The sequence below is a fragment of the Oncorhynchus gorbuscha genome, linkage group LG24 (genome assembly GCF_021184085.1).
Source record: "Oncorhynchus gorbuscha isolate QuinsamMale2020 ecotype Even-year linkage group LG24, OgorEven_v1.0, whole genome shotgun sequence".
In the NCBI taxonomy this organism is placed as follows: Eukaryota; Metazoa; Chordata; class Actinopteri; order Salmoniformes; family Salmonidae; genus Oncorhynchus; species Oncorhynchus gorbuscha.
Genome location: NC_060196.1, coordinates 34,909,867 through 35,052,644, shown reverse-complemented (window position 1 = coordinate 35,052,644; position 142,778 = coordinate 34,909,867). Strand labels below are relative to the sequence as shown.

The 142,778-nt window shown below is 41.3% G+C and overlaps 2 protein-coding genes and 1 long non-coding RNA gene across 3 annotated transcripts; 2 read left to right on the top strand and 1 right to left on the bottom strand.

The window, feature by feature from the left end:
• The first annotated feature begins 48,809 nt into the window (after window positions 1-48,809).
• LOC124012512 lies at window positions 48,810-49,608 on the top strand. The gene is made up of 3 exons (XR_006834734.1): window positions 48,810-48,873; window positions 49,022-49,203; window positions 49,466-49,608. It is a non-coding gene; the product is annotated as an uncharacterized LOC124012512 (long non-coding RNA).
• Window positions 49,609-50,053: 445 nt separating this feature from the next.
• On the top strand, window positions 50,054-110,304 carry LOC124012232. Its single transcript, XM_046325708.1, has 137 exons — window positions 50,054-50,258; window positions 50,521-50,681; window positions 50,919-50,983; window positions 51,132-51,313; window positions 51,576-51,736; window positions 51,974-52,038; window positions 52,187-52,368; window positions 52,631-52,791; window positions 53,029-53,093; window positions 53,242-53,423; window positions 53,686-53,846; window positions 54,084-54,148; window positions 54,297-54,478; window positions 54,741-54,901; window positions 55,139-55,203; window positions 55,352-55,533; window positions 55,796-55,956; window positions 56,194-56,258; window positions 56,407-56,588; window positions 56,851-57,011; window positions 57,249-57,313; window positions 57,462-57,643; window positions 57,906-58,066; window positions 58,304-58,368; window positions 58,517-58,698; window positions 58,963-59,123; window positions 59,361-59,425; window positions 59,574-59,755; window positions 60,018-60,178; window positions 60,416-60,480; window positions 60,629-60,810; window positions 61,073-61,233; window positions 61,471-61,535; window positions 61,684-61,865; window positions 62,128-62,288; window positions 62,525-62,589; window positions 62,738-62,919; window positions 63,182-63,342; window positions 63,580-63,644; window positions 63,793-63,974; window positions 64,237-64,397; window positions 64,635-64,699; window positions 64,848-65,029; window positions 65,292-65,452; window positions 65,690-65,754; window positions 65,903-66,084; window positions 66,347-66,507; window positions 66,745-66,809; window positions 66,958-67,139; window positions 67,402-67,562; window positions 67,800-67,864; window positions 68,013-68,194; window positions 68,457-68,617; window positions 68,855-68,919; window positions 69,068-69,249; window positions 69,512-69,672; window positions 69,910-69,974; window positions 70,123-70,304; window positions 70,567-70,727; window positions 70,965-71,029; window positions 71,178-71,359; window positions 71,622-71,782; window positions 72,020-72,084; window positions 72,233-72,414; window positions 72,677-72,837; window positions 73,075-73,139; window positions 73,288-73,469; window positions 73,732-73,892; window positions 74,130-74,194; window positions 74,343-74,524; window positions 74,787-74,947; window positions 75,185-75,249; window positions 75,398-75,579; window positions 75,842-76,002; window positions 76,240-76,304; window positions 76,453-76,634; window positions 76,897-77,057; window positions 77,295-77,359; window positions 77,508-77,689; window positions 77,952-78,112; window positions 78,350-78,414; window positions 78,563-78,744; window positions 79,007-79,167; window positions 79,405-79,469; window positions 79,618-79,799; window positions 80,062-80,222; window positions 80,460-80,524; window positions 80,673-80,854; window positions 81,117-81,277; window positions 81,515-81,579; window positions 81,728-81,909; window positions 82,172-82,332; window positions 82,570-82,634; window positions 82,783-82,964; window positions 83,227-83,387; window positions 83,625-83,689; window positions 83,838-84,019; window positions 84,282-84,442; window positions 84,679-84,743; window positions 84,892-85,073; window positions 85,336-85,496; window positions 85,734-85,798; window positions 85,947-86,128; window positions 86,391-86,551; window positions 86,789-86,853; window positions 87,002-87,183; window positions 87,446-87,606; window positions 87,844-87,908; window positions 88,057-88,238; window positions 88,501-88,661; window positions 88,897-88,961; window positions 89,110-89,127; window positions 90,165-90,346; window positions 90,841-90,874; window positions 91,221-91,402; window positions 91,897-91,930; window positions 92,274-92,455; window positions 92,950-92,983; window positions 93,328-93,509; window positions 94,004-94,037; window positions 94,383-94,564; window positions 95,059-95,092; window positions 95,437-95,618; window positions 96,113-96,146; window positions 96,502-96,683; window positions 97,175-97,208; window positions 97,554-97,735; window positions 98,230-98,263; window positions 98,608-98,789; window positions 99,284-99,317; window positions 99,731-99,912; window positions 100,407-100,440; window positions 100,854-101,081; window positions 101,275-101,376; window positions 102,403-102,603; window positions 104,238-104,339; window positions 110,184-110,304. Exons 1-137 carry the CDS (start codon window positions 50,054-50,056, stop codon window positions 110,302-110,304), a joined length of 18,051 nt encoding a protein of 6,016 aa, XP_046181664.1.
• An 8,485-nt stretch (window positions 110,305-118,789) lies between these two features.
• On the bottom strand, window positions 118,790-132,270 carry LOC124012231 (pneumococcal serine-rich repeat protein-like). The gene is made up of 14 exons (XM_046325707.1): window positions 131,715-132,270; window positions 130,321-131,270; window positions 129,951-130,060; window positions 129,204-129,503; window positions 128,163-128,384; window positions 127,708-127,865; window positions 127,096-127,574; window positions 126,823-126,854; window positions 126,591-126,776; window positions 126,139-126,455; window positions 125,187-125,879; window positions 123,876-124,931; window positions 119,596-123,791; window positions 118,790-119,461 (listed from the first exon to the last, which is right to left on the bottom strand). Exons 1-14 carry the CDS (start codon window positions 132,268-132,270, stop codon window positions 118,790-118,792), a joined length of 9,927 nt encoding a protein of 3,308 aa, XP_046181663.1.
• Window positions 132,271-142,778: the final 10,508 nt, after the last annotated feature.

The following is a 142,778-nucleotide window of genomic DNA, read 5'->3' as shown; positions in this document are numbered from 1 at the left end:
CAACAATTGTTCGTTTTCAGTTCAAGTACAAAAATCGACCTGATTTAATGGATTTCAAATTGCTGAATGTTAACTTGCTGAACACTGACAGCTGTAGCCTACTAGTAACCCCACATTAGCTAAACATTCGTATGATGTAACTTACGACACTGCACTGTATATGTGTTATTACTAGCACAGATGTAAACATAATGTTAGGCTAAAGTGGGAACCGATCTCTCTTTTCTGATTAACTCTGTTAATGGAGCCAAAGTTCTAAAGTTAACTTCCATAGCTACTCAACTTTCGTAAATGTTGTTCAGGAAACCTAAACCCGATGCTAAACGTTAAAACTTACTTCAAATATGATGCTTTCGACAATCGCAAAAAGAGCTTGTGGAGCTGAGGAAACATTCCCTCTTCTTCTTCTGTATCTCGCAACCAATGTTAATATTCTCTCTTCCTCGTCCTTGATTTGAAAAATGCGCCCCCGAATATCAAAATAAATGCTTCTTTCAACAAGAGGTGAAATGAGGTGTCAATCAGCATCAAATTGCCAGTAGCGAATTACATTTTGGGGTGGTACACAGGGTGGCCAATTAGATGTCAGGGGTGTCCAGTGCCCCCCTGGACACACCTCTGGCTCTGCCCCTACTTGCCTGCCCAACATTTATTCATCTCCCACCCCTTCTAATGTGACTATTCTGACGCGTCTCCCTCTTTTTCCCATGCCCTGCTACAAAGTTTATCCCTGCTGGCAGTCACTGAGTCTGAGGTTCTAAAGGAGCTCCGTAAACTTGACCTCCAAAAAACATCTGGTTCAGATGGTTTATACCCTTTCGTCTTTAAGGTTGCTGCCCCTATCATCGCAAAGCCTATCTCCAACCTTTCTGGGGTGGTCCCCATTGCTTGGAAGGCAGCCACGATTTGTCCTTTATTTAAAGGGGGAGATTAAAGCTGATCCTAACTGTTATAGGCCAATTTCTGTTTTGCCCTGTTTATCAAAAGTGTTGGGAAAACTTGTCAATAGTCAACTTACTTGATTTCTTGATGTCTATAGTATTCTCTTCAGTATGCAATCTGGTTTCCGCTCAGGTTATGGATGTGTCACTGCAACCTTAAAAGTCCTCAATGAAGTCACCATTGCCCTTGAATCTAAGCAATATTGTGCTGTTATTTTTATTGACTTGGCCAAAGCTTTTGATACGGTAGACCATTCCATTCTTGTGGGCCGGATAAGGAGTATTGGTGTCTCTGAGGGGTCTTTGGGCTGGTGTGCTAACTACGTCTCTCAAAGAGTGCAGTGTATAAAGAAACTCTACTGTCTCAGCCATTGCCTGTCACCAAGGGAGTTCCTCCAAGGCTCGATCCTAGGCCCCACGCTCTTCTCAATTTACATCAACAACATAGCTCTCTCATCCATTTATATGCAGATGATACAGTCTTTTACTCAGCTGGCCCCTCCCTGGATTTTGTGTTAAATGCTCTACAACAAAGCTTTCTTAGTGTGCAACAAGCTTTCTCTACGCTTAACCTTGTTCTGAACACGTCCAAAACAAAGGTAATGTGGTTTGATAAGAAGATTGCCCCTCCTCCCACAGGTGTTATTACTACCTCTGAGGGTTTAGAGCTTGAGGTAGTCACATCATAGAAGTACTTGGGAGTATGGCTAGACAGTGCACTGCCCTACTCTAAGCACATATCAAAGCTGCAGGCTAAGGTTAAATCTAGTCTTGGTTTCCTCTATCGTAATAGTTCCGCTTTCACCCCAGCTGCCAAACTAACCCTGATTCAGATGACCATCCTACTCATGCTAGATTATAGAGACAACATTTAAAGATCGGCAGGTAAGGGTGCTCTCGAGTGGCAGGTAAGGGTGCCCCCTTCATCATTCGGAAATCAGATTTGCCACCAATGCTCCTTATAGGACACATCACCGCACTCTATACTCCTCTGTAAACTGGTCATCTCTGTATACCCATCTCAAGACCCACTGGTTGATGCTTATTTATAGAACCCTCTTAGGCCTCACTCCCCCTATCTGAGATATCTACTGCAACCCTCATCCTCCACATACAACACCCGCTCTGCCAGTCACATTCTGTTAAAGGTCCCCAAAGCACACACATCCCTGGGTCGCTCCTCTTTTCAGTTCGCTGCAACTAGCGACTGGAACAAGCTGCAAAAACCACTCAAACTGGACAGTTTTATCTCAATCTCTTCATTCAAAGACTCATGGACACTCTTACAGACAGTTGTGGCTGCTTTGTGTGATTTATTGTTGTCTCTACCTTCTTGTCCTTTGTGCTGTTGTCTGTGCTCAGTAATGTTTGTACCATGTTTTGTGCTGCTACCATGTTTCGTTGCTACCATGTTTTTGTTATGTTGTGTTGCGACCATGCTGTGTTGTCATGTGTTGCTGCCTTGCAATGTTGTTGTCTTAGGTCTCTCTTTATGTAGTGTTGTGTTGTCTTTCTTGTTGTGATGTGTGTCTTGTCCTATATTTATATTGTATTGATTTCATATTTTTAATCCCAGGCCCCATCCCCGCAGGAGGCATTTTGCCTTTTGGTAGGCAGTCATTGTAAATAATAATTTGTTCTTAACTGACTTGCCTAGTTAAATCAAAATAAATAAAATAAGATCGAAACCCACTTTTAAGAAGTGATGGTTTCCACTCCATTCCTCTAAAGAAAAGCCACCCTATCAGTCCATTTAAACATGTCCATAGAATCTGTGGCACTGATGCTGCTTTCTCCTAACAAAGTACCGTTTTGATGAATAGATTCCCGGGAGAGAGGTTATTCTGAGGAGTGCCTACAATCAGCTGTGGAGTGCGTCATGGACACTAGCCAGTTGCATAGCTTGAAACCTTCAGTGTGCAAAAAGAGTAATACAATACAATGTATTGTGGAATATTCTCATATGGGAAATGTAATACAAAACACAATTAAAAAACATTGGCATATTATCAGTTCAAACCCCAGATGCCCCACTATCTTTAAAGAACCACCAAGATAGGTGTTTAATAAGAGGCCACAAAATCTCAGAGACATGTTAATGAAAGCGGACCTCCCACCCTCGCCCACAGCTAGACACTTTCTCAGCGATATTTCCAATGGGAATTATGTACGTGGGCATTGCACAGGACAACTTTACTCACAAATGGCAGGTTTCTTATCACTCAGAAACCGGCAAAGCGATAGAAACCAAAGGCAAAATGTTCTGCAACACCACAAACGTCATTTATTTGATCAAATGTCCATGCGGATTAGCGTGCCTGGGAGAAATCACGAAATGCAGAAGTTGCATAATGAATAACGATATCAAAAGTCCCCTTGCTGTGCACTTTTCACGGGGAAAGCACAACTTGTCCTCTCTCCACTACCTGGGAATTGAACATGTGAAAGTGCCACGTAAGAGGGGGCGATATAGACAATTTCCTACCATAGTCATGGGAAGCGGTTTCCTACTGAGACCTCTCAAGTAGAGGTCGACTGATTATGATTTTTCAACCCCGATACTGATACCGATTATTGGAGGACCAAAAAAGCCGATACCGATTAATCGGACATTTTTTTTTACATTTGATGAATTTGTAATAATGGCAATTACAACAATACTGAATGAACACTTATTTTAACTTAATATAATACATCAATAAAATCAATTGAGCCTCAAGTAAATAATGAAACAGGTTCAATTTGGTTTAAATAATGCAAAAACAAAGTGTTGGAGAAGAAAGTAAAAGTGCAATATGTGCTATGTAAGAAAGCTAACGTTTCAGTTCCTTGCTCAGAACATGAGAACATATGAAAGCTGGTGGTTCCTTTTAACATGAGTCTTCAATATTCCCAGGTAAGAAGTTTTAGGTTGTAGTTATTATAGGAATTATAGGACTATTTCCTTCTATACCATTTGTATTTCATTAACCTTTGACTATTAGATGTTCTTATAGGCACTTTAGTATTGCCAGTGTAACATAGCTTCCGTCCCTCTCCTCGCTCCTCCCTGAGCTCGAACCAGCTACACAACGACAACAGCCACCATTGAAGCAGTGTTACCCATGCAGAGCAAGGGGAACTACTAGAAGAAGAACTACTAGAAGGCTCAGAGCGAGTGACGGTTGAAACGCTATTAGTGCGTGCTAACGAGCCAGCCATTTCACTTTGGTTACACCAGCCTCAACTCGGGAGTTGATAGGCTTGAAGTTATAAACAGCGCAATGCTTGACACACAACGAAGAGCTGCTGGCAAAATGCAAAGAAAGTGCTGTTTGAATTAATGTTAATGCGCCTCCTTCTGCCTACCACCGCTCAGCCAGATACTTAGATACTTGAATGCTCAGTCAGATTATATGCAACGCAGGACACGCTAGATAATATCTAGTAATATCATCAACCATGTGTAGTTAACTAGTGATTATGATTGATTGTTTTTTATAAGATAAGTTTAATGCTAGCTAGCAACTTACCTTGGTTTAAGTCCTTTTGGATACATTTCCTCAACACTCTGTCTCCAAGAGGCATACGCAATGAACTACACATGAAACCTTGTCTATAAAATGTGTTCTGCTCACAGATTGATGCTCTTTTAATTTTCCCTATGTAATATTGTATATAAAATGAGTGACGCATTTTGTCTCACCCATTTTTTTATCTATTGTAAACCTACACTACACTACTAAATGTAGGACACCTGCTCGTCGAACATATCATTCCAAAATGATGGGAATTAATATGGAGTTGGTCTCTACTTTGCTGCTATAACAGCCTCCACTATCTGGGAAGACTTTCCACAAGATGTTGGAACTTTGCTTCCATTCAGCCACAAGACACAAGAGCATTAGAGGGTTGATCACTGATGTTGGGCGATCAGGCCTGTCTCGCAGTCGCCGTTCCAATATCCCAACGGTGTTTGATGGGGTTAAGGTCAGGGCTCTGTGCAGTCCAGGCAAGTTCTTCCACACAGTACTCGACCAACCATTTCTGCATGGACCTCGCTTGTGCCCGGGGGCATTGTCATGCTGAAACAGGAAAGGGCCTTCCCCAAACTGTTGCCACAATGTTGGAAGCACAGAATTGTCTAAAATGTCATTGTATGCTGTAGCATTAAGATATTTCTTCACTGGAACTAAGTGTCATAGCCCGAACCATGAAAAACAGCCCCAGACCATTTTCCTCCTCTACCAAACTTTACAGTTGGCACTATGCATTGAGACAGGTAGCATTCTCCTGGCATCCGCCAAACCCAAATTCATCAGATGGCCTGCCATATGGTGAAGCGTGATTCATCACTCCAGAGAATGCATTTCCACTACTCCAGAGTCGAATGGGGGTGAGCTTTACACCACTCCAGCTGATGCTTGGCATTGCGCATTGTGATCTTAGGCTTGTGCGGCCGCTCGGCCATGGAAACCCATTTCATGAAGCTCTCAACGAACAGTTCTTGTGCTGGCATTGCTTCCAGAGGCCATTTGGAACTTGGTAGTGAGTGTTGCAATGAAGGACAGACAATTGTTAGACACTACGCGCTTCAGCGCTAGTCAGTCCCATTCTGTGAGCTTGTTTGGTCTACCACTTCGAGGCTGAGTCGTTGTTGCTTCTAGACGTTTCCACTTCACAGTAACAGCACTTACAGTTAAACAGAGCAGCTCGAGCAGGACAGCATTTTGACAAACTGACTTGTTGGAAAGGTGGCATCCTATGACAGTGACATGTTGAAAATCATCGAGCTCTTCAGTAAGGCCATTCTACTGCCAATGTTTGTCTATGGAGATTGCATGGCGGTGTGATCGATTTTATACACCTGTCAGCAACGGGTGTGGCTGAAATAGCCAAACCCACAAATTTGAAGGGGTGTCCACATACTTTTGTTTATATAATCTACTTGATATGGATTAAAAATAAATAGTCATGTTTTTCCATTTGTCTAATATTTATTGTAATGTTTATGTATTTATTGTATTCAATTTACCGGATGTACATGCCTATAGAGGTTATTTAAGTAGATGTGTCTCACAGTGATGTATGATCTGACGAAGATTCAACTTGGATCGAAACCTTATCATGCATCTGATTAAATAACCAGGGGGAGCACACCAGAGTTGAGGACATTCTTTTTTTCACTGGAGAAATGTTACCACTCTCAAATTCATAGAGCTGTGAATGCAAGGAGTGACCATCCATTATATTAAAATTATAGTTTTAAGTTTTGAGGCTACATACTGTTTGTTTAGCTACTTTGTAGGTAAAGTTTATATTTGGCATTAAGATGGGGTACAGCAGTTGAACTAAACTCATGATACATTTGTAAGTTATATTCTTCAAGAATCAATGGGTACATATCATTAATTTATAAGTCCAAAAGTGGATGTAGCAACTGCAGATTGCCCTTTACAGATGTTTTTTTTATTCAGCCTCGGTTTTTAATTGATTTCCAGATTGGGGATCCATTTATGTAAGTACGGCATAAAGCCTAATTTTCCTGTATCCTAGTAGCTCCCCCTAGTGGCAACAAGCCTCACATTCTCATATTCTAGTTCTATAATAATAATAATATAATATATGCCATTTAGCAGACGCTTTTATCCAAAGCGACTTACAGTCATGTGTGTATACATTCTACGTATGGGTGGTCCCGGGGATCGAACCCACTACCCTGGCGTTACAAGCGCCATGCTCTACCAACTGAGCTACAGAAGGACACTACTAAACACTACTTTCTTTTGGCCAGCCTTTGTTTTACCTACTTCTGCGAGTACAGTTGAAGTTGGAAATTTACATCCACCTTAGCCAAATACATTTAAACTCAGTTTGTCACAATTTCTGACATTTAATCAGAGTAAAAATCCCCTGTCTTATGTCAGTTAGGATCACCACACTATTTTAAGAATGTGAAATGTCAGAATAATAGTAGAGAGAAGGATTTATTTCAGCTTTTATTTCTTTCATCACATTCCCAGTGGGTCAGAAGTTTACATACACTCAATTAGTATTTGGTAACATTGCCTTTAAATTGTTTAACTTGGGTCAAATATTTTGGGGAGCCTTCCGCAAGCGTCCCGCCATAAGTTGGATGAATTTTGGCCCATTCCTCCTTACAGAGCTGGTGTAACTGAGTCAGGTTTGTAGGCCTCCTTGCTTGCACACACTTTTTCAGTTCTGCCCACACATTTTCTACAGGTTTGATGTCAGCGCTTTGTGATGGCCACTCCAATACCTTGACTTTTTTGTCCATAAGCAATTCTGCCACAACTTTGGAAGTATGCTTGGGGTCACTGTCCATTTGGAAGACCCATTTGCGACCAAGCTTTAACTTCCTGACTGATGTCTTGAGATGTTGCTTCAATAGATCCACATAATTTCGTCTCCTTATGATGCCATCTATTTGTGAAGTGCACCAGTCCCTCCTGCAGCAAAGCACCCCCACAACATGATGCTGCCACCCCCGTGCTTCACAGTTGGGATGGTGTTCTTCGGCTTGCAAGCCCCTCCTTTTTTCCTCCAAACATAACGATGGCCATTATGGCCAAACAGTTATATTTTTGTTTCATCAGACCAGAGGACATTTTCTCCAAAAGTATGATCTTTGTCCCCATGTGCAGTTGCAAACCGTAGTTTGGTTTTATTATGGCGGTTTTGTAGCAGTGGCTATTTCCTTGCTGAGCGGCCTTTCAGGTTATGTTGACATAGGACTCGTTTTACTGAAGCTATAGGTACTTTGTACCTGTTTCCTCCAGCATCTCTACAAGGTCCTTTGCTGTTGTTCTGGGATTTATTTGCACCTTTCTCACCAAAGTACGTTCATCTCTAGGAGACAGAATGCGTCTCCTTCCTGAGCCGTATGATGGTTGCGTGGTCCCGGGGTGGTTATACTTGCGTACTATTGTTTGTACAGATGAATGTGGTACCTTCAGGCATTTGAAAATTGCTCCCAAGGATGAACCAGACTTGTGGAGGTCAACAACAAAAAAAGTCATAGGTCTTGGCTGATTTCTTTTGATTTTCCCATGATGTCAAGTCATGAGGCACTGAGTTTGAAGGTAGGCATTGAAATACATCCACAGGTACTTTTTTTTATTCTTCTTTTTCACCTTTATATAACCAGGTAGGCTAGTTGAGAACAAGTTCTCATTTGCAACTGCGACCTGGCCAAGATAAAGCATAGCAGTGTGTACAGACAACACAGAGTTACACATGGAGTAAACAATTAACAAGTCAATAACACAGTAGAAAAAAAGGGGAGTCTATATACAATGTGTGCAAAAGGCATGACGAGGTAGGCGAATAATTACAATTTTTCAGATTAACACTGGAGTGATAAATGATCAGATGGTCATGTACAGATAGAGATATTGGTGTGCAAAAGAGCAGAAAAGTAAATAAATAAAAACAGTATGGGGATGAGGTAGGTGAAAATGGGTGGGCTATTTACCAATAGACTATGTAAAGCTGCAGCGATCGGTTAGCTGCTCAGATAGCTGAGGTTTGAAGTTGGTGAGGGAGATAAAAGTCTCCAACTTCAGCGATTTTTTTATATTTTTATTTATTTTATTTTTTATATATTTTTTAAATATTTTTTTTGCAATTCATTCCAGTCACAGGCAGCAGAGTACTGAAATGAAAGGCGGACAAATGAGGTGTTGGCTTTAGGGATGATCAGTGAGATACACCTGCTGGAGCACGTGCTACGGATGGGTGTTGCCATCGTGACCAGTGAACTGAGATAAGGCGGAGCTTTACCTAGCATGGACTTGTAGATGACCTGGAGCCAGTGGGTCTGGCGACGAATATGTAGCGAGGGCCAGCCGACTAGAGCATACAAGTCGCAGTGTTAGGTGGTATAAGGTGTTTTAGTGACAAAACGGATGGCACTGTGATAAACTGCATCCAGTTTGCTGAGTAGAGTGTTGGAAGCCATTTTGTAGATGACATCGCCGAATTCGAGGATCGGTACACCTCCAATTGACTCAAATTGTGTAAATTAGCCTATCAGAAGCTTCTAACGCCATGACATCATTTTCTGGAATTTTCCAAGCTGTTTAAAGGTACAGTCAACTTAGTGTATGTAAACTTCTGACCCACTGGAATTGTGATACAGCTAATTGTAAGTGAAATAATCTGTCATTAAGCAATTTTTGGAAATATTACTTGTACCATGCACAAAGTAGATGTCCTAACCTACTTGCCAAAACTATAGTTCTTTAACAAGAAATTTGGTGAGTGGTTTAAAAACACTCCAACCTAAGTGTAAGTAAACTTCCAACTTCAACTGTATCAATGATGTTGCTCTTGCTGCGTGTGATTCTCTGATCCACCTCTACGCAGACAACACCATTCTGTATACATCTGGCCCTTCTTTGGACACCGTTAACAAACCTCCAAACAAGCTTCAATGCCATACAACACTCCTCCCGTTGCCTCCAACTGCTTCTAAATGCTAGTAAAACGAGATGCATGCTCTTCAACTGATCACTGTCCACACCCGCCTGCCCGACTAGAATCACTACTCTTGTTCTGACTTCTGACTGAATATGTGGACAACTATAAATACCTAGGTGTCTGGCTAGACTGTAAACTCTCCATCTAGACTCATATTAAGCATCTCCAATCCAAAATTAAATATAGAATTGGCTTCGGCTATACTAGGCCTTGTCTCAGGATGGTAATTTGGTGGTTGAAGATATCCTTCTACTGGTGTGGGGGCTGTGCTTTGGCAAAGTGGGTGGGGTTATATCCTGCCTGTTTTGCCCTGTCCGGGGGTATCATTGGATGGGGACACAGTGTCTCCTGACCCCTCCTGTCTCAGCCTCCAGTACTTATGCTGCAGCAGTTTATGTGTCGGGAGGCTAGGGTCAGTCTGTTATATCTGGAGTACTTCTCCTGTCTTATCCGGGGTCCTGTGTGAATTTAAGTATTCTCTCTCTCTCTCTCTCTCTCTCTCTCTCTCTCTCTCTCTCTCTCTCTCTCTCTCTCTCTCTCTCTCTCTCTCTCTCTCTGTCTCTCTGTCTCTCTGTCTCTCTGTGTGTGTGGACCTGAGCCTCAGGACTAACTGACATGACTCCTTGTTGTCCACCTGGCCGTGCTGCTGCTCCAGTTTCAACTGTTCTGCCTGCAGCTATGGAATCCTGACCTGTTCACTGTGATTACTATTATTTGACCATGCTGGTCATTTATGAACATCTTGGCCATGTTCTGTTATAATCTCCGCCCGGCACAGCCAGAAGAGGACTGGCCACCCCTCATAGCCTGGTTCCTCTCAAGGTTTCTTCCTAGGTTTTCAACCTCATGGCTTGGTTTTTGCTCTGACATGCACTGGCAACTGCAGGACATTAAATAGACAGGTACAGTGGGGCAAAAAAAGTATTTAGTCAGCCACCAATTGTGCAAGTTCTCCCACTTAAAAAAATGAGAGAGGCCTGTAATTTTCATCATAGGTACACTTCAACTATGACAGATAAAATGAGAAAAAAAATCCAGAAAATCACATTGTAGGATTTTTAATGAATTTATTTGCAAATTATGGTGGAAAATAAGTATTTGGTCACCTACTTATCTCAATACTTTGTTATATACCCTTTGTTGGATATGACAGAGGTCAAACGTTTTCTGTAAGTCTTCAAAAGGTTTTCACACACTGTTGCTGGTATTTTGGCCCATTCCTCCATGCAGATCTCCTCTAGAGCAGTGATGGTTTGGGGCTGTTGCTGGGCAACACGGACTTTCAACTCCCTCCAAAGATTTTCTATGGGGTTGAGATCTGGAGACTGGCTAGGCCACTCCAGGACCTTGAAATGCTTCTTACGAAGCCACTCCTTCGTTGCCCGGGCGGTGTGTTTGGGATCATTGTCATGCTGAAAGAGCCAGCCACGTTTCATCTTCAAAGCCCTTGCTGATGGAAGTAGGTTTTCACTCAAAATCTCACGATACATGGCCCCATTTATTCTTTCCTTTACACGGATCAGTCGTCCTGGTCCCTTTGCAGAAAAACAGCCCCAAAGCATGATCTTTCCACCCCCATGCTTCACAGTAGGTATGGTGTTCTTTGTATGCAACTCAGCATTCTCAGTTTCTGGCCATTTTGTGCCGGTAATCGTACCCACAAATGCTGAGGCTCCAGAAACTCAACGAGTCAACAGAAGGAAGGTTTTAATGCTTCTTTAATCAGCACAACTGTTTTCAGCTGTGCTAACATTATTGCAAAAGGGTTTTCTAATGATCAATTAGCCTTTTAAAATGATAAACTCGGATTAGCTAACACAACGTGCCATTGGAATACAGGAGTGATGGTTGATGATAATGGGCCTCTGTACGCCTATCTAGATATTCCATTCAAAATCTGCTGTTCCCAGCTACAATAGTCATTTACAACATTAACAATGTCTACACTGTATTTCGGATCAATTTGATTATATTTTAATGGACAAAAATGTGCTTCTCGTTCAAAAACAAGGACACTTCTGAGTAACCCCAAGAAGTGTGACCATTCATCACACCCATTGACTTTCTGAGATTGATCGGAATCAAGAAGGACCAGCAATTGGCCAGCCATTGCCAGCCATTGTAGTGGTATGAAATCAGACCTCAGAGAAGAGCTCAAGACTTGAGGCGTTATCTGGGGTGGCCCTACCCAGAGGAAGTGGTGAGATGGATGAGTTGAAAACTATCTTTGAGTAGAGAGTAGCAGAGGCATGGAGAAACATGTTTCTATCCAACTGGGTCTTCCTCTAGTCAGCTCGGCACTGGTAAAAAAAAATGTCATGCATCTGCTACTGCGTCATTTTATCAGGTAGATCAGTTGTTCTCTTTACAGTTTATATTCTGCATTTCTTATATTGCATAACAAATATACACTGCTCAAAAAAATAAAGGGAACACTAAAATAACACATCCTAGATCTGAATGAATGAAATATTCTTATTAAATACTTTTTTTACATAGTTGAATGTGCTGACAACACAATCACACACAAATGATCAATGGAAATCAAATTTATCAACCCATGGAGGTCTGAATTTGGAGTCACACTCAAAATTTAAGTGGAAAACCACACTACAGGCTTTGATGTAATGTCCATAAAACAAGTCAAAATGAGGCTAGTAGTGTGTGTGGCCTCCACGTGCCTGTATGACCTCCCTACAACGCCTGGGCATGCTCCTGATGAGGTGGCGGATGGTCTCCTGAGGGATCTCCTCCCAGACCTGGACTAAAGCATCCGCCAACTCCTGGACAGTCTGTGGTGCAACGTGGCGTTGGTGGATGGAGCTAGACATGATGTCCCAGATGTGCTCAATTGGATTCAGGTCTGGGGAACGGGCGGACCAGTCCATAGCATCAATGCCTTCCTCTTGCAGGAACTGCTGACACACTCCAGCCACATGAGGTCTAGCATTGTCTTGCATTAGGAGGAACCCAGGGCCAACCGCACCAGCATATGGTCTCACAAGGGGTCTGAGGATCTCATCTCGGTACCTAATGGCAGTCAGGTTACCTCTGGCGAGCACATGGAGGGCTGTGCGGCCCCCCAAAGAAATGCCACCCCACACCATGACTAACCCACCGCCAAACCGGTCATGGTGGAGGATGTTGCAGGCAGCAGAACGTTCTCCACGGCGTCTCCAGACTCTGTCACATGTGCTCAGTGTGAACCTGCTTTCATCTGTGAAGAGCACAGGGCGCCAGTGGCGAATTTGCCAATCTTGGTGTTCTCTGGCAAATGCCAAATGTCCTGCACGGTGTTGGGCTGTAAGCACAACCCCCACCTGTGGATGTTGGGCCCTCATACCACCCTCATGGAGTCTGTTTCTGACCGTTTGAGCAGACACATGCACATTGGTGGCCTGCTGGAGGTCATTTTGCAGGGCTCTGGCAGTGCTCCCCCTGCTCCTCCTTGCACAAAGGCAGAGGTAGCCGTCCTGCTGCTGGGTTGTTGCCCTCCTACGGCCTCCTCCACGTCTCCTGATGTACTGGCCTGTCTCCTGGTAGCGCCTCCATGCTCTGGAAACTACGCTGACACAGGAAACCTTCTTGCCACAGCTCGCATTGATGTCCCATCCTGGATGAGCTGCACTACCTAAGCCACTTGTGTGGGTTGTAGACTCTGTCTCATGCTACCACTAGAGTGAAAGCACCGCCAGCATTCAAAAGTGACCAAAACATCAGCCAGGAAGCATAGGAACTGAGAAGTGGTCTGTGATTATCACCTGCAGAACCACTCCTTTATTGGGGGTGTCTTGCTAATTGCCTATAATTTCCACCTGTTGTCTATTCCATTTGCACAACAGCATGTGAAATGTATTGTCAATCAGTGTTGCTTCCTAAGTGGACAGTTTGATTTCACAGAAGTGTGATTGACTTGGAGTTACATTGTGTTGTTTAAGTGTTCCCTTTATTTTTTTGAGCAGTGTATATAGGTAGGTATTCTCACCAGGTGTCTTTTGGAATTGAAACTAAGGAAAAGTTTGACAAAAATGGAAGGCAAATATCAGCTATCAAGGATAAGTGGATACTTTTGAGGACCCCTCCTTGGTTGAGATTCATGTCAGAACAGGTATGCAAGTTTCAGCTGAATGTAAAAATACAATTTTAATGTATATTCTCCACAAAATACAGTGCATTCGGAAAGTACTCAAACCCATTGAATTTTTCCACATTTTGTTACATTACAGCCTTACTAAAAAAAATGTTTTAATTGTTTTTCCCCCTCATCATTTGGAAATGTTTGCAAATTTATAAAACATAAATATCTGAAAAATGACATTTACACATGTATTCAGACGCTTCACTCAGTACTGTATTGAAGCACCTTTGGCAGCGATTATCTTCTTAGGTATGATGCTACAAGCTTGGCACGCCTGTATTTGAGGAGTTTCTCCCATTCCTCTCTGCAGATCCTCTCAAGCTCTGTCAGGTTGGATGGGGAGCGTCACTGCACAGCTATTTTCAGGTCTCTCCAGAGATCATGTAGTAACCAATTTTTTTTTAAACAAATCAAAATATATTTGATATTCTTCAAAGTAGCCACCCTTTGCCTTAATGACAGCTTTGCACACACTAGGCATTCTTTCAACCAGCTTCAAGAGGAATGCTTTTCCAACAGTCTTGAAGCAGTTCCCACATATGCTGAGCACTTGTTGGCTGCTTTTCCTTCACTTGCGGTCCAACTCATCCCCGATGATCTCAATTGGGTTGAAGTCGGGTGATTGTGGAGGCCAGGTCATCTGATGCAGTAACCCATCACTCTCCTTCTTGGTCAAATAGCCCTTACACAGTCTGGAGGTGTGTTTTGGTTCATTGTCCTGTTGAAAAACAAATGATTGTCCTACTGAGTGCAAACCAGCTGGGATGACGTATCTCTGCAGAATGCTGTTGTGGTCATGCTGTGGTAGTGTGCCATGAATTCTAAATAAATCACTGACAGTGTCACCAGCAAAGCAACCCCACACCATCACGCCTCCTCCTCCCTGCTTCACGGTGGGAACCACACATGCAGAGATCATCCATTCACCTCCTCTGCGGTTCACAAAGACACCGCATTCACCTGTATGAGTGTTTTGGTTCTGTTTGGATGTTGTTTGGTCCCCTGTTTGAAAGTTTTGCTTATCAGGACTCTGGAGAGGTCAATGACGCAACTGATTTCAAGCTCCGGCCTGTGTGATGACGAATACGGGCCTACAGGCCTAGGAGATGGCTCCGTTTCTTTTAACTACGAGGAGCCAATGTTGGATGAGACTATTTTTATGAAGATTGTAATAAAAATCCTAACAGGAAGTGTTAGGATACCTAATGTAGGCCTATAACTGTCATTGATGGATAAGGAATGAAAATACACATATTGGTTTTGTATAACATAGGTAAATGTATGCCAGGATATGATAAGCAATGTATTCGTCAGGATTATTCTTGTATACAATTGATGTGTCAGTGTGTATTATTTAGTCATTCAGGGTGGATTGTTAGTTGAGAATTATCTGTTAATTGAATGATTCGAATATTCCGTCCTGAAACATATAATTGTATGGAATTGATTAGAATGTATAAAATCATAATCAATAAATGTGTAGTCCTAGTCAGAATTAGGGTAAAACAATATGTCTTTATGGTATTTTAAACACAGACTGTCTGAGCTTGGTGTCGACCTGACTAGAGATTTGGGAGAGAACGAGGAGTACGCCTCAAGGACAAGGTCACTAATCTCTGTCCGCTGGGTAGTGAGACGGTATGTGCGTAGCAGGACATTGTGTGCGTATGGTTGTGTGTATGTGTGTGCGTATGGTTGTGTGTATGTGTGTGTGTGTATGGTTGTGTGAATGTGTGGGCATGATGAAGTTAGTATAAAATTAATTGTTTTGTATTCTTGACTTTAGAATGTTCCCATTAATGAACCTTTTTGACTATTTTAGCTGGGCCTCCGTCTGTTTCATTCGACCAGGATCTTACAAATTCTGGTTTTCAGACTGAATAATATAATTAAATTGGGTTATGTACCAGGAGAACATAATTCTCGTATAAAGATTAGATTTGATTTGACTATCCAAATAAAGAGCAAAATGATTTTTATATTAAGCCAAAACCAGAGTGACAACTACTGTCATCATGTAAAGTTAGATTTAAACTGTTGAGAGAAATGTTGTCAGACTGCATGAACTGGGTGGAGGCCCTGGAATGTCCCCAGATGGGTGGAGCCCCTTGCACATCACCAGGGAGTGCTTTCACACACACAAGTGACTTTACTGGTTCATACCCTTACGTAGGTAATGCCCAATGTGAGATACACAGTGGGGTTTTAAATTATTGACATCCTTGATAAAGATGACCAATAATGACTGTATAAAATAAATAATGAAATACTGAACTATATTGTATGCTAAAAAGGGTGAAATTATATTCACTTATACTAATACAATTGCTCAGAGAAATTAACAATGTTTAACAAGTAATATTATTTTTTTCAGGTAAGGTATGTACAGTAGGGATCAAAATTATTGACACCCCTAAAGATTCTTTGTAGTCAAAAGTTTAGTTTTTTGTCCCATATTCATAACACGTAATGACTACATCGAGCTTGTAACTCTACAAACTTGTTGGATGATTTGCAGTTCGTTTTAGTTGTGTTTCTGATTATTTTGTGCCCAACAGAAATGAATGATAAATAATGTATTGCATGATTTTGGAGTCACTTTTACTATAAATAAGAATCAAATATGTTTCTAAATACTTCTACATTAATATGGGGGCTATCATGATTACGGATAACCCTGAACGAAGAGAGCGTTACAAAGTGTCAAAGATCATATTCCCAAGACATGCTAACCTCTCACCATTACGAATAACAGAGGGCGTTAGCATGTCTTGGCGATATGCTCTTTGATGATATTCTATTATGGACAATAGAGAATTATTGTTATGGGATTTTTTGGTCTGTGCAAATAGAAAAATATGTTCATAGCAGCATTTGCAGTTTGCCAGTTATCTTCAATATGTTTCACAATATTATTCAGTACATGTAATTTTATACGTATTATGAGCATATAAACAGTAAACGCATGAATTGACATATATATTCATATTCATATTTTCACACACAAATGTATCATATTTTGTTCATATTTGATATCAGTCCTCATTTTACTTGGTCTGGCTTCCATTAAAGGTAACTGAAGCAGAAATATTTAATTTAATGTATGATGTTTTAGATTATTTAAAAAGTCTATGAAAATTATTTTACTCTAATTGGTCATGTCAACTAGCTGGTTGAAGTGTTTGTGATCAAATCAAATCAAATCAAATGTATTTATATAGCCCTTCGTACATCAGCTGATATCTCAAAGTGCTGTACAGAAACCCAGCCTAAAACCCTAAACAGCAAGCAATGCAGGTGTAGAAGCAAAGCAATGTGATGCATTACCTATCTAAGTCATGCAAATAAAACATATTCATTCATGGCCTATATAGTAAGGCTAAATACACATTGTTTTCAGAAAAATATTTATCAGAATATTTATGTATTGGTGTGTCAGACAAGGTTTATTTTTAATAAGGGGTGTCAATAATTTTACCCCTAACCTTTTGAGAAAAAAGTATTACTTGTTCAACAAAATCTCTTTCTTTTAGCAATTGAATTAGTATAAAATTATATAATTTCACTTTTTTTGTTGCATACAATATAGCTCAGTATTTTAATTATATATTGTATATAGTTATTATTGCTCATCTTTATCAAGGGTGTCAATGATTTGTGTGGGCTGTAGCATTTACTTTTAAATTGTTCGTATACACACTCGATCTTGTAGAATGCTCTACCAGTGTTATAGCCAAGGTGGCCTGAATTTTAGTCTGAAAAAGTTACTACAAAATATTAAAACATTGTACCCACACCTTTACGGAAACGTGATCAAGTTTGCCATTGTGCTTAGAAACTGACCAGTTCCAACATTTTCAAAGATTTGCAGCAAATGAGGGTGTTTTAGTTACTATTAAAGGTGAATGAAGGGCGTATTTCATGCAGGTGGTAACACTTGTTCACAAGCGCACAAATATAGTATGGCGCTGATCAATGAAAACATGTGTATATGTTGCGTGCGTATATACTGCTTTCTCAGGAACAGGCCCAAATCCTCTTCATTTGCGTGAAGAAAAGACAAAGGAAAAGGGGGTGCAGGTCAGGCTGCCTTCTGAGAATTCGTAGCCGAATAAACTCCCACTGTCATCTGTTCTATTGGCTAATGTGCAATCATTGGAAAATAAAATAGATGACCTTGACGATTTAAGATTATCCTACCAACGGGACATTAAAAACTGTGATATCTTATGCTTCACCGAGTCGTGGCTGATCGATGACATGGATAACATAGAGCTGGTGGGATTTTCCATGCACCGGCAGAACAGAGAAGCTACGTCTGGTAAAACGAGGGGTGGGGGTGTGTGTCTATTTGTGAATAACAGCTGGTGCGCGATGTCTAATGTTAAAGAAGTCTCGAGGTATTGCTCGCCTGAGGTAGAGTACCTTATAATAAGCTGTAGACCACACTATCTACCAAGAGAGTTCTCATCTATATCATTCGTAGCCATCTATTTACCACAACAGACCGATGCTGGCACTAAGACCGCACTCCACCAAATCTATAAGGCCATGAGCAACAAGAAAATGCTGATCCAGAAGAAACATTCCTAGTGGCCAGGGACTTAACAAACTTAAATCAGTGTTACCAATTTTTTTACCAGCATGTCACATGTGCAACCAGAAGGAATAAAAGCTCTAGACCACCTTTACTCCACACACAGAGATGCATACAAACTTCTCCCCCACCCTCCATTTGACAAATATGACCATAATTCTGTCCTCCTTGTTCCTGCTTACAAGCAAAAACTAAAGCAGGAAGTACTTGTGACTTGCTAAATACGTAATTGATCAGATGATGCGCATGCTATGCAAGAGTCATCAGCTTCATCACCTCAGTCTTTGACTTCATCAATAAGTACATCGACGACATCATCCCCAAAGTGACCGTACATACATATTCCAACCAGAAGCCATGGACTACAGGCAACATTCGCATTGAGCTAAAGGCTAGAGCTGCCGCTTTCAAGGAGCAGGACACTAATCAGGATGCTTAAAAGAAATCCCACTATGCCTTCAGACAAACCATCAAACTAGCAAATAGTCAATACAGGATTAAGATTGAATACTACTTCACTGGCTCTGACACTCATCGGATGTGGCAGTCCTTGAAAACTATTACGGACTACAAAGGGAATACAAGACGCGAGCTGCTCAGTGATGTGAGCCTACCAGATGAGCTAAATGCTTTTTATGCTTGCTTCATTGCAAGCAACACTGAAGCATACACGAGAGCACCAGTTGTTCTGGATTATTGTGTGATAATGCTCTCAGGAACCGCTGTGAGTAAGACCTTTAACCTCTTGCTCCTACCTGACACGCAGGCGTCCCATCTAGACATCTGGAAATGCAAATGCGCTATTCTAAATGCTAATAGTACTAGTTAAAACTCAAACGTTCATTAAAATACACATGCAGGGTATTGAATTAAAGCTACACTCGTTGTGAATCCAGGCAACAAGTCAGATTTTTAAAATGCTTTTCGGCAAAAGCATGAGAAGCTATTATCTGATAGCATGTAACACCCCAAAAGACCCGCAGGGGACGTAAACAAAATAATTAGCATAGTCGTCGCTACACAAACCGCACAAATAAAATATAAAACATTCATTACCTTTGACCATCTTCTTTGTTGGCACTCCTAGATGTCCCATAATCACTATTGGGTCTTTTTTTCCGATTAAATCGGTCCATATATAGCCTTGATATCGATCTATGAAGACTGTGTGATAAACGGAAAAAAATAGCGTCTTATAACGTAACGTCATTTTTTTAAATTAAAAAAGTTGACGATAAACTTTCACAAAACACTTCGAAATACTTTTGTAATGCAACTTTAGGTATTAGTAAACGTTAATAAGCGATCAAATTGATCACGAGTATATTCTTTAGCAGTCCGTCTGGAAATAATGTCCGGGTAAATCTCAACCAAAATATCCGGTCGGAGGCTTGAACAAATGGCTTGTCTCTTCTTCGTTTGACCAAGAAACAAAGCCTAGGCAAATGACAGGACTGTTGACATCGTGTGGAAGCTGTAGGTATTGCAAACTCAGCCCCATTTATTGTGGTTCGCCTTTATCAATGGGTTGAAGTGGCAGATGGATATATATTTCCATTTTCAGTGATCAGATTTTCCTGCGCTTTTCAATGAAACGCACGTTCTGTTATAGTCACAGCCGTGATTTAACCAGTTTTATAAACGTCTGAGTGTTTTCTATCCACACATACTAATCATATGCATATACTATATTCCTGGCATGAGCAGCAGGGCGCTGAAATGTTGCGCGATTTTTAACAGAATGTTCGAAAAAGTAGGGGGTAGGAGTAACAGGTTAAACAAGTCAACATTCACAAAGCCGCAGGGCCAGATGGATTACCAGGACGTGTCCTCAAATCATGCGCAGACCAACTGGCAAGTGTCTTCACTGACATTTACAACCTGTCCCTGACTGTGTCTGTAACACCTACATGTTTCAATCAGATCACCATATTCCCTGTGCCCAAGGAAGCGAAGGTAACCTACCTAAGTGATTACCACCCCGTAGCACTCACGTCGGTAGCGCATGAAGTGCTTTGAAAGGCTGGTCATGGCTCACATCAACAGCATCCTCCCGTATACCCTAGACTCACCACAATTTGCATACCGCCCCAAAAGATCCACACATGACGCAATCGCAAACCTCACTTCCCTTTCCCACCTGCAAAAGGAACACCAATGTGAGAATGCTGTTCATTGGTTACAGCTCAGTGTTCAACACCACAGTGCCCACGAAGCTCATCACTAAGCTAAGGACTAAACATCTCACTCTGCAACTGGTTCCTGGACTTCCTGAAGGGCCGCCCTCAGGTGGTAAGGGTAGGCAACAACAAATCTGCCACACTGATCCTCAACTCTGGGGCCCCTCAGGGTTGTGTACTTAGGCCCCTCCTGTACTCCCTGTTCACCCACGACTCCAACACCATCATTACGTTTGCTGATTACACAGCAGTGGTAGGCCTGATCCCCGACAATGATGAGACAGCCTAAAAGGAGGTCAGAGAACTGGCAGTGCGGTGCCAGAACAACAACCTCTCCCTCAATGTGAGGAAGACAAAGGAACTGATCGTGGACTACAGGAAAAGGCGGACCAAACAGGCCCTGTTAACATCGATAGGGCTATAGTGGAGCGGGTTGAGAGTTTCAAGTTCCTTGGTGTCCACAACGCCAACAAACTATCATGGTCCAAACCCACCTAGACAGTCGTGAAGAGGGCACGACAAAACCTTTTCCCCCACAGGAGATTTGGCATGGGTCCCCAGATCCTCAAAAGGTTCTACAGCTGCACCATCGAGATTGGTTGAATCACCACCTGGTATGGCAACTGCTCGGCATCTGACCGTAAGGCGCAACAGAGGGTAGTGCATACGGCCCAGTACATCACTGAGGCAAAGCTTCCTGCCATCCAGGACCTATATAATAGGTGGTGTCAGAGGAAAGCCCATAAAATTGTCAGAGACTCCAGTCACCCAAGTAGTAGACTGTTTTCTCTGCAACCACACAGTAAGCGGTACTGGATTGCCAAGTCTAGGAAATAAAGGCTCCTTAACAGCTTCTACCCCGCAAGCCATAAGACTGCTGAATAATTAATCAAATGGCCACTAGACTATTTACAGTACATTGAACCCCCCCTTCCATTTGTTTTGTACATTGCTGCAACTCGCTGTTGTTTTATCACTTCACCTCTACATACGTGTACAAATATACAAACCTGTACCGGCACACACTGACTCGGTACTGGTACCCCCTGTACATAGCCCCGTTATTGTTATTTTATTGTATTTTATTTGTTAATTTGTTAAATATTTTCTTATCATTTCTGCACTGTTGGTTAAGGGTTTGTAATAAGCATTTCATGGTAAGGTCTACACATTTGATATCATCATATTTTTCCTTTTCAGTTATAATTTGTTTTATTATTACAAATGCACAATGTAGCAACTTGCAAGCATGCAGCACTACTGCCTCCCATATAATCTGAATTATCTATAATGATTTGTCTTTTACACTAAAACAATGATACTCCCAACATTGTTTGGAATAATTCAGTGGAATTTAATTGCTGTCTGTGTAATTTTGTTAGTTTGCCATGCATCTTATTTATCACATGTGCACCGTATAACCTACAGAGCAGAATATCACCAGTAGTACAGTGGTGTAGTACACAAACTTGTGTTCTTATAATGCCCCATGTAGACTAGCACAAGATGCCGCGCAGTGAAACATCACTTCGCATTCATGTTCAATGGAAGGAAAGCGGTGAGAAATGGAGAGGGCAGGGAACCTTTGGGCGATGTGAACGTGGCGTGGGAGGCGGTGAAAAAAATACACCTTTCCCAAATGTATGCAAATCACTAGCGGCGACTGATGGGCAATGACCATTCATATCGACTGGTTCCCATGACGAATTTGACGCTATGCGACCCAAGACTGGAGACTTTCTTCAGAAAAGATGGCTGACAAAATACTAGAAGGAACGCTAATGTAAGTGATTATAACATTAATGTAGAGACAAATTATTAAATTATTAGATTATACATATTTTTTGTATCAGAAAGTTAAATTACAAAAATTGCGATTTAGCAAGCTAGCTGACTAGCTAACATTAGTCAGCCAGCTGGCTAGCTTTACGGGTGTTGTGACATGAGTATTACATTGTAATTCTGGTTGTTTAATATTTTAGGGACTCCTGAAACAACCAGCAAACCAGGCCGTCGTCTTGTGAAACAGTGGATGTAACGAATCTAGCTAACTAAATAATTTACTGCAAATTGAATGTACAATTGTGTAAGCTTGTCTTGCTGACATTTGCCATGCAATGCAGATAGATGGAATAACGTAGCTAGCTAACTATTTTCTTGCTTATTGTGTGCAGTGGAGGATAAAAAAGCCTTTATGCCTATGGATGTGTAGCTAGCCAATCTGTAGCTAGCCTATCTGTGTATGGATCCTTAAACGTTTGGCATACATATTAGTTCAGAACCTAGCAATGAACCTCAGCTATCAAACACAGTTGTATCAACTTCAAAAAAGTCTGAATTACATTAATGAAGCCTATGGATTGAGTAGAATATAATATAACTTTGTGCCAAGGATTCAAGTCGTATATAAACTCCGAAAAAAATAAACATCTTCTCACTGTTAATTAACTACGTGTATATTCAGCAAACTTAACATTTGTAAATATTTGTATGAACATAAGATTCAACAACTGAGACATAATCTAAACAAGTTCCACAGACATGTGACTAACAGAAATTGAATAATGGGTCCCTGACCACAGAAGGGGTTCAAAAACAAAGGTAACAGTCAGTATGTGGTGTTGCCACCAGCTGCATGAAATACTGCAGTGTGTCTCCTCCTCATGGACTGCACCAGATTGGCCAGTTCTTGCTCGGAGAGGTTAACACAATCTTCTACCAAGCCACCTGCAAGTTCCCGGCCATTTCTGGGTGGAATGGCCCTAGCCCTAATCCTCCGATCCAACAGGTCCAGGACGTGCTCAATGGGATTGAGATCCGGGCTCGTTCCTGGCCATGGCAGAACACTGACATTCCTGTCTTGCAGGAAATCACACACATAATGAGCATATGGCTGGTGGCATTGTCATGCTGGAGGGGCATGTCAGGATGAGCCTGCAGGAAGGGTACCACATGAGGGAGGAGGATGACTTCCCTGTAACGCACAGTGGAAAGATTGCCTGCAATGACAACAAGCTCAGTCTGATGATGCTGTGACACACCGCTTCAGACCATGACGGACCCTCCACCTCCAAATTGATCCCGCTCCTGAGTGCAGGCCTCTGTGTAATGCTCATTCCTTCAATTATAAATGCGAATCCGAACATTACCCCTGGTGAGACAACTCTTCGACTTGTCAGTGAACAACACTTTTTTCCAGTCCTGTCTGGTCCAGCGACAGTGGGTTTCTGCCCATAGGCGACGTTGTTGCCGGTGATGTCTGGTGAGGACCTGCCATACAACAGGCTTACAAGCCCTCATTCCAGCCTCTCTCAGCCTATTGGAGGGATTGAGCACTGATGGAGGGATTGTGCGCTCCTGGTATAACTTTGGAAGTTGTTGTTGCCATCCTGTATCTGTCACACAGGTGTGATGTTCGGATGTACCGATCCTGTGCATGTGTTTTTACACGTGGTCTGCCTCTGCGAGGACGATCAGCTGTCCATGCTGTCTCTCTGTAGCGCTGTCTTAGGCATCTCATAGTACAGACATTGCCATTTATTTCCCTGGCCACATCTGCAGTCCTAATGCCTCCTTGCAGCATGCCTAAGGCACATTCATGCAGGTGAGTAGGGACCCTGGGCATCTTTATTTTGTTGTTTTTCAGAGTCAGTAGAAAGGCCTCTTTAGTGTCCTAAGTGACCTTAATTGCCTACCCTCTGTTAAGTGTTAGTGTCTTAATAACCGTTCCACAGGTGCATGTTCATTAATTTGTTCGTGGTTCATCCTGAAAAAGGAACGTTTCTTTTTTTGCTGAGTTGAGTAGCCAAAAAAGTTTCAAACAAATCAAAATATATGATATATTTTAGTGTCATTAAAGTAGCCACCCTTTGCCTTGATGATAGTTTTGCACACTCTTTGCATTCTCTCAACCAGATTCATGAGATAGTCACATGGAATGCATTGCAATTAAAATGTGTGCCATGTTATTAAAAGTTCATTTCTGGAAATTATTTTCTTAATGCGTTTGAGCCATTTAGATGTTCTGTGACAAGGTAGGGGTAGTATCCAGAAGATAGCCCTATTTGGTATTATATTATGGCAAGAATAGCTCAAATAACCAATGAAAAACAACAGTCCATCATTACTTTAAGGTCAATCAATTCATTTCAAGAACTATGAATGTTTCTTCAAGAGCAGTCGCAAAGACCATGAAGTGCTATGATGAAACTGGCTCAAGTAACAGACACATCAACATCAACTGTTCAGAGGTGACTACGTGAATTAGACCTTCATGGTCGAATTGCTGCAAAGAAACCACTACTAAAGGACACCAATAAGAATAAGAGACTTGCTTAGGCCAAGAGATACAAGCAATGAACTTTGGACCGGTGGAAATGGATATTGGTCTAACGAGTCCAAATGAGGGATTTTTGGTTCCAACCGATGTGTTTTTGTGAGACGCAGAGAATTTGAAGGGATGATCTCTGCATGTTTGGTTCCCACAGTGAAGCATGGAGAAGGGGGTGTGATGTTGTGGGGGTGCTTTACTGGTGACACTGTCAGTGAATTATTTAGAATTCAAGACACACTTAACCAACATGGCTACCACAGCATTCTGCAGTGATACACCATCCCATCTGGTTTGTGCTTAGTGGGACAATCATTTGTTTTTCAACAGGACAACGATCCAACACACCTCCGGGTTGGCCAAGAAGGAGAGTGATGGAATGCTGCATCAGAATACCTGGCCTCCACAATCATCCGACCTCAACCCAATTGAAATGGTTTGGAATGAGTTGGACAGCAGAGTGAAGGAAAAGCATAATTTCTTAATGTAATGATGGACTGTTGCTTCTCTTTGCTTATTTGAGCTGTTATTTGAGCTGTTCTTGCCATAATATGTCATTGGTCTTTTACCAAGTATAGGGCTATCTTCTGTATACATACCCTACCTGTAATGAATACGGTGTAGATTCACGTGGGGTGTGCGGAAGGTGTTTATTACGCCTTCGCCAAAGGCAGGAATCGTGGTCACAGGCAGGCAATGTTCATACACAGGTAGGCAAACAGGAAGGTGAATCAAAACTAGGACTGAAGGCTATAACTAAGTCTCACAAATGAGCTATGAAAAGGCTTGATTGTGTCAAAATGAACAATACCTCACAAAGGCACAAACAGAATTGCACTAAATAAAGAGCTGATGAGACCAGGTGAGTCACTAATACAGTTGAAATCAATGAACAAAAACGAAAGACAGGGCTACATTCAAGAACACAACGAAACAGAACACAAGGTTGACGAAGAAAAAAAATACAGAACCTTACACCACCTCGTCACACCACAACTGATTGGCTCAAATGCATTAAGAAATCCACAAATACATTTTTAAGAAGGCAAACATGTTAATTTAAATGCTTTCCAGGTGACTACCTCATGAAGCTTGCTGAGAGAATGCCAAGAGTGTGCAAAGTTGTCATCAAGGCAAAGGGTCTTGATTTGAGATTTGAAGAATCTCAAATTTAAAATATATTTTGATTTGATTAACACTTTTGGTTACAACATGATTCCATATGTGTTATTTCATAGTTTTGATGTCTTCACTATCATTCTACAATTTAGAATTTCAAATAAAGAAAAACTCTTGAATGGGTAGGTTTTATAAAACTTTTAACCGGTAGTATACATATTACTTCATCTACGTCTACCACTGCACATTGACTCGGTACAGGTACTCCTTGTATATAGGCTCCCTTTTGTTACTTATTGTGTTTCCATTTATTTGTTATTTGCTAATTTCCTTACTTTTTAATTGTTGGGAAAGTGCTCATATGTAAGAATTTCACAGTAACGTCTACACCTGTTGTATTCGGCATGTAACAAGTAAGATTAGATTTGATTTGACTGTCCAAATAAAGAGCTCACTTTTTTTTTTTGCAAAATGATTTTCATATTAAGCCAAAACCAGAGTGACAAGTACTGTAATCACATACAGTTAGATATAAACTGTTGAGAGAAATGTTCTTCATAAAGACTTCATAAACTGCGTGGAGGCCCTGGCATGTCACCAGATGGGTGGAGGCCCTTGCACATCACCAGGGAGTGCCCTCACACACACAAGTGACTCTACTGGTTCATACCCTTACGTAGGTAATGCCCAATGTGAGATATAGGCTGGGGTTTGAAATTATTGACATCCTTGATAAAGATGACCAATAATGACTGTATAAAATAAATAAATAATTAAAATACTGAAGTATATAATAATAATAATAATATATGCCATTTAGCAGACGCTTTTATCCAAAGCGACTTACAGTCATGTGTGCATACATTCTACGTATGGGTGGTCCCGGGGATTGAACCCACTACCCTGGCGTTACAAGCGCCATGCTCTACCAACTGAGCTATATATATTGTATGCTACAAAAAGGCAAAATTATATTAACTTATACTAATACAATTGTGCACGGGAGGTCTATGGTGCCGTCCTAGGGTCGTATTCTTGTATTGTATTTTTTGAGTATTGAATTGAATGTTATCAGTCAATATGGAGAAGGGAAAAACCTGTGTAGCTCCAGCAGACAGAATGTGACCAACCGGCTCGATTCGGTCTTAAGTAGCAACATTTGAAATGTTTCTTTTTTTACATTGGATAAAAGTAGAGACTCATCGCTAGAAAATGGTATATCATACACTACAGCCCAGGAATAATGGAAAAGTAATTCTGCTTTGAAATTTGATGAACTTGTAACCTCACTTTTGAGAAAATGGCCCTTGTATATTTGGTAAACCTGCTGGAGAGCTCTTCTTTGTCTACACCCATTCAGCATTGTTCACATCCTCTTAAGCATTAGCCCCAATCCAAATTACATGTGAGGCCATGTACTAAACAACCAAAGATTTCAAGATTAAAGGCTGTTTTAGACTACGTCTATTGATAGCTGTCGTAGTTACATTGAACATTTTATTGTCGTCCGACATCAAATGTGTCTTTGTCGTTATGAAAAAGTATAAACACAAAAACTACATGGAACATGGAGTTTTCAAAATAGAAGCCACTTCCTGTTTTGATTTTCCTCAGGGTTTCTCCTACAATATCAGTTCTGTTATACTCACAGACAATATTTTGATAGTTTTGGAAACTTTAGAGTGTTTTCTATCCAATACTACTAATAAAATGCATATATTCACAACTGAGACTAAGGAGCTGGCCGTTTACAATGGGCACCTTTTCATTCAAGCTACTCAATACTACCCCTGCAGCCATATGAAGTTAACAACATACATCCAGCATGCTTATAGAGAAGGGCACTCAACAAGTACGGCACTGAGACAAATGACTGATGAATGATGGAAATAAATTGATAATAAGAAGATTGTGGGAGCTGTACGGTTAGATTTCAGTGCCGCCTTTGATGTTATTGACCATAACCTGTTTTTGAAAAAAAGTTCAATATGTGTTATGGCCTTTCAACCTCTGCCATATTGTGGATTCAGAGCTACCTATCTTATAGAACTCAAAGGGTTTTCTTTAATGGAAGCTTCTCTATTGTCAAACTTGTAAAGTGTGGTGTACCGTAGGGCAGCTCCCTAGGCCCTCTACTCTTTTCTAGTTTTACCGATGACCTACCACTGGCATTAAACAAAGCATGTGTGTCCATGTATGATGATGATTCAACCATATATGCATCAGCAACCACAGCTAATGAAGTCACTGAAACCATTAACAAAGAATTGCAGTCTGTTTTGGAATGGGTGGCCTGTAATAAACTGGTCTTGAACATCTCTAAAACTAAGAGCATTGTATTTGGAACAAATAATTCCCTAAATTCTAGACCTCAGTGGAATCTGGTCATAAATGAACAAGTTGAGGAGACTAAATTACTTGGCGTTATCTTAGATTGTAAAGTTGGGGAGACGACTGTCCGTAATAAAGAGATGCTCTGCTTATTTGACACCAGACTCCAAAAAGCATGTTCGGAAGGCTCTAGTATTGTCCAATCTTGATTATTGTCCAGTCGAGTGGTCCAGTGCTGCAAGGAAAGACCTAGTTAAGCTGCAGCTGGCCCAGAACAAAGCGGCACGCTTTGCGCTTCATTTTAATCAGAGGGCTGATATACAGTGAGCACCATTATTCATTGGACAGTGACCATTTTTTATTATTTTGGTTCTGTACTCTAGCACTTTGGTTTGAAAGGATACAATAACAATAGGGCGAAGTGCAGACTGTCAGCTTTAATTTGAGGGTATTTTAATACATATTAACAGAAACGTTTAGAAATGACAGCACCTTTTGTACATGATCCCCCCATTTTAAGGTACTACAAGTATTTGTTGAATTGGCTTTCAGATGTGTGTCGTTCGTCAGGTGTATTCATTTTTGTCATTAGTGAATGCAGGAGAGCTGTTGATGAATAGTATTGATTCTAGACTTTGCTGTTGCCTTTGGAGGTTGTTGTTGGGGTGTGACAACATGAGGAAGACAGCAGTGTCGATGCAAATGAAGCTGGCCGTCATAAGGCTCAGAAATGAAAATCAATCCATCAGGAACATTGCAAAAACCCTGGGCATGCCCAAGTCAACAGTTTGGTTCATCATTAACAAGAAAAAAACTGTCAAAAGACCAGGTAGACTGAGGAAGACCACTGTGAAGAAACCCCCCCCCTGACAACAGCCCAACAGATCAAAAACACTCTCCTGGATGCAGGTGTAGATGTGTCAAAGTCTACCATATGTAGAAGACTACTCCAGCAGGACTACAGAGGGTACACTACAAGATGCAAACCACTGACAAGCCTGAAGAACAGAAAGGCAAGATTATAGTTTGCTAAAAAGCACCTAAAAGAGCCCCAAGAGTTCTGAAAAAAAAGTATTGTGGACAGACGAGGCAAAGATTAACATGCACCTGAGTGATGGAAAGAGGAACGTGTGGAGAAAAAATACATGCCCATGATAAAAAGCATACCACCTCATCCGTGAAACATGGCGGAGGGGTTGTTATTGTCACGACTTCCGCCGAGGTTGGCTCTCCTGCCCGTTCTGCCCGTTCAGGCGGTCGTCGTCACCGTCCTACTAGCCACTACCGATCCCTTTTCGTGTATCTGTTGGTTTTGTCTGATTGGTTTCACCTGTGTGTTGTTTAGTTTATTATTGGCTGTATATATAGTAGGTTGTCCCGCCCTTGTTTTGTGCGGGATTGTTTATTTGTCATCTATGTCTGTCGGTGTATCTTGTGTTCTTATTCTCCAGTTCGTCTTTTATCCTGTGTTGGATCATTCACCCTGTGTGTATTGGGTTGACCGTGTTTCTTGTTCACCGGAGAATAAACTTTCATATCGCTATCTGCTCTCTGCGCCTGATTCCACCCACCTTGATTAGACGTGACAGTTATGGCTTGGGCCTGTACGGCTGCCAGTGGAAGAGGATCACTTGTCTTCATCGATGATGTGATTGCAGACAGAAGTAAAACAATGAATTCTGAAGTCTACAGAAATGTTTTATCTGCTCAGATAAAACCAAATGCCTCCAAACTCATTGGACGGCACTTCATCATGCAACAACACAATGACCCTAAAAATAATGCTAGCGCAACGAATGGGTTTTTGATGGCTAAAAAGTGGAAAATCCTTCACTGGCTGTGTCAATCACCGGATCTGAATCCAATTGAACTGGTTTGTCTGGTTCATCTGGTTTGTCTGGTTCATCCTTGGGAGCAATTTCCAAACGCCTAAAGGTACCACGTTCATCTGCACAAACAATAGTATGCAAGTATAAACACCATGGGACCACACAGCCGCCATACAGCTCAGTAAGAAGACGGGTTCTGTCTCCTAGAGATTAACTTACTTTGCTGCGAACAGTGCAAATCAATCACAGAACAAAAGCAACAAACCTTATGAAGATGCTAGAGGAAACAAGTTCAAAAGTATCTATATCCACAGTAAAATGAGTCATATATCAAATCAAATCAAATCAAATCCAATTTTATTTGTCACATACACATGGTTAGCAGATGTTAATGCGAGTGTAGTGAAATGCTTGTGCTTCTAGTTCCGACAATGCAGTAATAACCAACAAGTAATCAAACTAACAATTCCAAAACTACTGTCTTATATACACAAGTGGAGGGAGATAAAGAATATGTACATAAAGATATATGAATGAGTGATGGTGCAGAGCGGCATAGGCAAGATACAGTAGATGGTATCAAGTACAGTATATACATATGTGATGAATATGTAAACAAAGTGGCATAGTTAAAGTGGCTAGTGATACATGTATTACATAAAGATGCAGTAGATGATAGGGAGTACAGTATATATGTATACATATGAGATTAATAATGTAGGGTATGTAAACATTATATTAGGTAGCATTGTTTAAAGTGGCTAGTGATATATTTTACATCATTTCCCATCAATTCCCATTATTAAAGTGGCTGGAGTTGAGTCAGTGTGTTGGCAGCAGCCACTCTGATGGCCTTGTCTGATGGCCTTGAGATAGAAGCTGTTTTTCAGTCTCTCGGTCCCAGCTTTGATGCACCTGTACTGACTTCGCCTTCTGGATGATAGCGGGGTGAACAGGCAGTGGCTCAGGTGGTTGATGTCCTTGATGATCTTTATGGCCTTCCTGTAACATCGGGTGGTGTAGGTGTCCTGGAGGGCAGGTAGTTTGCCCCCGGTGATGCGTTGTGCAGACCTCACTACCCTCTGGAGAGCCTTACGGTTGTGGGCGGAGCAGTTGCCGTACCAGGCTGTGATACAGCCCGCCAGGATGCTCTCGATTGTGCATCTGTAGAAGTTTGTGAGTGCTTTTGGTGACAAGCCGAATTTCTTCAGCCTCCTGAGGTTGAAGAGGCGCTGCTGCGCCTTCTTCACGATGCTGTCTGTGTGGGTGGACCTATATCGACATCACCTGAAAGGCCGCTCAGCAAGGAAGAAGCCACTTCTCTAAAACCACCATAAAAAAAGCCAAACTACAGTTTGCAACTGCACATGGGGACAGAGATTGTACTTTTTTCTGATGAAACAAAAATAGAACTGTTTGGCTATAATGACCATTGTTATGTTTGGAGGGAAAAGGGGACGCTTGCAAGCCGAAGAACACCATCCCAACCATGAAGCACGGAAGTGGAAGCATCATGTTGTGGGGGTGCTTTGCTGCAGGAGGGACTGGTGCACTTCACAAAATAGATGGCATGAGGCAGGAAAATTAGGTGGATATATTGAAGTAAAATCTCAGGACATCAGTCAGGAAGTTAAAGTTTGGATGCAAATGGGGCTTCCAAATGGACGCAAATGGGGCTTCCAAATGGACAATGACCCCAAGCATACTTCCAAAGTTGTGACAAAATGGCTTAAGGACAACACAGTCAAGGTATTGGAGTGGCCATCACAAAGCCCTGACATCAAGCCTATAGAACTGAAAAAGTGTGTGCGAGCAAAGAGGTCTACAACCTGATTCGGTTACACCAGTTCTGTTAGGAGGAATGGGCCAAAATTCACCCAACTTATTGTGGGAAGCTTATGGAAGGCTACCTGAAACATTTTACCCAAGTTAAACAATTTAAAGGCAGCGCTTCCAAATACTAATTGAGTGTATGTAAACTTCTGACCCACTGGGAATGTGGTGAATGAAATAAAAGCTGAAATAAATCTTTCTCTCTACTATTATTCTGACATTTCACATACTTAAAATAAAGTGTTGCTCTTAATTGACCTAAGACAGGGAATTCTTTACTATGATTAAATGTCAAGAATTGTGAAAAACTGAGTTTAAATGTACTTGGCTAAGGTGTATGTAAACTTCCGACTTCAACTGTAATAGGCCTACATGTCCAAATGTTATGAGTCAGAGTACCCTCCCAATTTGTATAGTTATTGCAAAACAATGATGCACTTGGAATCCTCTAGCAAGGACACTTAAACAAATCTCTGACATCAATCACACACATTCCACTTTTGGTAAGTTTGAGGCAGCACGCAGTGCAGTTTTTTCCCCAGCACACGTGGCTGTGTCAACTTACAAAAAGTATTATAGTCATACATAATATTATATATTCAAGCACTGAAAATATGTGTAGTAAATATTGTGTAGTTGTGTAGTAAATATTTATTCTTTATGATTGCCTTCATTGTTTTTTCCTTTGCCCCCCTTTAAACCTAGCACAATCAGTCTTCCTATTAGTAATGAGAAAACACTGTCTGACCTCACCTCCAGCCTACACATTTACTGTATTAACAACCTAAATAAGTAACATAAAAAATAATACATTGATCGTGTTTAGGCAGATCTTAAGAAACATTAGGATATTAATTTTCCTTGTATAAAGAACACGATTCCATATTTGCGAGTCCAGGAGTCAATCCGTAGAATGCGGTTGACAATGTGCATTTTAAGGCAATGTTACCACATTAGGCCTTAGTCTATATCTATGAACAATGCCAAAGGCATAGTTTGTTAATTTAGCAGACAAGACACTCATATATTCCTGTTCCCTAACACAAATCTATTTTATGAAAATATATATTGGATTATAATAAATATCATATAAAATTATATTTTTGCAAAGTTGCAAGTGAGATGTGACCTTAATCCATGTGTTTGAACAGATCATTACAGAAATAGTTTATGATCTGATAGATTTTCGCTAACCTTACCAATGCAAGGATATTACATGGTAGGATATTAATTCCAAGTTATTCCCTCCCATAAATGTCAACATCTATACACATTGCAGAAACCTGTGTATACAGTGGTATAACTAAGAAGAGTTATCTTAGAGATAACTAAGAATAACATTGATTTTCACAAAGTGGTGACAATTTTTTTGCTACAATTACTCTTTTAATTAACAGGCCCATGTTGCGTCCTGTTTTGCTCAAGTAAAACATTGTTTAATGTTATAACCTCAAGTTGTGATGTTGTTTTCAATAGTTGTTGAAGGCATTTCACCATATCACTAATGTGATGATAGATGGGAACAGAACATTTCTCCAACCCTTTCAAAGAATGACAGAAATGTGTAATGGGCAGGATATCTAGTTAGATGAAATATATTGCAATCAAATACAACTAGTGTACCCTTCATCAGTGCCAAGTGCCCTTAGGGCAGGCAGTGTCTTAATGACATCTGGAATGTCTCAACATTTATTGTTATGGGCAGGTGCCAAAAAAGTAATAATGTCGCAATACAAGATTACCTTCATGCCACTTTAACAGCTAAAACATTTTATACTTCTGAAAATCTCTTTATCTGAATACAATGGGAAACCTGTTGATGGCCTGGCACCTCAGAAATGTCCCTGTAATTGTATGAGTCCGGGAAGATATCTGGGGTGAGATCCATTCAAGACACGCACCTAATGAGTAATTGTAGAATATTCTAACTCCGGAAAGGATTCGTCAACATGCTGACAAATCTAAGCCTTTATACTTAGGCATGATCATTTGTGTTCTTATTACTCAAAAAATACATAATGTCAATAGATATCCTTACATGATATGTAATATTCATTCTCGTATGTCTGATAGAAAATGGGCTAAATATCACTCACAATCAATGTCCAGTGCCCAAATTATTTGTCTGTTCAGGTGCAGAAAATCCTTGTGCTTCTTCACCTGAAGGTGCCTTATCTGAACAAGCATTTACATCGTATTCAGTAGTAAGCTACAAGGCACGGAAAGGCAAACATCGTCATACTTAATCCAAGTTACTATTTCCAAGAGTTCCAATCACAACACAGGTTTTTCTGCAAAGATGCAAATGTAGGCCAATCTTTGCTATAAGAACTGTATCAACATACTTTAGTCATATTTTATTATCATCATTTAAAAAAAATGTTTTACTTGTGCATAAGGCATATGTTTTGTCCATTTGCAATATGATTTCATAGAAAGTCAAAAGTCAGTCAAAATTCACTTTTTTTGGCTAAATCTCATAAGAAATGTCCAAATGCAATTTGAAAGATTTGAAAATACCAAATCAGGATGGTATGTCCATTTGCCATTTACCATCACGAATTTGACATGCCCAAAAATACTGCAGAAATGTAAAATTGACTGGCCTGATGAACTCAGGATTGCCGGGCTGTGATAGTGGTTCCTCTCCATCGCTCGTTGTGTTGACTTCATCATGTCCATTTGGTGATGTTTCAATGGGCTTTTACCATCACGAATTTGACATGCTCAAAAATCCTGCAGAAATGCAAAATTGACTGGCCTGATGAACACAGGATGGCCGGGCAGTGATAGTTGTTCCTTTCCATAGCTCGTTGTGTTGACTTCATCATGTCCATTTGGTGATGTTTTTTCACTTTTCACTGTTGAATCACATTGCAAGTGCACGTGCATTTGTAATGTTTCAATGGGCATGTACCATCACGAATTTGTCATCCTCAAAAATTCTACAGGAATGCGAAATTGACTGGCCCGATGAACTCGGGATGGCTGGGCAGTGATTCTGGTTCCTCTCCATCACTCGTTAGGGTTGATTTCAGAATGTCACTTTGGTGATGGTACCTCACTGTTTAAACATATTGCAAATGGACAATAGTCACCAGCAAGTCACCGTCCATCAGTCAATTAGATATCATTCTGACACCAAACTGATACAAACCGACACCAAACTCACTTTTTCCAACTCATTTAGAAGCCAACTATCACATATTTCAGAGCCTAGTGGTTAGAGCGTTGGACTAGTAACTGGAAGGATGCGAGTTCAAACCCCCGAGTTGACAAGGTACAAATCTGTCGTTCTGCCCCTGAACAGGCAGTTAACCCACTGTTCCCAGGCCGTCATTGAAAATAAGAATTTGTTCTTAACTGACTTGCCTGGTTAAATAAAGGTAAAATAATAAATAAAAACTGTTAAGGGTTAATGCCACATGGTCAAGGTTAGGCTTGCACGGATCGGGAGGACCTTAGGAACGTACCTGAGGTCAAATTGTACTTCTCACCCGAACGATTCTCTCACTGTCACCCAAAAGCAAATTACGTTGTGGGGCAGGCTTCATTTTGGGCCTACTTTTCTCATGGTCACTGCGCTCAGACCGAGCGAGCTACGGTCAAGCGGGATATCTCGTTGAACTCGGCACGGCCTAGAGATTATGGTAATGCCATTGTCTGCTCTCGGTGTCTTTAAGCACCGCACTTTATCACTTCAAAATATGCTTTAGAACCAGAGAAAATCAATAATTTGTGTAAGAGTGGTGATAGCTAGCTTAGCATTTAGCGTTAGCATTTAGCACGCAACATTCACAAAAACCAGCAAAGGGATCAAATAAAATAATTTACCTTTGAAGAACTTCAGATGTTTCAATGAGGAGACTCTCAGTTACATAGCAGATGTCCAGTTTTTCCTGAAAGATGCTTGTGTAGGACACAACGTTCCGTTTTGTTACTATGCATTTGGCTACCGAAACTAACCGAAAATTCAGTCACCTAAACGTCAAACTTTTTTCCGAATTAACTCCATAATATCGACTGAAACATGGAAAACGTTGTTTGAATCAATCCTCAAGGTGTTTTGTCATATATCTCTTCATTGAAATCCCTTCCCTGGAAGCGTGCATTCTTCTCTGATTCGGATGGAAAAATACTGGTACCTGACTTTTGCGCACCAATTTCCACGCAGACACCGTGCGGGACACTTGGTAATTGTAGGCTCTTATGGTCAATCTTCCAATGATATGCCTACAAATACGTCACAATGCTGCAGACACCTGGGGGAAACGATAGGAAGTGTCCGTTCATTCCTGTCGCATTCACAGCCATATAAGGAGATCATGGAAAACGTGCCTCCAGAAATCCTGTTGATTTCCTGGTCACTCAAACATCTTGGTTTTGCCTGTAGATTCTGTTCTATGGCACTCACAGTGAAAATATTTACAGTTCTGGAAACGTCAGAGTGTCTTCTTTCCAAAACTATCAATTCCAAGCATAGTCGAGCATCTTTTCGTGACAAAATATTGCGCTTAAAACGGGCATGTCTTTTTATCCAAAAATGAAATACTGCCCCTAGAGTCTTAACAGGTTAAACGACGATAGATAAATGTCTGGTTCTTTTTTTATTGACACCGTAGGTTCCTTTACTTTGACGTGAAGCAGAAAAAATATTGCTCTATTTTCATTTGGGACCTTTAATCCCAGAAAAATGGCAATAACTCAAAAACCGTTGAGGCCTAGACGCCATCTTGTTCGGGGCCAACTGCCCATTATGCCAAACCTACGCTCACCAAGTTTCGCTGTTCCGGCAGGTTTTCCGGCACTATGGCCTTCAGGAGAACATTGTCTCTGACCGTGGCCCCCAATTCACTTTGCTTGTATGGAGAGCCTTCTTGGAGAATCTGGAGACCACGGTCAGCCTCACATCCAGGTACCGGCCTCAGTCCAACAGGCAGATGGAGAGAACCAACCAGGAGCTGGGGAGGTTCCTTAGGTGTCATTGCCAGAACCAGCAGGGGGAGTGGGCCGCTTCCTTCCATGGGTGGAGTACGCCCAGAACTCACTTCATCCCTCCTCCACCGGGCTGATTCCCTTCCATTACGTTCTGGGAAAACAGCCAGCCCTGGACCCGTGGATCTCGTGCCACTGGCAGACCGTCAGAGTTCCTTTGTGGAGATTTGAGAAACTTCCAGAAAGACAATCATCTCTGCATCACTCCACTAATCAGGTCTTTATGGTAGAGTGGCCAGACGGAAGCCACTCCTCAGTAAAAGGCACATGACAGCCCACTTGTAGTTTGCCAAAATGCGCCTAAAAGACTCGCAGACCATGAGAAACAAGATTCTCGGATCTGATGAAACAAAGATTGAACTCTTTGGTCTGAATGCCAAGCGACACATCTGGAGGAAACCTGACACTATTCCTATTGTTAAGCATGGTGGTGAAGGCATCATGCTGTGGGAAATTTTCAGCGGCAGTTACTGGGAGACTAGTCAGGATCGAGGGAAAGATGAATAGAGCAAAGTACAGAGAGATCCTTGATGAAAACCTGCTCCAGAGTGCCTAGTACCTCAGACTGGGCAGGACAACAACCCTAAGCACCAGACAAGACAACGCAGGAGTAGCTTCGGGACAAGTCTCTGAATATCCTTGAGTAGCCCAGCCAGAGCCTGGACTTGAACCTGATCTCTGGGGAGACCTGAAAATAGCTGTGCAACGATGCTCCCCATCCAATCTGACAGAGCTTGAAAGGATCTGCAGAGAAGAATGGAAGAAACTCCCCAAATATAGGTGTGCCAAGGTTGTAGTGTCATACCCAATAAGACTCGAGGCTGTAATCGCTGCCAAATGTAATTCAACAAAGTACTGAGTAAAGGGTCTAAATCTAAACAAATTACTGAGTAGAGGTTCTGAAGTTTATGTAAATATGATATTTATTTTTTGCTTTGTCATTATGGGGTATTGTGTTGTAGATTGATGAGGGGGAAAAGCTATTCAATCAATTTTAGAATAAGGCTATAATGTAAGAACATTTGGAAAAAGTCTGAATGAACTGTGTATAGACTTTTGACTGAAACATACAACATGTCTTATCCACATGTTCAAAATCTCAATCTAGTTTGAATTTGGGAGAAAGATTAAGCAATATTATTCAATGGCTTGTAGGTGGCACCCAGCTCACACCTGGGAGGCAGCCTGGTTACCCAGACAGATGGTTACAAAACAGACAAAACTGGTTCATGTTAATCTCCCCCATAAGATGCAGTGAGGAATGGTTAATACCCATCAGGAACGACATCAGTGACTCATCTCCCACAATATGGAGTTGAGTGTTCCGAGAAAGGCCCAGCCTACCCAAATAAACTAGATTCTCTAGATCTCACATTTTAACATATCATTTAAGGTCACTGTACTGAGGTTGATGGATGACAAGCACCTTTTCCAGGTAGACAACACACTATGAATTCTTAAAATGAGATAAAGTTGTAATTTTAGTCAACAATCTCTTCTCCTGCTGCTGATAGACAGTCCCCAAATCCAGATCAAATTGAAGATAGCGTACAGTATTATATAGAGCCCTTATTGCATGAAACTTCCTTCCATTTCATATTGCTCAAATAAACAGCAAATCTGGTTGATGTTCATAAACAGATGAAGCAACACCTCAGGGCACAACGCATCTCCCTTATTTGACCAAGATAGTTTGTGTGTATGCATTGATATGTAGGCTACATGTGCCTTTTACATTTTTTCATGTCCTTGAGCTGTTCTTGTCTATTGATGTTCTGTATGTTATTCTGTATTATGTTTCTTGTTTTGTGTGGACCCCAGGAAGAGTAGCTGCTGCTTTTGCAACAGCTAATGGGGGGTGTCATCAAAACTTTTGACTAGTACTGTATAAATAATGTTTTCTTGATGCATTTAACTCCTGAAAATCTGTTGCAAAGGTAATTTCCGGAAACATCAGAGATCTTCATGTGGGAGAAGTCAGTGCTCAGGGATGCTAGATTTTTTTCTCACTAGTAATTACGGGTTGGAGGGGCATTCATGTTGATTTTTCTTGGTTGTACCTTCACATTTATGAATTTACGAGATGTTATGAATGCAACATACCCCTAGGCTGTGAACTAATTTGAATCCTGCCCAACCCTACTCTATCTAGTTTGAGGAGGTAAGAAAAACTGAGTACCGCCCCATCTTACTGGGAATGAATCATGGGACGAGCTGACAGATGATTAGCATAATGTTCTTCTCTTTAGCATATGTGTCACGCTATCTTTGGTGTCACTTCATCTTATAAAAGTGATGACAGTCAAGGTGATAGCTCTTTAGAGTCATGCACCACACAATATCAAGATGATAAGGTTCATAACACTGGGTATGTATATTAATCTATTACTGAGACATTTTAAAAATATTTTCCTAAATATTTTCTTTAGACTTGTTTTCTGTAAAACATTTAGAGGCGGGTTCCTGGACCGAGATAAAGCCTAGTCTTTAGATTAAATTGCACTTTTAAATTTAATCAATGAACATTTTATTTCTCAAACATAATTTCATTTTTATTTTTATTTTGGCTAGTCCAGGCCTAGTCCATGTCTAAGTACTAAACCTAGAAGGAGGTAGGCTTATATTCAGATTACTGCAGTTTTAAAGACAATGAGGTTTCCTGCTTTCAATGACATTGCTGAAAATTAGTGTGAAGTGTTTCAACATCCAAACAAATGTTTCAAAACTAGTACATTTCGAATTTGATGCATTACATGTTTGGCAAATGGTATTATAAACGTAATTGTTCATGGCTTCCTGTTGCAGAATCGTGCTGTAATTTAGACATGTTTTATTTACTGCAATTATTTTGAAAGATTCTGCATTGTTTAATTTTATAAAACGTTAATTTGGATCCTGAATGCTGATTGCTTGAAAGTGGTTAGTTATTTATGGTAATCCATGGCTAATGCCTGTTACTACTGCTGAGTGATTTGTGTTTTGTGAGGTTGGTTCATTTTCGGTTTGATCTAGAAAATAATATAATGGTATTCTATTTCGGTTTTGATGAATTCTTTTTTAGACATTATACCATTATATATATATAACCATATAACATATAACCATTATATATATTCACATTAATTTACCTTAATAAAATATGTATTTTATTTGATGACATTATTATTTCATTGCAAGTCATCATCTCATCTCTATAGAGCTACTTTAATGACTGCTGAATACCAACTATCAATCACTTACCTTTTGAGGCTCTTGAGGCTCTTGATCCCGCATTCTCTCTTCTCTCAGTCTCCATGTCAGCCCTGCACAGATTTAACACGTTTAAGCAGGCGTGCAAAGGATTGTGGTCATTGTAGTTCATTTCCATGTTTTCTGCTCTAAACTTCAGTATGTAGAATATTGGCCTGTTGGAAACTCCCTACTACATCACACAGTTCGGGTTTAATTTATCTCTACCGAAAATACAAATGGGGCTCCAATTTTTTTTAAACGAAATAGAATTCAAATAATTTAACCGATGTCGGTCAATTAGTTGTTGAGAAAACAGTGCTATCTAAAACCTAAAAGGGTTCTTTGGCTGTCCCCATAGGAGAACCATTTGAAGAATCATTTTTGGTTCCAGGTAGAACCTTTTCGGTTCCATATAGAACCCTTTCCACAGAGGGCTCTACATGGAACCCAAATTTTTTCTAAGTTTGTATACTATATATACACACTATATACATATTCACTCACATACAACATTGACATTTCACACAAAGTCCTCACACACACACATAACACACACGCATACCAACACAACACAAACATACATACACTACATATGCATCATCACTAATCAACCTGGCCCGGGAATCCTGGAAGGATATTGACCTCATTCCGTTAGTAGAGGATTCCTGGTTATTCTTTAAAAGTGCTTTCCTCACCATCTTAAATAAGCATGCCCCATTCAAAACATTTAGAACTAAGAACAGATATAGCCCTTGGTTCACTCCAGACTTGACTGCCCTTGACCAGCACAAAAACATCCTGTGGCATACTGCATTAGCATCGAATAGCCCCCGCGATATGCAACTTTTCAGGGAAGTAAGAAGTTAGGTAAGAAAAGGCTAGCTTTTTCAAATAGAAATGTGCATCCTGTAGCACAGACTCCAAAAGGTTCTGGGACACTGTAAAGTCCATGGAGAATAAGAACACCTCCTCCCAGCTGCCCACTGCACTGAGGTTAGGAAACACAGTCACCACGGATAAATCTATGATAAACAAGAATTTCAATATACATGTTTCTACGGCTGGCCATGCTTTCCATCTGGCTACCCCTACCCCAGTCAACAGCTCTGCACCCCCCACAGCAACTTACCCAAGACTTCATCCACTTCTCCTTCACCCAAATCCAGATAGATGATGTTCTGAAAGAGCTGCAAAATCTGAACCCCTACAAATCAGCTGGGCTATTCAATCTGGACCATCTCTTTCTAAAATTATCCACCGCAATGGTTGCAACCTCTAAAACTAGTCTGTTCAATCTCTCTTTCGTATCATATGAGATCCCTAAAGATTGGAAAGTAGCTGTGGTCATCCCCCTCTGCAAAGGGGAAGATACTCTAGACCCAAACTGTTACAGACCTACATATGTGTGTTTTTTGCATCTCGCCGTGTGACACGCTGTCATCTTCTTCGACATGTGGCAGTGTCGCTTAGAAATGACTACTTCCAGCAAAGGGAAATACAAAAATGTCCTGTAGCTAAAACGGCGATGGAACTGCTTGTGGTCATTATATTTCTATGCTTATTTCTACCATATTGAACATTCCTGTCACTTACCTGCATTAATTGTATTGTATGTTTCTTTAGGTGAACATTTTGAAAGAGCACACAAGATGAATGTCAGGCAAATGACATCAACAGTGCTCCTTCTAATGGGTAAGTGGCTATTTTGACATTTCTGGGTATAATCTCCAAAATGTGGAAAATACACGTATAAACAAAAAAATGAAATGCTTAATTAATTTGTTCCCCCTGCCCCCTGCCCCCTGCCCCCCGTCCCCTGCCACTAAAGCCGGCACAAAACCCCCAACGTTCAATTTTATGCAACAACTTTGTATATCCACGTCTTTGGTAAATTCTTAGGTCGTAAACGATTGTTGGATGTCTTGGCTCGTTCAGTATGACAGAGTCTACATCTGCCGATCAAGTATCACTAAGTGCGGCCGTAGGCTCCGACATAGTTCTGGTCATGTCAGAAATGTTAAGCCTTTGTTGCGTAGTGTGCCTGGTCTTATGAGCTGAACACGGTCTGCAGTTAATATAATAGTTAGATTTGAACATTCTCTATTTAAATGTTGTTTTTTTCAACATTGGCCAGCATCCCTGTGGAATGCTTTCGACACCTTGTAGAGTCCCTGCCTGGACAAATTGAGGCTGTCCCGAAGGCAAAAGTGCAGGGGGGGGGGGGGTTCCTAATGTTTGACATAATCAGGGTATAAAGTATAAAATGTAATTTAAAAGTTTTTTTAAGATGCATAATTTCACAGAATGTAACCATGTTTCCTTCAAACCATTTAATGTGGATGAATTACCTGACGAATAAATAAAAACTCACGACAGGCCTGACGGAAACAATCAGCCTTCTAGACACGGGTGTATGGAGTGATTTCAATGCCAACAGTCTTTGAATTCAATTTCTTTTTTTTGTATTTAGATATTGAATTTGTAATAAACAAATTGTATCATTGAATTCATAACTTGAATTTATATCTTATGATTTGATACCGTATGGACTGAATATTGCATTCAGTTTTAAAATCTCATTTCAATTGAATTGAATATCCAAAATTCAATTAATATAATAACACTTGCATTTATTGTCGGTGTATCAAGTTTACAAACTATCATTACAAGTTCCCCAAAGTTTAATATATTAAACTTCTCAGAAATTGTACATAGTTTTAAAAGTCTTTGGAATTGCGTGTACAATGGCAACCACTGATCAACCTCCTCATAAATTGACTAATTTACTTATGGAACGTCACATTCAGTGCAACATTTAATAGATGCATAATGCACACTATCAAATCACAAAATACAAAAGGAAAAGGAAATCTACACAATCTTTTTTAAATATCTTGTTTATGCATGTGCTTTTCAACTTTTAGGATTAAAATTGAACAATATTTGGGATTACAGCAGCGCAAACTTGGATATACAGTGAGCTCCAAAAGTATTGGGACAGTGAGACATGTTTTGTTGTTTTGGCGCTGTTCACCAGCACTTGAAATGAACACTTGAAATGAAACATTGAAATGAAACATTGACTATGAGGTCAAAGTGCAGACTGTCAGCTTTAATCTAAGCTTGTTTTCATCCACATTGGGTGAACCACATTTCCAGTGGGTCAGAAGTTTACATAAACTCAATTAGTATGTGTTAGTATTACATTCTCTCCCATTTTAGGGGACCAAAAGTATTGGTACAAATTCACTTTTGTGTATTAAAGTAGTCAAAGGTTTAGCATATATTTTACATTTACATTTAAGTCATTTAGCAGACGCTCTTATCCAGAGCGACTTACAAATTGGTGCATTCACCTTATGACATCCAGTGGAACAGTCACTTTACAATAGTGCATCAAAATCTTAAAGGGGGGGGGTGAGAGGGATTACTTATCCTATCCTAGGTATTCCTTAAAGAGGTGGGGTTTCAGGTGTCTCCGGAAGGTGGTGATTGACTCCGCTGTCCTGTCCTTAGCATTTGGTCCCATATTCCTTGATCGCAATGATTACATCAAGCTTGTGACTCTACAAACTTGTTGGGTGCATTTCCTGTTTGTTTTGGTTGTGTTTCAGATTATTTTGTGGCCAAAATGGTAAATAATGAATTGTGTCATTTTTGGAGTCACTTTTATTGCAAATAAGAATATAATATATTTCTAAACACTTCTACATCAATGTGGATGCTACCATGATTACGGATAGTCCTGAATTAATTATGAATAGTGATGAGTGAGAAAGTTACAGACGCACAAATATCATACCCCCAGGACACACTAACCTCTCACCATTACAATAAAAGATGAGGTTAGCATTTTTGGGCGGTGCGTCAGTCATTTCTCACTCATCATTATTCACGATTCAAATCCAAAAGTGCTGGAATACAGAGCAAAAACATCAAAACATGTGTCACTGTCCCAAAACCTTTGTCGCTCACTGTATTAGAAGTTTGCTGCAAAGACTCATTCAGATCAGTGGTATTTTGTCATTTCCAACAGAAATAAAACCATAATATTGGAATGTGTGTCTGTGATGTTATGGTTCTTGTTTTAATCAAATAAAGTTGCTTCTGTTTTTGCTGTGAAATAGCGGCCATTAATATCTCAATGACTACAACACAACTCCCAGAAATAACTGGAGCTGCTGTCAGTGATGCAATGGGAACTACAGAAGCATCGACAACAACAGGAATCTCAACCACTCCATCCACCACAGTTGGTAGGTGATATCTTGTCCAATCTGCAAATATTTAAAAAATGTACTTGTAGTACACAACCGTACACAACAGTACAACCTAAAGTTGAAGTCGGAAGTTTACATACACTTAGGTTGGAGTCATTAAACTCGTTTTTCAACCACTCCACAAATTTCTTGTTAATTAACAAACTATAGTTTTGGCAAATCGGTGAGGACATCTACTTTGTGCATGACACAAGTAATTTTTTCAACAATTGTTAATAGACAGATTATTTCACTTATAATTCACTGTAACACAAATCCAGTGGGTCAGAAATGTACATACACTAAGTTGACTGTGCCTTTGAACAGCTTTGAAATTTCCAGAAAATGATGTCATGGCTTATAGGCTAATTGACATAATTTTAGTCATTTGGAGGTGTACCTGTGGATGTATTTCAAAGTCTACCTTCAAACTCAATGCCTCTTTGCTTGACATCATGGGAAAATCTAAATAAATCAGGCCAGACCTCAGAAGAAAATGGTTCATCTTGGGAGCAATTTCCAAATGCCTGAAGGTATCATGCTCATCTGTACAAACAATAGTACGCAAGTATTAACACCATGGGACCACGCAGCCGTCATAACCCTCAGGTTGGAGGAAAAAGGGTGGAAGTATATCATCCCAACTGTGAAGCACCGGGGTGGCAGCATCATGTTGTGGGGTTGCTTTGCTGCAGGAGGGACTGGTCCACTTCACAAAATAGATGTCATCATAATGAAGCAACATCTCAAGACATCAGTCAGGAAGTTAAAGCTTGGTCGCAAATGGGTCTTCCAAATGGATAATGACCCCAAGCATATTTCCAAAGTTGTGTAAAATGGCTTAAGAAAAACAAAGTCAAGGTATTGGAGTGGCCATCACAAAGCCCTGACCTCAATCCTAGAAAATATGTGGGCAGAACTGAAAAAGTGTGTGTGAGCAAGGAGACCTACAATCCTGACTCAGTTACACCAGCTCTGTCAGGAGGGATGAGCCAGAATATACCCAACTTATTTCGGGAAGCTTGTGGAAGGCTACCCAGAACATTTGACCCAAGTTAAACAATTTAAAGGCAATACTAATTGAGTGTATGTAAACTTCTGACCCACTGGGAATGTGATGAAAGAAATAAAAGCTGCAATAAATCAGTCTCTCCACTATTATTCTGACATTTCACATTCTTAAAATGATGTGGTGATCCTAACTGACCTAAGACAAGGAATTGTTACTAGGACTAAATGTCAGGAATTGTGAAAAACTGAATTGAAATGTATTTGGCTAAGGTGTATGTAAACTTCCAAGTTCAAATGTATCTACAGATTTTAGTATCAGACTCTTTTTTTCTTTTTGAATTCCAGGTGCTCCTGCAACAACATCTGTTCATACGACAACTGCCAGAACAACTGCACCTCCACTTGTGGCTTTACATGTCACCATACAACAAGTGTTTGTAAAAGCTTTGAGTAATCCTCTAAGCAAAGAATTTCAAGTACTTGCCGCAAACATTGTTAAAATGGTAGGTCATAGAAAGCCAGCGGTGACCATTGACTTGTCTCTGAACAGCTTGTTCTTTAATGTATGACCATGGACATTGTGTGATGATAGTTGATAATATCAGTAGTAAAGTTCAGGTCACAATCCTGAGCTTGTGTTTCAGCCCAATGAATGGCGCTAGGGAATGTAACCACTTTCTGATTCAAAGACAGAGCGACAGATGGACTGAAAATCCATGAGATCAACAGGATAGTTTTAACATATTTTGAAGCTATTGTGTTTGTTTACAAACACAAAACAATGGAGTATAACAACCTTACTGACACCTCACTGGGGCATTTGAAAAACCCAGTCCCAAAATGTGGGTGGGACCAAAGCACTTGTTGATTTCCCTTGGAAATTCAATGATTTCATGGCCAACCATGAACCCATATTACCCAAAACCCAGTGCAATCTAAAGTGGCTTAACCATGGTCCCAGATTATATGCTTCATTTGAGACCAAAATCAAGTCTAAAACTGTAGAGCGCAAATCCGCTGCCAGTTTGTGGCTTATGGTATCATAAACATTTTTAGATATGGTAAGTAAGAGGAAAGCTCAAAAGGCATTCTTAAGTTACATTTGTCAAGAATCAATTAATATTTGTAAAATTGAAATAACAGTGTACCATTTAGTTGTAAAGAATGTTGAGTTATTGATTGGCAAGCTAACTATCCAGTGGCAGAGCTCCGGTGTATAGCAACTGTCGCTAACCAGACGTGGTCTCATTTCAAATGCAAGGAAGCCTATGAGGGCTGTGCCAAACAATTAGTTTACATTAAAAATGAATTGTTTAAAATGGATCAAATAAATTAAACAGTGCACCCTTGGGGGAACTTGTGGCTGAATCCTGAAATGCGGAGCCAGTTGAAATTATACATGTGTTGCCTTGTTTGTTGAGTAGTTAGCTTACTTGCATTGCCAGGCACAGAACAAGTAGCATACGCTAACTAGCTAGCTAACCCGGAAATTTAACTGTGTTTCCATCAAATGTTAATTTAGCTATATTATGAGCATTCAGACTCATCCAGCAGCTAGCCATACAACAAGATTAATTTTAACCAGTTCCCTTGAAGTGATTGAAACGTCAATCCACAAGAACGTAACTGAGATCTTTAGATTAGTATAGGTGGATAGCAGATAACTTCATGAAGTAGTATAAATGCAGCTAACAATCAAACTGGCTGGTTCACAGGGGAAAATTGTCCAACCTCGCAACAGTAACTGAGGGCAGAACTGGTCAATTGAAAAGAAGGAAATATCCCAGATTCTGCTTTAAACGCATGTTCTACAAATTGTTCATTTTGTTTCCTTTTTCCTTTATTTTTTACAGTGCGACTTGATCTACAGAGCCAGATATGGGACTCTTTTCACCCAGACGGTCGTTGTTGCATTCAAGTAATACTCTAGTCTATGCTAAGCTCTTCTTAAATTTACCAATCACTCTGGGAAAGTATTTTGTTACACAAAAATAGAACAATTCACTTTTATACCACAATTAACATTTCTGTAATATTTACTTATTTTAATAAAATGTTTATTTAGTGATATGTTTATTGTAATATTGATTAAATATATTAAATATGTCATTATTTATCTATTTTATACAAAAACTAACATTTTCTGTGGTATTTATTTATGATATTTTGGTGACAGTGTTTTAACCAAGGCTACACATGAATGACTGGCCACTGTTCACTCACCAATTGTTTTCACCTCTGACTCTTTGCAGACCTGTCGTCAACACTGGATTCTGTTCCGGTATGGGAACAGTCACAGAGGCTGAGGTTGAACTGGTGTTCAATGGAACCTCCAATGAACCTTTCCCTAAGGGTAGTGACATTGCAGATATACTGAAGTCAATTTTCAACCTTTATCTGGATCCAAACTCCATCACTGTTATAAGTAAGTAAACCCAATCAAAGGGTGCACCAAAAGTATCCTTTTGACAAGAACTGAACAGTTTTGGCCCCAAAGAAGTTACACTCAGTCCTATCAATGGGATATAGGGGCAACATTAGAGATATTTTATTGTCCCAGATGCATATTGCATAAGTCCTAAAGGTCATGGTGAAGTGATTACATTTATCTGTGACATTGAAGTGGGGGAAAAATGGCCTGGGATGACTGAATCATTGCTAAATTATTGAAATCTAAAAACAAACAAAATCAAAAATACAAAGCAAACCCAATCAATATATGCTCCAAAATTATCCATTGACATGTAATGTACAGCTGTGGCCCCTTTGAAGTGAAATCACACTGCGGAATATGTAAAACAACTGAAACATCACACGTTATCACGTAGCCCACCAAAATTGTTGTAATTCCATACATTGTATTCTAGGTATATACCCTAATATCTGGCATTTTGTATTCACAGCGACCCCAAGCACAGCCACAGATCTGTTGACAAACACAACAGCTTATCCTGTTGCAAAATCAACAACAAGAGGAACCACAACCACTACTTCCATCTCAGTCGGTAAGGGATATGTTGTGCAATCTGTTATAAGAGAATAGTACTTTAAAGGTGAACACGAGTACGTCACCAGTACACATTTCAATTGGAGCACCTTTCAAATTCTAAAAGAGTGTAATGTTTTATTAAATTCAGATACCCCTGCTACAACAACTGTTCCTGCTACAACTGCCATAACAACGGCACCTCCTCCAGTGGTGGAATTACAAGTCACCTTGCAGCAAGCTTTTGTACCAGCCTTGACTGACCCTCAAAGCACAGAATTCAAAACACTATCAGTAACCTTTACTACAATTGTAAGTCCTCGAAATCCAGATATGACCATTCATTTGTGTCTATGTTGATGTGGTTATTGACTTTACCTCAGGTTCAAGTGACAATGACTTTAGGCTTAATGATCGGTGAGCTACGGGAATAAGGGATTGTTAAAATATATAGGCCTAATAATGTTATATGTATTATGTTTGTAAAATCTCTCATACTATTTGATAGTCTATTAAAGTTGACTCTTCTCTCCCCTACTCCTTACAGTGTGACACAATCTTCCGACAAAGATATGGGCTTAGTTTCGTTCAGACGACTGTTACTCAATTCAGGTAATATTGTATTCTACTTTTAAACCATTTTCTTTCATTTAGACAATAAAGTCTTTAGAACCTAAAAAGCCTTATTTTTAGCAAACCTTTACTTTTTCAGTCACCTTTTGACTTGACCCTGACCTATGAACTTTTTGACCCTCTGCAGACCTGTGCCTGGTCTCGGTCAGGATCCTAACACAGAGGTGGATTTGGAACTGGAGTTCAATGCGACCTCCACAGTACCTATCCCCAAGGACAGTGACATTGTTGAAACATTGAAAGAGGCTGTGACCAATCCAAACTCTAACTTCAACTTATCTTTGGATCTGAACTCCATCACTGTGATAAGTAAGCAAACACAATCAATAGGTGCTCCAAAAATATCCATTGACAAGTAATGTTCAGTTGTAGAACCTTTGAAGTTAAATCACGTTGCGGAATTGATCAACCAATTGCGGCTACATCAGCAACATTTCACTGTCCTCCCTCCAACATCCCATGTTATCAAGTTGTACATACTAGTACATCACCAACCAGTACAGTTTAAGCACACGTTGCATTTGGAGCACCTTTCAAATTCTAAAAGAGTGTAATGTTTTATTAATTTCAGATACCCCTGCTACAACAACTGTTCCTGCTACAACTGCCATAACAACGGCACCTCCTCCAGTGGTGGAATTACAAGTCACCTTGCAGCAAGCTTTTGTACCAGCCTTGACTGACCCTCAAAGCACAGAATTCAAAACACTATCAGTAACCTTTACTACAATTGTAAGTCCTCGAAATCCAGATATGACCATTCATTTGTGTCTATGTTGATGTGGTTATTGACTTTACCTAAGGTTCAAGTGACAATGACTTTAGGCTTAATGATCGGTGAGCTACGGGAATAAGGGATTGTTAAAATATATAGGCCTAATAATGTTATATATATATTATGTTTGTAAAATCTCTCATACTATTTGATAGTCTATTAAAGTTGACTCTTCTCTCCCCTACTCCTTACAGTGTGACACAATCTTCCGACAAAGATATGGGCTTAGTTTCATTCAGACGACTGTTATTCAATTCAGGTAATATTGTATTCTACTTTTAAACCATTTTCTTTCATTTAGACAATAAAGTCTTTAGAACCTAAAAAGCCTTATTTTTAGCAAACCTTTACTTTTTCAGTCACCTTTTGACTTGACCCTGACCTATGAACTTTTTGACCCTCTGCAGACCTGTGCCTGGTCTCGGTCAGGATCCTAACACAGAGGTGGATTTGGAACTGGAGTTCAATGCGACCTCCACAGTACCTATCCCCAAGGACAGTGACATTGTTGAAACATTGAAAGAGGCTGTGACCAATCCAAACTCTAACTTCAACTTATCTTTGGATCTGAACACCATCACTGTGATAAGTAAGCAAACCCAATCAATAGGTGCTCCAAAAATATCCATTGACAAGTAATGTTCAGTTGTAGAACCTTTGAAGTTAAATCACGTTGCGGAATTGATCAACCAATTGCGGCTACATCAGCAACATTTCACTGTCCTCCCTCCAACATCCCACGTTATCAAGTTGTACACACTAGTACATCACCAACCAGTACAGTTTAATCACACATTGCATTTGGAGCACCTTTCAAATTCTAAAAGAGTGTAATGTTTTATTAATTTCAGATACCCCTGCTACAACAACTGTTCCTGCTACAACTGCCATAACAACGGCACCTCCTCCAGTGGTGGAATTACAAGTCACCTTGCAGCAAGCTTTTGTACCAGCCTTGACTGACCCTCAAAGCACAGAATTCAAAACACTATCAGTAACCATTACTACAATTGTAAGTCCTCGAAATCCAGATATGACCATTCATTTGTGTCTATGTTGATGTGGTTATTGACTTTACCTAAGGTTCAAGTGACAATGACTTTAGGCTTAATGATCGGTGAGCTACGGGAATAAGGGATTGTTAAAATATATAGGCCTAATAATGTTATATATATATTGTGTTTGTAAAATCTCTCATACTATTTGATAGTCTATTAAAGTTGACTCTTCTCTCCCCTACTCCTTACAGTGTGACACAATCTTCCGACAAAGATATGGGCTTAGTTTCGTTCAGACGACTGTTACTCAATTCAGGTAATATTGTATTCTACTTTTAAACCATTTTCTTTCATTTAGACAATAAAGTCTTTAGAACCTAAAAAGCCTTATTTTTAGCAAACCTTTACTTTTTCAGTCACCTTTTGACTTGACCCTGACCTATGAACTTTTTGACCCTCTGCAGACCTGTGCCTCGTCTCGGTCAGGATCCTAACACAGAGGTGGATTTGGAACTGGAGTTCAATGCGACCTCCACAGTACCTATCCCCAAGGACAGTGACATTGTTGAAACATTGAAAGAGGCTGTGACCAATCCAAACTCTAACTTCAACTTATCTTTGGATCTGAACTCCATCACTGTGATAAGTAAGCAAACCCAATCAATCGGTGCTCCAAAAATATCCATTGACAAGTAATGTTCAGTTGTAGAACCTTTGAAGTTAAATCACGTTGCGGAATTGATCAACCAATTGCGGCTACATCAGCAACATTTCACTGTCCTCCCTCCAACATCCCACGTTATCAAGTTGTACACACTAGTACATCACCAACCAGTACAGTTTAAGCACACGTTGCATTTGGAGCACCTTTCAAATTCTAAAAGAGTGTAATGTTTTATTAATTTCAGATACCCCTGCTACAACAACTGTTCCTGCTACAACTGCCATAACAACGGCACCTCCTCCAGTGGTGGAATTACAAGTCACCTTGCAGCAAGCTTTTGTACCAGCCTTGACTGACCCTCAAAGCACAGAATTCAAAACACTATCAGTAACCATTACTACAATTGTAAGTCCTCGAAATCCAGATATGACCATTCATTTGTGTCTATGTTGATGTGGTTATTGACTTTACCTAAGGTTCAAGTGACAATGACTTTAGGCTTAATGATCGGTGAGCTACGGGAATAAGGGATTGTTAAAATATATAGGCCTAATAATGTTATATATATATTATGTTTGTAAAATCTCTCATACTATTTGATAGTCTATTAAAGTTGACTCTTCTCTCCCCTACTCCTTACAGTGTGACACAATCTTCCGACAAAGATATGGGCTTAGTTTCGTTCAGACGACTGTTACTCAATTCAGGTAATATTGTATTCTACTTTTAAACCATTTTCTTTCATTTAGACAATAAAGTCTTTAGAACCTAAAAAGCCTTATTTTTAGCAAACCTTTACTTTTTCAGTCACCTTTTGACTTGACCCTGACCTATGAACTTTTTGACCCTCTGCAGACCTGTGCCTCGTCTCGGTCAGGATCCTAACACAGAGGTGGATTTGGAACTGGAGTTCAATGCGACCTCCACAGTACCTATCCCCAAGGACAGTGACATTGTTGAAACATTGAAAGAGGCTGTGACCAATCCAAACTCTAACTTCAACTTATCTTTGGATCTGAACTCCATCACTGTGATAAGTAAGCAAACCCAATCAATCGGTGCTCCAAAAATATCCATTGACAAGTAATGTTCAGTTGTAGAACCTTTGAAGTTAAATCACGTTGCGGAATTGATCAACCAATTGCGGCTACATCAGCAACATTTCACTGTCCTCCCTCCAACATCCCACGTTATCAAGTTGTACACACTAGTACATCACCAACCAGTACAGTTTAAGCACACGTTGCATTTGGAGCACCTTTCAAATTCTAAAAGAGTGTAATGTTTTATTAATTTCAGATACCCCTGCTACAACAACTGTTCCTGCTACAACTGCCATAACAACGGCACCTCCTCCAGTGGTGGAATTACAAGTCACCTTGCAGCAAGCTTTTGTACCAGCCTTGACTGACCCTCAAAGCACAGAATTCAAAACACTATCAGTAACCATTACTACAATTGTAAGTCCTCGAAATCCAGATATGACCATTCATTTGTGTCTATGTTGATGTGGTTATTGACTTTACCTAAGGTTCAAGTGACAATGACTTTAGGCTTAATGATCGGTGAGCTATGGGAATAAGGGATTGTTAAAATATATAGGCCTAATAATGTTATATATATATTATGTTTGTAAAATCTCTCATACTATTTGATAGTCTATTAAAGTTGACTCTTCTCTCCCCTACTCCTTACAGTGTGACACAATCTTCCGACAAAGATATGGGCTTAGTTTCGTTCAGACGACTGTTACTCAATTCAGGTAATATTGTATTCTACTTTTAAACCATTTTCTTTCATTTAGACAATAAAGTCTTTAGAACCTAAAAAGCCTTATTTTTAGCAAACCTTTACTTTTTCAGTCACCTTTTGACTTGACCCTGACCTATGAACTTTTTGACCCTCTGCAGACCTGTGCCTCGTCTCGGTCAGGATCCTAACACAGAGGTGGATTTGGAACTGGAGTTCAATGCGACCTCCACAGTACCTATCCCCAAGGACAGTGACATTGTTGAAACATTGAAAGAGGCTGTGACCAATCCAAACTCTAACTTCAACTTATCTTTGGATCTGAACTCCATCACTGTGATAAGTAAGCAAACCCAATCAATAGGTGCTCCAAAAATATCCATTGACAAGTAATGTTCAGTTGTAGAACCTTTGAAGTTAAATCACATTGCGGAATTGATCAACCAATTGCGGCTACATCAGCAACATTTCACTGTCCTCCCTCCAACATCCCACGTTATCAAGTTGTACACACTAGTACATCACCAACCAGTACAGTTTAAGCACACGTTGCATTTGGAGCACCTTTCAAATTCTAAAAGAGTGTAATGTTTTATTAATTTCAGATACCCCTGCTACAACAACTGTTCCTGCTACAACTGCCATAACAACGGCACCTCCTCCAGTGGTGGAATTACAAGTCACCTTGCAGCAAGCTTTTGTACCAGCCTTGACTGACCCTCAAAGCACAGAATTCAAAACACTATCAGTAACCATTACTACAATTGTAAGTCCTCGAAATCCAGATATGACCATTCATTTGTGTCTATGTTGATGTGGTTATTGACTTTACCTAAGGTTCAAGTGACAATGACTTTAGGCTTAATGATCGGTGAGCTACGGGAATAAGGGATTGTTAAAATATATAGGCCTAATAATGTTATATATATATTGTGTTTGTAAAATCTCTCATACTATTTGATAGTCTATTAAAGTTGACTCTTCTCTCCCCTACTCCTTACAGTGTGACACAATCTTCCGACAAAGATATGGGCTTAGTTTCGTTCAGACGACTGTTACTCAATTCAGGTAATATTGTATTCTACTTTTAAACCATTTTCTTTCATTTAGACAATAAAGTCTTTAGAACCTAAAAAGCCTTATTTTTAGCAAACCTTTACTTTTTCAGTCACCTTTTGACTTGACCCTGACCTATGAACTTTTTGACCCTCTGCAGACCTGTGCCTCGTCTCGGTCAGGATCCTAACACAGAGGTGGATTTGGAACTGGAGTTCAATGCGACCTTTACAGTACCTATCCCCAAGGACAGTGACATTGTTGAAACATTGAAAGAGGCTGTGACCAATCCAAACTCTAACTTCAACTTATCTTTGGATCTGAACTCCATCACTGTGATAAGTAAGCAAACCCAATCAATCGGTGCTCCAAAAATATCCATTGACAAGTAATGTTCAGTTGTAGAACCTTTGAAGTTAAATCACGTTGCGGAATTGATCAACCAATTACGGCTACATCAGCAACATTTCACTGTACTCCCTCCAACATCCCACGTTATCAAGTTGTACACACTAGTACATCACCAACCAGTACAGTTTAAGCACACGTTGCATTTGGAGCACCTTTCAAATTCTAAAAGAGTGTAATGTTTTATTAATTTCAGATACCCCTGCTACAACAACTGTTCCTGCTACAACTGCCATAACAACGGCACCTCCTCCAGTGGTGGAATTACAAGTCACCTTGCAGCAAGCTTTTGTACCAGCCTTGACTGACCCTCAAAGCACAGAATTCAAAACACTATCAGTAACCATTACTACAATTGTAAGTCCTCGAAATCCAGATATGACCATTCATTTGTGTCTATGTTGATGTGGTTATTGACTTTACCTAAGGTTCAAGTGACAATGACTTTAGGCTTAATGATCGGTGAGCTACGGGAATAAGGGATTGTTAAAATATATAGGCCTAATAATGTTATATATATATTATGTTTGTAAAATCTCTCATACTATTTGATAGTCTATTAAAGTTGACTCTTCTCTCCCCTACTCCTTACAGTGTGACACAATCTTCCGACAAAGATATGGGCTTAGTTTCGTTCAGACGACTGTTACTCAATTCAGGTAATATTGTATTCTACTTTTAAACCATTTTCTTTCATTTAGACAATAAAGTCTTTAGAACCTAAAAAGCCTTATTTTTAGCAAACCTTTACTTTTTCAGTCACCTTTTGACTTGACCCTGACCTATGAACTTTTTGACCCTCTGCAGACCTGTGCCTCGTCTCGGTCAGGATCCTAACACAGAGGTGGATTTGGAACTGGAGTTCAATGCGACCTCCACAGTACCTATCCCCAAGGACAGTGACATTGTTGAAACATTGAAAGAGGCTGTGACCAATCCAAACTCTAACTTCAACTTATCTTTGGATCTGAACTCCATCACTGTGATAAGTAAGCAAACCCAATCAATCGGTGCTCCAAAAATATCCATTGACAAGTAATGTTCAGTTGTAGAACCTTTGAAGTTAAATCACGTTGCGGAATTGATCAACCAATTGCGGCTACATCAGCAACATTTCACTGTCCTCCCTCCAACATCCCACGTTATCAAGTTGTACACACTAGTACATCACCAACCAGTACAGTTTAAGCACACGTTGCATTTGGAGCACCTTTCAAATTCTAAAAGAGTGTAATGTTTTATTAATTTCAGATACCCCTGCTACAACAACTGTTCCTGCTACAACTGCCATAACAACGGCACCTCCTCCAGTGGTGGAATTACAAGTCACCTTGCAGCAAGCTTTTGTACCAGCCTTGACTGACCCTCAAAGCACAGAATTCAAAACACTATCAGTAACCATTACTACAATTGTAAGTCCTCGAAATCCAGATATGACCATTCATTTGTGTCTATGTTGATGTGGTTATTGACTTTACCTAAGGTTCAAGTGACAATGACTTTAGGCTTAATGATCGGTGAGCTACGGGAATAAGGGATTGTTAAAATATATAGGCCTAATAATGTTATATATATATTGTGTTTGTAAAATCTCTCATACTATTTGATAGTCTATTAAAGTTGACTCTTCTCTCCCCTACTCCTTACAGTGTGACACAATCTTCCGACAAAGATATGGGCTTAGTTTCGTTCAGACGACTGTTACTCAATTCAGGTAATATTGTATTCTACTTTTAAACCATTTTCTTTCATTTAGACAATAAAGTCTTTAGAACCTAAAAAGCCTTATTTTTAGCAAACCTTTACTTTTTCAGTCACCTTTTGACTTGACCCTGACCTATGAACTTTTTGACCCTCTGCAGACCTGTGCCTCGTCTCGGTCAGGATCCTAACACAGAGGTGGATTTGGAACTGGAGTTCAATGCGACCTCCACAGTACCTATCCCCAAGGACAGTGACATTGTTGAAACATTGAAAGAGGCTGTGACCAATCCAAACTCTAACTTCAACTTATCTTTGGATCTGAACTCCATCACTGTGATAAGTAAGCAAACCCAATCAATCGGTGCTCCAAAAATATCCATTGACAAGTAATGTTCAGTTGTAGAACCTTTGAAGTTAAATCACGTTGCGGAATTGATCAACCAATTGCGGCTACATCAGCAACATTTCACTGTCCTCCCTCCAACATCCCACGTTATCAAGTTGTACACACTAGTACATCACCAACCAGTACAGTTTAAGCACACGTTGCATTTGGAGCACCTTTCAAATTCTAAAAGAGTGTAATGTTTTATTAATTTCAGATACCCCTGCTACAACAACTGTTCCTGCTACAACTGCCATAACAACGGCACCTCCTCCAGTGGTGGAATTACAAGTCACCTTGCAGCAAGCTTTTGTACCAGCCTTGACTGACCCTCAAAGCACAGAATTCAAAACACTATCAGTAACCATTACTACAATTGTAAGTCCTCGAAATCCAGATATGACCATTCATTTGTGTCTATGTTGATGTGGTTATTGACTTTACCTAAGGTTCAAGTGACAATGACTTTAGGCTTAATGATCGGTGAGCTACGGGAATAAGGGATTGTTAAAATATATAGGCCTAATAATGTTATATATATATTATGTTTGTAAAATCTCTCATACTATTTGATAGTCTATTAAAGTTGACTCTTCTCTCCCCTACTCCTTACAGTGTGACACAATCTTCCGACAAAGATATGGGCTTAGTTTCGTTCAGACGACTGTTACTCAATTCAGGTAATATTGTATTCTACTTTTAAACCATTTTCTTTCATTTAGACAATAAAGTCTTTAGAACCTAAAAAGCCTTATTTTTAGCAAACCTTTACTTTTTCAGTCACCTTTTGACTTGACCCTGACCTATGAACTTTTTGACCCTCTGCAGACCTGTGCCTCGTCTCGGTCAGGATCCTAACACAGAGGTGGATTTGGAACTGGAGTTCAATGCGACCTCCACAGTACCTATCCCCAAGGACAGTGACATTGTTGAAACATTGAAAGAGGCTGTGACCAATCCAAACTCTAACTTCAACTTATCTTTGGATCTGAACTCCATCACTGTGATAAGTAAGCAAACCCAATCAATCGGTGCTCCAAAAATATCCATTGACAAGTAATGTTCAGTTGTAGAACCTTTGAAGTTAAATCACGTTGCGGAATTGATCAACCAATTGCGGCTACATCAGCAACATTTCACTGTCCTCCCTCCAACATCCCACGTTATCAAGTTGTACACACTAGTACATCACCAACCAGTACAGTTTAAGCACACGTTGCATTTGGAGCACCTTTCAAATTCTAAAAGAGTGTAATGTTTTATTAATTTCAGATACCCCTGCTACAACAACTGTTCCTGCTACAACTGCCATAACAACGGCACCTCCTCCAGTGGTGGAATTACAAGTCACCTTGCAGCAAGCTTTTGTACCAGCCTTGACTGACCCTCAAAGCACAGAATTCAAAACACTATCAGTAACCATTACTACAATTGTAAGTCCTCGAAATCCAGATATGACCATTCATTTGTGTCTATGTTGATGTGGTTATTGACTTTACCTAAGGTTCAAGTGACAATGACTTTAGGCTTAATGATCGGTGAGCTACGGGAATAAGGGATTGTTAAAATATATAGGCCTAATAATGTTATATATATATTGTGTTTGTAAAATCTCTCATACTATTTGATAGTCTATTAAAGTTGACTCTTCTCTCCCCTACTCCTTACAGTGTGACACAATCTTCCGACAAAGATATGGGCTTAGTTTCGTTCAGACGACTGTTACTCAATTCAGGTAATATTGTATTCTACTTTTAAACCATTTTCTTTCATTTAGACAATAAAGTCTTTAGAACCTAAAAAGCCTTATTTTTAGCAAACCTTTACTTTTTCAGTCACCTTTTGACTTGACCCTGACCTATGAACTTTTTGACCCTCTGCAGACCTGTGCCTCGTCTCGGTCAGGATCCTAACACAGAGGTGGATTTGGAACTGGAGTTCAATGCGACCTCCACAGTACCTATCCCCAAGGACAGTGACATTGTTGAAACATTGAAAGAGGCTGTGACCAATCCAAACTCTAACTTCAACTTATCTTTGGATCTGAACTCCATCACTGTGATAAGTAAGCAAACCCAATCAATCGGTGCTCCAAAAATATCCATTGACAAGTAATGTTCAGTTGTAGAACCTTTGAAGTTAAATCACGTTGCGGAATTGATCAACCAATTACGGCTACATCAGCAACATTTCACTGTCCTCCCTCCAACATCCCACGTTATCAAGTTGTACACACTAGTACAACTCACCAACCAGTACAGTTTAAGCACACGTTGCATTTGGAGCACCTTTCAAATTCTAAAAGAGTGTAATGTTTTATTAATTTCAGATACCCCTGCTACTACAACTGTTCCTGCTACAACTGCCATAACAACGGCACCTCCTCCAGTGGTGGAATTACAAGTCACCTTGCAGCAAGCTTTTGTACCAGCCTTGACTGACCCTCAAAGCACAGAATTCAAAACACTATCAGTAACCATTACTACAATTGTAAGTCCTCGAAATCCAGATATGACCATTCATTTGTGTCTATGTTGATGTGGTTATTGACTTTACCTAAGGTTCAAGTGACAATGACTTTAGGCTTAATGATCGGTGAGCTACGGGAATAAGGGATTGTTAAAATATATAGGCCTAATAATGTTATATATATATTATGTTTGTAAAATCTCTCATACTATTTGATAGTCTATTAAAGTTGACTCTTCTCTCCCCTACTCCTTACAGTGTGACACAATCTTCCGACAAAGATATGGGCTTAGTTTCGTTCAGACGACTGTTACTCAATTCAGGTAATATTGTATTCTACTTTTAAACCATTTTCTTTCATTTAGACATTAAAGTCTTTAGAACCTAAAAAGCCTTATTTTTAGCAAACCTTTACTTTTTCAGTCACCTTTTGACTTGACCCTGACCTATGAACTTTTTGACCCTCTGCAGACCTGTGCCTCGTCTCGGTCAGGATCCTAACACAGAGGTGGATTTGGAACTGGAGTTCAATGCGACCTCCACAGTACCTATCCCCAAGGACAGTGACATTGTTGAAACATTGAAAGAGGCTGTGACCAATCCAAACTCTAACTTCAACTTATCTTTGGATCTGAACTCCATCACTGTGATAAGTAAGCAAACCCAATCAATCGGTGCTCCAAAAATATCCATTGACAAGTAATGTTCAGTTGTAGAACCTTTGAAGTTAAATCACGTTGCGGAATTGATCAACCAATTGCGGCTACATCAGCAACATTTCACTGTCCTCCCTCCAACATCCCACGTTATCAAGTTGTACACACTAGTACATCACCAACCAGTACAGTTTAAGCACACGTTGCATTTGGAGCACCTTTCAAATTCTAAAAGAGTGTAATGTTTTATTAATTTCAGATACCCCTGCTACAACAACTGTTCCTGCTACAACTGCCATAACAACGGCACCTCCTCCAGTGGTGGAATTACAAGTCACCTTGCAGCAAGCTTTTGTACCAGCCTTGACTGACCCTCAAAGCACAGAATTCAAAACACTATCAGTAACCATTACTACAATTGTAAGTCCTCGAAATCCAGATATGACCATTCATTTGTGTCTATGTTGATGTGGTTATTGACTTTACCTAAGGTTCAAGTGACAATGACTTTAGGCTTAATGATCGGTGAGCTACGGGAATAAGGGATTGTTAAAATATATAGGCCTAATAATGTTATATATATATTATGTTTGTAAAATCTCTCATACTATTTGATAGTCTATTAAAGTTGACTCTTCTCTCCCCTACTCCTTACAGTGTGACACAATCTTCCGACAAAGATATGGGCTTAGTTTCGTTCAGACGACTGTTACTCAATTCAGGTAATATTGTATTCTACTTTTAAACCATTTTCTTTCATTTAGACAATAAAGTCTTTAGAACCTAAAAAGCCTTATTTTTAGCAAACCTTTACTTTTTCAGTCACCTTTTGACTTGACCCTGACCTATGAACTTTTTGACCCTCTGCAGACCTGTGCCTCGTCTCGGTCAGGATCCTAACACAGAGGTGGATTTGGAACTGGAGTTCAATGCGACCTCCACAGTACCTATCCCCAAGGACAGTGACATTGTTGAAACATTGAAAGAGGCTGTGACCAATCCAAACTCTAACTTCAACTTATCTTTGGATCTGAACTCCATCACTGTGATAAGTAAGCAAACCCAATCAATCGGTGCTCCAAAAATATCCATTGACAAGTAATGTTCAGTTGTAGAACCTTTGAAGTTAAATCACGTTGCGGAATTGATCAACCAATTGCGGCTACATCAGCAACATTTCACTGTCCTCCCTCCAACATCCCACGTTATCAAGTTGTACACACTAGTACATCACCAACCAGTACAGTTTAAGCACACGTTGCATTTGGAGCACCTTTCAAATTCTAAAAGAGTGTAATGTTTTATTAATTTCAGATACCCCTGCTACAACAACTGTTCCTGCTACAACTGCCATAACAACGGCACCTCCTCCAGTGGTGGAATTACAAGTCACCTTGCAGCAAGCTTTTGTACCAGCCTTGACTGACCCTCAAAGCACAGAATTCAAAACACTATCAGTAACCATTACTACAATTGTAAGTCCTCGAAATCCAGATATGACCATTCATTTGTGTCTATGTTGATGTGGTTATTGACTTTACCTAAGGTTCAAGTGACAATGACTTTAGGCTTAATGATCGGTGAGCTACGGGAATAAGGGATTGTTAAAATATATAGGCCTAATAATGTTATATATATATTATGTTTGTAAAATCTCTCATACTATTTGATAGTCTATTAAAGATGACTCTTCTCTCCCCTACTCCTTACAGTGTGACACAATCTTCCGACAAAGATATGGGCTTAGTTTCGTTCAGACGACTGTTACTCAATTCAGGTAATATTGTATTCTACTTTTAAACCATTTTCTTTCATTTAGACAATAAAGTCTTTAGAACCTAAAAAGCCTTATTTTTAGCAAACCTTTACTTTTTCAGTCACCTTTTGACTTGACCCTGACCTATGAACTTTTTGACCCTCTGCAGACCTGTGCCTCGTCTCGGTCAGGATCCTAACACAGAGGTGGATTTGGAACTGGAGTTCAATGCGACCTCCACAGTACCTATCCCCAAGGACAGTGACATTGTTGAAACATTGAAAGAGGCTGTGACCAATCCAAACTCTAACTTCAACTTATCTTTGGATCTGAACTCCATCACTGTGATAAGTAAGCAAACCCAATCAATCGGTGCTCCAAAAATATCCATTGACAAGTAATGTTCAGTTGTAGAACCTTTGAAGTTAAATCACGTTGCGGAATTGATCAACCAATTGCGGCTACATCAGCAACATTTCACTGTCCTCCCTCCAACATCCCACGTTATCAAGTTGTACACACTAGTACATCACCAACCAGTACAGTTTAAGCACACGTTGCATTTGGAGCACCTTTCAAATTCTAAAAGAGTGTAATGTTTTATTAATTTCAGATACCCCTGCTACAACAACTGTTCCTGCTACAACTGCCATAACAACGGCACCTCCTCCAGTGGTGGAATTACAAGTCACCTTGCAGCAAGCTTTTGTACCAGCCTTGACTGACCCTCAAAGCACAGAATTCAAAACACTATCAGTAACCATTACTACAATTGTAAGTCCTCGAAATCCAGATATGACCATTCATTTGTGTCTATGTTGATGTGGTTATTGACTTTACCTAAGGTTCAAGTGACAATGACTTTAGGCTTAATGATCGGTGAGCTACGGGAATAAGGGATTGTTAAAATATATAGGCCTAATAATGTTATATATATATTATGTTTGTAAAATCTCTCATACTATTTGATAGTCTATTAAAGATGACTCTTCTCTCCCTACTCCTTACAGTGTGACACAATCTTCCGACAAAGATATGGGCTTAGTTTCGTTCAGACGACTGTTACTCAATTCAGGTAATATTGTATTCTACTTTTAAACCATTTTCTTTCATTTAGACAATAAAGTCTTTAGAACCTAAAAAGCCTTATTTTTAGCAAACCTTTACTTTTTCAGTCACCTTTTGACTTGACCCTGACCTATGAACTTTTTGACCCTCTGCAGACCTGTGCCTCGTCTCGGTCAGGATCCTAACACAGAGGTGGATTTGGAACTGGAGTTCAATGCGACCTCCACAGTACCTATCCCCAAGGACAGTGACATTGTTGAAACATTGAAAGAGGCTGTGACCAATCCAAACTCTAACTTCAACTTATCTTTGGATCTGAACTCCATCACTGTGATAAGTAAGCAAACCCAATCAATCGGTGCTCCAAAAATATCCATTGACAAGTAATGTTCAGTTGTAGAACCTTTGAAGTTAAATCACGTTGCGGAATTGATCAACCAATTGCGGCTACATCAGCAACATTTCACTGTCCTCCCTCCAACATCCCACGTTATCAAGTTGTACACACTAGTACATCACCAACCAGTACAGTTTAAGCACACGTTGCATTTGGAGCACCTTTCAAATTCTAAAAGAGTGTAATGTTTTATTAATTTCAGATACCCCTGCTACAACAACTGTTCCTGCTACAACTGCCATAACAACGGCACCTCCTCCAGTGGTGGAATTACAAGTCACCTTGCAGCAAGCTTTTGTACCAGCCTTGACTGACCCTCAAAGCACAGAATTCAAAACACTATCAGTAACCATTACTACAATTGTAAGTCCTCGAAATCCAGATATGACCATTCATTTGTGTCTATGTTGATGTGGTTATTGACTTTACCTAAGGTTCAAGTGACAATGACTTTAGGCTTAATGATCGGTGAGCTACGGGAATAAGGGATTGTTAAAATATATAGGCCTAATAATGTTATATATATATTATGTTTGTAAAATCTCTCATACTATTTGATAGTCTATTAAAGATGACTCTTCTCTCCCCTACTCCTTACAGTGTGACACAATCTTCCGACAAAGATATGGGCTTAGTTTCGTTCAGACGACTGTTACTCAATTCAGGTAATATTGTATTCTACTTTTAAACCATTTTCTTTCATTTAGACAATAAAGTCTTTAGAACCTAAAAAGCCTTATTTTTAGCAAACCTTTACTTTTTCAGTCACCTTTTGACTTGACCCTGACCTATGAACTTTTTGACCCTCTGCAGACCTGTGCCTCGTCTCGGTCAGGATCCTAACACAGAGGTGGATTTGGAACTGGAGTTCAATGCGACCTCCACAGTACCTATCCCCAAGGACAGTGACATTGTTGAAACATTGAAAGAGGCTGTGACCAATCCAAACTCTAACTTCAACTTATCTTTGGATCTGAACTCCATCACTGTGATAAGTAAGCAAACCCAATCAATCGGTGCTCCAAAAATATCCATTGACAAGTAATGTTCAGTTGTAGAACCTTTGAAGTTAAATCACGTTGCGGAATTGATCAACCAATTGCGGCTACATCAGCAACATTTCACTGTCCTCCCTCCAACATCCCACGTTATCAAGTTGTACACACTAGTACATCACCAACCAGTACAGTTTAAGCACACGTTGCATTTGGAGCACCTTTCAAATTCTAAAAGAGTGTAATGTTTTATTAATTTCAGATACCCCTGCTACAACAACTGTTCCTGCTACAACTGCCATAACAACGGCACCTCCTCCAGTGGTGGAATTACAAGTCACCTTGCAGCAAGCTTTTGTACCAGCCTTGACTGACCCTCAAAGCACAGAATTCAAAACACTATCAGTAACCATTACTACAATTGTAAGTCCTCGAAATCCAGATATGACCATTCATTTGTGTCTATGTTGATGTGGTTATTGACTTTACCTAAGGTTCAAGTGACAATGACTTTAGGCTTAATGATCGGTGAGCTACGGGAATAAGGGATTGTTAAAATATATAGGCCTAATAATGTTATATATATATTATGTTTGTAAAATCTCTCATACTATTTGATAGTCTATTAAAGATGACTCTTCTCTCCCCTACTCCTTACAGTGTGACACAATCTTCCGACAAAGATATGGGCTTAGTTTCGTTCAGACGACTGTTACTCAATTCAGGTAATATTGTATTCTACTTTTAAACCATTTTCTTTCATTTAGACAATAAAGTCTTTAGAACCTAAAAAGCCTTATTTTTAGCAAACCTTTACTTTTTCAGTCACCTTTTGACTTGACCCTGACCTATGAACTTTTTGACCCTCTGCAGACCTGTGCCTCGTCTCGGTCAGGATCCTAACACAGAGGTGGATTTGGAACTGGAGTTCAATGCGACCTCCACAGTACCTATCCCCAAGGACAGTGACATTGTTGAAACATTGAAAGAGGCTGTGACCAATCCAAACTCTAACTTCAACTTATCTTTGGATCTGAACTCCATCACTGTGATAAGTAAGCAAACCCAATCAATCGGTGCTCCAAAAATATCCATTGACAAGTAATGTTCAGTTGTAGAACCTTTGAAGTTAAATCACGTTGCGGAATTGATCAACCAATTGCGGCTACATCAGCAACATTTCACTGTCCTCCCTCCAACATCCCACGTTATCAAGTTGTACACACTAGTACATCACCAACCAGTACAGTTTAAGCACACGTTGCATTTGGAGCACCTTTCAAATTCTAAAAGAGTGTAATGTTTTATTAATTTCAGATACCCCTGCTACAACAACTGTTCCTGCTACAACTGCCATAACAACGGCACCTCCTCCAGTGGTGGAATTACAAGTCACCTTGCAGCAAGCTTTTGTACCAGCCTTGACTGACCCTCAAAGCACAGAATTCAAAACACTATCAGTAACCATTACTACAATTGTAAGTCCTCGAAATCCAGATATGACCATTCATTTGTGTCTATGTTGATGTGGTTATTGACTTTACCTAAGGTTCAAGTGACAATGACTTTAGGCTTAATGATCGGTGAGCTACGGGAATAAGGGATTGTTAAAATATATAGGCCTAATAATGTTATATATATATTATGTTTGTAAAATCTCTCATACTATTTGATAGTCTATTAAAGATGACTCTTCTCTCCCCTACTCCTTACAGTGTGACACAATCTTCCGACAAAGATATGGGCTTAGTTTCGTTCAGACGACTGTTACTCAATTCAGGTAATATTGTATTCTACTTTTAAACCATTTTCTTTCATTTAGACAATAAAGTCTTTAGAACCTAAAAAGCCTTATTTTTAGCAAACCTTTACTTTTTCAGTCACCTTTTGACTTGACCCTGACCTATGAACTTTTTGACCCTCTGCAGACCTGTGCCTCGTCTCGGTCAGGATCCTAACACAGAGGTGGATTTGGAACTGGAGTTCAATGCGACCTCCACAGTACCTATCCCCAAGGACAGTGACATTGTTGAAACATTGAAAGAGGCTGTGACCAATCCAAACTCTAACTTCAACTTATCTTTGGATCTGAACTCCATCACTGTGATAAGTAAGCAAACCCAATCAATCGGTGCTCCAAAAATATCCATTGACAAGTAATGTTCAGTTGTAGAACCTTTGAAGTTAAATCACGTTGCGGAATTGATCAACCAATTGCGGCTACATCAGCAACATTTCACTGTCCTCCCTCCAACATCCCACGTTATCAAGTTGTACACACTAGTACATCACCAACCAGTACAGTTTAAGCACACGTTGCATTTGGAGCACCTTTCAAATTCTAAAAGAGTGTAATGTTTTATTAATTTCAGATACCCCTGCTACAACAACTGTTCCTGCTACAACTGCCATAACAACGGCACCTCCTCCAGTGGTGGAATTACAAGTCACCTTGCAGCAAGCTTTTGTACCAGCCTTGACTGACCCTCAAAGCACAGAATTCAAAACACTATCAGTAACCATTACTACAATTGTAAGTCCTCGAAATCCAGATATGACCATTCATTTGTGTCTATGTTGATGTGGTTATTGACTTTACCTAAGGTTCAAGTGACAATGACTTTAGGCTTAATGATCGGTGAGCTACGGGAATAAGGGATTGTTAAAATATATAGGCCTAATAATGTTATATATATATTATGTTTGTAAAATCTCTCATACTATTTGATAGTCTATTAAAGATGACTCTTCTCTCCCCTACTCCTTACAGTGTGACACAATCTTCCGACAAAGATATGGGCTTAGTTTCGTTCAGACGACTGTTACTCAATTCAGGTAATATTGTATTCTACTTTTAAACCATTTTCTTTCATTTAGACAATAAAGTCTTTAGAACCTAAAAAGCCTTATTTTTAGCAAACCTTTACTTTTTCAGTCACCTTTTGACTTGACCCTGACCTATGAACTTTTTGACCCTCTGCAGACCTGTGCCTCGTCTCGGTCAGGATCCTAACACAGAGGTGGATTTGGAACTGGAGTTCAATGCGACCTCCACAGTACCTATCCCCAAGGACAGTGACATTGTTGAAACATTGAAAGAGGCTGTGACCAATCCAAACTCTAACTTCAACTTATCTTTGGATCTGAACTCCATCACTGTGATAAGTAAGCAAACCCAATCAATCGGTGCTCCAAAAATATCCATTGACAAGTAATGTTCAGTTGTAGAACCTTTGAAGTTAAATCACGTTGCGGAATTGATCAACCAATTGCGGCTACATCAGCAACATTTCACTGTCCTCCCTCCAACATCCCACGTTATCAAGTTGTACACACTAGTACATCACCAACCAGTACAGTTTAAGCACACGTTGCATTTGGAGCACCTTTCAAATTCTAAAAGAGTGTAATGTTTTATTAATTTCAGATACCCCTGCTACAACAACTGTTCCTGCTACAACTGCCATAACAACGGCACCTCCTCCAGTGGTGGAATTACAAGTCACCTTGCAGCAAGCTTTTGTACCAGCCTTGACTGACCCTCAAAGCACAGAATTCAAAACACTATCAGTAACCATTACTACAATTGTAAGTCCTCGAAATCCAGATATGACCATTCATTTGTGTCTATGTTGATGTGGTTATTGACTTTACCTAAGGTTCAAGTGACAATGACTTTAGGCTTAATGATCGGTGAGCTACGGGAATAAGGGATTGTTAAAATATATAGGCCTAATAATGTTATATATATATTATGTTTGTAAAATCTCTCATACTATTTGATAGTCTATTAAAGATGACTCTTCTCTCCCCTACTCCTTACAGTGTGACACAATCTTCCGACAAAGATATGGGCTTAGTTTCGTTCAGACGACTGTTACTCAATTCAGGTAATATTGTATTCTACTTTTAAACCATTTTCTTTCATTTAGACAATAAAGTCTTTAGAACCTAAAAAGCCTTATTTTTAGCAAACCTTTACTTTTTCAGTCACCTTTTGACTTGACCCTGACCTATGAACTTTTTGACCCTCTGCAGACCTGTGCCTCGTCTCGGTCAGGATCCTAACACAGAGGTGGATTTGGAACTGGAGTTCAATGCGACCTCCACAGTACCTATCCCCAAGGACAGTGACATTGTTGAAACATTGAAAGAGGCTGTGACCAATCCAAACTCTAACTTCAACTTATCTTTGGATCTGAACTCCATCACTGTGATAAGTAAGCAAACCCAATCAATCGGTGCTCCAAAAATATCCATTGACAAGTAATGTTCAGTTGTAGAACCTTTGAAGTTAAATCACGTTGCGGAATTGATCAACCAATTGCGGCTACATCAGCAACATTTCACTGTCCTCCCTCCAACATCCCACGTTATCAAGTTGTACACACTAGTACATCACCAACCAGTACAGTTTAAGCACACGTTGCATTTGGAGCACCTTTCAAATTCTAAAAGAGTGTAATGTTTTATTAATTTCAGATACCCCTGCTACAACAACTGTTCCTGCTACAACTGCCATAACAACGGCACCTCCTCCAGTGGTGGAATTACAAGTCACCTTGCAGCAAGCTTTTGTACCAGCCTTGACTGACCCTCAAAGCACAGAATTCAAAACACTATCAGTAACCATTACTACAATTGTAAGTCCTCGAAATCCAGATATGACCATTCATTTGTGTCTATGTTGATGTGGTTATTGACTTTACCTAAGGTTCAAGTGACAATGACTTTAGGCTTAATGATCGGTGAGCTACGGGAATAAGGGATTGTTAAAATATATAGGCCTAATAATGTTATATATATATTATGTTTGTAAAATCTCTCATACTATTTGATAGTCTATTAAAGATGACTCTTCTCTCCCCTACTCCTTACAGTGTGACACAATCTTCCGACAAAGATATGGGCTTAGTTTCGTTCAGACGACTGTTACTCAATTCAGGTAATATTGTATTCTACTTTTAAACCATTTTCTTTCATTTAGACAATAAAGTCTTTAGAACCTAAAAAGCCTTATTTTTAGCAAACCTTTACTTTTTCAGTCACCTTTTGACTTGACCCTGACCTATGAACTTTTTGACCCTCTGCAGACCTGTGCCTCGTCTCGGTCAGGATCCTAACACAGAGGTGGATTTGGAACTGGAGTTCAATGCGACCTCCACAGTACCTATCCCCAAGGACAGTGACATTGTTGAAACATTGAAAGAGGCTGTGACCAATCCAAACTCTAACTTCAACTTATCTTTGGATCTGAACTCCATCACTGTGATAAGTAAGCAAACCCAATCAATCGGTGCTCCAAAAATATCCATTGACAAGTAATGTTCAGTTGTAGAACCTTTGAAGTTAAATCACGTTGCGGAATTGATCAACCAATTGCGGCTACATCAGCAACATTTCACTGTCCTCCCTCCAACATCCCACGTTATCAAGTTGTACACACTAGTACATCACCAACCAGTACAGTTTAAGCACACGTTGCATTTGGAGCACCTTTCAAATTCTAAAAGAGTGTAATGTTTTATTAATTTCAGATACCCCTGCTACAACAACTGTTCCTGCTACAACTGCCATAACAACGGCACCTCCTCCAGTGGTGGAATTACAAGTCACCTTGCAGCAAGCTTTTGTACCAGCCTTGACTGACCCTCAAAGCACAGAATTCAAAACACTATCAGTAACCATTACTACAATTGTAAGTCCTCGAAATCCAGATATGACCATTCATTTGTGTCTATGTTGATGTGGTTATTGACTTTACCTAAGGTTCAAGTGACAATGACTTTAGGCTTAATGATCGGTGAGCTACGGGAATAAGGGATTGTTAAAATATATAGGCCTAATAATGTTATATATATATTATGTTTGTAAAATCTCTCATACTATTTGATAGTCTATTAAAGATGACTCTTCTCTCCCCTACTCCTTACAGTGTGACACAATCTTCCGACAAAGATATGGGCTTAGTTTCGTTCAGACGACTGTTACTCAATTCAGGTAATATTGTATTCTACTTTTAAACCATTTTCTTTCATTTAGACAATAAAGTCTTTAGAACCTAAAAAGCCTTATTTTTAGCAAACCTTTACTTTTTCAGTCACCTTTTGACTTGACCCTGACCTATGAACTTTTTGACCCTCTGCAGACCTGTGCCTCGTCTCGGTCAGGATCCTAACACAGAGGTGGATTTGGAACTGGAGTTCAATGCGACCTCCACAGTACCTATCCCCAAGGACAGTGACATTGTTGAAACATTGAAAGAGGCTGTGACCAATCCAAACTCTAACTTCAACTTATCTTTGGATCTGAACTCCATCACTGTGATAAGTAAGCAAACCCAATCAATCGGTGCTCCAAAAATATCCATTGACAAGTAATGTTCAGTTGTAGAACCTTTGAAGTTAAATCACGTTGCGGAATTGATCAACCAATTGCGGCTACATCAGCAACATTTCACTGTCCTCCCTCCAACATCCCACGTTATCAAGTTGTACACACTAGTACATCACCAACCAGTACAGTTTAAGCACACGTTGCATTTGGAGCACCTTTCAAATTCTAAAAGAGTGTAATGTTTTATTAATTTCAGATACCCCTGCTACAACAACTGTTCCTGCTACAACTGCCATAACAACGGCACCTCCTCCAGTGGTGGAATTACAAGTCACCTTGCAGCAAGCTTTTGTACCAGCCTTGACTGACCCTCAAAGCACAGAATTCAAAACACTATCAGTAACCATTACTACAATTGTAAGTCCTCGAAATCCAGATATGACCATTCATTTGTGTCTATGTTGATGTGGTTATTGACTTTACCTAAGGTTCAAGTGACAATGACTTTAGGCTTAATGATCGGTGAGCTACGGGAATAAGGGATTGTTAAAATATATAGGCCTAATAATGTTATATATATATTATGTTTGTAAAATCTCTCATACTATTTGATAGTCTATTAAAGATGACTCTTCTCTCCCCTACTCCTTACAGTGTGACACAATCTTCCGACAAAGATATGGGCTTAGTTTCGTTCAGACGACTGTTACTCAATTCAGGTAATATTGTATTCTACTTTTAAACCATTTTCTTTCATTTAGACAATAAAGTCTTTAGAACCTAAAAAGCCTTATTTTTAGCAAACCTTTACTTTTTCAGTCACCTTTTGACTTGACCCTGACCTATGAACTTTTTGACCCTCTGCAGACCTGTGCCTCGTCTCGGTCAGGATCCTAACACAGAGGTGGATTTGGAACTGGAGTTCAATGCGACCTCCACAGTACCTATCCCCAAGGACAGTGACATTGTTGAAACATTGAAAGAGGCTGTGACCAATCCAAACTCTAACTTCAACTTATCTTTGGATCTGAACTCCATCACTGTGATAAGTAAGCAAACCCAATCAATCGGTGCTCCAAAAATATCCATTGACAAGTAATGTTCAGTTGTAGAACCTTTGAAGTTAAATCACGTTGCGGAATTGATCAACCAATTGCGGCTACATCAGCAACATTTCACTGTCCTCCCTCCAACATCCCACGTTATCAAGTTGTACACACTAGTACATCACCAACCAGTACAGTTTAAGCACACGTTGCATTTGGAGCACCTTTCAAATTCTAAAAGAGTGTAATGTTTTATTAATTTCAGATACCCCTGCTACAACAACTGTTCCTGCTACAACTGCCATAACAACGGCACCTCCTCCAGTGGTGGAATTACAAGTCACCTTGCAGCAAGCTTTTGTACCAGCCTTGACTGACCCTCAAAGCACAGAATTCAAAACACTATCAGTAACCATTACTACAATTGTAAGTCCTCGAAATCCAGATATGACCATTCATTTGTGTCTATGTTGATGTGGTTATTGACTTTACCTAAGGTTCAAGTGACAATGACTTTAGGCTTAATGATCGGTGAGCTACGGGAATAAGGGATTGTTAAAATATATAGGCCTAATAATGTTATATATATATTATGTTTGTAAAATCTCTCATACTATTTGATAGTCTATTAAAGTTGACTCTTCTCTCCCCTACTCCTTACAGTGTGACACAATCTTCCGACAAAGATATGGGCTTAGTTTCGTTCAGACGACTGTTACTCAATTCAGGTAATATTGTATTCTACTTTTAAACCATTTTCTTTCATTTAGACAATAAAGTCTTTAGAACCTAAAAAGCCTTATTTTTAGCAAACCTTTACTTTTTCAGTCACCTTTTGACTTGACCCTGACCTATGAACTTTTTGACCCTCTGCAGACCTGTGCCTCGTCTCGGTCAGGATCCTAACACAGAGGTGGATTTGGAACTGGAGTTCAATGCGACCTCCACAGTACCTATCCCCAAGGACAGTGACATTGTTGAAACATTGAAAGAGGCTGTGACCAATCCAAACTCTAACTTCAACTTATCTTTGGATCTGAACTCCATCACTGTGATAAGTAAGCAAACCCAATCAATCGGTGCTCCAAAAATATCCATTGACAAGTAATGTTCAGTTGTAGAACCTTTGAAGTTAAATCACGTTGCGGAATTGATCAACCAATTGCGGCTACATCAGCAACATTTCACTGTCCTCCCTCCAACATCCCACGTTATCAAGTTGTACACACTAGTACATCACCAACCAGTACAGTTTAAGCACACGTTGCATTTGGAGCACCTTTCAAATTCTAAAAGAGTGTAATGTTTTATTAATTTCAGATACCCCTGCTACAACAACTGTTCCTGCTACAACTGCCATAACAACGGCACCTCCTCCAGTGGTGGAATTACAAGTCACCTTGCAGCAAGCTTTTGTACCAGCCTTGACTGACCCTCAAAGCACAGAATTCAAAACACTATCAGTAACCATTACTACAATTGTAAGTCCTCGAAATCCAGATATGACCATTCATTTGTGTCTATGTTGATGTGGTTATTGACTTTACCTAAGGTTCAAGTGACAATGACTTTAGGTTTAATGATCGGTGAGCTACGGGAATAAGGGATTGTTAAAATATATAGGCCTAATAATGTTATATATATATTATGTTTGTAAAATCTCTCATACTATTTGATAGTCTATTAAAGTTGACTCTTCTCTCCCCTACTCCTTACAGTGTGACACAATCTTCCGACAAAGATATGGGCTTAGTTTCGTTCAGACGACTGTTACTCAATTCAGGTAATATTGTATTCTACTTTTAAACCATTTTCTTTCATTTAGACAATAAAGTCTTTAGAACCTAAAAAGCCTTATTTTTAGCAAACCTTTACTTTTTCAGTCACCTTTTGACTTGACCCTGACCTATGAACTTTTTGACCCTCTGCAGACCTGTGCCTCGTCTCGGTCAGGATCCTAACACAGAGGTGGATTTGGAACTGGAGTTCAATGCGACCTCCACAGTACCTATCCCCAAGGACAGTGACATTGTTGAAACATTGAAAGAGGCTGTGACCAATCCAAACTCTAACTTCAACTTATCTTTGGATCTGAACTCCATCACTGTGATAAGTAAGCAAACCCAATCAATCGGTGCTCCAAAAATATCCATTGACAAGTAATGTTCAGTTGTAGAACCTTTGAAGTTAAATCACGTTGCGGAATTGATCAACCAATTGCGGCTACATCAGCAACATTTCACTGTCCTCCCTCCAACATCCCACGTTATCAAGTTGTACACACTAGTACATCACCAACCAGTACAGTTTAAGCACACGTTGCATTTGGAGCACCTTTCAAATTCTAAAAGAGTGTAATGTTTTATTAATTTCAGATACCCCTGCTACAACAACTGTTCCTGCTACAACTGCCATAACAACGGCACCTCCTCCAGTGGTGGAATTACAAGTCACCTTGCAGCAAGCTTTTGTACCAGCCTTGACTGACCCTCAAAGCACAGAATTCAAAACACTATCAGTAACCATTACTACAATTGTAAGTCCTCGAAATCCAGATATGACCATTCATTTGTGTCTATGTTGATGTGGTTATTGACTTTACCTAAGGTTCAAGTGACAATGACTTTAGGCTTAATGATCGGTGAGCTACGGGAATAAGGGATTGTTAAAATATATAGGCCTAATAATGTTATATATATATTATGTTTGTAAAATCTCTCATACTATTTGATAGTCTATTAAAGTTGACTCTTCTCTCCCCTACTCCTTACAGTGTGACACAATCTTCCGACAAAGATATGGGCTTAGTTTCGTTCAGACGACTGTTACTCAATTCAGGTAATATTGTATTCTACTTTTAAACCATTTTCTTTCATTTAGACAATAAAGTCTTTAGAACCTAAAAAGCCTTATTTTTAGCAAACCTTTACTTTTTCAGTCACCTTTTGACTTGACCCTGACCTATGAACTTTTTGACCCTCTGCAGACCTGTGCCTCGTCTCGGTCAGGATCCTAACACAGAGGTGGATTTGGAACTGGAGTTCAATGCGACCTCCACAGTACCTATCCCCAAGGACAGTGACATTGTTGAAACATTGAAAGAGGCTGTGACCAATCCAAACTCTAACTTCAACTTATCTTTGGATCTGAACTCCATCACTGTGATAAGTAAGCAAACCCAATCAATCGGTGCTCCAAAAATATCCATTGACAAGTAATGTTCAGTTGTAGAACCTTTGAAGTTAAATCACGTTGCGGAATTGATCAACCAATTGCGGCTACATCAGCAACATTTCACTGTCCTCCCTCCAACATCCCACGTTATCAAGTTGTACACACTAGTACATCACCAACCAGTACAGTTTAAGCACACGTTGCATTTGGAGCACCTTTCAAATTCTAAAAGAGTGTAATGTTTTATTAATTTCAGATACCCCTGCTACAACAACTGTTCCTGCTACAACTGCCATAACAACGGCACCTCCTCCAGTGGTGGAATTACAAGTCACCTTGCAGCAAGCTTTTGTACCAGCCTTGACTGACCCTCAAAGCACAGAATTCAAAACACTATCAGTAACCATTACTACAATTGTAAGTCCTCGAAATCCAGATATGACCATTCATTTGTGTCTATGTTGATGTGGTTATTGACTTTACCTAAGGTTCAAGTGACAATGACTTTAGGCTTAATGATCGGTGAGCTACGGGAATAAGGGATTGTTAAAATATATAGGCCTAATAATGTTATATATATATTATGTTTGTAAAATCTCTCATACTATTTGATAGTCTATTAAAGTTGACTCTTCTCTCCCCTACTCCTTACAGTGTGACACAATCTTCCGACAAAGATATGGGCTTAGTTTCGTTCAGACGACTGTTACTCAATTCAGGTAATATTGTATTCTACTTTTAAACCATTTTCTTTCATTTAGACAATAAAGTCTTTAGAACCTAAAAAGCCTTATTTTTAGCAAACCTTTACTTTTTCAGTCACCTTTTGACTTGACCCTGACCTATGAACTTTTTGACCCTCTGCAGACCTGTGCCTCGTCTCGGTCAGGATCCTAACACAGAGGTGGATTTGGAACTGGAGTTCAATGCGACCTCCACAGTACCTATCCCCAAGGACAGTGACATTGTTGAAACATTGAAAGAGGCTGTGACCAATCCAAACTCTAACTTCAACTTATCTTTGGATCTGAACTCCATCACTGTGATAAGTAAGCAAACCCAATCAATCGGTGCTCCAAAAATATCCATTGACAAGTAATGTTCAGTTGTAGAACCTTTGAAGTTAAATCACGTTGCGGAATTGATCAACCAATTGCGGCTACATCAGCAACATTTCACTGTCCTCCCTCCAACATCCCACGTTATCAAGTTGTACACACTAGTACATCACCAACCAGTACAGTTTAAGCACACGTTGCATTTGGAGCACCTTTCAAATTCTAAAAGAGTGTAATGTTTTATTAATTTCAGATACCCCTGCTACAACAACTGTTCCTGCTACAACTGCCATAACAACGGCACCTCCTCCAGTGGTGGAATTACAAGTCACCTTGCAGCAAGCTTTTGTACCAGCCTTGACTGACCCTCAAAGCACAGAATTCAAAACACTATCAGTAACCATTACTACAATTGTAAGTCCTCGAAATCCAGATATGACCATTCATTTGTGTCTATGTTGATGTGGTTATTGACTTTACCTAAGGTTCAAGTGACAATGACTTTAGGCTTAATGATCGGTGAGCTACGGGAATAAGGGATTGTTAAAATATATAGGCCTAATAATGTTATATATATATTATGTTTGTAAAATCTCTCATACTATTTGATAGTCTATTAAAGTTGACTCTTCTCTCCCCTACTCCTTACAGTGTGACACAATCTTCCGACAAAGATATGGGCTTAGTTTCGTTCAGACGACTGTTACTCAATTCAGGTAATATTGTATTCTACTTTTAAACCATTTTCTTTCATTTAGACAATAAAGTCTTTAGAACCTAAAAAGCCTTATTTTTAGCAAACCTTTACTTTTTCAGTCACCTTTTGACTTGACCCTGACCTATGAACTTTTTGACCCTCTGCAGACCTGTGCCTCGTCTCGGTCAGGATCCTAACACAGAGGTGGATTTGGAACTGGAGTTCAATGCGACCTCCACAGTACCTATCCCCAAGGACAGTGACATTGTTGAAACATTGAAAGAGGCTGTGACCAATCCAAACTCTAACTTCAACTTATCTTTGGATCTGAACTCCATCACTGTGATAAGTAAGCAAACCCAATCAATCGGTGCTCCAAAAATATCCATTGACAAGTAATGTTCAGTTGTAGAACCTTTGAAGTTAAATCACGTTGCGGAATTGATCAACCAATTGCGGCTACATCAGCAACATTTCACTGTCCTCCCTCCAACATCCCACGTTATCAAGTTGTACACACTAGTACATCACCAACCAGTACAGTTTAAGCACACGTTGCATTTGGAGCACCTTTCAAATTCTAAAAGAGTGTAATGTTTTATTAATTTCAGATACCCCTGCTACAACAACTGTTCCTGCTACAACTGCCATAACAACGGCACCTCCTCCAGTGGTGGAATTACAAGTCACCTTGCAGCAAGCTTTTGTACCAGCCTTGACTGACCCTCAAAGCACAGAATTCAAAACACTATCAGTAACCATTACTACAATTGTAAGTCCTCGAAATCCAGATATGACCATTCATTTGTGTCTATGTTGATGTGGTTATTGACTTTACCTAAGGTTCAAGTGACAATGACTTTAGGCTTAATGATCGGTGAGCTACGGGAATAAGGGATTGTTAAAATATATAGGCCTAATAATGTTATATATATATTATGTTTGTAAAATCTCTCATACTATTTGATAGTCTATTAAAGTTGACTCTTCTCTCCCCTACTCCTTACAGTGTGACACAATCTTCCGACAAAGATATGGGCTTAGTTTCGTTCAGACGACTGTTACTCAATTCAGGTAATATTGTATTCTACTTTTAAACCATTTTCTTTCATTTAGACAATAAAGTCTTTAGAACCTAAAAAGCCTTATTTTTAGCAAACCTTTACTTTTTCAGTCACCTTTTGACTTGACCCTGACCTATGAACTTTTTGACCCTCTGCAGACCTGTGCCTCGTCTCGGTCAGGATCCTAACACAGAGGTGGATTTGGAACTGGAGTTCAATGCGACCTCCACAGTACCTATCCCCAAGGACAGTGACATTGTTGAAACATTGAAAGAGGCTGTGACCAATCCAAACTCTAACTTCAACTTATCTTTGGATCTGAACTCCATCACTGTGATAAGTAAGCAAACCCAATCAATCGGTGCTCCAAAAATATCCATTGACAAGTAATGTTCAGTTGTAGAACCTTTGAAGTTAAATCACGTTGCGGAATTGATCAACCAATTGCGGCTACATCAGCAACATTTCACTGTCCTCCCTCCAACATCCCACGTTATCAAGTTGTACACACTAGTACATCACCAACCAGTACAGTTTAAGCACACGTTGCATTTGGAGCACCTTTCAAATTCTAAAAGAGTGTAATGTTTTATTAATTTCAGATACCCCTGCTACAACAACTGTTCCTGCTACAACTGCCATAACAACGGCACCTCCTCCAGTGGTGGAATTACAAGTCACCTTGCAGCAAGCTTTTGTACCAGCCTTGACTGACCCTCAAAGCACAGAATTCAAAACACTATCAGTAACCATTACTACAATTGTAAGTCCTCGAAATCCAGATATGACCATTCATTTGTGTCTATGTTGATGTGGTTATTGACTTTACCTAAGGTTCAAGTGACAATGACTTTAGGCTTAATGATCGGTGAGCTACGGGAATAAGGGATTGTTAAAATATATAGGCCTAATAATGTTATATATATATTATGTTTGTAAAATCTCTCATACTATTTGATAGTCTATTAAAGTTGACTCTTCTCTCCCCTACTCCTTACAGTGTGACACAATCTTCCGACAAAGATATGGGCTTAGTTTCGTTCAGACGACTGTTACTCAATTCAGGTAATATTGTATTCTACTTTTAAACCATTTTCTTTCATTTAGACAATAAAGTCTTTAGAACCTAAAAAGCCTTATTTTTAGCAAACCTTTACTTTTTCAGTCACCTTTTGACTTGACCCTGACCTATGAACTTTTTGACCCTCTGCAGACCTGTGCCTCGTCTCGGTCAGGATCCTAACACAGAGGTGGATTTGGAACTGGAGTTCAATGCGACCTCCACAGTACCTATCCCCAAGGACAGTGACATTGTTGAAACATTGAAAGAGGCTGTGACCAATCCAAACTCTAACTTCAACTTATCTTTGGATCTGAACTCCATCACTGTGATAAGTAAGCAAACCCAATCAATCGGTGCTCCAAAAATATCCATTGACAAGTAATGTTCAGTTGTAGAACCTTTGAAGTTAAATCACGTTGCGGAATTGATCAACCAATTGCGGCTACATCAGCAACATTTCACTGTCCTCCCTCCAACATCCCACGTTATCAAGTTGTACACACTAGTACATCACCAACCAGTACAGTTTAAGCACACGTTGCATTTGGAGCACCTTTCAAATTCTAAAAGAGTGTAATGTTTTATTAATTTCAGATACCCCTGCTACAACAACTGTTCCTGCTACAACTGCCATAACAACGGCACCTCCTCCAGTGGTGGAATTACAAGTCACCTTGCAGCAAGCTTTTGTACCAGCCTTGACTGACCCTCAAAGCACAGAATTCAAAACACTATCAGTAACCATTACTACAATTGTAAGTCCTCGAAATCCAGATATGACCATTCATTTGTGTCTATGTTGATGTGGTTATTGACTTTACCTAAGGTTCAAGTGACAATGACTTTAGGCTTAATGATCGGTGAGCTACGGGAATAAGGGATTGTTAAAATATATAGGCCTAATAATGTTATATATATATTATGTTTGTAAAATCTCTCATACTATTTGATAGTCTATTAAAGTTGACTCTTCTCTCCCCTACTCCTTACAGTGTGACACAATCTTCCGACAAAGATATGGGCTTAGTTTCGTTCAGACGACTGTTACTCAATTCAGGTAATATTGTATTCTACTTTTAAACCATTTTCTTTCATTTAGACAATAAAGTCTTTAGAACCTAAAAAGCCTTATTTTTAGCAAACCTTTACTTTTTCAGTCACCTTTTGACTTGACCCTGACCTATGAACTTTTTGACCCTCTGCAGACCTGTGCCTCGTCTCGGTCAGGATCCTAACACAGAGGTGGATTTGGAACTGGAGTTCAATGCGACCTCCACAGTACCTATCCCCAAGGACAGTGACATTGTTGAAACATTGAAAGAGGCTGTGACCAATCCAAACTCTAACTTCAACTTATCTTTGGATCTGAACTCCATCACTGTGATAAGTAAGCAAACCCAATCAATCGGTGCTCCAAAAATATCCATTGACAAGTAATGTTCAGTTGTAGAACCTTTGAAGTTAAATCACGTTGCGGAATTGATCAACCAATTGCGGCTACATCAGCAACATTTCACTGTCCTCCCTCCAACATCCCACGTTATCAAGTTGTACACACTAGTACATCACCAACCAGTACAGTTTAAGCACACGTTGCATTTGGAGCACCTTTCAAATTCTAAAAGAGTGTAATGTTTTATTAATTTCAGATACCCCTGCTACAACAACTGTTCCTGCTACAACTGCCATAACAACGGCACCTCCTCCAGTGGTGGAATTACAAGTCACCTTGCAGCAAGCTTTTGTACCAGCCTTGACTGACCCTCAAAGCACAGAATTCAAAACACTATCAGTAACCATTACTACAATTGTAAGTCCTCGAAATCCAGATATGACCATTCATTTGTGTCTATGTTGATGTGGTTATTGACTTTACCTAAGGTTCAAGTGACAATGACTTTAGGCTTAATGATCGGTGAGCTACGGGAATAAGGGATTGTTAAAATATATAGGCCTAATAATGTTATATATATATTATGTTTGTAAAATCTCTCATACTATTTGATAGTCTATTAAAGTTGACTCTTCTCTCCCCTACTCCTTACAGTGTGACACAATCTTCCGACAAAGATATGGGCTTAGTTTCGTTCAGACGACTGTTACTCAATTCAGGTAATATTGTATTCTACTTTTAAACCATTTTCTTTCATTTAGACAATAAAGTCTTTAGAACCTAAAAAGCCTTATTTTTAGCAAACCTTTACTTTTTCAGTCACCTTTTGACTTGACCCTGACCTATGAACTTTTTGACCCTCTGCAGACCTGTGCCTCGTCTCGGTCAGGATCCTAACACAGAGGTGGATTTGGAACTGGAGTTCAATGCGACCTCCACAGTACCTATCCCCAAGGACAGTGACATTGTTGAAACATTGAAAGAGGCTGTGACCAATCCAAACTCTAACTTCAACTTATCTTTGGATCTGAACTCCATCACTGTGATAAGTAAGCAAACCCAATCAATCGGTGCTCCAAAAATATCCATTGACAAGTAATGTTCAGTTGTAGAACCTTTGAAGTTAAATCACGTTGCGGAATTGATCAACCAATTGCGGCTACATCAGCAACATTTCACTGTCCTCCCTCCAACATCCCACGTTATCAAGTTGTACACACTAGTACATCACCAACCAGTACAGTTTAAGCACACGTTGCATTTGGAGCACCTTTCAAATTCTAAAAGAGTGTAATGTTTTATTAATTTCAGATACCCCTGCTACAACAACTGTTCCTGCTACAACTGCCATAACAACGGCACCTCCTCCAGTGGTGGAATTACAAGTCACCTTGCAGCAAGCTTTTGTACCAGCCTTGACTGACCCTCAAAGCACAGAATTCAAAACACTATCAGTAACCATTACTACAATTGTAAGTCCTCGAAATCCAGATATGACCATTCATTTGTGTCTATGTTGATGTGGTTATTGACTTTACCTAAGGTTCAAGTGACAATGACTTTAGGCTTAATGATCGGTGAGCTACGGGAATAAGGGATTGTTAAAATATATAGGCCTAATAATGTTATATATATATTATGTTTGTAAAATCTCTCATACTATTTGATAGTCTATTAAAGTTGACTCTTCTCTCCCCTACTCCTTACAGTGTGACACAATCTTCCGACAAAGATATGGGCTTAGTTTCGTTCAGACGACTGTTACTCAATTCAGGTAATATTGTATTCTACTTTTAAACCATTTTCTTTCATTTAGACAATAAAGTCTTTAGAACCTAAAAAGCCTTATTTTTAGCAAACCTTTACTTTTTCAGTCACCTTTTGACTTGACCCTGACCTATGAACTTTTTGACCCTCTGCAGACCTGTGCCTCGTCTCGGTCAGGATCCTAACACAGAGGTGGATTTGGAACTGGAGTTCAATGCGACCTCCACAGTACCTATCCCCAAGGACAGTGACATTGTTGAAACATTGAAAGAGGCTGTGACCAATCCAAACTCTAACTTCAACTTATCTTTGGATCTGAACTCCATCACTGTGATAAGTAAGCAAACCCAATCAATCGGTGCTCCAAAAATATCCATTGACAAGTAATGTTCAGTTGTAGAACCTTTGAAGTTAAATCACGTTGCGGAATTGATCAACCAATTGCGGCTACATCAGCAACATTTCACTGTCCTCCCTCCAACATCCCACGTTATCAAGTTGTACACACTAGTACATCACCAACCAGTACAGTTTAAGCACACGTTGCATTTGGAGCACCTTTCAAATTCTAAAAGAGTGTAATGTTTTATTAATTTCAGATACCCCTGCTACAACAACTGTTCCTGCTACAACTGCCATAACAACGGCACCTCCTCCAGTGGTGGAATTACAAGTCACCTTGCAGCAAGCTTTTGTACCAGCCTTGACTGACCCTCAAAGCACAGAATTCAAAACACTATCAGTAACCATTACTACAATTGTAAGTCCTCGAAATCCAGATATGACCATTCATTTGTGTCTATGTTGATGTGGTTATTGACTTTACCTAAGGTTCAAGTGACAATGACTTTAGGCTTAATGATCGGTGAGCTACGGGAATAAGGGATTGTTAAAATATATAGGCCTAATAATGTTATATATATATTATGTTTGTAAAATCTCTCATACTATTTGATAGTCTATTAAAGTTGACTCTTCTCTCCCCTACTCCTTACAGTGTGACACAATCTTCCGACAAAGATATGGGCTTAGTTTCGTTCAGACGACTGTTACTCAATTCAGGTAATATTGTATTCTACTTTTAAACCATTTTCTTTCATTTAGACAATAAAGTCTTTAGAACCTAAAAAGCCTTATTTTTAGCAAACCTTTACTTTTTCAGTCACCTTTTGACTTGACCCTGACCTATGAACTTTTTGACCCTCTGCAGACCTGTGCCTCGTCTCGGTCAGGATCCTAACACAGAGGTGGATTTGGAACTGGAGTTCAATGCGACCTCCACAGTACCTATCCCCAAGGACAGTGACATTGTTGAAACATTGAAAGAGGCTGTGACCAATCCAAACTCTAACTTCAACTTATCTTTGGATCTGAACTCCATCACTGTGATAAGTAAGCAAACCCAATCAATCGGTGCTCCAAAAATATCCATTGACAAGTAATGTTCAGTTGTAGAACCTTTGAAGTTAAATCACGTTGCGGAATTGATCAACCAATTGCGGCTACATCAGCAACATTTCACTGTCCTCCCTCCAACATCCCACGTTATCAAGTTGTACACACTAGTACATCACCAACCAGTACAGTTTAAGCACACGTTGCATTTGGAGCACCTTTCAAATTCTAAAAGAGTGTAATGTTTTATTAATTTCAGATACCCCTGCTACAACAACTGTTCCTGCTACAACTGCCATAACAACGGCACCTCCTCCAGTGGTGGAATTACAAGTCACCTTGCAGCAAGCTTTTGTACCAGCCTTGACTGACCCTCAAAGCACAGAATTCAAAACACTATCAGTAACCATTACTACAATTGTAAGTCCTCGAAATCCAGATATGACCATTCATTTGTGTCTATGTTGATGTGGTTATTGACTTTACCTAAGGTTCAAGTGACAATGACTTTAGGCTTAATGATCGGTGAGCTACGGGAATAAGGGATTGTTAAAATATATAGGCCTAATAATGTTATATATATATTATGTTTGTAAAATCTCTCATACTATTTGATAGTCTATTAAAGTTGACTCTTCTCTCCCCTACTCCTTACAGTGTGACACAATCTTCCGACAAAGATATGGGCTTAGTTTCGTTCAGACGACTGTTACTCAATTCAGGTAATATTGTATTCTACTTTTAAACCATTTTCTTTCATTTAGACAATAAAGTCTTTAGAACCTAAAAAGCCTTATTTTTAGCAAACCTTTACTTTTTCAGTCACCTTTTGACTTGACCCTGACCTATGAACTTTTTGACCCTCTGCAGACCTGTGCCTCGTCTCGGTCAGGATCCTAACACAGAGGTGGATTTGGAACTGGAGTTCAATGCGACCTCCACAGTACCTATCCCCAAGGACAGTGACATTGTTGAAACATTGAAAGAGGCTGTGACCAATCCAAACTCTAACTTCAACTTATCTTTGGATCTGAACTCCATCACTGTGATAAGTAAGCAAACCCAATCAATCGGTGCTCCAAAAATATCCATTGACAAGTAATGTTCAGTTGTAGAACCTTTGAAGTTAAATCACGTTGCGGAATTGATCAACCAATTGCGGCTACATCAGCAACATTTCACTGTCCTCCCTCCAACATCCCACGTTATCAAGTTGTACACACTAGTACATCACCAACCAGTACAGTTTAAGCACACGTTGCATTTGGAGCACCTTTCAAATTCTAAAAGAGTGTAATGTTTTATTAATTTCAGATACCCCTGCTACAACAACTGTTCCTGCTACAACTGCCATAACAACGGCACCTCCTCCAGTGGTGGAATTACAAGTCACCTTGCAGCAAGCTTTTGTACCAGCCTTGACTGACCCTCAAAGCACAGAATTCAAAACACTATCAGTAACCATTACTACAATTGTAAGTCCTCGAAATCCAGATATGACCATTCATTTGTGTCTATGTTGATGTGGTTATTGACTTTACCTAAGGTTCAAGTGACAATGACTTTAGGCTTAATGATCGGTGAGCTACGGGAATAAGGGATTGTTAAAATATATAGGCCTAATAATGTTATATATATATTATGTTTGTAAAATCTCTCATACTATTTGATAGTCTATTAAAGTTGACTCTTCTCTCCCTACTCCTTACAGTGTGACACAATCTTCCGACAAAGATATGGGCTTAGTTTCGTTCAGACGACTGTTACTCAATTCAGGTAATATTGTATTCTACTTTTAAACCATTTTCTTTCATTTAGACAATAAAGTCTGTAGAACCTAAAAAGCCTTATTTTTAGCAAACCTTTACTTTTTCAGTCACCTTTTGACTTGACCCTGACCTATGAACTTTTTGACCCTCTGCAGACCTGTGCCTCGTCTCGGTCAGGATCCTAACACAGAGGTGGATTTGGAACTGGAGTTCAATGCGACCTCCACAGTACCTATCCCCAAGGACAGTGACATTGTTGAAACATTGAAAGAGGCTGTGACCAATCCAAACTCTAACTTCAACTTATCTTTGGATCTGAACTCCATCACTGTGATAAGTAAGCAAACCCAATCAATCGGTGCTCCAAAAATATCCATTGACAAGTAATGTTCAGTTGTAGAACCTTTGAAGTTAAATCACGTTGCGGAATTGATCAACCAATTGCGGCTACATCAGCAACATTTCACTGTCCTCCCTCCAACATCCCACGTTATCAAGTTGTACACACTAGTACATCACCAACCAGTACAGTTTAAGCACACGTTGCATTTGGAGCACCTTTCAAATTCTAAAAGAGTGTAATGTTTTATTAATTTCAGATACCCCTGCTACAACAACTGTTCCTGCTACAACTGCCATAACAACGGCACCTCCTCCAGTGGTGGAATTACAAGTCACCTTGCAGCAAGCTTTTGTACCAGCCTTGACTGACCCTCAAAGCACAGAATTCAAAACACTATCAGTAACCATTACTACAATTGTAAGTCCTCGAAATCCAGATATGACCATTCATTTGTGTCTATGTTGATGTGGTTATTGACTTTACCTAAGGTTCAAGTGACAATGACTTTAGGCTTAATGATCGGTGAGCTACGGGAATAAGGGATTGTTAAAATATATAGGCCTAATAATGTTATATATATATTATGTTTGTAAAATCTCTCATACTATTTGATAGTCTATTAAAGTTGACTCTTCTCTCCCCTACTCCTTACAGTGTGACACAATCTTCCGACAAAGATATGGGCTTAGTTTCGTTCAGACGACTGTTACTCAATTCAGGTAATATTGTATTCTACTTTTAAACCATTTTCTTTCATTTAGACAATAAAGTCTTTAGAACCTAAAAAGCCTTATTTTTAGCAAACCTTTACTTTTTCAGTCACCTTTTGACTTGACCCTGACCTATGAACTTTTTGACCCTCTGCAGACCTGTGCCTCGTCTCGGTCAGGATCCTAACACAGAGGTGGATTTGGAACTGGAGTTCAATGCGACCTCCACAGTACCTATCCCCAAGGACAGTGACATTGTTGAAACATTGAAAGAGGCTGTGACCAATCCAAACTCTAACTTCAACTTATCTTTGGATCTGAACTCCATCACTGTGATAAGTAAGCAAACCCAATCAATCGGTGCTCCAAAAATATCCATTGACAAGTAATGTTCAGTTGTAGAACCTTTGAAGTTAAATCACGTTGCGGAATTGATCAACCAATTGCGGCTACATCAGCAACATTTCACTGTCCTCCCTCCAACATCCCACGTTATCAAGTTGTACACACTAGTACATCACCAACCAGTACAGTTTAAGCACACGTTGCATTTGGAGCACCTTTCAAATTCTAAAAGAGTGTAATGTTTTATTAATTTCAGATACCCCTGCTACAACAACTGTTCCTGCTACAACTGCCATAACAACGGCACCTCCTCCAGTGGTGGAATTACAAGTCACCTTGCAGCAAGCTTTTGTACCAGCCTTGACTGACCCTCAAAGCACAGAATTCAAAACACTATCAGTAACCATTACTACAATTGTAAGTCCTCGAAATCCAGATATGACCATTCATTTGTGTCTATGTTGATGTGGTTATTGACTTTACCTAAGGTTCAAGTGACAATGACTTTAGGCTTAATGATCGGTGAGCTACGGGAATAAGGGATTGTTAAAATATATAGGCCTAATAATGTTATATATATATTATGTTTGTAAAATCTCTCATACTATTTGATAGTCTATTAAAGTTGACTCTTCTCTCCCCTACTCCTTACAGTGTGACACAATCTTCCGACAAAGATATGGGCTTAGTTTCGTTCAGACGACTGTTACTCAATTCAGGTAATATTGTATTCTACTTTTAAACCATTTTCTTTCATTTAGACAATAAAGTCTGTAGAACCTAAAAAGCCTTATTTTTAGCAAACCTTTACTTTTTCAGTCACCTTTTGACTTGACCCTGACCTATGAACTTTTTGACCCTCTGCAGACCTGTGCCTCGTCTCGGTCAGGATCCTAACACAGAGGTGGATTTGGAACTGGAGTTCAATGCGACCTCCACAGTACCTATCCCCAAGGACAGTGACATTGTTGAAACATTGAAAGAGGCTGTGACCAATCCAAACTCTAACTTCAACTTATCTTTGGATCTGAACTCCATCACTGTGATAAGTAAGCAAACCCAATCAATCGGTGCTCCAAAAATATCCATTGACAAGTAATGTTCAGTTGTAGAACCTTTGAAGTTAAATCACGTTGCGGAATTGATCAACCAATTGCGGCTACATCAGCAACATTTCACTGTCCTCCCTCCAACATCCCACGTTATCAAGTTGTACACACTAGTACATCACCAACCAGTACAGTTTAAGCACACGTTGCATTTGGAGCACCTTTCAAATTCTAAAAGAGTGTAATGTTTTATTAATTTCAGATACCCCTGCTACAACAACTGTTCCTGCTACAACTGCCATAACAACGGCACCTCCTCCAGTGGTGGAATTACAAGTCACCTTGCAGCAAGCTTTTGTACCAGCCTTGACTGACCCTCAAAGCACAGAATTCAAAACACTATCAGTAACCATTACTACAATTGTAAGTCCTCGAAATCCAGATATGACCATTCATTTGTGTCTATGTTGATGTGGTTATTGACTTTACCTAAGGTTCAAGTGACAATGACTTTAGGCTTAATGATCGGTGAGCTACGGGAATAAGGGATTGTTAAAATATATAGGCCTAATAATGTTATATATATATTATGTTTGTAAAATCTCTCATACTATTTGATAGTCTATTAAAGTTGACTCTTCTCTCCCCTACTCCTTACAGTGTGACACAATCTTCCGACAAAGATATGGGCTTAGTTTCGTTCAGACGACTGTTACTCAATTCAGGTAATATTGTATTCTACTTTTAAACCATTTTCTTTCATTTAGACAATAAAGTCTTTAGAACCTAAAAAGCCTTATTTTTAGCAAACCTTTACTTTTTCAGTCACCTTTTGACTTGACCCTGACCTATGAACTTTTTGACCCTCTGCAGACCTGTGCCTGGTCTCGGTCAGGATCCTAACACAGAGGTGGATTTGGAACTGGAGTTCAATGCGACCTCCACAGTACCTATCCCCAAGGACAGTGACATTGTTGAAACATTGAAAGAGGCTGTGACCAATCCAAACTCTAACTTCAACTTATCTTTGGATCTGAACTCCATCACTGTGATAAGTAAGCAAACCCAATCAATCGGTGCTCCAAAAATATCCATTGACAAGTAATGTTCAGTTGTAGAACCTTTGAAGTTAAATCACGTTGCGGAATTGATCAACCAATTGCGGCTACATCAGCAACATTTCACTGTCCTCCCTCCAACATCCCACGTTATCAAGTTGTACACACTAGTACATCACCAACCAGTACAGTTTAAGCACACGTTGCATTTGGAGCACCTTTCAAATTCTAAAAGAGTGTAATGTTTTATTAATTTCAGATACCCCTGCTACAACAACTGTTCCTGCTACAACTGCCATAACAACGGCACCTCCTCCAGTGGTGGAATTACAAGTCACCTTGCAGCAAGCTTTTGTACCAGCCTTGACTGACCCTCAAAGCACAGAATTCAAAACACTATCAGTAACCATTACTACAATTGTAAGTCCTCGAAATCCAGATATGACCATTCATTTGTGTCTATGTTGATGTGGTTATTGACTTTACCTAAGGTTCAAGTGACAATGACTTTAGGCTTAATGATCGGTGAGCTACGGGAATAAGGGATTGTTAAAATATATAGGCCTAATAATGTTATATATATTATGTTTGTAAAATCTCTCATACTATTTGATAGTCTATTAAAGATGACTCTTCTCTCCCCTACTCCTTACAGTGTGACACAATCTTCCGACAAAGATATGGGCTTAGTTTCGTTCAGACGACTGTTACTCAATTCAGGTAATATTGTATTCTACTTTTAAACCATTTTCTTTCATTTAGACAATAAAGTCTTTAGAACCTAAAAAGCCTTATTTTTAGCAAACCTTTACTTTTTCAGTCACCTTTTGACTTGACCCTGACCTATGAACTTTTTGACCCTCTGCAGACCTGTGCCTCGGTCTCGGTCAGGATCCTAACACAGAGGTGGATTTGGAACTGGAGTTCAATGCGACCTCCACAGTACCTATCCCCAAGGACAGTGACATTGTTGAAACATTGAAAGAGGCTGTGACCAATCCAAACTCTAACTTCAACTTATCTTTGGATCTGAACTCCATCACTGTGATAAGTAAGCAAACCCAATCAATCGGTGCTCCAAAAATATCCATTGACAAGTAATGTTCAGTTGTAGAACCTTTGAAGTTAAATCACGTTGCGGAATTGATCAACCAATTGCGGCTACATCAGCAACATTTCACTGTCCTCCCTCCAACATCCCACGTTATCAAGTTGTACACACTAGTACATCACCAACCAGTACAGTTTAAGCACACGTTGCATTTGGAGCACCTTTCAAATTCTAAAAGAGTGTAATGTTTTATTAATTTCAGATACCCCTGCTACAACAACTGTTCCTGCTACAACTGCCATAACAACGGCACCTCCTCCAGTGGTGGAATTACAAGTCACCTTGCAGCAAGCTTTTGTACCAGCCTTGACTGACCCTCAAAGCACAGAATTCAAAACACTATCAGTAACCATTACTACAATTGTAAGTCCTCGAAATCCAGATATGACCATTCATTTGTGTCTATGTTGATGTGGTTATTGACTTTACCTAAGGTTCAAGTGACAATGACTTTAGGCTTAATGATCGGTGAGCTACGGGAATAAGGGATTGTTAAAATATATAGGCCTAATAATGTTATATATATATTATGTTTGTAAAATCTCTCATACTATTTGATAGTCTATTAAAGATGACTCTTCTCTCCCTACTCCTTACAGTGTGACACAATCTTCCGACAAAGATATGGGCTTAGTTTCGTTCAGACGACTGTTACTCAATTCAGGTAATATTGTATTCTACTTTTAAACCATTTTCTTTCATTTAGACAATAAAGTCTTTAGAACCTAAAAAGCCTTATTTTTAGCAAACCTTTACTTTTTCAGTCACCTTTTGACTTGACCCTGACCTATGAACTTTTTGACCCTCTGCAGACCTGTGCCTCGTCTCGGTCAGGATCCTAACACAGAGGTGGATTTGGAACTGGAGTTCAATGCGACCTCCACAGTACCTATCCCCAAGGACAGTGACATTGTTGAAACATTGAAAGAGGCTGTGACCAATCCAAACTCTAACTTCAACTTATCTTTGGATCTGAACTCCATCACTGTGATAAGTAAGCAAACCCAATCAATCGGTGCTCCAAAAATATCCATTGACAAGTAATGTTCAGTTGTAGAACCTTTGAAGTTAAATCACGTTGCGGAATTGATCAACCAATTGCGGCTACATCAGCAACATTTCACTGTCCTCCCTCCAACATCCCACGTTATCAAGTTGTACACACTAGTACATCACCAACCAGTACAGTTTAAGCACACGTTGCATTTGGAGCACCTTTCAAATTCTAAAAGAGTGTAATGTTTTATTAATTTCAGATACCCCTGCTACAACAACTGTTCCTGCTACAACTGCCATAACAACGGCACCTCCTCCAGTGGTGGAATTACAAGTCACCTTGCAGCAAGCTTTTGTACCAGCCTTGACTGACCCTCAAAGCACAGAATTCAAAACACTATCAGTAACCATTACTACAATTGTAAGTCCTCGAAATCCAGATATGACCATTCATTTGTGTCTATGTTGATGTGGTTATTGACTTTACCTAAGGTTCAAGTGACAATGACTTTAGGCTTAATGATCGGTGAGCTACGGGAATAAGGGATTGTTAAAATATATAGGCCTAATAATGTTATATATATATATTATGTTTGTAAAATCTCTCATACTATTTGATAGTCTATTAAAGATGACTCTTCTCTCCCCTACTCCTTACAGTGTGACACAATCTTCCGACAAAGATATGGGCTTAGTTTCGTTCAGACGACTGTTACTCAATTCAGGTAATATTGTATTCTACTTTTAAACCATTTTCTTTCATTTAGACAATAAAGTCTGTAGAACCTAAAAAGCCTTATTTTTAGCAAACCTTTACTTTTTCAGTCACCTTTGACTTGACCCTGACCTATGAACTTTTTGACCCTCTGCAGACCTGTGCCTCGTCTCGGTCAGGATCCTAACACAGAGGTGGATTTGGAACTGGAGTTCAATGCGACCTCCACAGTACCTATCCCCAAGGACAGTGACATTGTTGAAACATTGAAAGAGGCTGTGACCAATCCAAACTCTAACTTCAACTTATCTTTGGATCTGAACTCCATCACTGTGATAAGTAAGCAAACCCAATCAATCGGTGCTCCAAAAATATCCATTGACAAGTAATGTTCAGTTGTAGAACCTTTGAAGTTAAATCACGTTGCGGAATTGATCAACCAATTGCGGCTACATCAGCAACATTTCACTGTCCTCCCTCCAACATCCCACGTTATCAAGTTGTACACACTAGTACATCACCAACCAGTACAGTTTAAGCACACGTTGCATTTGGAGCACCTTTCAAATTCTAAAAGAGTGTAATGTTTTATTAATTTCAGATACCCCTGCTACAACAACTGTTCCTGCTACAACTGCCATAACAACGGCACCTCCTCCAGTGGTGGAATTACAAGTCACCTTGCAGCAAGCTTTTGTACCAGCCTTGACTGACCCTCAAAGCACAGAATTCAAAACACTATCAGTAACCATTACTACAATTGTAAGTCCTCGAAATCCAGATATGACCATTCATTTGTGTCTATGTTGATGTGGTTATTGACTTTACCTAAGGTTCAAGTGACAATGACTTTAGGCTTAATGATCGGTGAGCTACGGGAATAAGGGATTGTTAAAATATATAGGCCTAATAATGTTATATATATTATGTTTGTAAAATCTCTCATACTATTTGATAGTCTATTAAAGATGACTCTTCTCTCCCCTACTCCTTACAGTGTGACACAATCTTCCGACAAAGATATGGGCTTAGTTTCGTTCAGACGACTGTTACTCAATTCAGGTAATATTGTATTCTACTTTTAAACCATTTTCTTTCATTTAGACAATAAAGTCTGTAGAACCTAAAAAGCCTTATTTTTAGCAAACCTTTACTTTTTCAGTCACCTTTTGACTTGACCCTGACCTATGAACTTTTTGACCCTCTGCAGACCTGTGCCTCGTCTCGGTCAGGATCCTAACACAGAGGTGGATTTGGAACTGGAGTTCAATGCGACCTCCACAGTACCTATCCCCAAGGACAGTGACATTGTTGAAACATTGAAAGAGGCTGTGACCAATCCAAACTCTAACTTCAACTTATCTTTGGATCTGAACTCCATCACTGTGATAAGTAAGCAAACCCAATCAATCGGTGCTCCAAAAATATCCATTGACAAGTAATGTTCAGTTGTAGAACCTTTGAAGTTAAATCACGTTGCGGAATTGATCAACCAATTGCGGCTACATCAGCAACATTTCACTGTCCTCCCTCCAACATCCCACGTTATCAAGTTGTACACACTAGTACATCACCAACCAGTACAGTTTAAGCACACGTTGCATTTGGAGCACCTTTCAAATTCTAAAAGAGTGTAATGTTTTATTAATTTCAGATACCCCTGCTACAACAACTGTTCCTGCTACAACTGCCATAACAACGGCACCTCCTCCAGTGGTGGAATTACAAGTCACCTTGCAGCAAGCTTTTGTACCAGCCTTGACTGACCCTCAAAGCACAGAATTCAAAACACTATCAGTAACCATTACTACAATTGTAAGTCCTCGAAATCCAGATATGACCATTCATTTGTGTCTATGTTGATGTGGTTATTGACTTTACCTAAGGTTCAAGTGACAATGACTTTAGGCTTAATGATCGGTGAGCTACGGGAATAAGGGATTGTTAAAATATATAGGCCTAATAATGTTATATATATATTATGTTTGTAAAATCTCTCATACTATTTGATAGTCTATTAAAGATGACTCTTCTCTCCCTACTCCTTACAGTGTGACACAATCTTCCGACAAAGATATGGGCTTAGTTTCGTTCAGACGACTGTTACTCAATTCAGGTAATATTGTATTCTACTTTTAAACCATTTTCTTTCATTTAGACAATAAAGTCTGTAGAACCTAAAAAGCCTTATTTTTAGCAAACCTTTACTTTTTCAGTCACCTTTTGACTTGACCCTGACCTATGAACTTTTTGACCCTCTGCAGACCTGTGCCTCGTCTCGGTCAGGATCCTAACACAGAGGTGGATTTGGAACTGGAGTTCAATGCGACCTCCACAGTACCTATCCCCAAGGACAGTGACATTGTTGAAACATTGAAAGAGGCTGTGACCAATCCAAACTCTAACTTCAACTTATCTTTGGATCTGAACTCCATCACTGTGATAAGTAAGCAAACCCAATCAATCGGTGCTCCAAAAATATCCATTGACAAGTAATGTTCAGTTGTAGAACCTTTGAAGTTAAATCACGTTGCGGAATTGATCAACCAATTGCGGCTACATCAGCAACATTTCACTGTCCTCCCTCCAACATCCCACGTTATCAAGTTGTACACACTAGTACATCACCAACCAGTACAGTTTAAGCACACGTTGCATTTGGAGCACCTTTCAAATTCTAAAAGAGTGTAATGTTTTATTAATTTCAGATACCCCTGCTACAACAACTGTTCCTGCTACAACTGCCATAACAACGGCACCTCCTCCAGTGGTGGAATTACAAGTCACCTTGCAGCAAGCTTTTGTACCAGCCTTGACTGACCCTCAAAGCACAGAATTCAAAACACTATCAGTAACCATTACTACAATTGTAAGTCCTCGAAATCCAGATATGACCATTCATTTGTGTCTATGTTGATGTGGTTATTGACTTTACCTAAGGTTCAAGTGACAATGACTTTAGGCTTAATGATCGGTGAGCTACGGGAATAAGGGATTGTTAAAATATATAGGCCTAATAATGTTATATATATATTATGTTTGTAAAATCTCTCATACTATTTGATAGTCTATTAAAGATGACTCTTCTCTCCCCTACTCCTTACAGTGTGACACAATCTTCCGACAAAGATATGGGCTTAGTTTCGTTCAGACGACTGTTACTCAATTCAGGTAATATTGTATTCTACTTTTAAACCATTTTCTTTCATTTAGACAATAAAGTCTGTAGAACCTAAAAAGCCTTATTTTTAGCAAACCTTTACTTTTTCAGTCACCTTTTGACTTGACCCTGACCTATGAACTTTTTGACCCTCTGCAGACCTGTGCCTCGTCTCGGTCAGGATCCTAACACAGAGGTGGATTTGGAACTGGAGTTCAATGCGACCTCCACAGTACCTATCCCCAAGGACAGTGACATTGTTGAAACATTGAAAGAGGCTGTGACCAATCCAAACTCTAACTTCAACTTATCTTTGGATCTGAACTCCATCACTGTGATAAGTAAGCAAACCCAATCAATCGGTGCTCCAAAAATATCCATTGACAAGTAATGTTCAGTTGTAGAACCTTTGAAGTTAAATCACGTTGCGGAATTGATCAACCAATTGCGGCTACATCAGCAACATTTCACTGTCCTCCCTCCAACATCCCACGTTATCAAGTTGTACACACTAGTACATCACCAACCAGTACAGTTTAAGCACACGTTGCATTTGGAGCACCTTTCAAATTCTAAAAGAGTGTAATGTTTTATTAATTTCAGATACCCCTGCTACAACAACTGTTCCTGCTACAACTGCCATAACAACGGCACCTCCTCCAGTGGTGGAATTACAAGTCACCTTGCAGCAAGCTTTTGTACCAGCCTTGACTGACCCTCAAAGCACAGAATTCAAAACACTATCAGTAACCATTACTACAATTGTAAGTCCTCGAAATCCAGATATGACCATTCATTTGTGTCTATGTTGATGTGGTTATTGACTTTACCTAAGGTTCAAGTGACAATGACTTTAGGCTTAATGATCGGTGAGCTACGGGAATAAGGGATTGTTAAAATATATAGGCCTAATAATGTTATATATATATTATGTTTGTAAAATCTCTCATACTATTTGATAGTCTATTAAAGATGACTCTTCTCTCCCTACTCCTTACAGTGTGACACAATCTTCCGACAAAGATATGGGCTTAGTTTCGTTCAGACGACTGTTACTCAATTCAGGTAATATTGTATTCTACTTTTAAACCATTTTCTTTCATTTAGACAATAAAGTCTGTAGAACCTAAAAAGCCTTATTTTTAGCAAACCTTTACTTTTTCAGTCACCTTTTGACTTGACCCTGACCTATGAACTTTTTGACCCTCTGCAGACCTGTGCCTCGTCTCGGTCAGGATCCTAACACAGAGGTGGATTTGGAACTGGAGTTCAATGCGACCTCCACAGTACCTATCCCCAAGGACAGTGACATTGTTGAAACATTGAAAGAGGCTGTGACCAATCCAAACTCTAACTTCAACTTATCTTTGGATCTGAACTCCATCACTGTGATAAGTAAGCAAACCCAATCAATCGGTGCTCCAAAAATATCCATTGACAAGTAATGTTCAGTTGTAGAACCTTTGAAGTTAAATCACGTTGCGGAATTGATCAACCAATTGCGGCTACATCAGCAACATTTCACTGTCCTCCCTCCAACATCCCACGTTATCAAGTTGTACACACTAGTACATCACCAACCAGTACAGTTTAAGCACACGTTGCATTTGGAGCACCTTTCAAATTCTAAAAGAGTGTAATGTTTTATTAATTTCAGATACCCCTGCTACAACAACTGTTCCTGCTACAACTGCCATAACAACGGCACCTCCTCCAGTGGTGGAATTACAAGTCACCTTGCAGCAAGCTTTTGTACCAGCCTTGACTGACCCTCAAAGCACAGAATTCAAAACACTATCAGTAACCATTACTACAATTGTAAGTCCTCGAAATCCAGATATGACCATTCATTTGTGTCTATGTTGATGTGGTTATTGACTTTACCTAAGGTTCAAGTGACAATGACTTTAGGCTTAATGATCGGTGAGCTACGGGAATAAGGGATTGTTAAAATATATAGGCCTAATAATGTTATTTTTTATATATATATTATGTTTGTTTGTAAAATCTCTCATACTATTTGATAGTCTATTAAAGATGACTCTTCTCTCCCTACTCCTTACAGTGTGACACAATCTTCCGACAAAGATATGGGCTTAGTTTCGTTCAGACGACTGTTACTCAATTCAGGTAATATTGTATTCTACTTTTAAACCATTTTCTTTCATTTAGACAATAAAGTCTGTAGAACCTAAAAAGCCTTATTTTTAGCAAACCTTTACTTTTTCAGTCACCTTTTGACTTGACCCTGACCTATGAACTTTTTGACCCTCTGCAGACCTGTGCCTCGTCTCGGTCAGGATCCTAACACAGAGGTGGATTTGGAACTGGAGTTCAATGCGACCTCCACAGTACCTATCCCCAAGGACAGTGACATTGTTGAAACATTGAAAGAGGCTGTGACCAATCCAAACTCTAACTTCAACTTATCTTTGGTTCTGAACTCCATCACTGTGATAAGTAAGCAAACCCAATCAATCGGTGCTCCAAAAATATCCATTGACAAGTAATGTTCAGTTGTAGAACCTTTGAAGTTAAATCACGTTGAATTGATCAACCAATTGCGGCTACATCAGCAACATTTCACTGTCCTCCCTCCAACATCCCACGTTATCAAGTTGTACACACTAGTACATCACCAACCAGTACAGTTTAAGCACACGTTGCATTTGGAGCACCTTTCAAATTCTAAAAGAGTGTAATGTTTTATTAATTTCAGATACCCCTGCTACAACAACTGTTCCTGCTACAACTGCCATAACAACGGCACCTCCTCCAGTGGTGGAATTACAAGTCACCTTGCAGCAAGCTTTTGTACCAGCCTTGACTGACCCTCAAAGCACAGAATTCAAAACACTATCAGTAACCATTACTACAATTGTAAGTCCTCGAAATCCAGATATGACCATTCATTTGTGTCTATGTTGATGTGGTTATTGACTTTACCTAAGGTTCAAGTGACAATGACTTTAGGCTTAATGATCGGTGAGCTACGGGAATAAGGGATTGTTAAAATATATAGGCCTAATAATGTTATATATATATTATGTTTGTAAAATCTCTCATACTATTTGATAGTCTATTAAAGATGACTCTTCTCTCCCCTACTCCTTACAGTGTGACACAATCTTCCGACAAAGATATGGGCTTAGTTTCGTTCAGACGACTGTTACTCAATTCAGGTAATATTGTATTCTACTTTTAAACCATTTTCTTTCATTTAGACAATAAAGTCTGTATAACCTAAAAAGCCTTATTTTTAGCAAACCTTTACTTTTTCAGTCACCCTTTGACTTGACCCTGACCTATGAACTTTTTGACCCTCTGCAGACCTGTGCCTCGTCTCGGTCAGGATCCTAACACAGAGGTGGATTTGGAACTGGAGTTCAATGCGACCTCCACAGTACCTATCCCCAAGGACAGTGACATTGTTGAAACATTGAAAGAGGCTGTGACCAATCCAAACTCTAACTTCAACTTATCTTTGGATCTGAACTCCATCACTGTGATAAGTAAGCAAACCCAATCAATCGGTGCTCCAAAAATATCCATTGACAAGTAATGTTCAGTTGTAGAACCTTTGTAGTTAAATCACGTTGCGGAATTGATCAACCAATTGCGGCTACATCAGCAACATTTCACTGTCCTCCCTCCAACATCCCACGTTATCAAGTTGTACACACTAGTACATCACCAACCAGTACAGTTTAAGCACACGTTGCATTTGGAGCACCTTTCAAATTCTAAAAGAGTGTAATGTTTTATTAATTTCAGATACCCCTGCTACAACAACTGTTCCTGCTACAACTGCCATAACAACGGCACCTCCTCCAGTGGTGGAATTACAAGTCACCTTGCAGCAAGCTTTTGTACCAACCTTGACTGACCCTCAAAGCACAGAATTCAAAACACTATCAGTAACCATTACTACAATTGTAAGTCCTCGAAATCCAGATATGACCATTCATTTGTGTCTATGTTGATGTGGTTATTGACTTTACCTAAGGTTCAAGTGACAATGACTTTAGGCTTAATGATCGGTGAGCTACGGGAATAAGGGATTGTTAAAATATATAGCCTAATAATGTTATATATATATTATGTTTGTAAAATCTCTCATACTATTTGATAGTCTATTAAAGATGACTCTTCTCTCCCCTACTCCTTACAGTGTGACACAATCTTCCGACAAAGATATGGGCTTAGTTTCGTTCAGACGACTGTTACTCAATTCAGGTAATATTGTATTCTACTTTTAAACCATTTTCTTTCATTTAGACAATAAAGTCTGTAGAACCTAAAAAGCCTTATTTTTTGCAAACCTTTACTTTTTCAGTCACCTTTTGACTTGACCCTGACCTATGAACTTTTTGACCCTCTGCAGACCTGTGCCTCGTCTCGGTCAGGATCCTAACACAGAGGTGGATTTGGAACTGGAGTTCAATGCGACCTCCACAGTACCTATCCCCAAGGACAGTGACATTGTTGAAACATTGAAAGAGGCTGTGACCAATCCAAACTCTAACTTCAACTTATCTTTGGATCTGAACTCCATCACTGTGATAAGTAAGCAAACCCAATCAATCGGTGCTCCAAAAATATCCATTGACAAGTAATGTTCAGTTGTAGAACCTTTGAAGTTAAATCACGTTGCGGAATTGATCAACCAATTGCGGCTACATTAGCAACATTTCACTGTCCTCCCTCCAACATCCCACGTTATCAAGTTGTACACACTAGTACATCACCAACCAGTACAGTTTAAGCACACGTTGCATTTGGAGCACCTTTCAAATTCTAAAAGAGTGTAATGTTTTATTAATTTCAGATACCCCTGCTACAACAACTGTTCCTGCTACAACTGCCATAACAACGGCACCTCCTCCAGTGGTGGAATTACAAGTCACCTTGCAGCAAGCTTTTGTACCAGCCTTGACTGACCCTCAAAGCACAGAATTCAAAACACTATCAGTAATCATTACTACAGTTGTAAGTCCTCGAAATCCAGATATGACCATTCATTTGTGTCTATGTTGATGTGGTTATTGACTTTACCTAAGGTTCAAGTGACAATGACTTTAGGCTTAATGATCGGTGAGCTACGGGAATAAGGGATTGTTAAAATATATAGGCCTAATAATGTTATTTTTTATTTATTTATTTATTTCACCTTTATTTAACCAGGTAGGCAAGTTGAGAACAAGTTCTCATTTACAATATATTATGTTTGTAAAATCTCTCATACTATTTGATAGTCTATTAAAGATGACTCTTCTCTCCCTTACTCCTTACAGTGTGACACAATCTTCCGACAAAGATATGGGCTTAGTTTCGTTCAGACGACTGTTACTCAATTCAGGTAATATTGTATTCTACTTTTAAACCATTTTCTTTCATTTAGACAATAAAGTCTGTAGAACCTAAAAAGCCTTGTTTTTAGCAAACCTTTACTTTTTCAGTCACCTTTTGACTTGACCCTGACTTATGAACTTTTTGACCCTCTGCAGACCTGTACCTCGTCTCGGTCAGGATCCTAACACAGAGGTGGATTTGGAACTGGAGTTCAATGCGACCTCCACAGTACCTATCCCCAAGGACAGTGACATTGTTGAAACATTGAAAGAGGCTGTGACCAATCCAAACTCTAACTTCAACTTATCTTTGGTTCTGAACTCCATCACTGTGATAAGTAAGCAAACCCAATCAATCGGTGCTCCAAAAATATCCATTGACAAGTAATGTTCAGTTGTAGAACCTTTGAAGTTAAATCACGTTGCGGAATTGATCAACCAATTGCGGCTACATCAGCAACATTTCACTGTCCTCCCTCCAACATCCCACGTTATCAAGTTGTACACACTAGTACATCACCAACCAGTACAGTTTAAGCACACGTTGCATTTGGAGCACCTTTCAAATTCTAAAAGAGTGTAATGTTTTATTAATTTCAGATACCCCTGCTACAACAACTGTTCCTGCTACAACTGCCATAACAACGGCACCTCCTCCAGTGGTGGAATTACAAGTCACCTTGCAGCAAGCTTTTGTACCAGCCTTGACTGACCCTCAAAGCACAGAATTCAAAACACTATCAGTAACCATTACTACAATTGTAAGTCCTCAAAATCCAGATATGACCATTCATTTGTGTCTACGTTGATGTGGTTATTGACTTTACCTAAGGTTCAAGTGACAATGACTTTAGGCTTAATGATCGGTGAGCTACGGGAATAAGGGATTGTTAAAATATATACGCCTAATAATGTTATTTTTTATTTATTTATTTATTTCACCTTTATTTAACCAGGTAGGCAAGTTGAGAACAAGTTCTCATTTACAATATATTATGTTTGTAAAATCTCTCATACTATTTGATAGTCTATTAAAGATGACTCTTCTCTCCCCTACTCCTTACAGTGTGACACAATCTTCCGACAAAGATATGGGCTTAGTTTCGTTCAGACGACTGTTACTCAATTCAGGTAATATTGTATTCTACTTTTAAACCATTTTCTTTCATTTAGACAATAAAGTCTGTAGAACCTAAAAAGCCTTGTTTTTAGCAAACCTTTACTTTTTCAGTCACCTTTTGACTTGACCCTGACCTATGAACTTTTTGACCCTCTGCAGACCTGTGCCTCGTCTCGGTCAGGATCCTAACACAGAGGTGGATTTGGAACTGGAGTTCAATGCGACCTCCACAGTACCTATCCCCAAGGACAGTGACATTGTTGAAACATTGAAAGAGGCTGTGACCAATCCAAACTCTAACTTCAACTTATCTTTGGATCTGAACTCCATCACTGTGATAAGTAAGCAAACCCAATCAATCGGTGCTCCAAAAATATCCATTGACAAGTAATGTTCAGTTGTAGAACCTTTGAAGTTAAATCACGTTGCGGAATTGATCAACCAATCGCGGCTACATCAGCAACATTTCCCTGTCCTCCCTCCAACATCCCATGTTATCATGTATCCCACCAAAATCGGTGAAATTTCGTACAATGTATTCTCGGTATTAACTCTCATTACTGGTATTTTCTCTTCACAGGGACCTCAAGCACAGCCACAGATGTCTCAACAAATACAACAGCTACACCTATTGCAACATCAACAACAAAAGGAATCACAACCACTACTTCCATCTCAGTCGGTTGGTGATATGTTGTGCAACCTGCACATATTTTAGAGAATAGTACTTTAAAGGCACACACTAGTATTTCACCAGTACAGTTTAAGCACAAGTTTCACTTGAAGCACCATTCAAATAGTAATAGAGTTTTTTTCCCAACTGCCCCTGCAACAACAGCTATTCCTGTTACCACAGTACCTGGTGCTGTCATCACAATACCAACTGGAGAACCCGTCACTGTTCCTGTTACTGGTTATACAACTACAACCACATCTGTGGCCCCCTCAACTACTGTTTCAAGCACAGCACCAACATTGGCTATGACAACTACCAGCACAACTCCAACAACTACTTCTACTACTACGACAACAACTACCACAACGACTGCACATCTTGCAGTGGTTACATTACAACTCACCATACAAGAGGTTTTTGTACCAGCTTTGAGTAATCCTCAAAGCACAGAATTTCAAACACTTGCGGTATCCTTTACTTCAGTGGTAAGTCCTGTGATCATATCTTTCTTGTATTTCTTGTTTTGATTGTTACTGAGAATATGGTCAACGTACTGGGACAGAGTTACTTTTTTTTACCTCATATCAAGCTTAAATAAAGTGACAGAAAAATAAAAAACAGAAATGTAGATTTTTGTATGTAGAACATTATTCATTCTATAGTCCATGAATGTTGTCTGTTCTTTTCTCAAACAGTGTGACGTGATCTATCGAGCAAAATATGGGATTTTTTTCATCCGGACGATTGTCATTGCATTCATGTAATATTCTATTCTATTCTACCTCTAATGTAGCTTGATTCAATTTATGCAATAACTTGAAAAAGTATGTCTCAAAATAATGTTTTAAGCATTATATTTTGCTTTTAAAAACCTTCACCAGTCAACATTCTTGTCATCAGAATACTTTCTATGTTGATTCCATTGTGATGATATTGTTATTACCTTAGGTGCAAGCTGGACATGCATGACTGTCCACTTTCCAGTCAGCTTTTGATTTGACCCTTGACATCTGAAATTTGTGCCCTTTGCAGACCAGTGTTCCGTTCTCGTATGGCAGCAGACACACAGGTGGTGCTGGAAGTGGTGTTCAATGAGACCGCCATTGCAACTATCGCTAATGCAACTATGCCCAAGGACATTGACATTAAAGACACACTGAAAGAGGCTGCGACCAATCCAAACTCTGCCTTCAACCTCTCTGTGGTTCCAAACTCCATCACTATTATCAGTAAGTAAACCTATGAAATGGATTCACAAAAATTATCCGTTGTCATACAGTGGATCCCTTGAAAAATAATAAGCAAAAAAGACTATGTAAAATAAATTACACAAATACTGACCTTTATTGTGTGATCAAAAACATTTACAAATTATATTATTTGATACTAATACAATTGCTCAGGGAAAGAGATTTTTTGACAAGTAATAAAGAAAGTCTCTGAAAGATATGATCCCCTGTTTTCAATACTCCATCACGCTCCCCTTGCAAGGAAAAAAACACTTAGACTTTTTCTCAAATGTTTTGAGACTGAAGAACACATTGGGAGGGATCTCGACCATTCCTTCATACAGAATCTTTCCAGGTCCTAGTACCTTTTGGTCTGTGCTTATGGACTGCCTTCTTTTAATTCAAACCACAGGTTTTCAATGGGGTTCAAGTCCGGAGACTGATATGGCCATTGCAAAATATAGATTTTGTGGTCAATTAACCATTTCCTTTTGTATTTTGATGTGTTTTTGGAGTTATTGTTTTGCTGGAAGATTCACTTGTTGCCAAGTTAAAGCCTTCTGGCAGAGGCAAACAGGTTTTTTTGCTAAAATGTCCTGGTGAAGTTCATGATGCCATTCACCTTTAAAGGGATCTCAGGACCAGTGGAAGCAAAATAGCCCCATAACATCAAAGATCCACCATCAGATTTTACAGTAGGGATGAGATACCTTCTGGATATACATCGTTCTTTTGAAGGCCAAAGCCACCATTGGTGTACGTGGCCAAAGTGCTCTATTTTCATGTCATCTGACCATAGGTACAAGTGCAAAAACAATAGATCTGTGACAAAAGGGCTGTGTATATTAAAAAAACATTGAATTTACATAAATAGTTAAATGTCAAAATATGCAGTGATTCATACATTCGCAATACAATTGTGGAGCAATTTAGGCAAGACACCAACAAAGGTAGCTAAACTTGAAAGTGACTGTTAACAGTACTCAAACTTGTCAAACAAGGTAAATAAGGCCCTAAAAAGTGCTGTAGCTCAGCCACCTTCCACCGCTAATGCGGAAGGCCAACATAAGCGGATGCGGTGGATTGGCCCAAATCTCTAGTTTAAACTGATGGATTTTGATGGGGATTTTTTTATGATGTTACTTAGATTGACGAACGGCTGCCTCAGTAGACTCTTAAGGATGAATAATAAGAGATCATTTTCATTTTATTTCAGTTGGTCCTACATCTGCTGTTCCTACTATAACTACAGTTGAGTTGTTGCTAGATATAAAGTGCATTTCAAACCGTTGGATTAAATTATTTTAAAAATATATATAAATACACTGGAAAGCAATACTATAAATGCCTGGTGAAGGGTTTCTTTCTCAAGAACCTGTTGTTTCATATGATATACATTAAACATTGCAATCTGTTGCATTCCTTAAACCTATGATTGCATTTAGGATAATATTCTAATTTGAGCGGCAAGTATTTTGCACCAAATAAGAGACAATCGTGGAGAGACATTACATTTTAACTTCAAATCTTTCTAAAACAGTTTTGATATTAAAATGTCTAATTCAAATTTGACAGTTCTAAAAGACAAACTGTCAGGTCATACACAAAGTTCACATTTCATTCATTTTGTGTTCACAGGGGTCCCAAATACATCCACAAGTGCCACCACAATTACAACGGCTACTCCTGTCATCACAACCGTTGTCCCAGCTGCTCCAACCACAACCTCTGTGGTCACAAGTACACTCACTACAGTGTCTGTGGAGTTCACGTCCAAAGGAGAGACATTTATCTCCGACCTATCAACCTCATCCTCTCAGGCCTTTCAAACTCGAGCATCACTGATTAAAACACAGGTGAGCCTCCTGAAGGAATGAGAAGAACACAAATGGGGGAAGGTCATGATGAGAGGGGTAGAATACTGTAATAAACACCTTTCAGTTGACTCTTATTATGATTGCTACATACTGCATAATTTAAACACTTTCCCCCCAATCCCCCCTTCCCCAAAACACGTGTAAATATTTGACTATAAATTGCGCCTTCGTGTATTATACTTATGCTAATATTATACTCTAGAGAGCAATTATCTTTTATTATTTCTTATTATTATTACATTGTCGAGAAGGAACCTGCAAGTACGCATTTGGTTGGACGGTGTATACCATGTGTATCCCCTACATACGACTAGTATGTATGGAATACCGAGTGGTTCAGCGGTCTAAGGCACTGCATCTCAGTGCTAGAGGTGTCACTACAGACCCTGGTTTGATTCCAAGCTGTATCACAACCGGCCGTGATTGGGAATCCCATAGGGAGGCGCACAATTGGCCCAGCGTCGTCTGGATTAGGGTTTGGCCGGGTAGACAATCATTGTAAATAAGAATTGGTTCTTAACTGACTTGCTTAGTTAAATAAAGGTTTAAAAAATGTACTTGAAACTTGTTGAACTAAACTTTACATGTTTTTGCATTCCAGCTTGAACCTTTCTATCGATCAGCTTTCGCCTCTTTCAACAGTTTGACAGTAATAAAATTCAGGTGATTTGTTTGCATTCAATTGATTATGTTGATTTTAATTAATTGAATTCTACAGCCAAAGAACCGTATACAGATTTCATGAAAATGTATATAAACATGGTACATCATTAAACAAAAGGAAGAAATAAATAATTGATCAAAAAAGTATACCTCATATAATCAACTGTCATTAAAACAATCTCTCATTTGTTCGCAGAAATGGATCAATCATTAACACCATGGATTTAGCATTTAGCTCCTCCGCTGTGCCAAATTCCAAGGAAATTGGCACCGTTTTGATAAAGGCTGCACAAAACATCACAGCTTTCAACATCAACCCCACGTCAGTTACTGTCAGTGGTGAAGGTAAAAAAATATTGTCCATGCTTTATGGTAAATTCATATTTTGTATGCCATTATCTAGAGGGTCTATATGGCAGAAAACAAGGTTATTGTAGCAGTAACAGTATTTGTATTTATTATGGATCCCCATCAGCAGCTACTCTTCCTGGGGTCCAGCAGAATAAAGGAAGTTTATACAATTAAAAAAAAAACATTCCAATACATTCACAGATTTCACAACACACTGTGTCCTCAGGCCCCAACTCCACCACTACCACATATCTACAGTACTAAATCCATGTGTATGTGTGTGTAAATATTTAACAGTAAATATGTACAGGCCTTATTCACAATAATCATGTTACAGGTTAGCAAATACATATTTTCCTTTCATGTTCACTTTCTCTCTCTTTATCTATGCAGTTGTGACCTCAAGTGGAATAAGCAGCAAGACCAGTCTCTTCACTGCTTCCTGTCTGGTGGTGTTGTCGCTGCTGCTGTCAAGCTAGTCTCAGCAGCAAGCAGCAGTATGAAATATCTTCACTTTGAAAATGTATTTACCTCATGTCCCCCACTCCCATCATATGTAATGGCAACCTATTTAATCAGTATTTGATTCTCATTATAGTTATAGTTATTATACTCATTATTCAAATTTAAATAAACCTATTCTAAACAATTGGAGCTTCTTACTGTGGTACATTTACTTTGTCTTACACTACATTGAAAAGTTTATTTTCCAACCAAATGAGGATTAGCAGATTATAATTTAATGTCTTTTATGATTTAGAAGTGCGTCCCAGTCATTTTGTACTCATTTGTACTCACAAGTGGCAGAAGATGTATTGAAATGTAAGAGTTGATGTTCTTCCATGATCAAATATTCTTTGGTTGTGGGGCAAAAAAAAAATGTAGATGCTTGCCAGCAAACCCACTATACAACACAACACATTAATTGCACTATAACGGTGACAAATGGTGCCCACACACTGTTAGTTCCTACATAAAACATTCCCAACAGCAGAGTCCAAACAGCAGTCCCAACACCTTAACACTGCTACACCTGGCTATCAGCGGAGCCTTGTCTAGCAGCGAAACAGCCTCGGGGCAGCAGGGTAGCCTAGTGGTTAGAGCGTTAGACTAGTAACCGGAAGGTTGCAAGTTCAAACCCCCGAGCTGACAAGGTACAGATCTGTTGTTCTGCCCCTGAACACCCACATTGAAAATAAGAATTTGTTCTTAACTGACTTGCCTAGTTAAATAAAGGTAAATAAATAAAAAATAGTGCCTTTCAAAAACAAATTGCTGACTTGCTTAAACAAATGTGGTTTCTACTGACAATTGAGATGTACAAACTATGGCATAAGGGGACGATGAGTGGATAAGAGGCAATCCATCAATTTGATTATGACATTCATGAGAGCGCTAGGACGGACGTAGTCAATATAACAATTTGTTCAGCCCTTTTAAAATGTACAGTAACAGAATTCGGAACATGGGCCGCTCTTACAGTATTCTCCCTGCACACCAAGTCAGAACCGTAGGATAAATAGCAGGGGTATATGAGCAGATAATGAAAGCTCTTACAATATTTGATGATTACCTTTCTCTAAAACAGGTTATAGGCTACATGTGCACCACCTAGTCAGTACAGTAGGCAGAATTAGGAGGAGAAACTGGACCAAATTATTAGGGTGAAGCACATGGGCTACTAACAGCTTACTACACAACATACACTTATTATTATTTTCTTAGCTACACTAGACATATCTAAACTTTGTCATCAAAGTCTGGCATTCTCTGGATTTATGGTGTTTTCAAGAAAACTGGGAACTCTGAAAAAAAACAAGGTTGAATCATGATGATGTCAGTGATCTTCAGGTTGGAGTTCTAGAAAGAGTCTTGAGTTCCCGACTTGCAATTCCGAGTTGCATGGCTGTTCAAATCGTATTCTTCCAGTCTGAGCTCGTTTATTTTTCAGAGTTCCCAGTTGTTTTGAACTCACTGAAATCAGATTTTCCAGTTCTGAGTTGTTGTTCTGTTGTTTTGAGTGAGGCAGAAGTCACACTGGATTGACACCATGGCCAATTTTGAATGTTTATCCTTATAAGCTTGAAAGAGAGACCCTTAAACCCAGACATGTGCAGTTGCAAACCGTAGTCTGGCTTTTTTTATGGCGGTTTTGGAGCAGTGGCTTCTTCCTTGCTGAGCGGCCTTTCACGTTATGTCGACATAGGACTCGTTTTTACTATGGATATAGACACTTTTATACCTGTTTCCTCCAGCATCTTCACAAGGTCCTTTGCTATTGTTCTGGGATTGATTTGCTCTTTTCACACCAAAGTACGTTCATCTCTAGGAGACAGAACACGTCTCCTTCCTGAGCGGTATGATGGCTGTGTGGTCCCATTGTCATGCCCTGGCCATAGAGAGGCTTAAATTCTCTATTTTGGGTAGGCCAGGGTGTGACTAGGGTGGGCATTTTAGTTTAGTTATTTCTATGTTTTCTGTTTCTATGTTTTGGCCGGGTACGGTTCTCAATCAGGGACAGCTTTCTATCATTGTCTCTGATTGGGAATCATACTTATGCAGCCTTTTTCCCACCTGTGTTTTGTGGGTAGTTTTCTGTATAGTTTATGCAACTTACAGAACTGTTTCTTCACGTTGTTATTTTGTTCAAGTGTTTTGGTTAATAAATAATCATGAACACATACCACGCTGCGCTTTGGTCCGATCCTCATTACGACGAGAGCCGTGACACCCATAGTGTTTCTACTTGCGTACTATTGTTTGTACAGATGAACGTGGTACCTTCAGGCATTTAGAAATTGCTCCCAAGGATGAACCAGACTTGTGGAGGTCTACAGTTTCTTTTCTGAAGTCTTGGCTGATTTATTTAGATTATCCCATGATGTCAAGCAAAGAGGCACTGAGTTTGAAGGTAGGCCTTGAAATACATCCACAGGTACACCTTCAATTGACTCAAATGATATCAACTAGCCTATCAGAAGCTTCTAAAGCCATGACATAATTTCTGGAATCCAATGTGTTTAAAGGCACTGTCAACTTAGTGTATGTAAACTTCTGACCCACTGGAATAGTGATACAGTGAATTATAAGTGAAATAACTGGTCTGTAAACAATTGTTGGAAAAGTGACTTTTAAAACTTCTTATGGCTGCAATCCCGTTAACTTGATGATATGACAACAGCCAGTGAAAGTGCAGGGCACCAAATTCAAACAACAGAAATCTCATAATTAAAATTCCTCAAATATACATGTATCTGATACCATTTTAAAGGTAATCTTGTTGTTAATCCCACCAAAGTGTCCGATTTCAATTGGGCTTTACAGCGAAAGCACCACAAACGATTATGTTAGGTCACTGCAAAATCACAGCCATTTTTCCAGCCAAAGACAGGAGTCACAAAAAGCAGAAAGAGATTAAATGAATCACTAACCTTTGATGATCTTCATCAGATGACACTCATAGGACTTCATGTTATACAATACATATATGTTTTGTTCGATAAAGTTCATATTTATATCCAAAAATCTCAGTTTACATTGGCATCATGTTCAGAAATGCCTCCGAAATATCCAGAGAAATTGCAGAGAGCCACGTCAAATAACATAAATACTCATCATAAACTATGATGAAAGATACGTTCTCCATAGATTTAAAGATACACTTATTCTTAATGCAACCGCTGTGTCAGGTTTCAAAAAGCTTTACGGCAAAAGTACAATATTCAATCATCTGAGAACAGCGTTTAGCCACAAAAGGAAGCCATACAGTTACCCGCCCAATTGTGCAGTCAACAAAACTCATAAATAGTATTATAAATCTTCACTTACCTTTGCTGATCTTCGTCGGAATGCACTCCCAGGACTCCAACTTCCACAATACATTTTTGTTTTGTTTGGTAATGTCCATAATTTATGTCAAAATTTGTTCAAATTTGTTAGCGTGTTTGGTAAACAAATCCAAAGTCAGGAAGCGCGTTCACTAAAAGCAGACGAAATGTCAAAAAGTTCAGTAACAATCAGTAGAAACATGTCTAACGGTCTATTGAATCAATATTTAGAATGTTTTTAACATAAATCTTCAATAACGTTCCAACCGGAGAATTCCATTGACTTCAGATGTGCGATGGAAGAGAGCTCCCTCTCATGTGAATGCGCATGGTCAGAGCATGGTCAGGTCATGGTAGACCTGACTCATTCCTGTCTCGTTCGGCCCCACTTCACAGTAGAGGCATCAGACAAGATTCTACAGACTGTTGACATCTACTAGTGGAAGCCGTTGGAAGTGCAAACAGATCCATATCCCACTGTGTATTCAATAGGGGCTGGGTTGAAAATTGACCAACCTCAGATTTCCCACTTCCTGTTTGGATTTCATCTCAGGTGTTTGCCTGTCCTATGAGTTATGTTGTACTCACAGACATCATTCAGACAGTTTTAAAAACTAGAGTGTTTTCTACCCAATACTAATAATAATATGTATATATTAGCAACTGTGACTGAGGAGCAGGCAGTTTACTATCAGCACCTCTGGGCACCTTTCATCCAAGCTACTCAATACTGCCCCTGCAGCCATAAGAAGTTAATGACTCCAACCTAAATGTATGTAAACTTCCAACTTCAACTGTATGTAATACTGGATTGAATAATGATGTATTAATAACTGCTTATTGTACCCCTCTCCGCTGATATCCAGTGACCTGCTCAAAGGGTTCCAGGACTCTGCACACCTCCTCCACCACCTCCCATTCCTCTTGGGCGAGAGCATCAACAGGTGCATTGACAATGGCCAGGGTAGAGATGATGTCATCCTTTGACTCAAGAAACCGCTTCAACATATACAATGTTGAATTCCACCTTGTAGTGCAGTCTTGTTTAAGCCTCAGCTCAGGTATCCCCATCTGGTGTTGTGTAGACTTTAGTTTTTCAGCACCCACTGTGCTCCTGTGGAAGGATTCCACAGCTGCTTTCACTTTGTCTACAGTGGGCTTCATCACCTTCAGAGCGTCCGTTAAAAAATCAGGTTGATTGTGTGGGCAAGACATGGATGATGGGTCCATTTGGTTATGTTAACTGCATTGTCACTAGGTAAACGTTGGGAGCCGTCTCGCATATCAGAAGAGCCAAATATATTTTTTAAAATATATATATAATAAAATGAATATATGAATAATCAAAATATTTAAATGAATAGACTGAACTAATTCAAAGAACGAAAAAAAGACATTAAATAGTTTAGGCCTACATGCTCAAGCGGACACACATTCGTTCTGACTGTCTGCTCAGACGAACAGCCTCACCTAACGACTCATCACTAATTCCCTGATGGTAAAACTCAAGTCGTACTGCATTATTTTTGCCTCATGCACCAATTAATGTTATTAGTCCTATAACCAGAGAAAGTTAAATATTCACCGATATTAAAAAAGACATGCCGCTAATAGTAACAAGGCACGCTTATCGGGAACACTTTCATTGCAGCTGCAGTGCTGGTTGTGCAGTAGTAATTGCTGAATAACAACGTAAACATTAACTTACTCGTAAAAACAGCTGTATTCGTTGTCTCACTAAAGTCATGTTTTTAAAAGCTTTCAAATCTCACAGTAGCAACTTTACTTGTGCGATTAATTTGTTTTTCAAGTCTGTGGTACGAGGAAATTGTATAAACACGGTGATCTGAGCTATCTGATTGGCCAGCGGTAGTCCCTTAGGTGCACTTGATTTGCTCTCTGGGACTGCCTGGTAGGTGGACTTCTACATTCAGACACATGAAATGTTTTAACAAATGTAAGAATTTGCCTTCCCGGCGCTAGGGCTGCTGCATCAAGTGCATTTACAGTACTGGCAAAAGCGCAAAGCGATTAAAAAAAAAATAGGAACGAAAGGCTTTATCATTGGGTTTTTTACAGAAATATTTGGTGATTGACAGTAATGCCTCGACAGGTTTGTGACCACTGGTTTAGAATACAGAGAACTTGCTTATGTTACTCCATGGGCCAGCGGGCCAAATTTCACACATCTGTCCACTTAGCGGTGGCAAAGTTGAACCTTTTACTGCAGTGGGCTAAACCAGGGTCACATAAAGTGTTATTTGGTATTCTTAAACCTATCTACTTTGAAACAACAGAATAAGCTTATGGGCTTACTTTTGATAATGTAGTGTATGCCACTTAAACCCATAGTGTCTGCCATGATAAACCCCTTCAATATTTTTCCCTTAACTATGTTTTTTTCATACTGTTGCAGCTCAAGTGGGAAAAAAAACTAATTCGATGAACCAGGAATTTGTTCAATGTAAAAATAAAAAAACAGAATTCCTCCAGCCTCGAGTGGAAGGCATTTCTGGAGCAGCAACTGGGCGAGATGACTGCAGAAAAAAAGGTAGGTGACATTATTCCAAATTTGGAAGTCTGTTTCATTGCATATATTATATTTTGGTTTATGAGTTCTCTACAAATTTGCTATGAGGGAAAAACATTTGCATTTCTTCAGTCAGTACATAAAATACCAACAAGACAAAAAATATTCAGGTCTATAGCACAGTCTCCCACTGACGATACGCCCACATTCAGCAATTCCTCATACCATGAGTCCAGGACAAACCACGATGATTCGTCCACATTACTTTTGCATGCGAGAAGTAGTAGCACATTTTGAAACATTGTAGGCGAGTGTTGACCTCAGGAGGAAGAAATGTGTCTTGTCACCCAAAACACATTAGTGATTATAATGATATACAATATTATGCCATGTTAAATATAGAATCTATGTCTTGAATCCTGTCATATACACACATTTCAACACACCTGATAAGGGCATTAACTTACATAGCTGGTGAAGAGAATAAAAGTCTTAGGTTTACAGCCTTTATAAATGGTGTCAAGTTCCAGTATGAAAAAAATGGTATATTGTAGTGAAATATGCATTGGTTGTTAAAATGACATGATGCACACCAGTAGTCATCAGTGTTGCATTCACTTGTGGTGGATGCTGCAGGCATTGATGTCTTGAAATGCCTGCAAGGGAAAGGACAAATGTATTCATGTTACCCCTCAAGCTATGGACTGGGGTCATTTTGACTCGAGAGGCATATTTCTTTTATCACAGCCCAAAGGTGGTTTATTAAATCATCAAATTCTTCATGACTTTGTCAATCAACTTGTTCTGTGTTTCTGTATCAATATGGACTTTAAAAAAGTTCCAAGTCCTTTGGGGTCATTTTGACCCGAGACAAAAACACCTAATTCTGTCTATAGTCATTTGATAAATCTGACCTTTATTTGAATGTAGGTTTCTCTGGAGACATAATTACAAGTTATCCATACCACTGGAGGGTGGAGGGGTACCTGTATCAGTGATTTTGACCAAACAGATCATCTGCAGAGATAAAGCACCCACAGAATTCACCTATACCAAGTATCGTATGACTGGGTAAAAAAACAAAAAGACCTTCTTTTTGGGAATATAAAAATCTGCCAATGGTATAAATACTTGATATAAACAGCAAATCAAGAACTCAGAAACACTAAACTACATAGAGCTGTATTGGTGTGTACAGTATTCTCAGAAAATAAGTTGTTATAGGGCAAATGGAAAAAGTAGGTTATATTATGTTTTGGTTTCTCTGGAGACATAATATTAAGTAATACATATCGTCATAGGGTGACGGGAAACTGTATCAGTGATTTTGACCAAATAGACAGATCATTTGCAGAGATGGGGCACCTTGTGTACTCACCTGTGGTTATAACTGATTATAGCTAGGTATGACTGACTAATCAAAATGACCTTAGACATATTCTTAGTTGCAGTCGAAGCAGCGCATAAAAGTCTGTCAGCGGTATGAACACTTGGTAGAACTGTAGTACAGAAACCAGCTACCCTCTAAATGTACACTGTGCTTTATTGGTGAAAATGTGTTATACTACTGAAAATGTTATATAAATACCAGAATTCCTATAATATCCTCCAATATTATTTATGTGCAACTTGTTATACTATTTTGGGTGCTATACCATTTGGTTTAAAGAAACTTCAAGCATTTAATGATGGCTGTGGAGTAAGTAAATAAAGAAAACTAAGGCATATTTTTGGTATTTTCAAATGTACTCCTTCCTATAACATCCTGCTCCCTCAATTTAAATGGCAGTAATTTTTACCACAAATATTTAAAAAATGTATATTTTCTTAAAAATTCTCAAATCTAAATACTGTAATCAAATTATTGTACATCTCTGATGTTTTGACAAGAACTAAGTTGATATTTTGCTGTGATTGTTGATTGATTGTTGCTTTTTCTTGTGGTCAAAATGAGCCCAGTTGGTAATCGATGTATGTAAAATACAGTACCAGTCAAAAGTTTGGACACACATACTCATTTCAGGGTTTCTGTATGTTTTACTATATTGTAGAATAATAGTGAAGACATCAAAACTATGAAATAATACAGACTCATGTAGTAACCAAAAAAGTATTAAACAAATCAAAATATCATTTATATTTGAGATTCTTCAAAGTAGCCACCATTTGCCTTGATGACAGCTTTGCACATTCTTGGAATGCTCTCAACAAGCTTCATGAGGTGGAATGCATTTCAATTAACAGGTTTTCCTTCCTTAAAAGTTAAGAAGGAAATAATTCCACAAATTAATGAGTTTGAGACAATCAGTTGTGTTGTGACAAGGTAGGGGTGGTATACAGAAGATAGGGCTATTTGGTAAAAGACCAAGTCCATATTATGGCAAGAACAGCTCAAAATAGCAAAGTGAAACGACAGTCCGACAGTCATTCCTGTAAGACTTGAAGGTCAGTCAATCCAGAAAATTTCAAGAACTTTTAAAGTTTCTTCAAGTGCATTCGCAAAAACCATCAAGCACTATGATGAAAATGGCTCTCATGAGGACCGCCACATGAAAGGAAGACCCAGAGTTACCTCTGATGAATAGGATAAGTTCATTAGAGTTAACTGCACCTCAGATTGCAGTCCATATAAATGCTTCACAGAGTTCAAGTAACATACAAATCTCAACATCAACTGTTCAGAGGAGACACACCTCCACCTCAAAACACACCTCCAGGCTGTGTAAGCGCTATTTGAGCAAGGAAAGTGATGGAGTGCTGCATCGGAGGACCTGGCCTCCACAGTCACTCGACCTCAACCCAGTTGTGGTGGCAAGGGTTGATGTTGTGGTGGCACAGGCTGTCGTAGTGTGCTGGCAGCTGCTGTCATAGTGGTAGCTGCGTTAGTGGTGGCAGGGGCTATCGTAGTGGTAGATGCCATTGTTGTAGTGGCAGAAGTTGTTCTGGCAAGGGCTGTCGTTTTGGCATCTACAGTTGTGGTGATGGTGGCTACAGTTGTGGTAGCAGGGGCTGTTGTGGTGGCAGCTACAGTTGTGGCAGTAACTGCTGTTGTCGTGGTAGCGGATGAAATTGAGGTGGCAGGGGCTGTCATAGTGGCGGCTGCAGTTGGGTTAGCCGCAGTTGTGGCAGCAGTTGTGGTGGCAGCAGCTGCTTTCATATTGGGAGCTGCAGTTGTCGTGGCAACGGCAGTCGTAGTAACGTCTGCATGATCGGCAGCTACAGTTATGGTAGTGGCAGCAGTAGTGGCGGCAGCAGTTGTGGTGGAAGCGGCTGCTGATGTAGTGGCTGCTGCAGTTGTGGTGGCAGTAGCTTCTCTATTGGTAGCTGCGGTTAGGGTGGCAAGGGCTGTCGTAGTGGCAGCAGCTGTTGTCATAGTGGCAGCAGCAGTTGAGTTACCAGCTGTGGTGGCAGTATTTTTCATAGTGGCAGCTGCAGTTATGGTGGCAAGGGTTGTCGTAGCGGTAGCGGCGGTTGTTGTGGTAGCGGCTGAAGTTGAGGTGGCAGAGCCTGTCGTAGTGGCGGTTACAGTTGTGGTGGCGGCTACAGTTACAGTGTGTCATGGGCTGTCGTAGTGGCGGCTGTAGTATCGCTGGTAGCAACTGCAGTTGTGGTTGCAGCAATTGTTGTCTTAGCGGCGGCTGCAGTTGTGGTGGTGGCTGCAGTTGTGGTGGCAGCAATTGTTGTCTTAGCGGCGGCTGCAGTTGTGGTTGCCTCAGTTGTGGTTGCAACAGCTGCTGTAATTCTGTCAGTTACAGTTGGGATGGCACCGACTATCGTAGTGGCGGATCCAACTTTGGTGACATAGCATGTCAGTGGCGGCTGCAGTTGTGGTGGCAGCGGCTGTTATCATTAGCGACTGTTGTTGTAGCGGCTGAAGGTGTGGTGGCAGGGGCTGTCGTAGTGGCGACTGCTGTTGTGGTGGCAGAGGCTGCTGTTATTGTAGCGGTTGAAGTTGTGGTGGCAGAGGCTGCCGTAGTGGCAGTTGTGGCATTTACATTTGTGATAGTGAATGCAGTTCTGTTGACAGCAGATGTGGTGGCATCAGCTGCTGTCATAGTGGAAGCTGCAATTGTGATGACAGCGGCTGTGAAGTGGTGGTTCCAGTTGTGGTGGCAGGGAATGTCATAGTTGAGTATGCAGTTGTGGTGGCAGGGGTTGTCGTAGTGGTGTCTGCATTTGTGGTCATAGTGGCTGTTATCGTAGTGGCAGCAGCAGTTGTGGTAGCTGTGGCTGATGTTATGGAAGTGGCTAAAGTTGTGGTGGCAGGGGTTGCCATAGTGGTGTCTGCAGTTGTGGTGGCATCGAATGTTGTAGTGGCGGCTGCAGTTGTGGTTGCAGCTGCTGCTCTTTTGGTACCAGCTGGATTTGTGGTGGCAGCGGCTACTATTGCTGTGGTGGCAGAGAACTGCAATGTGGAAGCTGCAGTTGTGGTAGTAGTCACATTGGCATTAGCCGTTGTGGTGGCAGGGTCTGTCGTAATTGCAGCTGCAGCTGTGGTGGCAGGGGCTGTCGTAGTGGCGTCTACAGCTACGGTGGGAGGGGCTGCAGTAGTGGTGGCAGCGGCTGAAGTCGTCGTGGCGGCAGCTGCAGAGGTGGTAGCAGCTGCAGTTGTGGTTGCACTGGTTGCTGTTGTGGTAGTGGCAAATGTTGTGGTGACAGGGGTAGTCTTGGTAGTGTCTACAGTTGTGGCGGTAGCTGCAGTCGTGGTGGCAGCTTCAGTTGCGGTGGCAGCGACTGTCATCGTAGGGGCAGCTGCAGTTGCTGTAGCAGCTGCACTTGTGGTTGCAGTGGCGGATGTTGTGGAAGCGGCTAAAGTTGTGGTGGCAGGGGCTGTTGTAGTGGCATCCTTAGTTACGGTGGCAGGGGCTGCAGTAGTGGTGTAAGTGGATGTTGTGGTGGCAGCTTCAGTTGTGGTGGCAGCTGCACGTGTGGTTGCAGTGGCTGTTGTTGTTGTTGCCTGGGTTGTCTTAGTGGTGTCTTCAGTTGTAGTGGCCGCTGCAGGTGTGGTAGCAGCTGCACTTGTGATTGCAGTGTCATTGTAGGGACAGCTGCAGTTGTGGTAGTTGCGAAAGTTGTGATGGTAGAGGTTGTCTTTGTGGTGGTAGCGGGTGCTGTCCTAGTGGCAGCTATAGTTGTGGTGTCCGTAACTGATGTAGTGGCGGCTGAAGTTGTGGTTGCAGTTACTGCTCTTGTGGTACCAGCTAGAGTTGTGGTGGCAGTGGCTGTCGTAGTGATGTCTGCAGTTACGGTGGCAGGGGCTGCAATAGTGGTGGCAGCGGCTGCTGTCGTGGTTGCAGCTGCAGTTGTGGTGGCAGCGGCTGTCATCGTAGTAGCAGCTGCAGTTGTGGTTACAGAGACTTGTGTTGTAGTAGCAAGAGCAGTTGTGTTGGCAGTCAAATTGGCAGAAGCTGTTGTGGTAGCAATTGTATCGTCCGCAGTTCTGGTTGCAGATGTTGCTCTTGTGGTACCAGGTGGAGTTGTGGGGGCAGAGGCTGCTGTAGTTGTAGTTGCTGCTACAGTTGTGCTGGCAGCTGCTGTGGTGGCAAAGGGTGTCGTAGTGGAAGCTGCAATATTGGTAGTAGTAGTAATGGCATCTGCAGTTGTGGTGGCAGTGTCAGTCATTATTGCAGCTGCAGTTGTGGTAGCATGTGCACTTGTAGTTGCAGTGGCTGCTGTTGTGGTAGCGGCTAAAGTTGTTGTGGCATAGATCGTCTTAGTGGTGTCTCCAATTGTGGTGGCTGGGGCTGTCGTAGTAACGTCTACAGTTATGGTGGCAGGGGCTGCAGTAGTGTTGGCAGCGGCGGTTGTCATGGAGGCAGGGGTTGTCTTTGTGGTATCTGTAGTTGTGGTGGTAGCGGCTGTTGTCGTAGTGGCTGTTGCAGTTGTAGCGTCAGCGGCTGTCATTGTAATGGCAGCTGCAGTTGTGGTAGCAGCTGCATTTGTGGTTGCAGTGGCTGCCTTTGTTGTAGCGGATAAAGTTGTGGTGGCAGGGGTTGTCTTGGTCGTGTCTGCAGTTGTGGTGGTAGCAGCTATTGCCAGAGTGGCAGCTGCATTCTTGGTTGCAGTGGCAGCTGTTATGGTAGCGGCTAAAGTTGTGGTGGCAGGGTTTGTCTTAGTGGTGTCTCCAGTTGTGGTGGTAGTGGCTATTGTTATAGTGGCAGCTGTAGTTGTAGTGGCAGAGGCTGTCGTCATAGTGGCAGCTGCAGTCTTGGTTGCAGTGACAGCTGCAATGGTAGCGGCTAAAGGTGTGGTGGCAGGGGTTGTCTTAGTGGTTTCTGCAGTTGTGGTGGCAGTTGCTACTGTTGTGGTTGCTGCTGTAATTGTACTTGCGACTACAGTTGTGGTGGCGGCTGCTGTTGCTTGGTGGCAGGTGCTGTCTTATTTGTGGCTGCTGATGTGGTGGCAGGGGATGTCGTAGCGACGTCTGCAATTATGGTGTCAGGGGCTGGATTAGTGTTAGCAGCGGCTGCTGTCATGGTGGCAGCTGTAGTTGTGGTGGCAGCAGCTGTCGTCATAGTGGCAGATGCAGTTGTGATGGCACTGGCTGTCGTCGTAGTGGCAGCTGCAGTTGTGGTGGCAGAGACTTGTTTTGTAGTATCAGCTGCAGTTGTGGTGGCAGCTGCAGTTGTGGTTGCAGTGGCTGCTGTTGTGGTAGCGGCTAAAGTTGTGGTGGCATGCGTTGTCTTAGTGGGGTCTCCAGTTGTGGTGGCAGGGGCTGTCATAGAGGCACCTATAGTTATGGTGGTAGGGGCTACAGTAGTGTTGGCAGTGGCTGCTGTCGTGGTGGCAGGGGTTGTCTTAGCGGTGTCTGCAGTTGTGGTAGTAGTGGCTGTTGTCGTAGTGGCAGCTGCAGTTGTAGTGGCAGCTGCAGTTGTGGTTGCAGTTGCTGCTGTTCTTGTAGTGGCTAAATGTGTGATGGCAGGGGTTGTCTTATTGGTGTCTTTAGTTGTGGCGGTAACAGCTGTTATCATAGTGGCAGCTGCAGTTGATGTAGCAGCTGCACTTGTGGATGCAGTGGCTGCTGTTCTGGTAGCGGTTAAAGTTGTGGTGGCAGGGGGTGTTGTGGTAGTGGCAGCTGTTGTGGTCGTGGTCGTAGTGGTGGAAAATGCAGTTGTGGTTGCAGCTGCTGCTCTTGTGGTACCAGCTGGAGTTGTGTTGGCAGTTGCTACTGTTGTAGTGGCTGCTGTAGTTGTCGTGGCGGCTACAGTTGTGGTGGCGGCTGCTGTTGCTGTGGTGGCCGGGGCTGTCGTATATGTGGCTGCAGTTGTTGTGGCAGGAGCTGTTGTATATGTGGCTGCAGTTGTGGTGGCTGAGGTCGTCGTAGGGACGTCTGCAGTTATGGTGGCAGGGGCTGCAGTAGTGGTGGCAGCGGCTGTTGTCGTGGTGGCAGGGGCTGCAGTTGTGGTGGCAGCGGCTGTCGTCGTGGCGGCAGCTGTTGTTGTGGTAGCAGTCGTAGCTGCGGCTGCAGTTGTGGTCGCAGTCATAGTGGTAGAAAATGCAGTTGTGGTTGCAGATGCTGCCCTTGTGGTACCAGCTGGAGTTGTGGTGGCAGCGGCTGCTGTTGTAGTGGCTGCTGTAGTTGTAGTGGCATCTACAGTTGTGCTGGCGACTGCTCTTGCTATGGTGGCAGAGGCTGTCGTAGTGGAAGCTGCAGTTGTGGTAGGAGTCATAGTGGGGTCTGCATTTGTGGTGGCAGGGTCTGTCGTTATTGCAGCTGCTGTTGTGGTAGCAGCTTCACTTGTGGTTGCAGTGTCTGCTGTGTTGGCAGCGACTGAAGTTGTGTTGGCATGAGTTGTCTTAGTGGTGTCTCCAGTTGTGGTGGCAGGGGCTGTCGTAGTGGCGTCCTTAGTTATGGTGGCAGGGGCTGCAGTAGTGGTGGCAGTGGCTGTTGTCATGTTGGCAGCTGCAGTTGTGGTTGCAGCAGCTGTCGTAGGGACGTCTGCAGTTACGGTGACAGGGGCTGCAGTAGTGGTGGCAGCGGCTGTTGTCGTGGTGGCATCTGCTGTGGTCATGGTGGCAGCTGCTGTTGTGGTAGCAGTCGTAGTGGTGGATGCAGTTGTGGAAGCAGTTGTAGTGGTGGCAAATGCAGTTGTGGTTGCAGATGCTGCTCTTGTGGTACCAGCTGGAGGTGTGGTGGCAGTGGCTGCTGTTGTAGTGGCTGCATTAGTTGTAGTGGAATCTACAGTTGTGCTGACGACTGTTGTTGTTATGGTGGCAGAGGCAGTCGTAGTGGCGTCTGCATTTGTGGTGGCAGGGTCTGTCGTTATTACAGCTGTAGTTGTGATGGCAGTGGCTGCTGTTGTGGTCGCGGCTAAAGGTGTGGTGGCATGGGTTGTCTTATTGGCGTCCTTAGTTACGGTGGCAGCGGCTGCAGTAGTGATGTCAGCGGCTGTTGTCATAGTGGCAGCTGCAGTTGTGGTAGCAGCTGCACTTGTGGTTGCAGTGGCTGCTGTTCTGGTAGCGATTAAAGTTGTAGCTGCTGCTCTTGTGGTACCAGCTGGAGTTGTGGTGGCAGTTGCTACTGTTGTAGTGGCTGCTGTAGTTGTAGTGGCGATTACAGTTGTGGTGGCGGCTGCTGTTGCTGTGGTGGCAGGGGCTGTCGTATATGTGGCTGCAGTTGTGCTGGCTGTCGTAGTGGGGCCCTTATTTACGGTGGCAGGGGCTGCAGTAGTGGTGTAAGCTGCAGTTGTGGTGGCTGTCGTTGTAGGGACAGCTGCAGTTGTGGTAGCAGTGGCTGATGTTGTGGTAGCTGCTAAAGTTGTGGTGGCAGAGGTTGTCTTTATAGTGGTAGTGGGTATTGTCCTAGTGGCAGCTATACTTGTGGTGTCTGTAACTGACGTAGTGGCGGCTGAAGTTGTGGTTGCAGTTACTGCTCTTGTGGTACCAGTTAGAGTTGTGGTGGCAGTGGCTGTCGTAGTGACGTCTGCATTTACGGTGGCAGGGGCTTCAGTAGGGGTGGAAGCGGCTGTTGTCGTGGTGGCATCTGCAGTTGTGGTGGCAGCTGCTGTGGCTGTGGTGGCAGCTGCTGTTGTGGTAGCAGTCGTAGTGGTAGAAAATGAAGTTGTGGTTGCAGATGCTGCTCTTGTGGTATCAGCTGGAGTTGTGGTGGCAGTTGCTTCTGTTGTAGTGGCTGCTGTCGTATATGTGGCTGCAGTTGTGGTGGCAGGGGCTGTCGTAGGGACGTCTGCAGTTACGGTGGCAGGGGCTTCAGTAGTGGTGGCAGCGGCTGTTGTCGTGGTGGCATCTGCAGTTGTGGTGGCAGCTGCTGTGGTTGTGGTGGCAGCTGCTGTTGTGGTAGCAGTCGTAGTGGTGGCTGCAGTTGTGGTAGCAGTCGTAGTGGTGTAAAATGCAGTTGTGGTTGCAGATGCTGCTCTTGTGGTACCAGCTGGAGGTGTGGTGGCAGCGGCTGCTGTTGTAGTGGCTGCTGCAGTAGTAGTGGAATCTACAGTTGTGCTGGCGACTGTTGTTGCTATGGTGGCAGAGTCTGTCGTAGTGGCGTCTGCATTTGTGGTGGCAGGGTCTGTCGTTATTACAGCTGTAGTTGTGATGGCAGTGGCTGCTGTTGTGGTCACGGCTAAAGGTGTGGTGGCATGGGTTGTCTTAGTTATGTCTCCAGTTGTGGTGGCAGGGGGTGTCATAGTGGCGTCCTTAATTACGGTGGCGGCGGCTGCAGTAGTGGTGTCAGCGGCTGTTGTCATAGTGGTGGCTGCAGTTGTGGTAGCAGCTGCACTTGTGGTTGCTGTGGCTGCTGTTGTGGTTGAGGCTGAAGTTGTGGTGGCATGGGTTGTCTTATTGGTGTCTCCAGTTGTGGTGGCAGGGGCTGTCGTAGTGGTGTCTGAAGTTATAGTGGTAGCGGCTGTTATCGTAGTGTCAGCTGCAGTTGTGGTGGCAGCTGCACTTGTGGTTGCAGTGGCTGCTGTTCTGGTAGCAGCTAAAGTTGTGGTTGCAGCTGCTGCTCTTGTGGTACCAGCTGGAGTTGTGGTGGCAGCTGCTGTGGTTGTGGTGGCAGCTGCTGTTGTGGTAGCAGTCGTAGTGGTGGCTGCAGTTGTGGTAGCAGTCTTAGTGGTGTAAAATGCAGTTGTGGTTGCAGATGCTGCTCTTGTGGTACCAGCTGGAGGTGTGGTGGCAGCGGCTGCTGTTGTAGTGGCTGCTGTAGTAGTAGTGGAATCTACAGTTGTGCTGGCGACTGTTGTTGCTATGGTGGCAGAGTCTGTCGTAGTGGCGTCTGCATTTGTGGTGGCAGGGTCTGTCGTTATTAAAGCTGTAGTTGTGATGGCAGTGGCTGCTGTTGTGGTCACGGCTAAAGGTGTGGTGGCATGGGTTGTCTTAGTTATGTCTCCAGTTGTGGTGGCAGGGGGTGTCATAGTGGCGTCCTTAATTACGGTGGCAGCGGCTGCAGTAGTGGTGTCAGCGGCTGTTGTCATAGTGGTGGCTGCAGTTGTGGTAGCAGCTGCACTTGTGGTTGCTGTGGCTGCTGTTGTGGTCGAGGCTGAAGTTGTGGTGGCATGGGTTGTCTTATTGGTGTCTCCAGTTGTGGTGGCAGGGGCTGTCGTAGTGGTGTCTGAAGTTATAGTGGTAGCGGCTGTTATCGTAGTGGCAGCTGCAGTTGTGGTGGTAGCTGCACTTGTGGTTGCAGTGGCTGCTGTTCTGGTAGCAGCGAAAGTTGTGGTTGCAGCTGCTGCTCTTGTGGTACCAGCTGGAGTTGTGGTGGCAGTTGCTATTGTTGTACTGGCTGCTGTAGTTATAGTGGCGGCTACAGTTGTGGTGGCGGCTGCTGTTGCTGTGGTAGCAGGGGCTGTCGTATATGTGGCTGCAGTTGTGGTGGCAGGGGCTGTCGTAGGGACGTCTGCAGTTACGGTGGCAGGGGCTTCAGTAGTGGTGGCAGCGGCTGTTGTCGTGGTGGCAGCTGCAGTTGTGTTGGCAGCTTCTGTCGTTGTGGTGGCAGCTGCTGTTGTGCTAGCAGTCGTAGTGGCGGCTGCATTTGTGGTAGCAGGGTCTGTCTTTATTGCAGCTGCTGTTGTGGTAGCAGCTGCACTTGTGGTTGCAGTGGCTGCTGTGTTGGTAGCGACTAAAATTGTGGTGGCATGGGTTGTCTTAGTGGTGTCTCCAGTTGTTGTGGCAGAGGCTGTCGTATATGTGGCTGCAGTTGTGGTGGCAGGGGCTGTCGTATATGTGGCTGCAGTTGTGGTGGCAGGGGCTGTCATAGGGACGTCTGCAGTTACGGTGGCAGCGGCTTGAGTAGTGGCGGCAGCGGCTGTTGTCGTGGTGGCAGCTGCAGTTGTGTTGGCAGCTTCTGTCGTTGTGGTGGCAGCTGCTGTTGTGCTAGCAGTCGTAGTGGTGGCTGCATTTGTGGTAGCAGGGTCTGTCTTTATTGCAGCTGCTGTTGTGGTAGCAGCTGCACTTGTGGTTGCAGTGGCTGCTGTGTTGGTAGCGAATAAAATTGTGGTGGCATGGGTTGTCTTAGTGGTGTCTCCAGTTGTTGTGGCAGGGGCTGTCGTATATGTGGCTGCAGTTGTGGTGGCAGGGGCTGTCGTATATGTGGCTGCAGTTGTGGTGGCAGGGGCTGTCGTAGTGGTGTCTGTAGTTATACTGGTAGCGGCTGTTATCATAGTGGCAGCTGCAGTTGTGGTGGCAGCTGCACTTGTGGTTGCAGTGGCTGCTGTTCTGGTAGCGGCTAAAGTTGTGGTTGCAGCTGCTGCTCTTGTGGTACCAGCTGGAGTTGTGGTGGCAATTGCTACTGTTGTAGTGGCTGCTGTAGTTGTAGTGGCGGCTACAGTTGTGGTGGCGGCTGCTGTTGATGTGGTGGCCGGGGCTGTCATATATGTGGCTGCAGTTGTGGTGGCAGGGGCTGTCGTAGAGACGTCTGCAGTTACGGTGGCAGGGGCTGCAGTAGTGGTGGCAGCGGCTGTTGTCATGGTGGCTGCTGCAGTTGTGGTGGCAGCTGCTGTCGTAGTGGCAGCTGCAGTTGTGGTGGCAACTGTAGTTGTGGTGGCAGCTGCTGTTGTCGTGGTGGCAGCTGCAGTTGTGCTGGCAGCTGCAGTTGTGGTGGAAGCTGCTGTCGTGGTGGCAGCTGCAGTTGTGGTGGCAATTGCTACTGTTGTAGTGGCTGCTGTAATTGTAGTGGCGGCTACAGTTGTGGTGGCGGCTGCTGTTGCTGTGGTGGCAGGGGCTGTCGTATATGTGGCTGCAGGTTTGGTGGCTGAGACTGTCGTAGGGACTTCTGCAGTAGTGGTGGCAGCGGCTGTTGTCGTGGTGGCAGCTGCAGTTGTGGTGGCAGATTCTGTCATTGTGGTGGCGGCTGCATTTGTGGTAGCAGGGTCTGTGTTTATTGCAGCTGCTTTTGTGGTAGCAGCTGCACTTGTGGTTGCAGTGGCTGCTGTGTTGGTAGCGACTAAAATTGTGGTGGCATGGGTTGTCTTAGTGGTGTCTCCAGTTGTTGTGGCAGGGCCTGTCGTATATGTTGCTGCAGTTGTGGTGGCAGGGGCTGTCGTAGGGATGTCTGCAGTTACGGTGGCAGCGGCTTTTGTCGTGGTGTCAGCTGCAGTTGTGGTGGCAGCTTCTATCATCGTGGTGGCAGCTGCTGTTGTGCTAGCAGTCGTAGTGGTGTCTGCAGTTGTGGTGGCAGTGGCTGCTGTGTTGGTAGCGACTAAAATTGTGGTGGCATGGGTTGTCTTAGTGGTGTCTCCAGTTGTTGTGGCAGGGCCTGTCGTATATGTGGCTGCAGTTGTGGTGGCAGGGGCTGTCGTAGGGATGTCTGCAGTTACGGTGGCAGCGGCTTTTGTCGTGGTGTCAGCTGCAGTTGTGGTGGCAGCTTCTATCATCGTGGTGGCAGCTGCTGTCGTGCTAGCAGTCGTAGTGGTGGCTGCAGTTGTGGTGCCAGGGTTTATCTTTATTGCAGCTGCTGTTGTGGTAGCAGCTGCACTTGTGGTTGCAGTGGTTGCTGTGTTGGTAGCGACTAAAGTTGTGGCATGAGTTGTCTTAGTGGTGTCTCCAGTTGTGGTGGCAGGGGCTGTCGTAGTGGCGTCCTTAGTTATGGTGGCAGGGGCTGCAGTAGTGGTGGCAGCGGCTGTTGTCATGGTGGCAGCTGCAGTTGTGGTGGCAGCTGCGGTTGTGGTGGCAGCTGCTGTCGTGGTGGCAGCTGCAGTTGTGGTGGCAGCTGTTGTCATGGTGGCAGCTGCAGTTGTGGTGGCAGCTGCAGTTGTGGTGGCAGCTACAGTTGTGGTGGCAGCTGCTGTCGTCGTGGTGGCAGCTGCTGTTGTGCTAGCAGTCATAGTGGTGGCTGCAGTTGTGGTGGCAGGGTATGTCTTTATTGCAGCTGCTGTTGTGGTAGCAGCTGCACTTGTGGTTCCAGTGGCTGCTGTGTTGGTAGCGACTAAAATTGTGGTGGCATGAGTTGTCTTAGTGGTGTCTCCAGTTGTGGTGGCAGGGGCTGTCGTAGTGGTGTCTGCAGTTATGCTGGTAGCGGCTGTTATCGTAGTGGCAGCTGCAGTTGTGGTGGCAGCTGCACTTGTGGTTGCAGTGGCTGCTGTTCTGGTTGCGGCTAAAGTTGTGGTTGCAGCTGCTGCTCTTGTGGTACCAGCTGGAGTTGTGGTGGCAATTGCTACTGTTGTAGTGGCTGCTGTAGTTGTACTGGCGGCTACAGTTGTGGTGGCGGTTGCTGTTGATGTGGTGGCCGGGGCTGTCGTATATGTGGCTGCAATTGTGGTGGCAGGGGCTGTCGTATATGTGTCTTCAGTTACGGTGGCAGGGGCTGCAGCAGTGGTGGCAGCGGCTGTTGTCATGGTGGCAGCGGCTGTTGTCATGGTCGCAGCTGCAGTTGTGATGGCAGCTGCAATTGTGGTGGCAGCTGCAGTTGTGATGGCAGCTGCTGTTGTGGTGGCAGCTGCAGTTGTGGTGGCAGCTGCTGTCGTCGTGGTGGCAGCTGTTGTCGTGGTGGCAGCTGCAGTTGTGGTGGCAGCTGTTGTCGTGGTGGCAGCTATTGTCGTGGTGGCAGCTGCAGTTTTGGTGGCAGCTGCTGTTGTGGTGGCAGCTGCTGTCGTGGTGGCAGCTGCAGTTGTGGTGGCAGCTGCTGTCGTCGTGGTGGCAGCTGTTGTCGTGGTGGCAGCTGCAGTTGTGGTGGCAGCTGTTGTCGTGGTGGCAGCTGCAGTTGTGGTGGCAGCTGCTGTTGTGGTAGCAGTCGTAGTGGTGGCAAATGCAGTTGGGGTGGCAGAGGCTGCTCTTGTGGTACCAGCTGGAGTTGTGGTGGAAGCGGCTGCTGTTGTAGTGGCTGCTTTAGCTGTAGTGGCAGCTACAGTTGTGCTGGCAACTGCTGTTGCTATGGTGGCAGAGGCTGTCATTGTGGAAGCTACAGTTGTGGTAGGTGTCGTATTGGTGTCTGCATTTGTGGTAGCAGGGTCTGTCGTTATTGCAGCTGCAGTTGTGGTGGCAGTGGCTGCTGTTGCGGTAGCGGCTGAAGTTGTGGTGGCAGCTGCAGTTGTGGTGGCAGATGCTGTCGTCGTGGCAGTCATAGTGGTGGCTGCAGTTGTGGTGGCAGGGTATGTCTTTATTGCAGCTGCTGTTGTGGTAGCAGCTGCACTTGTGGTTGCAGTGGCTGCTGTGTTGGTAGCGACTAAAATTGTGGTGGCATGAGTTGTCTTAGTGGGGTCTCCAGTTGTGGTGGCAGGGGCTGTCGTAGTGGTGTCTGTAGTTATGCTGGTAGCGGCTGTTATCGTAGTGGCAGCTGCAGTTGTGGTGGCAGCTGCACTTGTGGTTGCAGTGGCTGCTGTTCTGGTTGCAGCTAAAGTTGTGGTTGCAGCTGCTGCTCTTGTGGTACCAGCTGGAGTTGTGGTGGCAATTGCTACTGTTGTAGTGGCTGCTGTAGTTGTACTGGCGGCTAGAGTTGTGGTGGCGGTTGCTGTTGATGTGGTGGCCGGGGCTGTCGTATATGTGGCTGCAGTTGTGGTGGCAGGGGCTGTCGTAGAGATGTCTGCAGTTACGGTGGTAGGGGCTGCAGCAGTGGTGGCAGCGGCTGTTGTCATGGTGGCAGCTGCAGTTGTGATGGCAGCTGCAATTGTGGTGGCAGCTGCAGTTGTGGTGGCAGCTGCAGTTGTGGTGGCAGCTGCTGTCATGGTGGCAGCTGCTGTTGTGGTGGCAGCTGCTGTTGTGGTGGCAGCTGCTGTCGTGGTGGCAGCTGCAGTTGTGGTGGCTGCTGCAGTTGTGGTGGAAGCTGCTGTTGTCGTGGTGGCAGCTGCAGTTGTGGTGGCAGCTGCAGTTGTGGTGGCAGCTGTTGTCATCGTGGTGGCAGCTGCTGTTGTGCTAGTAGTTGTAGTGGTGGCTGCAGTTGTGGTGGCAGTGTCTGTCTTTATTGCAGCTGCTGATGTGGTAGCAGCTGCACTTGTGGTTGCAGTGGCTGCTGTGTTGGTAGTGACTAAAATTGTGGTGGCATGAGTTGTCTTAGTGGTGCCTCCAGTTATGGTGGCAGGGGCTGTCGTAGTGGTGTCTGCAGTTATGCTGGTAGCGGCTGATATCGTAGTGGCAGCTGCAGTTGTGGTGGCAGCTGCACTTGTGATTGCAGTGGCTGCTGTTCTGGTAGCGGCTAAAGTTGTGGTTGCAGCTGCTGCTCTTGTGGTACCAGCTGGAGTTGTGGTGGCAATTGCTACTGTTGTAGTGGCTGCTGTAGTTGTAGTGGCGGCTACAGTTGTCGTGGCCGGGGCTGTCGTATATGTGGCTGCAGTTGTGGTGGCAGGGGCTGTCGTAGAGACGTCTGCAGTTACGGTGGCAGGGGCTTCAGTAGTGGTGGCAGCTGCTGTTGTCGTGGTGGCAACTGCAGTTGTGGTGGCAGCTGCAGTTGTGGTGGCAGCTGCAGTTGTGGTGGCAGCTGCCGTTGTGGTGGCAGCTGTTGTCGTGGTGGCAGCTGTTGTCGTGGTGGCAGCTGTAGTCGTGGTGGCAACTGCTGTCGTGGTGGCAGCTGCAGTAATGGTGGCAGCTGTTGTCGTGGTGGCAGCTGTTGTCGTGGTGGCAGCTACAGTGGTGGTGGGAGCTGCAGGTGTGGTGGAAGCTGTTGTCATCGTGGTGGCAGCTGCTGTTGTGCTAGCAGTTGTAGTGGTGGCTGCAGTTGTGGTGGCAGTGTCTGTCTTTATTGCAGCTGCTGTTGTGGTAGCAGCTGCACTTGTGGTTGCAGTGGCTGCTGTGTTGGTAGTGACTAAAATTGTGGTGGCATGAGTTGTCTTAGTGGTGTCTCCAGTTATGGTGGCAGGGGCTGTCGTAGTGGTGTCTGCAGTTATGCTGGTAGCAGCTGTTATCGTAGTGGCAGCTGCAGTTGTGGTGGCAGCTGCACTTGTGGTTGCAGTGGCTGCTGTTCTGGTAGCGGCTAAAGTTGTGGTTGCAGCTGCTGCTCTTGTGGTACCAGCTGGAGTTGTGGTGGCAATTGCTACTGTTGTAGTGGCTGCTGTAGTTGTAGTGGCGGCTACAGTTGTGGTGGCGGCTGCTGTTGATGTGGTGGCCGGGGCTGTCGTATATGTGGCTGCAGTTGTGGTGGCAGGGGCTGTCGTAGAGACGTCTACAGTTACGGTGGCAGGGGCTGCATTAGTGGTGGCAGCTGCAGTTGTGGTGGCAGCTGCAGTTGTGGTGTCAGCTGCAGTTGTGGTGGCAGCTGCAGTTGTGGTGGCAGCTGTTGTCGTGGTGGCAGCTGCTGTCATGGTGGCAGCTGCAGTCATGGTGGCAACTGCTGTCGTGGTGGCAGCTGCAGTAATGGTGGCAGCTGTTGTCGTGGTGGCAGCTGTTGTCGTGGTGGCAGCTGCAGTTGTGGTGGCAGCTGTTGTCGTGGTGGCAGCTGCAGTTGTGGTGGCAGCTGCTGTTGTGGTAGCAGTCGTAGTGGTGGCAAATGCAGTTGGGGTGGCAGAGGCTGCTCTTGTGGTACCAGCTGGAGTTGTGGTGGAAGCGGCTGCTGTTGTAGTGGCTGCTTTAGCTGTAGTGGCAGCTACAGTTGTGCTGGCAACTGCTGTTGCTATGGTGGCAGAGGCTGTCATTGTGGAAGCTGCAGTTGTGGTAGGTGTCGTATTGGTGTCTGCATTTGTGGTAGCAGGGTCTGTCGTTATTGCAGCTGCAGTTGTGGTGGCAGATGCTGTCGTCGTGGCAGTCATAGTGGTGGCTGCAGTTGTGGTGGCAGGGTATGTCTTTATTGCAGCTGCTGTTGTGGTAGCAGCTGCACTTGTGGTTGCAGTGGCTGCTGTGTTGGTAGCGACTAAAATTGTGGTGGCATGAGTTGTCTTAGTGGTGTCTCCAGTTGTGGTGGCAGGGGCTGTCGTAGTGGTGTCTGTAGTTATGCTGGTAGCGGCTGTTATCGTAGTGGCAGCTGCAGTTGTGGTGGCAGCTGCACTTGTGGTTGCAGTGGCTGCTGTTCTGGTTGCAGCTAAAGTTGTGGTTGCAGCTGCTGCTCTTGTGGTACCAGCTGGAGTTGTGGTGGCAATTGCTACTGTTGTAGTGGCTGCTGTAGTTGTACTGGCAGCTAGAGTTGTGGTGGCGGTTGCTGTTGATGTGGTGGCCGGGGCTGTCGTATATGTGGCTGCAGTTGTGGTGGCAGGGGCTGTCGTAGAGATGTCTGCAGTTACGGTGGTAGGGGCTGCAGCAGTGGTGGCAGCGGCTGTTGTCATGGTGGCAGCTGCAGTTGTGATGGCAGCTGCAATTGTGGTGGCAGCTGCAGTTGTGGTGGCAGCTGCAGTTGTGGTGGCAGCTGCTGTCATGGTGGCAGCTGCTGTTGTGGTGGCAGCTGCTGTTGTGGTGGCAGCTGCTGTCGTGGTGGCAGCTGCAGTTGTGGTGGCTGCTGCAGTTGTGGTGGAAGCTGCTGTTGTCGTGGTGACAGCTGCAGTTGTGGTGGCAGCTGCAGTTGTGGTGGCAGCTGTTGTCATCGTGGTGGCAGCTGCTGTTGTGCTAGTAGTTGTAGTGGTGGCTGCAGTTGTGGTGGCAGTGTCTGTCTTTATTGCAGCTGCTGATGTGGTAGCAGCTGCACTTGTGGTTGCAGTGGCTGCTGTGTTGGTAGTGACTAAAATTGTGGTGGCATGAGTTGTCTTAGTGGTGTCTCCAGTTATGGTGGCAGGGGCTGTCGTAGTGGTGTCTGCAGTTATGCTGGTAGCGGCTGATATCGTAGTGGCAGCTGCAGTTGTGGTGGCAGCTGCACTTGTGATTGCAGTGGCTGCTGTTCTGGTAGCGGCTAAAGTTGTGGTTGCAGCTGCTGCTCTTGTGGTACCAGCTGGAGTTGTGGTGGCAATTGCTACTGTTGTAGTGGCTGCTGTAGTTGTAGTGGCGGCTACAGTTGTCGTGGCCGGGGCTGTCGTATATGTGGCTGCAGTTGTGGTGGCAGGGGCTGTCGTAGAGACGTCTGCAGTTACGGTGGCAGGGGCTTCAGTAGTGGTGGCAGCTGCTGTTGTCGTGGTGGCAACTGCAGTTGTGGTGGCAGCTGCAGTTGTGGTGGCAGCTGCAGTTGTGGTGGCAGCTGCCGTTGTGGTGGCAGCTGTTGTCGTGGTGGCAGCTGTTGTCGTGGTGGCAGCTGTAGTCGTGGTGGCAACTGCTGTCGTGGTGGCAGCTGCAGTAATGGTGGCAGCTGTTGTCGTGGTGGCAGCTGTTGTCGTGGTGGCAGCTTCAGTGGTGGTGGCATCTGCAGGTGTGGTGGCAGCTGTTGTCATCGTGGTGGCAGCTGCTGTTGTGCTAGCAGTCGTAGTGGTGGCTGCAGTTGTGGTGGCAGTGTCTGTCTTTATTGCAGCTGCTGTTGTGGTAGCAGCTGCACTTGTGGTTGCAGTGGCTGCTGTGTTGGTAGTGACTAGAATTGTGGTGGCATGAGTTGTCTTAGTGGTGTCTCCAGTTGTGGTGGCAGGGGCTGTCGTTGTGGTGTCTGCAGTTATGCTGGTAGCAGCTGTTATCGTAGTGGCAGCTGCAGTTGTGGTGGGAGCTGCACTTGTGGTTGCAGTGGCTGCTGTTCTTGTAGCGGCTAAAGTTGTGGTTGCAGCCGGAGTTGTGGTGGCAGTTGGTACTGTTGTAGTGGCTGCTGTAGTTGTAGTGGCGGCTACAGTTGTGGTGGTGGCTACTGTTGATGTGTTGGCCGGGGCTGTCGTATATGTGGCTGCAGTTGTGGTGGCAGGGGCTGTTGTAGAGATGTCTGCAGTTACGGTGGCAGGGGCTGCAGTAGTGGAGGCAGCGGCTGTTGTCGTGGTGGCAGCTGCAGTTGTGGTGGCAGCTGCACTTGTGGTTGTAGTTGCTGCTGTTCTAGTAGCGGCTAAAGTTGTGGTTGCAGCTGCTGCTCTTGTGGTACCAGCTGGAGTTGTGGTGGCAGTTGGTACTGTTGTAGTGGCTGCTGTAGTTGTAGTGGCGGCTAAAGTTTTGGTGGCGCCTGCAGTTGTTGTGGTGGCAGGGGCTGTCATATTTGTGGTGGCAGGGGCTATCGTAGGTATTTCTGCAGTTACAGTGGCAGGAGCTATAGTAGTGGTGGCAGCAGCTGTTTTTGTGGTGGCAGCTGCAGTTGTGGTGGCAGCTGCAGTTGTGGTGGCAGCGGCTGTTGTCATAGTGGAAGCTGCAGTTGTGGTGACAGCGGCTGTCATCATAGTGGCAGCTGCTGTTGTGATATCGGTCGTAGTGGCGGCTATAGTTGTGCTGGTGGCTGATGTTGCTGTGGTGGCAGAGGCTGACTTAGTGGAAGCTGCAGTAGTGGTAGTAATTGCATTGGTGTCTGCAGTTGTGGTTGTAGGTTCTGTCGTAATTGCAGCTGCAGTTATGGTGGCAGTGGCTGTCGTCGTAGTAGTAGCTGCAGTTGTGTTAGCAGTCGTAGTGGCAGCTGCTTTTGTGGTAGCAGTTGTTGTTGCGGCTGCTGTTGTGGTTCCAGATGCTGCTCTTGTGGTACCAGCTAGATTTGTGGTGACAGTGGCTGCTGTAGTCGTAGTGTCTGCTGTAGTCGTAGTGGCGGCTACAGTTGTGCTGGTGGCTATTGTTGCTGTGGTGGCAGAGGCTGACGTAGTGGAAGCTGCAGTATTGGTAGTAGTCACATTGGTGTCTGCCGTTGTGGTGGCAGGGGCTGCAGAAGTGGTGGCAGTGGCTGTTGTCGTGGTGGCAGGTGTTGTCTTAGTAATGTCTGCAGTTGTGGTGGTAGTGGCTGTTGCCATAGTGACAGCTGCAGTTGTAGTGGCAGTGGCTGTTGTCGTAGTGGCAGCTGCAGTTGTGTTAGCAGCTGCACTTGTGGTTGCAGTGGCTGCTGTTGTGGTGGCATGGGTTGTCTTAGTGGTATCTGTAGTTGAGGCGGTAGCTGCTGTTGTCTTAGTGGCAGCTGCTGTTGTGGTAGCGGTTGTATTGGGGGCTGCAGTTGTGGTGGCAGCGAATGTTGTAGTTGCGGCTGCAGTTGTTGTTGTAGCTGCTGCTGCTCTTGTGGTAACAGCCTGATTTGTGGTGTCTGCTGTAGTCATAGTGGCGGCTACAGTTGTGGTGGTAGCTGCTGTTGCTGTGGTGTTAGCTGCAGTTGTTGTGGCAGCAGCAGTCATAGTGGCGGCTGCACTTGTGGTCGCAGTCGTAGTGGCGGCTGCACTTGTGGTCGCAGTCGTAGTGGCGGCTGCACTTGTGGTGGCAGGGGCTGTCGTTGTGGCAGGGGCTGTCGTTGTGGCAGCTGCAGTTGTTGTGGCAGCAGATGCCGTAGTGGCAGCAGTTGTGGTCACAGTCGTAGTGGCTGGAGTTGTGGATTCTTTACAAGGGAGAAAAGCTCCAGTAGGAATGAATGGGAAGCCCCACAAGCAAAATGTTCCTAGTGGGGTAGATGCTGCAGATGTTGAAGGAACATTGGTGATGACTGGGGTTTGATCTATCATATAGGGTGCAGTGGGAATATTTGGGAATCCCCATAAATCCCCAAAGGGTTCTTCCACATTTCTTGAGTTGAAAGGTTGAGGGAAACAGGATACCGTTGTGGTGGACAACTCTCCAGCAGAGTTCTGATAAACCAGTTGAAGCGAGAGACTGCCATACTGTGGAAGAGGAAATCAGGGCAACTGCAATCACCAGCACAAGTTAAATTGTATTTATTTTTAAAATGTCTAAAATGTTCAACCATTGCAACAAAGAATCATATGTGCATTTTTGTCCATTTTCAGACAATCTAATGTTTACATTTCAGAGCATGATCATTTTTAAAAATCAGTTTCTATGCAATATTGATAAATGACACCCCAGGACTTTCTTACCTCCACATTTGATTGGGAAAATTTGACAAACAAGGCATTGAGACTTTTCCACTGAGTTACAATGTATCCATCAGGAATGTGCAACAACGCCTCTGGACCTGCAAAACAGCATATCAATCAATATCAGAGCCAACTTTTTAAAATAAAGGATTTTACAATGACAGTGCAGTTCCGTCTGTTAAGTTATCCTTTTTGGGATAGGGGGCAGCATTTTCACTTTTGGATGAATAGCGTGCCCAGAGTGAACTGCCCTCTACTCTGTCCCAGATGCTAATATATGCATAGTATTATTAGTATTGGATAGAAAACACTCTGAAGATTCTAAAACTGTTTGAATGATGTCTGTGAGAATAACAGAACGCATATGGCAGGCGAAAACCTGAAAAACATCCAACCAGGAAGTGGGATATCTGAGGTTTGAAGTTTTTCAAAGCTTGGCCTACCGAATACACAGTGTCTATGGAGTCAAGTTGCACTTCCTACGGCGTCCACTAGATGTCAACCGTCTTTATAAACTTGAATGAGGATTCTACTATAAAGGAGGGGCTCATGAGACATGTATGAGTCAGTGATCTGGCAGAGTGTCTCAGGCTCGTGACACGCTCTCCCGACAGAGTTAGCTCTTTTTCCTGTGCTTTTCTTCAGACATAGGAATTCTCCGGTTGGAAGTTTATTGATGTTTTATGTTAAAAACATCCTAAAGATTGATTCCATACATCGTTTGACTTGTTTCTAAGACCTGTAACGGAACTTTTCGAGTTTTTGTCTGGACGAAATGCTCGCACCTCATAAAGATGGATCACTTGGCTGAACACGCTAACAACAAGTGGCTATTTGGACATAAGTGATGGACTTTATGGAACAAATCAGTAATTTTCCAAACTGGGATTCATGGGAGTGCCTTCTGATGAAGATCATCAAAGGTAAGTTAATATTTATAGTGTTATTTCTAACTTCTGTTGACTTCAAAATGGCAGATATTTCTCTGGCTGGATTGGGCTCTGAGTGCCGTTCTCAGATTATGATTTTTCAGTAAAGCTGAAACCTGACACAGCTGTTGCATTAAGGAGAAGTCTATCTTTAATTCTGTGAATAACACTTGTATCTTTTATCAATGTTTATTATGAGTATTTCTGCAAAATCACCGGATGTTTTGGAATCAAAACATTACTGCACGTTACACGCCAATGTAAACTGAGATTTTGGGATATAAATATGCACATTATCGAACAAAACATACATGTATTGTGTAACATGATGTCCTATGAGTGTCATCTGATGAAGATCATAAAAGGTTAGTGATTAATTTGATCTATATTTCAGCTTTTTGTGACTTCTATCTTTGGCTGCAAAAATGGCTGTGTTTTTTGGACTTGGCTATGACCTAACATAATCATATGTTGTTCTTTCGCTGTAAAGCATTTTTTAAATTGGACACGATGGGTAGATACACATCTTGTTAAACTATCATTTGCTGTATTGGACTTAATGTGTTAAAGTTACATATTTCGAAAACATATTTTTGAATTTCGCTCGCTACCTTCTCAGCGGAATGTTGTCATGGGGTTCCGCTAGCAGAACGCCTGCGCTAGAAAGGTCAAAGTAAGGCACAGCCTTTAAAAAAACTTCCAGTTTCCATTTCAGTGTTCAAAGGTTTGAAAGTAGACGTAAGCAATATGGTGATGGCACCACCAAACCTTCCAATAGGTCAAGTGTCGCTGCTACCATGTGGCATCCACCTAAGCCAGCGATTCCCAAACTTGGTCCTCGGGACCCCAAGGCATGCACGTTTTGGTTTTTGCCATAACACTACACAGCTGATTCAAATGATCAAAGCTTGATTAATAGTTGATTATTTGAATCAGCTGTGTAGTGCTAGGGCCGAGTTTGGAAAACCCTGACCTAAGCAGTCTTTTCAGATCTGTGAGCACAAAGGATAAGTTTACACAGGCAGTCTAATTCTGATCTTTTGTTTTACTATTATTTTGGCCAATCACATCAGGTCTTTTGCCAATAAAAATATCAGAGTGGGGCTGTCTGTGGTCAAAGTAACCAACAATCCACACTATGACTTGCTAGTTATCTACTACATGACATAGCAATGCATTTTTTTTTATCAATCCATTGCTCCAATATGTGAAACATGTCCCCAGATTAATATTGACATCAAATAACTGCAGTTAGTTCCGTGGGAACATGAATTATCAGTTCTTACCAAGCACCTTCACATCTATCAGCTTTCCAGCAGGTAGTTTAACAGTCATGTCTGTTTTCCCACAGGTGACTTGGGGCAGCCACAATGTTGGTGGAACAAAGGTAGGAGGGTTGGAGATGGGAGTCTGACAAGTTGCCGTGCCAGACACATTCCTCATGAGAAGGCGGTCAAAGTAATGGACTTTCACAGAGTGTTGATGGACGCCACCCTGGATCTACAGAGAGCATGATAATGAGCCCATATGGGAAAAATTACTTTAAAAACCATATATATATACACACTACCGTTCAACAGTTTGGGGTCACTTTGAAATGTCCATGTTTTTGAAAGAAAAGCACATTTTTTGTCCATTTAAATAACATAAAATTGATCAGAAATACGGTGTAGACATTGATAATGTTGTAAATGACTATTGTAGCTGGAAACAACTGATTAAAATGGAATATATACATAGGCGTACAGAGGCTCATTATCAGCAACCATCACTCCTGTGTTCCAATGGCACGTTGTGTTAGCTAATCCAAGTTTATAATTTTAAAAGGCTAATTGATCATTAGAAAACCTTTTTGCAATTATGTTAGCACAGCTAAAAACTGTTGTTCTGATTAAAGAAGCAATAAAATTGGCCCTCTTTAGACTAGTTGAGTATCTGGAGCATCAGCATTTGTGGGTTCGATTACAGGCTCAAAATGGCCAGAAACAAAGACCTTTCTTCTAAACTCGTCAATCTATTCTTGTTCTGAGAAATGAAGGCTATTCCATGTGAGACATTTCCAAGAAACTGAAGATCTCGTACAACGCTGTGTACTACTCCCTTCACAGAACAGCGCAAACTAGCTCTAACCAGAATAGAAAGAGTGGGAGGCCCCGGTGCACAACTGAGCAAGAGGACAAGTACATTAGAGTGTCTAGTTTGAGAAACAGACGCCTCACGTCCTCAACTGGCAGCTTCATTAAATAGTACCCGCAAAACACCAGTCTCAACGTCAACAGTGAAGTGGCAACTCTGGGATGCTGACAGCCTCTGCCACCACAATTAAAGAATGTATTTGAGTATATTTTTACATGTATGTATCAATATATTTGGTAGATTTTAAAATGTATTTGGAAATGTGTTCTAAAATAAATTCCAACATGTATTTTTAAGCAATATATTTTTAGGTCAAATCAGTGATCATGGTTGATATTCATAAACAATTGCTTCATAATACATTATCACTTCTCTACCTACAACATATTTGGCTAGACAGCCAATACACTTTATAGCCATTTTTCTCAGTTTCACTGTTTGCGTAGTTACTGCTCTTTGTTTTTGTATGGCAGAGTGAGTAACTGAAGTCAAAACATGGTGGAACAAAGCCATAGTGCAGTAACTTAACATACTGCTGTTTGCCTTGGTTTTACTTGGATTTTGTAGTTACTGCAAATTTCACACAACATTTTCACTGAAACTAAACTTAATTGATTCCAGGATACGTTGTCACAAGATAAAACAGATACTAAAAATCCTGATTTAAGTCTTTCCTCTATTTTGTCTATAGTGTAGTTACTGCATTTTGCCTTTGTGGGGCATTGCACGATGTATGTTTTTTGTTTAAATCGATTAAAAACTCAAATAAAATAATTATGAAAACATTATTTAATTAAGCTGAAGAGAGGCAATTACTATAATTTTTTATATACCATTTGAGATATACAACGCATTTTCCTATGTGGTCTTCATGACTTTGTTTTGTTCTCACCTTCACAATTCAAATTATATCACTGCCAAAGTTTTGGCTTGGTGGCCAAAATGTTTTCTCCATTGATACATTTCAGAAGCCGAATTAGGAACCACTTTGGCCACCCTGTAGATTACATTTTATAGCCATACCTTTCTGTAATATTGTCAGGCATTATATGTATTTGAGCAAAGATGCAAATGCACAGTGCCTTCAGGAAGTATTCACATCTTTTGACTTTTTCCAAATTTGGTTGTGTTAAAGTTTTTGTTACACAAAAACGAGCTACACAAAATACTTGAATGTGAAAGTAGAAGAAAAAAAAGACTTGTACATTTTGGGGGGGAAAAATAAAACACTAATATATCTTGATTACATAGTATTCAACCCCCTGAGTCAATACATGTTAGAATCACCTTTGCCAGTGATTACAGCTGTGAGTCTTTCCAGGTAAGTCTCTAAGAGCTTTCCACACCTGGATTTTGCAATATTTGCAATATAGTATTATTTTCAAAATTTTTCAAGCTGTCAAGTTGGTTGTTGATTATTGCTAGATATTTTCAAGTCTTGCCATAGATTTTCATGCCAATTTAAGTAAAACATGACATGAAACTGCCGCCTTGGTAAGCAACTCCAGTGAATATTTGGCCTTGTGTTTTAGGTTATTGTCCTGCTGAAATGTAAATGAATCTCCCAGTATCTGGTGGAAATCAGACTGAACCAGGTTTACCTTAAGGATTTTGCTTGTGCTTAGCTCCATTAAGTTTCTTTTTTTATGCTGAAAAACTAACCAGTCCTTAATGATTACAAGCATGCTCATAACATGATGCAGCCATCACTATGCTTGAAAGTAGGTCAATATTGGGGAGTAACTACAATGTTGATCCATCCTCAGTTCTCATATTGCAGCCATTAAACTCTGTAACTGTTTTAAAGTTACCATTGGCCTCATGGTGAAAGCAGTTTCCTTCCTCTCCAGCAACTGAGTTGGGAAGGACACCTGTATCTTTGTGGTAACTGGGTGTATTGGTATGCCATTCAAAGTGTAATTAATAATTTCACCAGTCTTAGAACAAATTCTTATTTTCAATGACAGCCTAGGAACATACATTACTGCCTTGTTCAGGGGCAGAAAGACACATTTTTAACTTGTCAGCTCAGGGATTCGATCTTGCAACCTTTCGGTTACTAGTCCGACACTCTAACCACTGGGCTACCCTGCCGCCATGCTCGAAGGAATATTCAGTGTCTGCTTTGACATTTTTACCCATCTAGATCCTCAAGAAGTTCAATAACTGAACCATCGAGAGGATCTTGACTGGCTGCATCACCACCTGGTATGACAAGTGCACTGCCCTAAAATACAAGGCTCTACAGAGGGTGGTGTGGATGGCCCAGTACATCACTGGGGCCGAGCTCCTTGCCATCCAGGACATTTATACCAAGCGGTTTATGAGGAAGGCCCAGAAAGACTTCTGCTACCTAAGCCCTGGACTGTTCTCTCCTCTTCCTTCTGGCAAACAGTAGCAGAACATCAGGTCCTTGACCAAAAAGCTCCGAGCAAATAAACTGCGATGCGGAACAGAGCTCAATTTGGTCTCTCCATGCCTCCGGAGGCTCGGCAATTGCGTCACACCCTCCATACGGAGCCTACAACCACATTTTTAGATCAAGCATACATTTTATTTTAGGGCTTGATTTAATCTGTAGCATCGAAGGTTAGCATTGTAGCATGATTGCAATGTACTTTCACCGAGACTGCATTCATGTAAATGCTGCAGATTGGCTACAACCAATCTGCAATCAAAGAATTTGAAAAGTATGAAGTCAGTGGTCCAATATTCTAGGAAACAGCTGTGGAAATGCGCTCAATCGAAAATTAGCTTTACATTTCAATTATGCTACAACACTATTGATTGAATCTATCCCCTAGTGTTGTTTCACTGAATTCTTCATTGTTGAGTATGATCTTGTAAGTAAGAATTTCACTGTATGGTTTACAGCTGTTGTATTCTGTCATGTGACAAATAAACTTTTATTTGATTTGAGCCGCGCTGAGAATTTGAAAAGTATGAAGCCAATGGTCCAATATTCTAGAAAACAGCTGTGGAAATGTGGACATGTTTTGGACTGATAAGCACTAGGCTACATACTCCACCCTATGCACCAATCAGAAGCTAAACGTGGAAAGATGACACCAACTCAAAATCTGCCATCCCCATTATTATGATCATTCCATGACTTTAAGACTAGTGACAATCTTAAATAGGGTGTAGGTAATAACAACTTACCCAGTGGGTCAGGTCGCAGCCCCAGTAAGACATTTTCAAAAGCAGCCAAGGCCCATGTATCAACTCAACATGGTGGCATTGCTCTGGAAGGTGCATCAATGGAATGGGTGTCATTTCATCTGTGAAGGGAAAAGTAGACAACACAGTACAGTGTGAGGTTGTGACCAGTGAGAGGGCAACGGGGTCACACAATTCTGTACTAAAAGCCCAATCTGTCATTTTCACAGCCTGAGCAGGCCACTTTTGTGACATATGGGCTGGGGGGGAAATGTAATCACTCAGATTATTCTGCAGAGATATGGATGAAAGTGTAAACAGTCCATGAAAGCAACCATTTTAAATAGATTTTGTAGCTATACACATTGTTTAAAAAGACTAAGAAAAAATGGCGTGAGATATTGGGTTGATGGTGAAAGACATTTTAAACTCATAATCTATTTGTAAACTTTAGTCTTCAAGAATAAACATATGTAGCTATGCACTATGATGTTTTCCTAACTAACATACTGCTCGACTAGCTGATTGGAAGCAGGGGTCACAACTGTAAGGCAAATCGAGATTATGTATAACCAAACATTGAAGGTCCTAGAAAAAAAAGGCTACTAGCATTAGCTTTTATCACAGAGTTTGGATAATTATTACAACATTTCAGATGCACACCTCCATTTTAAGAGACTGAATGATGGTGCATCTCCACTAATAATTTATTCAACAAAACATAGTGTCAGGACAACAAGATCCACTACTAAATGCGACAGAACAAATTCAGATTGTTTGCTTTTTCAGATTCCCACTTTTAGAATACCCTATATGGGACCCTGCACCTTGTGTATATTCTACTCAATAATTATTCTTACTCTCAACAGTAAGTGGATCCCACTCAAAGGTCTGGACCTCAGTGTCCTCATACTGGATGTAGCTACGCCCCTGTCTGTATCCACTAGCAGTGTTCTTATATCCAGCACCATTACACTTCAATATTGTGTGAGTTATTGATTGTATGCTGTCCCTTCTAATACATTATTCTGTAGAGAACAGCGACAGCTTCTACGGTGATTCCTCATGGAAACAAGACCAAAAATCTTCATGAATGGTCCTTTGGAGGAAGGATTGTTGACATATTTGAAATTTGCTTCTAAAAGCATAATTCAGAAATAACTAATTGAAGTTGGAATATTTGTAAAATGAATAACAATAATTCAATAACAATTTTCACCTTTAAGACTCCATAATGTTTCATCTGAATGAGTACAGATGAGTAGTATTTTGATTTTAAAAAAACTATTTTATTACATTAATTTAGGAATGTTTAAAAATAGAAACATGAAAATATAAAGACCCCATTTTTGATTCAGCTAATTGTTCAATATATTGTTGAACGTAATATACTTTCCTACCGGCATATAAATATTCCAGAGTGGCATCTCTATAGTTTTAAAGTTATGGTCCATTTCATACAGACAAATTGAACAGTAGGCAATGTAACCAATCACAGCCCTCCTTTTACTTGTATCATTACACATCCTGCAAATCACCAGCAGAAAGCGACCATTTTGAATCAATTTTCACATTCAATGTTGGTAATACTTGAAAATGGGTTCATAACTCTAAAACTAGCCGAGATCCCTCTCTGGAACTGTATATGCCTAAGTATATTACGTTTAACAATTGGAAAATGATAAAAATATTACTCATATTACAGAGTAAGTGGTAAAGCTTCAAGGTATTAAGCAATTCAAAATGTTTCCAGTCGATAAAAGGATTGATTGCTTCAACAGTTTTGACTTACCTTTTACCAAATAGAGTTCAGTCTGCCAAATGATTGAAAACCGGATGGTGAGATGTGCATGGCCACAATGATACAAAGGTTGGATGACATGAAACAGCCTTCCACTTTCAGGACGTTTCGGAAAAACTAAAACATGACAAAATAAAATAATTATTTACATCAGGCAAGTCATTATTTGAAAAGGTATATGGGAAATGAACGCTACATTTTCTATGAAAGGAAGCATCCTGCCAATAACCACCATAGTGAAATGTAAACACTTAAATGTAAACCCTTGTTGGAAAATATATATCTGTAAAAAATTGTATAGTGTCTGACGGGGGAATGGATTTTAATTAGGAGGTTGCTCCTTTTCATGGTTTGATATCTGATACAAATATAGATTTGGTAAATATTAAGATTAATGTGAGATGAAAACCCATGTTTTGTCCAGACATTAAATGATATGCCTGGGCTAGGCGACTCTGCAAAAAACTAAGTTTGAAACCATACATAACTTAAAACGGACAACTTTGTGTAGTTTAATCCTTAAATCGGACACACTCTCTGCACAGGATCAAGGAATGTAGGTCAAATATAGGCCTAACTTACTCAATAGATGGCGTAGCCTAGCCTACTTTACAATGCAATGGCAGTTTCCGGCACATTCTTACCTTTGAGGTATTTCCAAACACGTGGGTCATCGGCCATTTCACTTCCTAGATCATTTGAGGGCACAGGAACTTCAGCATTAGAATCAGGACCATCAAATGCCAGACCTGTATCGGCAAAACCTTGGTTGACCTCACCCGCATAAAAGTAGCCTTTTTCAGTGTTGAGCTGGGCTGGTGTTAGACCAATATAAACCCAAGCCATCAATAAAAGTCCCTTCAATGATACGTTTGAGCTCCACAACATTTTTGCAAGGAACTGGAGTATAAATTGGCACGTAATAAGAATTTCTAGGTCAACAAAAGAGAAGAGCAATAGCAGATATAGTCAATCAAAAATATATCCGGTTTATTACAAGTTGCAACACACAGACACCTCTGGCAAAAAAAGGTTTAACTGGCCTCTTGGAAACAGGCCCTTTATATCCTAATCAGACAGCACCAAATGTTCTGTAAACACCAGCCCGAGAGGCTTGTATAAAGTCCCAACAAAAAGACAGTGACTTTGTCAGCTGCTACAGAATCACACAGTGTTCACAAAATGTAATCAATACAGTACAACAGTGAATAATCAGTGTGTCTTCGTTCCATGTACTTGGACTTCCAGTCTGGCGTCAATCACTATCAACAGATAATCTGTAACACAATAATCTGTAACGTTTAGTGTCATGTCTAGTGACCATCGACCCACACCTTAACTAGAACACTGGAAATCATGTGTATTTAAGAAAGGGAAAAATACATATATATGCTCAACATTGTATTAAATTAACTGTTCTGAATTGAATATGAACTTTAGTGATCTTAGATTTCCCCATTACAAAGCTATCATTGAAAAGGAAAAGGTGTAATGCTCGCTAACCATAAAAAAAATGCATTATTTTATTCAAGCAAATTTTTAAGTTTGACATTTCAGCCTTTGTCAATGGTCTTCATTAGAACCATGACAGATAGAGAATGGACAAGTACATATATGGTATATCACAAAAGTGAGTACACCCCTCACATTTTTGTAAATATTTGAGTATATTTTTTCATGTGACAACACTGAAGAAATGACACCTTGCTACAATG

Excerpts from the sequence above, each read along its gene's own strand:
- LOC124012232 (XM_046325708.1), top strand. The coding sequence starts at position 50,054 with ATGAACTTTTTGACCCTCTGCAGACCTGTGCCTGGTCTCGGTCAGGAT. Across the intron at positions 70,305-70,566 it reads GAACTCCATCACTGTGATAA|ATACCCCTGCTACAACAACT; the intron begins GTAAGCAAACCC and ends TATTAATTTCAG. Across the intron at positions 77,360-77,507 it reads ACGACTGTTACTCAATTCAG|ACCTGTGCCTCGTCTCGGTC; the intron begins GTAATATTGTAT and ends GACCCTCTGCAG.
- LOC124012231 (XM_046325707.1), bottom strand. The coding sequence starts at position 132,270 with ATGACTACAGCAGACACCACAAATCAGGCTGTTACCACAAGAGCAGCA. Across the intron at positions 127,575-127,707 it reads CAACAGCTGCCACCACAACG|CCCCTGCCACCACAACTGCA; the intron begins GCAGCTGCCACC and ends TCTCTACGACAG. Across the intron at positions 126,456-126,590 it reads AGCAGCCACTGCAACCACAA|TCGCTACCAACACAGCAGCC; the intron begins GTGCAGCTGCCA and ends CCACAATTTTAG.